Consider the following 144,179-nt stretch of genomic DNA (forward strand, 5'->3'; position numbering starts at 1 on the left):
TATTATGTATATTTATAGGCACTGCACAATTTTAAAACGGTGTCTGTGAAGATTGTATTGACAGTTTTGAGTGCTCAACCACAAGATCCCAAGAAAATTGTATTTGCAATTGCCTGCTGGTTTGTAGTTGTGTAAGCTATACACCATATTGGCTGTATAAGTTTCTCAGTAAATCGACAACAACCCCTTAAGTAATTAGACTGCACTAATGCAGATGTTTGATATCACTATTTTCATGACATTCAAAGGTCATTTTGAAACTTTATTTTTAATTTTGTATTAATTAATTTATTGCATGGCTGTTTCTTTAGGACCTCTATCCCCACTCATTCCTTATCTGACCAAGAATTAGATTTACTGAAAATATATGTAAATGAATTTGAATCATGCTAAATTTCGACAGATTATTTCCCAAATTAACAGAAATTAGGCCCGTACATTAGCCTAATATTGTTTATTTTAAAATATCTCGCCATGAAACAACTTACCTTTTTTACTTTTTGCTTTTGATCAAATAATAAATGTTTTTAATCCTGACAAAATACAACATTTATTCAAAAGTTTCAAATGTATGATTTCTCTTGTAGCCTTGTAGCCGACATGGTAGAACTTTGGTTTCATTAATTTGTTTAATATGTGAGAAACTTTGGAGCTGTCCATATTGGTCTGACAGGTCTGAAAGAACGTAGGTTATGCACACTGTCAATGTCGGTTAGTACTTGGGTGGTCCACCAATTAGGTGCCTTTTGCGTAGTGTAACTTGAATGAAAAAAAAAACGTTTTATTTCACCTCATTTTTACATTCTGTCATGAAGAGATGTCAATATGTTTAACATAATTTAAAAAAAAATCCATCTCAAGAGATTAAATTAATAAAATGACTATCGTAAGTGCCTATTTAGTGACAAATAAGGTAACTGTTGACAATAACAGGGTTGACAACTTAATCTTAAACCATCCATAAATCCTCTTGTTACAGGGGGAATAGAAACTTGTTGTGTGCACCAGGGAGGGGCAATTAAATGCCAGCTTTCACCCCCAAAATTACATTGTTAAAACATTTCTAGCCTGTCTATCTATGGGTAACAGGGTTGACTTGCTATGCTCGGCCCTCTCAGTTTTCCACCACAAAACACCCAAAAATTGCCCAAAAGAGTAGAACCAGCTCACCTGCTTTAACACTATGATTTGACTACTAGATGTTCAATGTTTCTTAAAAAGAATATTTAAAAAGGAATAGTTTCACCATAAAAAAAACAAAAGTTCAGTTTATGTAACAGGGTTGACCTTAAATGAGGCTTGTTTTTATGAAACACTAATCACATGAAATAAATAATAATCTTCAGAAGTATCTAAATAACTAGGGCTTTACAATGATGGTGAAAACTTGGAGAAATTATGGGGTTAAGTGGGTTAAAATCTTCCTAGAAGTCAGAGGATGCTTAGACAGACATGTCAAAATGCTGAACTTTGGCACTTTAGCAAGTTTATTCATATTAAAAATCGTATTTATTGAATATTTAATGTGGTCTATATTAAAGGGCACTTTATTTAATATTACAGGTTTTTAAAATGAAATATTTGTGTACAATTTCTACTTTAAATATCTTAGGGATGCAAAAGGAACTCATTTCATGGAACAACCCATTTCCCTTATGATTAATAATAATAATAATAATGCAAATCATATATGCATTTTATAAAGCGCATTTCATTATACAGATTTTTTTTTTTAAAGCAGACTACATGTAGTTCTTGGGCTGGACAATGGTCTTCAACAGAGGCTGGCTCGTCCAGGTCATATCCAGCTCAAATGGGCTGCATATAGGCCCAGCCTACTACCACAGAGTTTCTAAACTAAGAGGCGCAACATCGCAAAACTGCCGGGAACGCCTGCGAAACAGACCAAACACACCAGGCCGGGGTTTGAAAAGTCAATGACAGAAGTTAAGCATTATTCCTTAGTTGTTAATTTTCTCAAAGTCTAAAGGCACAAGCTAGATCCGAGGCAATGTCTTAAGTAGTTGAACATGTTACTACTCCAACCTCGTGAAAGTGACAAACTGAAACGTTTTATTTTTCGTCAAAAACAACTTTATATCAAGTGCCTTTGATTTGACGGCCTGCACACGCGCATTTCAGCGCGCCAGACGACCGTTAGACCCGGTGACTTGTTCTACACATGAGCTTTGTTAGCCAACGTCGCCATGACATCACCGACACGTTTTTCGATTGGAGAAGCAGTTTTAGCCTGTCTTCATAAAGTACTGTCTTTGCTACAACCATCTCCTGAAAGTGAGTCTAGAGTCTTCACTCTCCCCCCTCAGCACTCTCCCCTTTCACGCGGTTCTCAGCTCCTCTGATGCCCTAAAGCAGGCTTGAGTACAGGGAATCAAACCTAGTCATTTATGTCAGACTTTTGAAGATACAAAAATATATCTAAACAATTACCATCTTACAGTACTTTAATTTCCTTAGTATAAAGCTTAATTTCGGAATAAAAGTACTTACAAACAACCGTAGCTAGGCCTATAGCCTAATGTTTGATGTAGGCTATGGCATAGCATTTTTCTGTCACCATGTAGACTAAGCATATATATATTTTTTTAATTATATCTATTAGTGCGTATATATAAAGCCTATTGGTTCAATGGAGTTGCACCCCATGATATCCCCATTGTGGCTACATTGTTACAAACTTTTGTGTAGAATCTCTCTCACTTCAACGTTTCAGTGTAGGCTAACCATTTGAAGCTTCAAAGTAACAATGTTGTTATTCTATAATTATCTTTTTTATGTGCGTGAAGGTGCGAGCCAAGTCATCAACCACTAAATGGATTATTTCACCATAGAAAAAAATCATACTGATTCTCTCTTACTTGGGCAATATATGTTTTCGGGAGTGAGACAATGGAAAGCAGAAGCTGAAGGGGCACACTTTTCACGTCGTTTCTCTCGGTCGGCATGCTACACTTCAAAGTGCAAGGACTGTCCGAAGCGCGTCCACGTTCAACCGAGAACCCTCCGCCTGGGACCTCATTCATAAATTAAATATGGTGGGTTTAGCCTATATATAGTTTACAATTGCACTTTCATATTAGTATATTTAGCTTTATTTGAACCAACGACCGCTAACTACCATGTGGCTGGACCAGTTTTCCCAAAAGCTTAACATGGGTAACTTTTTGCTTGTTGTCCAACCAACAACGTCAATGCCACTGCCACAAGCCAATACACTAAATTTACCTGAGAATTAGATTTGCACTTATTTCACTGCGATTGATTAGTCAACATGCAATAATAGGCTACCTGCAAATAATTCATCTCAGTGATTGACAACATACAGGTCCTGTACACTGTCAATCACTGAGATGAATTATTTGCGTTGCTGGCTTCATAAAAAACTGTTTATCTGATGGATTTCAGACATCTCTCTCTCAATTCAATTTCAATTTAAGGGTTTTATTGGAATGTAAAACATATGTTTACATTGCCAAAGCAAGTGCAATAGATTATAAACAAATGTGAAATAAACAATAAAAAATGAACAGCAAACATTGCAAGTTCCAAAAGAATAAAGACATTTCAAATGTCATATTGTCTATATACAGTGTTTTAAAGGGTGGCTACTTTGAAGAATCTAAAATATATTTTGATTTGTTTAACACTTCTCTGGTTACTACATGATTCCATATGTTATTTCATAGTTTTGATGTCTTCACTATTATTCTACAATGTAGAAAATAGTACAAATAAAGAAAAACCCTTGAATGAGTAGGTGTGCCCAAAACTTTTGACTGGTACTGTACATATACACTACATGACCAAAAGTATGTGGACACCTGCTTGTGGAACATCTCATTCCAAAATCATGGGCATTAATATGGAGTTGGTCCCCCTTTGCTGCTATAACAGCCTCCACTCTTCTGTGAAGGCTTTCAACTAGATTTTGGAATGTTGCTACGGGACTTGCTTCCATTCAGCCACAAGAGCAATAGTGAGGTTGGGCACTGATGCTGGATGATTAGACCTGGTTCGCAGTTGGGGTCCCAATTCATCCCAAAGATGTTCGATGGAGTTGAGATCAGGGCTTTGTGCAGGCCAGTCATGTTCTTCCACACCGATCTCGACAAACCATTTCTGTATGGACCATGCTTTGTGCACATGGGCCATTGTCATGCTGAAACAGGAAAGGACCTTCCCCAAACTGTTGCCACAAAGTTGGAAGCACAGAATCATCTAGAATGTCATTGTATGATGTAACATTAAAGATTTCCCTTCACTGGAACATAATTGCACACTCACAAACTCGACCAAAAACGAGGGCTGAGGGGCTTACTTTGCCAACTTCCCTTGCTTGGCTAATCATTTCGACCAAAGACAAAGATGGCCGCGGGGAGGGTGTGTCTTTTAATGAGTTTGAAACGCAGCCATTAGAGTATGCATATTCATGTCTAGGCTAGTAGCATAGCATCTCTCTCCATTGAATACAGGCGGTTGACGTCAACAAATATAATCGAATATTCAAAACAAGATTTACAATAATGAGATGTATTCACTCATCCAAAGAAAGGAAAGGCGGGAGCTAGACAGCCCCCCGTGATGCTTGGTGGACAACGACTCCCATTGTGAGGGCTAAGAGACGTGTATCTCGTTACAGCTCAGTGACGCAACCTGCTTTTGCTTCCGGTTTGTTGCTAGGGCAACAGTGACATGCTAACCCAAACTTGAGGCTGCGAGAGTTAGATGCTGCACCGCACTGTTTACTGCTGCTTTTCAGGGAAAACTCACAAGCAACAATATATTTGTTGCTGTTACATATTTATTAGAAAAGTGGAGTTCTTTAAAAAAAAAATCTAATTGTAATCATGAGTCAACGACAGGTTTTACAAGGTAAGATCATTCGAAGTTGCATGTTTTCACGACTGTTTTCAAGGCTGTTTTGATTGAACCCCAAGCAGTGCCAGGCAAAACTTGAAGAACATGATGACTCAGTTGTTGAAATATTAATGGATCTATTTTTTAGTGTTTGAGCAGTATCAGAAATCAAGGACACAGTTTGTGCAGACTATTGCTGAGCTTGCAACAAGACCACAAAACATTGAAACTTTACAAAATGCTGGTAAGTTGGGACTTGGGTCGCCTACAGTACCCATTTCTCTCTAAACCAATATCCTCTTTTAGGTGACTTTCATTGATGTGCTTCTGATCACATTTCTATAGCTAAAGTTAGCTCTTATAACAAGACAAGTCCTTCCCTACTGTACCTGTCCCTCCTCTAGGTGTGATGTCCCTGCTGAGGCCTTTACTGCTAGACGTGGTTCCTACCATCCAGCAGACAACTGCTCTGGCTCTGGGACGACTGGCCAACTACAATGACGACCTGGCAGAGGCCGTCGTCAAGGGAGACATCCTCCCACAGCTCGTCTACTCCCTGACCGAGCAGAACGTATGTCTCTGTCTGTGTATGTGTGTATGTGTGTGTGTACACCTACATACCCTCCCTCATTCACCATGCTGAATGTTGTCCCTGACACTGAGAGTGTGTTGGCATTCTCCCCTGGGAAGGGGGCCACTGCAGAGCCTAAAGCACCTTTCACACCACAGCAGGGCCTCTCTCTCTGTCTGGTATCTACCTTCTCACAGGGATCTGGGTGCTTGGCCACTGCTCTGAATGTATACTCTTGCTAAAGAGCATCTGCTAAATGTGCATTAAATATTTTATTCTCCCATCGGTGTGTTTGTGTGTGTCTGTGTCTATATGTGTGTGTGTGTGTGTGTGTGTGTGTGTGTATGTGTGTGTAGAGGTTCTATAAGAAGGCAGCAGCGTTTGTCCTGCGTGCGGTGGCCAAGCACAGCCCTGCTCTGGCCCAGGCTGTGGTGGACTGTGGAGCGCTGGACGCTCTGGTCATCTCTCTGGAAGAGTTTGACCCTGGGGTCAAGGAGGCTGCTGCTTGGGCTCTGGGATACATTGCACGCCACAATGCACGTAAGGATATAGTACACACACGCGCACACACACACACACGCACACACAAACAGTAACACCCCTCCCCTTTCTGTATGTAGACCTGTCTCAGGCGGTAGTGGATGCGGGGGCCGTTCCTCTGCTGGTGCTGTGTATCCAGGAACCAGAGGTGGCCCTGAAACGCATCGCTGCCTCGGCCCTTAGCGACATCGCCAAGCACTCCCCTGAGCTAGCTCAGACCGTGGTCGACACCGGCGCCATCGCACACCTGGCCCAAATGATCCTCAACCCTGATGCCAAACTGAAGGTGAGGGGGCAGGAACACTGAGACAAAATAAGGCCTACCTAGACAGGTTTGCAGATTAAATGTATGTCGTGTGGAAAGACATAAACGAGATTAGGTTAGATGTTACAGTCGTCTCTAAAACCCTGCATCCCACTCTCTTTCTTTCTTTCCTCCCTCTCCTCTTCTTCAATTCCTCTCCCTCCCCATGTCCCCTCCCCCTCCTCCATTCAGAGGCAGGTGTTCTCTGCCCTGAGTCAGATCAGTAAGCACTCGGTGGACCTGGCTGAGATGGTGGTGGAGGCAGAGATCTTCCCTGCTGTCCTGGCCTGCCTCCGAGACCCAGATGAGTACGTCAGGAAGAATGTTACCACACTGATGAGAGAGATCACCAAACACACACCTGAGGTACACACACACACACCAAACATCAGAGGTACACAGATGATACACACACCACACTTCAAAGCACACATTCATCTACACCAAACACACCACACACTAGAGGTACCAAAACATATTCTCACCTGTATCCCTACCCTCGCCTGAATGTGTGTGTATAGCTGTCTCTGATGATCGTGAACGCGGGTGGTGTGGCGGCGGTGATTGACTACCTGGGTGATAGCCGTGGTAACGTGCGGTTACCTGGGATTATGATGCTCGGATATGTGGCCGCTCACTCTGAAAACCTTGCCATGGCCGTCATCGTGTCTAAGGTGTGTGTGCACTATGCATGTCTCCAATGTGTGTGTGTGCACTATGCATGTCTCCAATGTGTGTGTGTGTGCACTATGCATGTCTCCAAAGTGTGTGTGCACTGTGCATGTCTCTAAGGTGTGTGTGTGCACTGTGCATGTCTCTAAGGTGTGTGTGCACTGTGCATGTCTCTAAGGTGTGTGTGCACTATGCATGTCTCCAATGTGTGTGTGTGCACTATGCATGTCTCCAAAGTGTGTGTGCACTGTGCATGTCTCTAAGGTGTGTGTGTGCACTGTGCATGTCTCTAAGGTGTGTGTGCACTGTGCAGGTCTCTAAGGTGTGTGTGTGCACTGTGCATGTCTCTAAGGTGTGTGTGCACTGTGCAGGTCTCTAAGGTGTGTGTGCACTGTGCAGGTCTCTAAGGTGTGTGTGCACTGTGCATGTCTCTAAGGTGTGTGTGCACTGTGCATGTCTCTAAGGTGTGTGTGCACTATGCATGTCTCCAAGGTGTGTGTGTTTGTGTGTGCACTGTCTACAAGGTGTTTGCTCTTGCTCCCTGCCTCTCCTTCATAACCTCTCTCCTCCCTCCTTCCCTCTCCTTCCTAACCTCTCTCCTCCTCCCTCCTTCCATCTCCTTCATAACCTCTCTCCTCCCTCCTTCCCTCTCCTTCCTAACCTCTCTCCTCCTCCCTCCTTCCATCTCCTTCATAACCTCTCGCCTCCTCCTGTCCTCCCTGGTTGTTGTTGCTCCTCCGGCCCTGTAGGGGGTGCCCCAGCTGGCCATCTGTCTGTCTGAGGAGCCAGAGGAGCACATCAAGGCGGCCACAGCGTGGGCGTTTGGCCAGATCGGCCGCCACACCCCGGAGCACGCTAGGGCCGTGTCCACAGCTAACGTCCTGCCCAAGCTACTGGCCCTCTACATGGACACGGACAGCTCAGAGGACCTGCAGGTCAAGGTAAGGTGTCATAGGTCAATGTTGTCACAGGTTACACACAACCTGTGTAGTAGGCAGGGATGCTGCTGAAGATCTTACTGAACAGTTCTGAGGGTCATAAGAGCTGCAGACAGTAAGACCATAACGTATTCTCTATCATCCTGAGTCCTGACATCTCCCCTCCCTCCTTCTGTCCCCCAGGCTAAGAAGGCTCTGAAGAGCATCCTACAGAAGTGCACCTACCTGCCTGCTCTGGAGCCCCTGCTCTACGAAGCTCCCAGCAACATCCTCAAACATGTCGTCTGCCAGTTCAGCAAGGTGGGGGCGCATTTCTCAACACTTATTTACATAGGCCTCTTCAGACTACTAGGTATCACAGAAAAGATTCTACAAGGGCCCCACACAGCCTAATACTATTTTCAACTTGGAAATCAGAATGTTTTAATACATACAGTGAGGGGAAAAAGTATTTGATCCCCTGCTGATTTTGTACGTTTGCCCACTGACAAAGAAATGATCAGTCTATAATTTTAATGGTAGGTTTATTTGAACAGTGAGAGACAGAATCACAACAAAAAAATCCAGAAAAACGCATATCAAAAATTTTATAAATTGATTTGCATTTTAATGAGGGAAATAAGTATTTGACCCCCTCTCAATCAGAAAGATTTCTGGCTCCCAGGTGTCTTTTATACAGGTAACGAGCTGAGATTAGGAGCACACTCTTAAAGGGAGTGCTCCTAATCTCAGCTTGTTACCTGTATAAAAGACACCTGTCCACAGAAGCAATCAATCAATCAGATTCCAAACTCTCCACCATGGCCAAGACCAAAGTGCTCTCCAAAGATGTCAGGGACAAGATTGTAGACCTACAAAAGGCTAGAATGGGCTACAAGACCATCGCCAAGCAGCTTGGTGAGAAGGTGACAACAGTTGGTGCGATTATTCGCAATTGGAAGAAACACAAAAGAACTGTCAATCTCCCTCGGCCTGGGGCTCCATGCAAGATCTCACCTCGTGGAGTTGCAATGATCATGAGAACGGTGAGGAATCAGCCTAGAACTACACGGGAGGATCTTGTCAATGATCTCAAGCCAGCTGGGACCATAGTCACCAAGAAAACAATTGGTAACACACTACGCCGTGAAGGACTGAAATCCTGCAGCGCCCGCAAGGTCCCCCTGCTAAAGAAAGCATATATACATGCCCGTCTGAAGTTTGCCAATGAACATCTGAATGATTCAGAGGACAACTGGGTGAAAGTGTTGTGGTCAGATGAGACCAAAATGGAGCTCTTTGGCATTAACTCAACTTGCCGTGTTTGGAGGAGGAGGAATGCTGCCTATGACCCCAAGAACACCATCCCCACCGTCAAACATGGAGGTGGAAACATTATGCTTTGGGGGTGTTTTTCTGCTAAGGGGACAGGACAACTTCACCGCATCAAAGGGACGATGGACGGGGCCATGTACCGTCAAATCTTTGGTGAGAACCTCCTTCCCTCAGCCAGGGCATTGAAAATGGGTCGTGGATGGGTATTCCAGCATGACAATGACCCAAAACACACGGCCAAGGCAACAAAGGAGTGGCTCAAGAAGAAGCACATTAAGGTCCTGGAGTGGCCTAGCCAGTTTCCAGACCTTAATCCCATAGAAAATCTGTGGAGGGAGCTGAAGGTTCGAGTTGCCAAACGTCAGCCTCGAAACCTTAATGACTTGGAGAAGATCTGCAAAGAGGAGTGGGACAAAATCCCTCCTGAGATGTGTGCAAACCTGGTGGCCAACTACAAGAAACGTCTGACCTCTGTGATTGCCAACAAGGGTTTTGCCACCAAGTACTAAGTCATGTTTTGCAGAGGGGTCAAATACTTATTTCCCTCATTAAAATGCAAATCAATTTATAACATATTTGACATGCGTTTCTCAGGATTTTTTTGTTGCGATTCTGTCTCTCACTGTTCAAATAAACCTACCATTAAAATTATAGACTGATCATTTCTTTGTCAGTGGGCAAATGTACAAAATCAGCAGGGGACCAAATACTTTTTTCCCTCACTGTATAAGTTTAGGATTTTTTTTTAAACATGTTTGAGAAACAATTTTCATCAGTCCAGTTTATAAGTGCAAGACTTGATTTAATCTCTGTCTTTAATCTCTGTCAAAGGCTTCAGGGCTGGTTTCCCAGCCCTGAATGTTTGGTTCAGACAGCCCAGGGTTTCAAAATCCAGTGCATTGTATTCCTTGTATCCTCCCCTCTCCCCTTCTCTTCCCCTCTCCAGGTGCTGCCCCATGACAGCAAGGCTCGTCGTCTGTTTGTAACCAGCGGAGGCCTGAAGAAGGTTCAGGAAATTAAGGCTGATCCTGGATCTGCCCTGCAGGAATACATCAACTCTATCAACAACTGTTATCCTGAGGAGATAGTCAGGTACACACACACAATCTCACACAAAAACATCATATTCATCTAGCATGTTTCTACTACCAGGCATTTCCTCATCCCCAAGTGAACCCTAAATGTGTCCTCTGTTCTCTTGCTGTAGGTACTACTCCCCTGGCTACTCAGAGACTCTGCTGGCGCGGGTAGAGAAGTACCAGCCTGTCTGAGGGTCTTAGCCCAGCTTACTGGGGGTTACGGGCTCACATACCTCTATTACTGATTTGTCTATTTCACCCCCGACCATGAATATGAGGACAGCAGACCTATATAAAACAATCTCTTGTTATTGCAGTGATTATGTTGTCTGTCTTTGTCTCAGTGGCCATTACATTATCATATGGACTGTATATGCATTGTCATAGCTGTGTAGATCTGTGTTAGCATTTGTTAAGAAGAATGAGGCATTGCATCATTAACTTGCTCAACAGTGTACTCTGTATGCCTAAACAAGTAACTTATTAGTATTGAACCATTGTATATGCAGCTAATATTCATAGGTTTATTTTATATTTATAGGATATATGATTATTTCCACAAGAAATGTAATGTTGTGTGCATTATTGCTTTTCATCCAGCATGCAGGTCTTTCATAAAATAAACATTATAGTAATTAAACGTAACAAGCCTAAAACCATACATATTTTTAATTAAAACAGGACAGTGAAAATAAAGATTTACTCAATTTTAGATACGAACTCTGCATTGTTATTTCCATTTACAGTATTTCTTCCTTAAAATAATGTTTCCTAGGACGAACTATGAGCTGTTCTTCATTAATATTATGTCTTCCTAACGATTCCTTTATGGGACCTCATCTTATAAACTAATACTCAGTTGAATGTCAACAAATTAATTCTGATGAATAAGAAATATTTGGGCTTTTTTTTTAATCATACAGACAGAATGTCGTTGACAGCTGCCTTTGCGGTTGTTGTAGGCTATCGCGCAGACCCATAGCAGTTGTAACCAGCACTCTGCTGCTCCCTGGCGGCCGCATTCTCCTCCCGTCTCACATTACATTTTTTCCAACAGTCGTGCAGCACATGGCGACACCCTGTTTGTTTACTGTCCGTGACATGGGTTAACTCCAGATTGCACTGACGGTAAAAAAAAAACATGGTTGGCGTATGTGCGAGTCTTTCTAACCACTACTGGCCTATATGATGTGCAGAATGATTTGGGGCGACAGGTAGCCTAGAGCGTTGGACTAGTAACCGAAAGGTTGCGAGATCGGATCCCCGAGCTGACAAGGTAAAAAGCTGTCGTTCTGCCCCTGAGCAAGGCAGTTAACCTACTGTTCCTAGGCCGTCATTGAAAATAAGAATTTGTTCTTAACTGACTTGCCTTGTTAAATAAAGGTAAAATAAAAGTCTGCTTTTGACGTATATGGTTCGAGGAGCCTTATTACAGGACCACCAGAATATTTTGTATATAAAAAAAAACTTGGGTATAGAATATAATGAAAAGAGCTGCAGTTGGGTTGGGTAAGATGTACATTTGGACAAAAGTGCAGAAATGAAATGGCCCGTCGAATCAATGGTTTAGAATCCAAGGTTCACTGCAGCCTCTCAGACTTGAGAGAGGAGAAAACTCAATGCGAGTTCTCTGGAGCACAACTCAGAATTAATAAAGTCTGTCGAAATGTACATTTAAATGTGTTATTGCTTTTTGTCTCACTAAATCGTTTAATGAATTACTAATAGACTTCTTATACCGGCTAATTGTTCAGAATCTATATTGGTGATAGTTTTGTTTAGGATAAATAGGCACATTTTCCTTAACATAATGGTTGCATTTTTAAAGCCCATAAACGGGAGAGAAAAAAGTTAAGCAAAAATAACCAAGGCCCTCACACACTCTGGATAAATCATATGGACTACGTTAGGCTACACATCTTCTGACACAACAATGCTCTCATGTAATTCATCTTCTTTTTTAGACTGAAAGGCGGTCTGCTAATTCAGACCTAGGTTGTCTGCTAATTTAGAAATCTAACTTTAATTTAAGATACAAAAACATGTTTTCGTTTTATGATTTTCAAGGTATGTTCATCCACATGGAAGGACAATTTGTTTATACATTTCTTGCAACTTTCGATAGGGCATGTGAGTAATATATTTATTTTATTGGGTAATCTATTAATTTCCAGTCATCTTAACATTTGAGAAAAACAAAGAGGGATTTAATGTTCACACGAGAAGCACTTTTAATTACAAGCAAGCAAGCAAGCAAGCAAGCAAGCACACACACACACACACACACACACACACACACACACACACACACACACACACACACACACACACACACACACACACACACACACACACACACACACACAGCACCTGGACAGGCGTGAATCTCCACAGTGTGTGTGATAATCACCCTCACTTTGTCATTATTCTTAACAAAATCATAAAAACTCGAGAGGAAGGCCTATATTATTCAGGCCTCACCAGGGTTAAAGGCTGCAAGAAGATATGCTTAAGGCTGTAAAGTGCCTTCAGAAAATATTCACACCCTTTAACTTTTTCCACATTTTATTTTGTTGCAGCCTGAATTTAAAATTATTACATTTAGATTTTGTGTCACTGATCTACACACAATAATGTCTAAGTGGAATTTTGTCTGTATAACATTTTTGAAATTAATACAAATTTAAATCTGAAATGTCTTGAGTCAAATAAGTATTCAAACCCTTTGTTATGACAAGTCTATATAAGTTCAGGAGTAAAAATGTGCTCTACAAGTCACATAATCGTTTGCATGGACTCATTCTGTGTTCAATAATAGTGGTTAACATAATAATAGTGGTTAACATTTTTGGATGACTGCCTCATCTCTGTACCTCACACATACAATTATCTGTAAGATCCCTCAGTTGAGCACAGATTCAAGTACAGATTTAACCAAAAGGATCAGGGAGGTTTTTCAATGCCTCACCCCAAAAAATTGGTAGAATCTTAAAAAAATATATATATATATAAAATATAAGCAGATGCTGAATATCCCTTTGAGCATGGTGAAATTATTCATTAGACTTTGGATGGTGTATCAATACACCCAGTCACTACAAAGATACAGGCATCCTTCCTAACTCAGTTGCCTTAGAGGAAGGAAACTGCTCAGGGATTTCACCATGAGGCCAACAGTGATTTTAAAACAGTTACAGAGTTTAATGGTTGTGATATGAGAAAACTGAGGATGGATCAACAACATTGTAGTCACTCCACAATACTAACCTAAATGACAGAGTGAAAAGAAGGACGCCTGTACAGAATATAAATATTCCAAAACATGCATCCTATTTGCAACAAGGAAAAATACTGCAAAACAATGTGGCAAAGAAATTAACTTTTTGTCCTGAATACAAAGAGTTATGTTTGGGGCAAATCCAATACAACACATCACTGAGTACCACTCTTCATATTTTCAAGCACGGTGGTGGCTGCATCATGTTATGGGTATGCTTGTCATCGGCAAGGACTATGGAGTTTTTTAGTATAGAAAGAAAAGGAATAGCACAGGCAAAATCCTAGAAGAAAACCTGGTTCAGTCTTCATTCCAACAGATGCAGTTGTAAATGAGAACTTGTTTTCAACTGGCCTACCTGGTTAAATAAAGGTGAAAAAAACCAGACACTGGGAGATGAATTCACCTTTCGGCAGGACAATAACCTAAAACTGAAGGCCAAACCTACACTGGAGTTGCTTACCAAGACAACATTGAATGTTTCTTGGTGGCCTAGTTGCACGCAAGACTTGAACATGTCTTTCTAGCAATAAACAACAACCAACTTGGTAGAGCTTGAAGAATTTTTTAAAGAATAGTGGGCAAAAATTGTACAATCCAGGTGTGCAAAGCTCTTTGAGACTTACTCAAAAAGACTCACAGCTGTAATGCTGCCCAATCTGTTTCTAACATGTATTGTCTCAGGAGAGTGAATACATTCATGTTTTATACTTTTACCCCTTTTTCTCCCCAATTGGTAGTTACAGTCTTGTCCCATCGCTGCAACTCCCCTACGGACTCAGGAGAGGTGGAGGTCGAGAGCCATGTGTCCTCTGAAACACGACCCTATCAAGCCGCACTGCTTCTTGACATACTGCTCACTTAACTCAGAAGCACCAATGCATCAGAGGAAACATCGTCCAGCTGGTGACCGCAGTCAGCTTGCAGGTGCCCGCCCCGCCACAAGGACTGGCTAGAGCGCGATGGGACAAGGAAATCCCTGCCGGCCAAACCCTCCCCTAACCCGGGCAACACTGGGCCTATTGTGCACTGCCTCATGGGTCTCCTGATCAGCTGTGTGACACAGCCTGGGATCAAACCCAGGTCTGTAGTGACACCTCAACCATTGCAATGCAGTGCCTTAGACCACTGCGCCACTCGGGAGGCCAGGACGGTGAATACTGATCTAATCAAGATATATTACAGTTTTATTTTTCTTACATTCTTACAAGTATTTGTGTAGATCATTGACCAAAAGTGACAATTAAATACATTTGAATCCCGCTTTGTTACACAACAAAATATGGAAAAGGTCAAAGGGTGTGAATACTTTCTGAATACTTTCTGAAGGCAATACAGATACTGGCCTGTGCATAAGGATGCACCATGTTACTGTAAAATTACTGTAACTCAACAAGCACAGTCCACCATGCAACATGGCTAGAGTACATGAGGACAACTACTGGCTTTTACAATCCTATTACACAGTGTTTTGCATGGTGCATGAAGGGACCTATTTATGACAGAGAACACATATCCTTAGTAAGCCAATATCGATCATAGGTTTATTAATACCATAATGACGCTAACAACCCTGCTGACCAGGTGTGGCATGCACATGAAGGCCTGTCTTTAAGGCTGTGTAGTGGCAGGTATTGACTTGCAATGACTGCAGGGCAATGTAGTCTAATTATGACTATAGACGATTGTGTGAAGGTTGACTGACAGTTGCAGGAATGCTAATTATAAAAGTGTTTGTGCGTGTGTGTGTGTGCGTGCGTGTCTGCACGTGCGCATTCTCTGCAATCTGCTCCCGGTTAAGAGAATTGTAAATTATCGTACAAAGGGATGCTTTCTCTCTTCCTTAGTGAAATCGTTTTGTTTCAGTCTTTCATACATTTTTTCACACCAGTGTGTATTCTGTTTCTCACCCCGCATACAGTGGGTTCAGGGTTACAGCTGTTACCTGTTCTCATTTCTTATTAGCGTGAAAACACGCCCACCTTCAACTTGTAGCTACACTCTTCAGTCCTTCATCTCCATCTCGCTGCATCTCTTTTACTGCAGGCAGTCCGCCCGATCTGACGCAGATCCACGAACGAAGGCAGACACATGGAAAATGCATTTCTTATGCACACAAACGTTTATCGTCTGCATTTACGCGTGTGTTGTCAACGGAGCTATTGAAACCATTTCAGGAAAAGGTAGGCATTTTTAAACGCTTTTACAATCAGGCTTAAGGCAATAAAAACAGCCCAACTGTTGTCTATGCAATTCATCCAAACGACAGGCCACTACACGGGAAACAAGTGATTCATTCACCGATATTATTTAGCAATAAAACGCCAGGTGTTTTTCTAAACAATTTATGTCTAAGAATGACCATTTGTGTAGTTGTTACAGGCCTAAGTGTTTTAAATTGCATTCATTTATGTAAGTCATTTTAATATAATTGACTAGCCTACACAACCACTTCAAGTAAACCAATTTGATGAAATAAACAATCTTACCTTTTGTGTCTTGCCTGTTATTCTGGTACACAGTGTTGCAGTGGTTTGTGGGGTGTTATAACAACAGTTCTGCGGGACCGGCCAGTGGTCTGTCTAAAGCCCCGGATTGTCAAGGCCTCCATCCCATCACCTGCTCACAGCGCTGTCTGGATGGCGGGTAAGAGAGGGAGTTATTGTACTTTTATATCACCACAGAAAAGAAAGTGTACTTTTTAAAATGTTGATTCACAAACTGTATAATGTTTGATAGAAACATAACAAATTAAAAACACCTTGTGATGCACTTGACATGAATCCTTGATGTGGATACATAGAAACAGCTCCTTTCTACCAATGCTGTGTAAGATGTTTTTGAGTTACATTTTCACTAAGCAGGCATGGTGTCCTGTATGAAGGGAAGACAAATAACCTGTAAGGCATGTCTACACATTCCTAAACCACAGACCTTCTTCAGATAGAGAGAGGGAGACAGAGAGAAGGGGAGAGAGAGGGAGAGTGAGAGAGAAAGGGAGAGAGAGAGAATGAGGGAGACAGAGAGAAAGGGAGAGAGAGAGAGAGAATGAGGGAGAGTGAGAGAGAGAGGGAGACAGAGAGAAAGGGAGAGAGAGGGAGAGTGAGAGAGAAAGGGAGAGAGAGAATGAGGGAGAGTGAGAGAGAGAGGGAGACAGAGAGAAAGGGAGAGAGAGAGAGAATGAGGGAGAGTGAGAGAGAGAGGGAGACAGAGAGAAGGGGAGAGAGAGAGATAATGAGGGAGAGAGAGAGAGACGGCGAGAGAGAGAGAATGAGGGAGAGAGAGAGGGAGACAGAGAGAAGGGGAGAGAGAGAATGAGGGAGAGTGAGAGAGAGGGAGACAGAGAGAAGGGGAGAGAGAGAATGAGGGAGAGTGAGAGAGGGAGAGAGAGAGAGAGCTAGAGAGGGAGTGAGAGAGAGAGAGACAGAGAGAAAGGGAGAGTGAGAGAGAGACATACAGAGAGAAGGGGAGAGAGAGAGAATGACGGAGAGTGAGAGAGAGTGAGAGAGAGAGAATGAGGGAGAGTGAGAGAGAGAGAATGAGGGAGAGTGAGAGAGAGAGAGAATGAGGGAGAGTGAGAGAGAGAGAGAAAGGGAGAGAGAGTGAGGGAGAGTGAGAGAGAGAGGGACAGAGAGGGAGAGAGAGAGAGTGAGGGAGAGTGAGAGACAGAGAGAAAGGGAGAGAGAGAGAGTGAGGGAGAGTGAGAGAGAGAGAGAGACAGAGAGAAAGGGAGAGAGAGAGAGTGAGGGAGAGTGAGAGATAGGGAGACAGAGAGAAAGGGAGAGAGAGAGAATGAGGGAGAGTGAGAGAGAGAGAGACAGAGACAGAGAGAAAGGGAGAGAGAGAGAGTGAGAGGGAGACAGAGAGAAAGAGAGAGAGAGAGTGAGGGAGAGTGAGAGAGAGAGAGACAGAGAGAAAGGGAGAGAGAGAGAGAGTGAGGGAGAGTGAGAGAGAGAGAGACAGAGAGAAAGGGAGAGAGAGAGAGAGTGAGGGAGAGTGAGAGAGAGAGAGACAGAGAGAAAGGGAGAGAGAGAGAGAGTGAGGGAGAGTGAGAGAGAGAGGGAGATTTAAAAGTCATCAGACAACTAAACCTGTAATGAAGATGATTTGATTCCTCCTGTGTGTTGCAGGTACGATGTGGCAGCGTTGTCGGGGGAGACGTGTTACTGTGGTTATTATGGGATGGAGGGGCTGGTGGCCAGGGAGTGTCCAGACAGCTCTACTAAAGGGGAGTCAGATACAGTCCCACAAAACAACTCTACAGGGTGGTGAGATATATATTTTATGCAGTTTTGATTGTGAGAGCCCTAGTGAGTAAGATTTATATTACATGATGTCAATTAAACTTGGAACTTGAATATACACAGGAGAAGTTTAGATTCATTGTCTCCTATTTTTACATACAAAACTATTGACTAGACCGCTGGGTACTGTATGTTAATTCAAACATCTCTGATACATACTGTATGTAAACCCTATCTGTCTGCAGGTGTTGTGACTCTGTCTGTCTGCCGTGTGGAGATGGGAAGGACATGTTGGCTGTATACAGAACACTGGGGCCTTACATCCGGAATGTCAGCCTGGCCGTACTGACTGACACAGTGCACTCTGGGATGCCTTTCCTCTTGGAGGTTTCTGGATACCTGGCGGCTCCTCCCACTCAGCCAATAGGTTAGTTAAGCTTTTTATCAATCCACTATTTATCAACCCACTATTCATCAATCCACTATTCATCAATCCACTATTCATCAATCCACTATTCATCAATCCACTATTTATCAATCCACTATTCATCAATCCACTATTCATCAATCCACTATTCATCCATCCACTATTTATCAAATCACTATTCATCAATCCACTATTCATCAATCCACTATTCATCAATCCACTATTTATCAATCCACTATTCATCAATCCACTATTCATCAATCCACTATTTATCAATCCACTATTCATCAATCCACTATTCATCAATCCACTATTTATCAAATCACTATTCATCAATCCACTATTCATCAAACCACTATTCATCAATCCACTATTTATCAATCCACTATTCATCAATCCACTATTCATCAATCCACTATTCATCAATCCACTATTTATCAATCCACTATTCATCAATCCACTATTTATCAATCCACTATTTATCAATCCACATTACCTGGTTTTATAGAAGTTACAGTGTAAAATGGTAATTACATATGAATAACCTCATAATTGACTGATTAGTTGATGTGTTGTTTGTTGGTTATGATTGGACCGTTGTGTGGTTGTCAGGGATATATGGCCTGGAAGGAGAGAACCTATCGTCTGTGGACGTTCAATTCAGTGGGAAGGGCCACAAAGATCAAAGTTCACACACCGTCATCGTCCAGGACGATGGCTTCTTCACCTTCTCCTCTGATTGGATGCTGGAAAACCCTGGAACATACCAAATTAGTATGTCAAAACAAATAGATGTTTTATTTTTTATTCATGGGAATAAGAAATGTTACATCTCACATTCTCCACTCTCCCTCTCTAGAGATCTCAGTCTCCAACCTCCTCTCCCAGCTCTTCTCCTCCCTCTATCTCTCCGTCTTGCGTCCCTCTCCAGAGGGGTTGGAGGTCAGCCTGGTCCAGGGGCAAGGGGGTACCCCCTACTGCCTGCCCTACCCAGCCCAGGACACACTATCCCAGGCTCTGGAGAAGGCCTACCTGGGTGATATCCTCACCCTCCAGGCATATGTAGGAGCTGGAATCAGGCTGCAGTTCCACTGGAGATTCTTCAGTGATGCTGAAAAGGAAGAGGAAGAGGAGGGGAAGAGGAGGGATGTAAAGATAGACTGCCTTCCTGATTCTGATTGTCTGAGCAGCACTGTGGTGAGAGATTTACACCACATCTGACTTGGGCTTTTCTAGGGGTCAAAACTTTTCGTTCACTGTTATGATATCATGACAATTGGACTATTCTATATTTTCAGAACCAACTGTTTAAAACTGAGGGGATTCACACTGTCAAGGTCAATGCTTCCAATATATATGGCTGGACTGAGAAAACCATCCATATTGTGAGTAGTCTGCCACTATGTTACTTTCAGTGAAGCACTAACTTATAAACAGTCTGTTAACATTTTACAGGTGGAATGAGTAACACATTCAGTTTGATAGCTCTACCTGATTTCTTCAGACTCCACTTGTAATAGGGGTGCTCTTTCTCTGTGTACAGGCGGTGGTGAGGCGGGTTGTGTGTGATTTGACTCTGGAGAGTCGGTCTGGGTACCATCTGGCTGCTGGTCAGAACATTTCTGTGGACCTGCAGCTCTACACCACGCAGAGACAGAGCCTACTGCTCAACCTCACACTGACCTACCAGGGAAAACACAGCGTCAACCAAGACCATGTCCACAACCTCAACCAAACCTTCAACCATGACGATGCTGACCATGAAAACAATCAAAACCATGACCAAACAGAAGATCACAACCTCAATCAAAACCAAACCTACAACTTTACCCTAGCACTTGAACTCAACCACAACCAAACCCACGGTCATGACAATGACGATCACACCGTGCCCCTCCGATTCACCCACACCCTCTCCCTGTCCTCCTACCCCCAGCCCTCCAGCCCCCTGCACCTCCGCTCCTCCTATGGCCAGACCAGCTGCCACCTCCAGTTCCACCTGCACTACCCCCTCCCCTCCACCGTGGGACAGTATACCCTCTCAGCCACAGTCTTCTCCCTCTCTGATCCTGCTGTGCCGCTACTCTCCGCCTGTCTCCCTTGTCCCCTGGTGGTGTACGACCGCATACGCACCCTCTGGCCAGCTGGAACGTGGAGCTCTGTGGTTCAGTCACGGTCAGAACTCAACCTCACGGTCACCAGCCAGGCTGACTGTATGGGTTCTAAGGTGCTTTGGACAGTTGCTAGGGGCAACACCACTGTGTTCAACAGGATCACGGAGGCCTGGACCGTGACCATGACATTCTCGATCGCAGGGACCTATCTGGTCACGGTCAAAGCCTTCAACCCAATCAGCTGGGTTGGCTTCCACACACACTTCCTGGTCCAAGATCCAGTCGGCGAATTGTTGTTGAATGTTCCAAGAGTGGTCACGGTCGACTGTCCGACCGCAGCGTTGTTCACCATCACAACAGGGTCGAACATGTCTGTGGTGGTGTTAACGAACACATCCGTTCTGTACCAGAACAACAACTACACAGCAGGGGAGGAGGTGTCCGTGGGTTTGTTGTTTGACTGTACTGGGACCACTGAGGTTGAGGTCAGAGCTGAGAACCTAGTCTCCTCTGAGAACAGGTCCGTGAACGTGTGTGTTCAGCTGGTCAGGAAGTGGTCACACACGGTCACCATGGATATAACTCTACCACCGGTCACTGGGCCGAGCCTAGCCCTCAGTACCAAGGTAAATGGTAAGGAAAAATGTAATTCTCAAGTACTTTACTCTGATTCACCATAATATGTCTATGTTTGTGTGAATGTTTAAAGCTTTTCAACTGTTTTTTCAACTGTTTTAAGATGGTGTGCCTGAACAGAAGGACACTTGGGCAGAGTAACATTAGAAACTGCCAAGACTGGGGCAGAGTAACATTAGAAACTGCCAAGACTGGGGCAGAGTAACATTAGAAACTGCCAAGACTGGGGCAGAGTAACATTAGAAACTGCCAAGACTGGGGCAGAGTAACATTAGAAACTGCCAAGACTGGGGCAGAGTAACATTAGAAACTGCCAAGACTGGGGCAGAGTAACATTAGAAACTGCCAAGACTGGGGCAGAGTAACATTAGAAACTGCCAAGACTGGGGCAGAGTAACATTAAAAAGTTCCTTACCTGGCTTTCCCCCTCCAATAATTCCTGCATTCTTGATTGCTGTCCAACTAAACCTGTACTTCAACATCAGATTTGTAATAAGGCTTTAGTGGAATTCCTCTCAAGCACAGTCTGATAATCTGATCCTCGCTCCTTCTCACTACATGAAGAAACTAGAAGGGACGGAAGCCAGGGGCTTTTTACTACCCTGTCCTCTATAGCATGGTCATCTAGTAACTACCCTGTCCTCTATAGCATGGTCATCTAGTAACTACCCTGTCCTCTATAGCATGGTCATCTAGTAACTACCCTGTCCTCTATAGCATGGTCATCTAGTAACTACCCTGTCCTCTATAGCATGGTCATCTAGTAACTACCCTGTCCTCTATAGCATGGTCATCTAGTAACTACCCTGTCCTCTATAGCATGGTCATCTAGTAACTACCCTGTCCTCTATAGCATGGTCATCTAGTAACTACCCTGTCCTCTATAGCATGGTCATCTAGTAACTACCCTGTCCTCTATAGCATGGTCATCTAGTAACTACCCTGTCCTCTATAGCATGGTCATCTAGTAACTACCCTGTCCTCTATAGCATGGTCATCTAGTAACTACCCTGTCCTCTATAGCATGGTCATCTAGTAACTACCCTGTCCTCTATAGCATGGTCATCTAGTAACTACCCTGTCCTCTATAGCATGGTCATCTAGTAACTACCCTGTCCTCTATAGCATGGTCATCTAGTAACTACCCTGTCCTCTATAGCATGGTCATCTAGTAACTACCCTGTCCTCTATAGCATGGTCATCTAGTAACTACCCTGTCCTCTATAGCATGGTCATCTAGTAACTACCCTGTCCTCTATAGCATGGTCATCTAGTAACTACCCTGTCCTCTATAGCATGGTCATCTAGTAACTACCCTGTCCTCTATAGCATGGTCATCTAGTAACTACCCTGTCCTCTATAGCATGGTCATCTAGTAACTACCCTGTCCTCTATAGCATGGTCATCTAGTAACTACCCTGTCCTCTATAGCATGGTCATCTAGTAACTACCCTGTCCTCTATAGCATGGTCATCTAGTAACTACCCTGTCCTCTATAGCATGGTCATCTAGTAACTACCCTGTCCTCTATAGCATGGTCATCTAGTAACTACCCTGTCCTCTATAGCATGGTCATCTAGTAACTACCCTGTCCTCTATAGCATGGTCATCTAGTAACTACCCTGTCCTCTATAGCATGGTCATCTAGTAACTACCCTGTCCTCTATAGCATGGTCATCTAGTAACTACCCTGTCCTCTATAGCATGGTCATCTAGTAACTACCCTGTCCTCTATAGCATGGTCATCTAGTAACTACCCTGTCCTCTATAGCATGGTCATCTAGTAACTACCCTGTCCTCTATAGCATGGTCATCTAGTAACTACCCTGTCCTCTATAGCATGGTCATCTAGTAACTACCCTGTCCTCTATAGCATGGTCATCTAGTAACTACCCTGTCCTCTATAGCATGGTCATCTAGTAACTACCCTGTCCTCTATAGCATGGTCATCTAGTAACTACCCTGTCCTCTATAGCATGGTCATCTAGTAACTACCCTGTCCTCTATAGCATGGTCATCTAGTAACTACCCTGTCCTCTATAGCATGGTCATCTAGTAACTACCCTGTCCTCTATAGCATGGTCATCTAGTAACTACCCTGTCCTCTATAGCATGGTCATCTAGTAACTACCCTGTCCTCTATAGCATGGTCATCTAGTAACTACCCTGTCCTCTATAGCATGGTCATCTAGTAACTACCCTGTCCTCTATAGCATGGTCATCTAGTAACTACCCTGTCCTCTATAGCATGGTCATCTAGTAACTACCCTGTCCTCTATAGCATGGTCATCTAGTAACTACCCTGTCCTCTATAGCATGGTCATCTAGTAACTACCCTGTCCTCTATAGCATGGTCATCTAGTAACTACCCTGTCCTCTATAGCATGGTCATCTAGTAACTACCCTGTCCTCTATAGCATGGTCATCTAGTAACTACCCTGTCCTCTATAGCATGGTCATCTAGTAACTACCCTGTCCTCTATAGCATGGTCATCTAGTAACTACCCTGTCCTCTATAGCATGGTCATCTAGTAACTACCCTGTCCTCTATAGCATGGTCATCTAGTAACTACCCTGTCCTCTATAGCATGGTCATCTAGTAACTACCCTGTCCTCTATAGCATGGTCATCTAGTAACTACCCTGTCCTCTATAGCATGGTCATCTAGTAACTACCCTGTCCTCTATAGCATGGTCATCTAGTAACTACCCTGTCCTCTATAGCATGGTCATCTAGTAACTACCCTGTCCTCTATAGCATGGTCATCTAGTAACTACCCTGTCCTCTCTAACATGGTCATCTAGTAACTACCCTGTCCTCTATAGCATGGTCATCTAGTAACTACCCTGTCCTCTATAGCATGGTCATCTAGTAACTACCCTGTCCTCTATAGCATGGTCATCTAGTAACTACCCTGTCCTCTATAGCATGGTCATCTAGTAACTACCCTGTCCTCTATAGCATGGTCATCTAGTAACTACCCTGTCCTCTATAGCATGGTCATCTAGTAACTACCCTGTCCTCTATAGCATGGTCATCTAGTAACTACCCTGTCCTCTATAGCATGGTCATCTAGTAACTACCCTGTCCTCTATAGCATGGTCATCTAGTAACTACCCTGTCCTCTATAGCATGGTCATCTAGTAACTACCCTGTCCTCTATAGCATGGTCATCTAGTAACTACCCTGTCCTCTATAGCATGGTCATCTAGTAACTACCCTGTCCTCTATAGCATGGTCATCTAGTAACTACCCTGTCCTCTATAGCATGGTCATCTAGTAACTACCCTGTCCTCTATAGCATGGTCATCTAGTAACTACCCTGTCCTCTATAGCATGGTCATCTAGTAACTACCCTGTCCTCTATAGCATGGTCATCTAGTAACTACCCTGTCCTCTATAGCATGGTCATCTAGTAACTACCCTGTCCTCTATAGCATGGTCATCTAGTAACTACCCTGTCCTCTATAGCATGGTCATCTAGTAACTACCCTGTCCTCTATAGCATGGTCATCTAGTAACTACCCTGTCCTCTATAGCATGGTCATCTAGTAACTACCCTGTCCTCTATAGCATGGTCATCTAGTAACTACCCTGTCCTCTATAGCATGGTCATCTAGTAACTACCCTGTCCTCTATAGCATGGTCATCTAGTAACTACCCTGTCCTCTATAGCATGGTCATCTAGTAACTACCCTGTCCTCTATAGCATGGTCATCTAGTAACTACCCTGTCCTCTATAGCATGGTCATCTAGTAACTACCCTGTCCTCTATAGCATGGTCATCTAGTAACTACCCTGTCCTCTATAGCATGGTCATCTAGTAACTACCCTGTCCTCTATAGCATGGTCATCTAGTAACTACCCTGTCCTCTATAGCATGGTCATCTAGTAACTACCCTGTCCTCTATAGCATGGTCATCTAGTAACTACCCTGTCCTCTATAGCATGGTCATCTAGTAACTACCCTGTCCTCTATAGCATGGTCATCTAGTAACTACCCTGTCCTCTATAGCATGGTCATCTAGTAACTACCCTGTCCTCTATAGCATGGTCATCTAGTAACTACCCTGTCCTCTATAGCATGGTCATCTAGTAACTACCCTGTCCTCTATAGCATGGTCATCTAGTAACTACCCTGTCCTCTATAGCATGGTCATCTAGTAACTACCCTGTCCTCTATAGCATGGTCATCTAGTAACTACCCTGTCCTCTATAGCATGGTCATCTAGTAACTACCCTGTCCTCTATAGCATGGTCATCTAGTAACTACCCTGTCCTCTATAGCATGGTCATCTAGTAACTACCCTGTCCTCTATAGCATGGTCATCTAGTAACTACCCTGTCCTCTATAGCATGGTCGTCTAGTAACTACCCTGTCCTCTCTAGCATGGTCATCTAGTAACTACCCTGTCCTCTATAGCATGGTCATCTAGTAACTACCCTGTCCTCTATAGCATGGTCATCTAGTAACTACCCTGTCCTCTATAGCATGGTCATCTAGTAACTACCCTGTCCTCTATAGCATGGTCATCTAGTAACTACCCTGTCCTCTCTAGCATGGTCATCTAGTAACTACCCTGTCCTCTATAGCATGGTCATCTAGTAACTACCCTGTCCTCTATAGCATGGTCATCTAGTAACTACCCTGTCCTCTATAGCATGGTCATCTAGTAACTACCCTGTCCTCTATAGCATGGTCATCTAGTAACTACCCTGTCCTCTATAGCATGGTCATCTAGTAACTACCCTGTCCTCTATAGCATGGTCATCTAGTAACTACCCTGTCCTCTATAGCATGGTCATCTAGTAACTACCCTGTCCTCTATAGCATGGTCATCTAGTAACTACCCTGTCCTCTATAGCATGGTCATCTAGTAACTACCCTGTCCTCTATAGCATGGTCATCTAGTAACTACCCTGTCCTCTATAGCATGGTCATCTAGTAACTACCCTCTAGCTGACTTTTACTTCCTCTAAATCAGCAGTTTTGATATTAGCACACGAGGTAACCACGGAGGAGCCAATTGGTGACGTCCTCTTGGTGTTGGCCACATCTGCCGTGATCCGATTAGCTGACTTCATCAAAGCAACAGCGATCGTGGTCAGAGGCGGGGCCTTGGTGTTTGAGTGGCAGGTGTCTCTCCCAGAACTCACCACTCACAGTCACACAGACAGGTAAGTCCATCCCCTGAAGATATTTACTGTCACAGTATTTACTGTCACAGAAAGTACTTTTTTCTAACCTTGTTTTTCGCCCTACTGTTTCTCTTTCTCTTTTTTGGTTTTATGTTTTCCCTTTTCTGTCTGTCTGTCTGTCTGTCTGTCTGTCTGTCTGTCTGTCTGTCTGTCTGTCTGTCTGTCTGTCTGTCTGTCTGTCTGTCTGTCTGTCTGTCTGTCTGTCTGTCTGTCTGTCTGTCTGTCTGTCTGTCTGTCTGTCTGTCTGTCTGTCTCTCTCTCTCTCTCTCTCTCTCTCTCACTCCACCCCACTCCCTCAATCTATTCATCCCTCCTTCCATCTCTCTCTCTGTCCCAGGAACACCAGTGTGAGCTCCCTTCATCACCAGGCAGTCGTTCCAGGGATGTATAACATTACCGTGACAACCTACTGTCCCCTGGGCCACACCTCAGTCAGCCGACACCTAGAGGTCAGGGTTCATGGCCCCGTGGGTCACGTTCAGGTCCAGTACCCATTTGGGTTGGATTGGGCGGCGCTCCACCTGCAAGCTGTTGGGACCTACGCCACATCCCTCCTCCTGTTCAGAGGACACTCCTTCTCCCACAGCGGCCATTTTCTTTTTGACTTCGGAGACGGGTTGCCAACTTCATATGTGAACGGTGTCTCTCATTTGCTGGGAAAGACAACATCCACCTATCACCAGTTCACTAAAGGTAAACAAGTAATTATGTTTGCAAATTGAAATAAAAATAAAAACAATACCTTACATTCTCCTGAAATTCGGCATGAAGACATTTTGGACACACTGTAATAGTCGATATTTGTCAAACTGTTGAATCTTTATTGCATCCCCAGAGGGAGTGTTCCAGATCAGAGTGTGGGCCTATAATGAGTTCTACAGAAGTATGGCTACGGAACATGTGTTCTATGTAGAGAAGGTTCCAGCGGGTCTAGAACTCTCTGCCAACTCAAGTGTGGTCCATAAGAACCAGGTGGTTCTCTTTGAGGCTCTGTTAGAACAGGGAACTAACGTCTCCTACACCTGGAGTATGGGAGACCAGACCACCTATGTCAATGCAGGTATAAACCAGGACTGGATGTGATAACAGGTTCTCATACTTACAGACCAGACAAAATGGATTATGGAATATACTGAATAACATCACAATTCATCAATATCAGTTTGGAATCTATAGTATTTTGTGTGAATATAATTCTGTGTGCGTTATCTGTGTGTGTGAATATAATTCTGTGTGCTTTATCTGTGTGTGTGAATATAATTCTGTGTACTTTATCTCTCTCTGTGTGTGTGTGTGTGTGTGTGTGTGTGTGTGTGTGTGTGTGTGTGTCTCCAGGTGCTGTAGTGTCCCACATGTTCCTGTCTGTGGGTGCGTTTGAGGTGTGTGTGTTGGCTGAGAACAAAGTGGGGAGTGTGAGCCACTGTGTCCCCGTCTCTGTGCTGAACCGGATGCAATGTGCGTATGACATATGACGTCCTATCTATGTCAGAAACAGGTACTGTAAGTTCTGAAATCATTCATTCATGAAATGTAATATTTATTTCCTGTATGTCATTTGTCTTTCCCAGCTGTGAGTATCCACACAGAGAAGCAGGCGTATGCCACAAACACTGATATAACATTCCAGGCCCAGACAGAAGCACCGGACCCTGTGGAATTCCTCTGGCACTTTGGAGATTCCCGACCACTTCGGACCACGTCACGCTCCTTCAAAAAGACATACCACACACCTGACAGGTTCTCACCCATCTCTTCGATGAGCACAATTAATCAGTGATGAGTCATAATCAGTAGGCACATAATCAGTAGGCACATAATCAGTAGGCACATAATCAGGAGGCACATAATCAGTAGGCACATAATCAGTAGGCACATGGTCACACACATGTTTGATATTTCCAGAACAAATACACCCTATAGAGTTGTCAGATGTACAAATCTAGTCTACTCCTCCCTGTCCTCCCAGGTACAGTGTGGTGGTGGTAGCCTCCAACGGGCTGAGCTCCTTCACCTCCGAGGTGCATCCTGTCCTGGTCCAGATTGCTGTGCGTCCTAACAGATTGCTCTTCCAGCCGTCTGTGGTTCTGAAGCACACCGCCAGCTTCACCTGTAGGGTCAACTCTGGAACCAACCTTTCCTTCTCCTGGAGCTTTGGAGACGGAACCTCCAGGACGGGAGGGAACACAGAACAGCATGTGTTCCACAGGTCAGACGGAACCTTCTAGAAACTTCTATTAAAGGTGCAATCTGTAACTGTCCTACCCAATCAATGGTGTTGCCCCTGCACTAGATTGTGAACTGATTGCAGTCTTGGTGAATGTGACAGATGGTGACATAACATGGCATAGTGTGTGACTGTTCCCCATGCAGGACAGGAGAGTTCACGGTTGAGGTGACCGTGTCTAACCTGGTCAGCTCTGCCTCCCTGACTGCACAGATGTTTGTGGTCGACCGCCCCTGTAAACCTCCAGCTGTTAAAAACATGGGACCGCTCAAGATACAGGTAAGAGTGTTACTGAGAGACTGAAGGTTTGGACCTGTTGGCATAAGGATTTGGACTGACAGACACAGGGTCATATTCAGACTGACCCCAAATTCCCCCTCCTCTCCTCTCCAGGTACGGAGGTATGAGCCAGTGGGTCTGGGGGTGACGTATGAGGCAGAGGTCCAGTGTGATGTGTTCCAGGGTCTGGAGTACAACTGGTCTCTATATACATCTACAGGCCTGCCTGTACCTCTACCTCCTGTTGACACAGACAGACAGAGCATCACCCTACCCAGCCACTTCCTACACTATGGTATCTACACCGCTATAGCTAGGGTGAGTGGAATCAAAACAGAATACACACATTCTGTAATACTATATGTTGTCAATATGTATGTTGCTAGCACTTTTCATTGAAAACCTGGCAAAATAGTATCGTTTTTATAATGATGTTATCATAACGTTGTCCTGTGGTTGTGTGTAGGTCCAGATCGTGGGCAGTGTGGTGTACAGTAACTACAGTGTATGTGTGGAGGTGGTGCCCAGTCCTCTGGTCTCCTTCATCCATGGAGGCACCAACGTGTTCCTCAGCAGCAGAAACAGCAGCGTTATCTCCCTCAACGGACAACTCTCCTATGACCCCGACTACCCCATGAACCACCTCAGGTAGCTACAGCAGTAACACTGGCTGTCAGTCTGTCAGTAGCCTACAAAAGCCTACATACACACCAGTTCTCCAGGAGAAAGGTTGGCCAGCCCTACTGCTCTTAGAGCTTGTTTTGGGATTGGCCATTTAATGAAATGGAGCCATTCTAATGTTACTAAATCCCTCCCCCTTACAGCTATAGCTGGACCTGTAAGCCAGTCAGTGCCATCGACAGCTCCTGTTTCGATCAATATGTGCCCACCTCCTTCTCTGTGATCGTGTTTCCAGTGGGGTTCCTGAAACGGGACTTTGACCAGTTCAGGTTCACGCTCACGGTCCAGAGTGGAGAACGCTCATCTACAGCTGACACCTTCATCACGGTCACACCCAGCCTGCTCAGGTGGGGATCACTTTGATGTTCATTTACTTTTTGTACACTCCCCTCCATATGTATTTGGACAGTGAAGTATTTAGCTAGCATTTTAGATTTGAGATATAATGTTTTTCATGAGGTGGCGGTACAGAATGTCAGCTTTTATTTGAGGGTGTTTTCATACATATCTGTTTTACTGTTTAGCAATGAAAGAACTTCATGTATCTCATAAATTTATTGATTTGACTGATACACACTGATAATCCATCTCTCTCTCTCCTCTCTCTGTCTTTCTCTCTTCTCTTCTCTCTCTCTCTCTGTCTCTCTCTTTCTCTCGCTCTCCTCTCTCTTTTCTCTCTTTTCTCTCTCTCTCTCTCTCTCTGTCTTCTCTCTCTGTCTCTCTCTCTCTCCTCTCTTTTCTCTCTCTGTCTCTCTCTCTCTCTCTCTCACTCTGTATTCTCTCTCTCTCTGTCCTCTCTCTCTCTATCTCTCTCTGTCTCTCTAATTCAAATTCAAATTCAGATTGCTTTATTGGCATGAAATACAATTTGTAGATATTTCCAAAGCAGTATAGTGTACAGCATTTCAGTAAATACAATAAGTACAATGCAATAAGGATAATGAAATATACAGTTAATTTCAGTAGTAATAATAATAATAGTACATATAATCATGTATACAGGTACAACACTACTGCTGTTGTATTGTGTAATCTTCGACCGATGAATGTAATGAAATAAAAATAAGATTATAAAAATAAAAATGAAGAATGTCTAATAAATAAACAACAACATGTACATGATGGTGGTTCCACTATGTATTACCAGTAAGTTATATACAATGTAAATACTTCAGCGAGTGGCGCAGAGGTCTAAGGCACTGCTTCTCAGTGCTAGAGGCGTCACTACAGACCCTGGTTCGATTCCAGGCTTATCACAACCGGCTGTGATTGGGAGTCCCATAGGGTGGCGCACAATTGGCCCAGTGTCGTTAGGGTTTGGCCAGGGTAGGCCGTCATTGTATATAACAATTTGTTCTTAACTGACTTGTCTAGTTAAAAAAAGGTCTCTCTATGGCAATCATATACATATCTGGCAGAAATATTTGTGGTTTCTCCCTCACCCAGAATAATTCCAAGTTTTATGTCATTAGTAAATGCACAGAAGATGGGAATTGATTGAGATATTTTCTTAAAAAATATGATCTTATTTGGGAGTATTTCTCACAGTAGAGGAAAAAGTGCATCTCTGTCTCTACCTCCCCTGTCGTGCAGTGACCACATAGACACTCCCCTTTGAGGTAGCCATGTCTTTTTGTGATTCCCTTTTTCTATAGCCAATTGGTAGTCGCTAGGCCTGTACTTGGTCAGGATCTGTCTCTGTTTTGGATCTCTGACAGAGTACAGATATTCTGCAAATTTGTATTCTGTTTTGAGGGCCAAATATCAATTTAGTTTAGTCTGTACCAATTTTTCAAATAGGAGGTTTTCATTTCTTGTAACGGCTGTTGAATGGAGTAGACCAAGGCGCAGTGTGGTTAGTGCTCATCTTTGTAATTTAATGGAAAACGAGAACACTTTACAATTAAACAAAAGACAACAGCCAAACAGTTCTGTCAGGTAACAAATGACTAAACAGAAAAATATCTACCCACAAAACCCAAAGGAAAAACAGGCTGCCTAAGTATGACTCCCAATCAGTGACAATGATGTACAGCTGTCCCTGATTGAGAGTCATACCAGGCCAAAACAAAGAAATAGAAAAAAGGACATAGAATGCCAACCCAAATCACACCCTGACCAAACCTAAATAGAGACATAAAAAGGCTCTCTCAGGTCAGGGCGTGACATTTCTGTAGCAACTTGATTGATTTCCCTCTGTGTTTGGATAATAGGGTGGTTTAGTGCTTTTAACAGATGACATAGGGAACTCTCTTCAGGGTTCAGCTCTTGGGTTTCAAGTGCTTTGAATTGTAAGGATGTTTTGGGGCTTCATTTCAAATGGTGTAAGAATGTTAGTGTCCTTTTCTACAGATTTACAATTAAAGGGAATCTTCAAAGTTCCGCTCTGCATGCATTATTTGGTACTTTCTTTAGGATATTTAGGATAATCCTGCAGAATTCTGTATGTAGATTTTCTATTGGGTTTTTCTCCCCAAAAAATGCTTGGCAGGAATTTTCACCAAATCCACTGGAGGCAGTGATTTTTTTGTCCCAGGTAGTTGTACCGTTGGGCATGTTCAACCATGGTATTTCTTCATTTGGAGGAGTGTCCGCTGCTCTGATTCCTGGTCTTTTTCTGGAAAATCAGGACTGGTTTTCTGAATGTTGATTGTCCAGTTGATGCTGTATTCCTAAAGAATGTTAAGTTGTTCCTGTAGACCTTGATCTGTTGGTGACAGTAGGACAAAGTCATCTGCGTTGAGCAGGAATCTGACCTCTTCATCTTTGACGGTGTCCAGGGGCTGCAGATTGGTCCAACAACATTGCTAGTTTGTTGATGTAGACGTTGAACATGGTTGGACTTAAAATACACACATTCTCACCCCTCCCCCTAGTGCAAAAAACGATGTTATTTTATTGTTCCGTTTAATACTACATGTGTTGTTCAAATAAATAGATTTGATGATGTCGTATAATTTATCCCCAACGCCGCTTTGGAGGCTTTCGTAATATAATCCATCATGCCATATGGAATCAAAAGCATTCTTAAAATCAACAAAACTTTCAAATACTTTTCCTCTACTTTTTCCTGATGAACAAGCTGGTTTATTACTGTGTGTATTGTGTGTATTTGGTCTGTTATTCTGTGTTTGGATAGAAATGCCAATTCGTTTTGTTGCTGAGAGCGTTATGTTGTCTTAGGAAGGTCTGTATTCTGCCATTGACAATACAGCAAAACAGTTTCCCCATGTTACTAGTGACACACATTCCCCTATAACTATTAGGGTTTAATTTGTTACCTTTTTTTATACATGGGGGTTATGAGCCCCTGGTTCCAAATATCATGGAAGCAGCCACTCTCCAAAACCAGGCTGAATAGTTTTAATAAGGCATCCTGCAGCTCAGAAGTACTGTGTTTAAGCATTTCATTCCTGATGCTGTCAGGGCCACATGCATTTCCAGGTTTAAGGATTTGTATTTTCTTCCAAAGTTCAGCCTGTGTCATTTGTTAGTTAATTGGGTTCTGGTTTTTTATAATTGTGTGATCTAGGGTCCTGAGTTTTTCTTGCCTATTTTTTGGCTTTAAAGTAAGGTCTTCTGATGGTATCATTCCATAGAGACTTTCAAAATGATCTTTCCACGTGTTGCCAGTTTCTCATGATCTAAGAGTCCTTTAGGTGCCTTTTGACAAACTCCAAGCGGGCTGTCGTGTACCTTTTACTGAGGAGTGGCTTTCGTCTGGCCACTCTAACATAAAGGCCTGATTGGTGGATTGCTGCAGAGATGGTTCTCCTTCTGGAAAGTTCTCCCATCTCCACTGAGGAACTCTGGAGCTTTGTCAGAGTGACCATCGGGTTCTTGGTCACCTCCCTGAGAAAGGCCCTTCTCCCTGACTGCTCAGTTTTTCCGGGCGGCCAGCTCTAGGAAGAGTCTTGGTGGTACCAAACTTCTTACATTAAAGAATGATGGAGGCCACTGTGTTCTTGGGGACCTTCAATGCTGCAGACATTTTTTGGTACCCTTCCCCAGATCTGTGCCTCGACACAATCCTGTCTCGGAGCTCCACGGACAATTCCTTCGACGTCATGGCTTAGTTTTTGCTCTGACATGCACTGTCAACTGTAGGACCTTATATAGCCTTTCCAAATCATGTCCAATCAATAGAATATACCACAGGTGGACTTCAATCAAGTTGTAGAAACAGCTCAAGGATGATCAATGGAAACAGGATGCACCTGAGCTCAATTTCGAGTCTCATAGCAAAGGGTCTGAATACTTATGTAAATAAGGTGTTTTCATTTTTAATACATTTGCAAACATTTCTAAAAACCTGTTTTCACTTTGTCATTATGGGGTATTGTGTGTAGATGGCTGAGGATTTTTTATTTAATCAATTTTAGAATAAGAGTGTAACGTATCAAAGTGTGAAAAAATTAAAGGGGTCTGTATATTTTCCGTATGTCAGGGATGTTTGGGCTGAATGTACTTGAAAGGAAGTTGTTGATACAGGTTGTAATTTCTGGGCTGTGCAATGCTGTGTTGAAGTGTGTTGCGCTCTCAAGGGCCCATCTGTACGTTTTATTTAGATTTTGTGTGGTCTTTGGGTAGAGAAGTCTTTTAAAAAATACATTCATCTGGCAGTGGTCTGACAGTGGTGTTTTTGGTCTGACAGTGAATGCACTAATGGAGGAAGGGTCCAATTCAACAACACTGGTACCAAGACCTGAGCAGTAGGTGAACCAAAGAATCCCCTCTAATCCTGCCATTAAGAAAATACAGGCCTAAGGCTCCTTTCCATTTTTGTTCACTTCCTGATCAGGGCTATTTCTATTACTACTAATGGGACTTGGGTATAAGGAGGGATGTCCAAATATATGTCTATTACCCTCAGGGTCTACACATTCAGGTTCAGAGCCTGTTCTAGCATTAAAAACCCCACAGAAAAACACATTTCCCTCAGGTTGAAACTGGTTGGTCTCTCTTTGGAGATGATCATAAAACTGATCATCATAGTGAGATGAATCTGAGGGAGAAGCATACACCGCATCTATATATAAATCATTGTGCCTTTGTTGAGTTTTAACCAAATGTGGGTGTTACCCTTTTTGATCTGGTTCAGTGAGTCCCTGCCCTGTTTTATGTTTTAATGATAGCCTGAAGGACATTGAGTATCTATATCACCACGACACCATGTTTCTAGAACTATTAATATGTCTTGACCTTTGGTGTTAAGAAAATATGGGTTTGTAGTCTTAAGACCTAAGGTAGAGGAGTACAAGCCCCGGATATTCCAAGAACTAATAGTTAATTATCTAATTTCATATAAGTATATATCTATATATCATTTGGTGAGAATAAAGTACATAGGAAATGAATACACACACAAATATAGAACAGGACAATCCAAACGTGTGTGTGTGAATAATGAAAACTAAACTAAATAAATCAATAAAAGTGTGTGTGTAATCAATACAATAAAATTATAGTAATAATCTCTCTCTCTCTGTCTCTATCTCTCTCTGTCTCTATCCCTGTCTCTATCTCTTTGTCTCTCTCTCTCGCTTTCTCTTTCTTTCGCTCTCTATCTCTATTTCTCGCTATCTATCTCTGTCTCTCTCTGTCGCTCTGTCTGTCTCGCTCTCTGTCTCGCTCTCTATTTCTCTCTATTTCTCTCTCACTCTGTCTCTCTCTCTGTCTCTCTCTCTGTCTCTCTCTCTATAGGAGAGTGTCAGTGTATTGTTACCAGTGCCAGGGGGACGCAGTGAACTGGGACCAGTCGTTCTCAGTCAGAGCAGTGTGTGATAGCTGTGGCCCCTCCCCCAGAACCATCAGCTACACCTGGACTCTCTACCTGGTCAACTCCTCCAGTAAGGTGGACACAGACGGTAAGATATAGATCCCTCACCATACAGACTACAGCAGGATAGGTCCGTAGACCAGTCCTTCTGATGTGTAGATCCAGCTAAGTGTATAATAAGAACTCTAAAGGCCTGAATTCCAAATGAATGGGAGAGACACAGGCCCTACACTACTCTTATACAGTAGAGTGTATCTGTGTGTAATACTGTGTTTAGAGTGAAGAGTGGGGTGTTATAGTGTGTGTATGTTAACCTCTGTGTCCTCTCTTTCAAGTCCCCTTCTGCCACAGTGTGGATCTGAGTTTTCCCTCCAACATCATTGGTGGCCCTACCTTTCCCCTGCCTCCAGCCCTGACTCTCACCCCTCCATCATCACCCCCGCACACACCCTCAACCACAGCCAGCGTGATGTCCTCATCCACAGAGATATCCTCAAATATGACATCAATCCCAGCCAGCTTGGTGACCGGTCTGATGTCATCAAACGTGACCAGCAATACTGAGATACAAACTACAACCCCCACAACACCCGACCCAGTCCCCGTGCCTCCCTTCCCCCCGTTGCCCCTCCCTTCTCCATCACCTGGTGGTCGCCCCCGGAAACAGAGGTCACAGGGGTCAGTAGAACTTCAGAGAATCAATAGCACAGCTGGGAACAACCCTTCACCAAACTCCTCCCCCGAGCCCATCTCTGTTCCAATCAGCTTCACTCCTGAATCACCTGAGCCAGGTAAGGGTTAAGAGTCACACAATTAAACATATTATCTTCTGCCGACTGCTTTTCTTTGATAGGTTTCGTAGCTCTGAAATATGTTGGTGTATATTTTAAAGTATATTTTATTTCAGACTTGGGAGGGTTTGACCCCGGTGGGCCCCCTTACCCCATCTCAGAGTACCCTGTAGTTACCTTTGACGACGGCAGCATCCTTTACTCTGCCCCCCTCGGCCAGAGTGACATCGTCGAGGTGTTCCCCATCGATCCCGATTTTCCCACTGACTACGACTTCCCTTTCCCCGTCCTGGAGAGTGGAGATGTGAGCGGACGTCCTGGTAAGGAAGATGAAGGGAATAAATGAATAGATGGATGGATATATTTACATCTTTACACTTCTCTTAGTTCAGTCCTCTTTGTGTTGCAGTTGAGGGCTTCTCTCCTGGACAGTCAGTCAGTGGTGGAGTGTTAGGACCCTTCCCTGGATCAGGTCAGTTAAGAGTTACCGGTATTATTGACATACAGTAGATTAAAGTAGCAAATCATTTTAGATCCACAACTATGGGACATTGAAAAGTCCTAGATGAAACATCTTGCTGTTTTGTTTCAGATCCCTCCACAGCAGAGACAAGCTGGGACCCCAATGGGACACTAGAACCGTCAGGATATCAGACAGGCAGCTATAACCTCACTGGTAATGCCACGCAGATTTATTTCAGTAGATGTACATATTGGATTGAATAACAGAAGTATTTTCTATAGACTCATAATTTGACAGAGATTTAGTTGTGAATGTCTGTCCTACAGATTATAATGTTCCCTTCCTGGGGATAGAGGAGGGAGACCCGGGAGTGTCAGTGGGCAGGCCAACAGGTAGGGCTCACCTGTGTTTGTGTGTTTGTGTGTGTGTTTACTGCTTGTGTTTATACTGTGGATGCCTGTGTGTGTTCTTGTATGTCTATCATCAGGTGTGGGTGGTGGTCGAGCTCAGAGGGTGACTCTCCTCCTGTCCCAGGATCAAGTGAGGATGAGGGGAGTAACCTGATGGACTCCAGCCCCTCGCTGGTGGTCCTTGACCCCACACTACTAGACCTGCCCAGAGAACTGTTAGAGCAGGAGCTGTTTGAGTCCTACACATACACAGGTAAACATCCATCAGCATGCAATCCACTTAACTACTGGACTGTGCAAACTGTGTACATGCACAGCAGTTTTCCAGTCTCAATTCAACTAATTGAAATATAAATGGAATTGTTTTGATAGATTGACTGTACGTTGTTGTACCTGATTGCCTATTGCTTTTGCCTCTAGGAATCTCCTCTGCTCTCATCACGTTCAGACCTTTCACTCTGAGAGCAGGAAGCAGATACATGTTGGAGGTCACAGCTAGTGAGTAAGGTCCCGATGTTGAGTCTGCCCTCTGAATCTCAGATGCTGTATGATGATGAGAGATGGATGGCTCAATTCACTAATGTATTGATTAACTGATTGCTTTTTAATAAATGTCTCACTCCCTTTATCCGTTAATCAAAGTGTGTGTCCTTGTTTCCTGTTACTGAACTCAGACTCCCACGATGCAGTACTGGGGCGGACTCAGCTGTTCCTGTCCACTAGCCCCAGCCCCCGAGGGATAACCTGTCAGGTGCAGCCTAGCAGTGGCTTCGAGATACACACACACTTCAGCATTTTCTGCACCTCTGGGAAAGAGGTACACATACAGTCTAACCAACAGCAATAGTACTGTATTTATCTCCATCACCATCTTACTGATGTGTTTATTGTGTGTGGTTTAGGACCTGTTGTATGAGTACAGTTTCAGTACAGGAAACAGCCCTCCTAAGATCCTGTACCAAGGAAGAGACTTTCAGTACTACTTCAACCTGCCATCTGGAGACCCTCAGGATGACTATAAAGGTATATTACAACTCTTTTCTGCAGACCTAGTGGGCTCATAGGTGGAATGTTATTCATATTTTTCATGATTTCATAATTAATAAACATTGTTTTAAAAAACCTGCCGAAAATCCAGTGTTTATATGTCAGATTGTTTTGTTGTATTTAAGTCTTCTGTGATGTATATAATGTGTCATTTTGGGATGCAAACTCAAAATGTAATACATTTCAACTCTATATCTGACATGGTCCAGGTGTCTTCTGTTTTTAAGCCCATAACCATGTGTGTGAGGTCTATACTTTTGTTTTAAAGTAGATTTGTTTAAGACAATCAATAAACACTCTGTGTGACCCTGATTTAGTCCACTGCAGTAAAAGGTTAACTCTTATTTTATTATACTGTCCAGAGAGGAATATAGCAGACACTCACATTGTTTTGAATTTCATATCTTTATTGACACTGTGTCCCCTGTTGATCCAGTCACTATCTATACAGCGGTCCGGAACAGGTTTGGAGCAGCAACTGCACCCTGTCCTGTGACCGTCACAGTCCACCCCAGCTTCATCAGGAACACCTCCTCCAACTCCAACCCTGATATGGAACTGTAAGACTGACTAACTACCTGACTGACTAGTTGACTGACTAACTGATTGACTGACTGACTAGTTGACTGCCTGACTGACTAGTTGACTGACTAACTGATTGACTGACTGACTAGTTGACTGCCTGACTGACTAGTTGACTGACTAACTGATTGACTGACTGACTAGTTGACTGCCTGACTGACTAGTTGACTGACTAACTGATTGACTGACTGACTAGTTGACTGCCTGACTGACTAGTTGACTGACTGACTGACTAGTTGACTGACTAACTGATTGACTGACTGACTAGTTGACTGCCTGACTGACTAGTTGACTGACTAACTGATTGACTGACTGACTAGTTGACTGCCTGACTGACTAGTTGACTGACTAACTGATGTATTGGTTGATTGGTCATTGGTTTGATTGATTGATTAGAGGCCTCTCTCTCTCTCTCTCTCTCTCTGTGTGTAGTTTTGAGTCAGGTTTGAGGAACCTGTCTGGTCTGGTCCAGTTGGGGAACAGCGTAGAGATCCGTAACTACATCATCCTCCTGTCCAGCGTCCTCAACAGACTCAGCCAGGACCCCACAGCCAACACACCCACTCAGACACACACGCGCACCGCACTCATCAACGCTGTTTGTCAGCTCGACATCAATGACCAGGTACACACACTCGCACGCACGCACACACAGATGCACACTCAAAGTAGAGTGTCTAGTAACGATCAGTTGTTGTGTGTGTCCCTAGCGGTCCATGACAGATAACGTCTACATGCTCAAAGACCTGATGCACCTCACCCACCAGGTAAGAGACCCTTTACATTGGGTCAGAGCTTTATATGGCTCTGCATAGAGATGTATGCAGGATAGACGCATAATACATTATGTATTAACAGTGTGTTGTTGTCCCAGGTATCGTTAGCCAGTGCCAGTGTGGTGGTGGGTCATGTCCAGTCCATCTCAGACCTGTTCCACGAGCCCAGTGTTCCTGTTCCCTACCTATTGGACAGCTGGACCCTCAACACTCTGGTCACACTGCTGTCATACAGCCTGCAGGCCACCCCCACTACTAATGATGTCAGACAAGACCAGGCCACTGCTGATGATGTCATACAGGCCACGCCTACCCTCAAAGAACAGGCCATACAACTCACGACTGACAGTCTGCAGACTACTGATCAATTACTACTGGTGAGATACACACTCTCTCTCTCTCTCTCTCTCTCTCTCTCTCTCTCTCTCTCTCTCTCTCATTTCTCTCTCTCTCTCTCTCTCTCTCTCTCTCTCTCTCTCTCTCTCTCTCTCTCTCTCTCTCTCTCTCTCTCATTTCTCTCTCTCTCTCTCTCTCTCTGACCCTCCTCTCTGTGTTTTAGAAATACATCCTGTTCAATAAGGTCGAGCAGCACAACGTAACCACCAGTGTCATGGACCTACAGACCACTCACCACGACCGTGGTCTAACCACAGTCATCAGCTCTGGCTCAGCCACCTTCTACCTGCCTGACTCCCTGGACCTGGTCCTGTACGGTCGTAGGAGGAGAGAAACCACAGATGGACCACAGAGTCTCTGTGTCCTCAGCCAGCTGACCACGTTCACACACAACCTCTACTTCTGGACCAAGACACCTGTACTGGTGAGATACACACACACACACACACACACACACACACACACACACACACACACACACACACACACACACACACACACACACACTTGACATCGAGATGATGAAGATGATGATGGTGATGATGATGATGTGTGATGTGTGTGTGTCTTTCAGCTGAGTGGGCCAGTGATTGACCTGACTCTGTACAACTGCAGCACAAGGAGAGAGATTCCAGTACGCTCGCTCTCCCAACCAATCAACATCGAGTTCCCCAAAACACCTAGAAATGTAAGCATTCACTTTCTGTTTGGGATTATGGACAGATTGCCTGTGTGTATGTGTGTGTGCATGTGTGTATGTGTGTGTGCATGCGTGTATGTAACCTTTCATCTCCCCCACAGGTAAGTTCTTTATCGGAGTTCACTCTCCTGCGGAGCCAGGTGAACTACCACGGTTTCAACATTACCCAACAGGCCTTGCAGGAGGCCATACTGGTCAGTGTGGAATTCACGCGGCCCCCCAACAAGACCTTTCCCATCATGCTCCTCTTCAGGTGTGTACAAGCCTTTGAGTACAGCTTCAAACCTTCAGTTTTAGAATAGACAATTTCCTCAATTCCCATATTATGTCAGTTAATTGTGTGTGTGTGTTCTCAGGATGTTTGAGAGGCCGACCCCCAGCTTGTATCACATCCACAGCATCCATCACTGGGACAGAAACACCACTTACATCACCCTGCCTCCATCATACCTCACTGGTTAGTCTCGTATCTCTCTTTCACTCTCTCCCCACTTTCTCTCTCCCTGTCTCTATCTCGGTCTATTTCTCTCTCTCTCTCTCTCTCTCTCTCACCCACCCAAACCCTCTGTTCCCCTCTCTCCCTTGTCTCATTTGCCATATCACATCATCTGTCTTTTGTTGTTTCTAATTGAAATGATATGTTCTTTTGTCTAGTCACTGTGATTGCATGCTAATGCTAAATGCTCCCTGTAACATGAGGATGATAAAGTGTTTCATATGTTCTGTCCAGCTGCAGGGACAGGCTACCTGGCTCTACTCAACGCTGACTACAAAAAGACCCCCAGACACAAGTAAGTAACATCATCATCATATTATTATTATTTTACTTAAACAACCATAGGGAATGTTATCATTTCTACTGAACTTCCTCCAAGAGCAGCTGGATATCATCCACACATCCATTTTGTTCCTCTGCGTTCTGTTTCCTCTATGTCAAATCAAATCAAATTCTATTGGTCACATACACATGTTTAGCAGATGTTAATGCGATTGTAGCGAAATGCTTGTGCTTCTATTTCCGACAGTGCAGTGATATCTAACAATTAATCTTAACAATTCCCCAACAACTACCTAATACACACAAATCTAAAGGGGTGAATGAGAATATGTACATATAAGTATATGGAAGAGCGATTGTAATGGGTGCGTGCTGGTGGCAGGGAAGTCAGGCGCAGGAGAACGAACTTGGCATAAACGGAGTCGTTTAATAAGTGCTCACCAAAATATACAAAATAATAAAAGTGGGTACAAAACCCGTCGCGCACCAGAACATAACTTGCACATCACATACAAACAATCACCGACAAGGACATGAGGGGAAACAGAGGGTTAAATACACAACATGTAATTGATGAGATGGGAACCAGGTGTGATGTAAGACAAGACAAAACCAATGGAAAATGAAAAATGGATCAGCGATGGCTAGAAGGTTGGTGATGTCGACCATCGAAAGCCGCCCGAACAAGGAGAGGGACCGACTTCGGCGGAAGTTGTGACAGCGATGGCCGAGCGGCATAGGCAAGGTGCTATAGATGGTATAAAATACAGTATATACATGTGATATGAGTAATGTAACATATGTAAACATTATTAAAGTGGCATTATTTAAAGTGGCTAGTGATCCATTTATTAAAGTGTCCAGTGATTGGGTCTCAATGTAGGCAGCAGCCTCTCTGAGTTAGTGATTGCTGTTTAGCAGTCTGATGGCCTTGAGATAGAAGTTGTTTTTCAATCTCTCGGTCCCAGCTTTGATGCACCGGTGCTGACCTCGCCTTCTGGATGACAGCGGGGTGAACAGGCAGTGGCTCGGGTGGTTGATGTCCTTGATGATCTTGTTGGCCTTCCTGTGACATCGGGTGCTGTAGGTGTCATTGAGAGCAGGTAGTTTGTCCCCGGTGATGCGTTGTGCAGACTGCCCCACTCTCTGGAGAGCCTTGCAGTTGAGGGCGGTGCAGTTGCCGTACCAGGCTGTGATACAGCCCGACAGGATGCTCTCGATTGTGCATCTGTAAAAGTTTGTCAGGGTTTCGGGTGACATGCAAAATGTCTTCAGCTTCCTGAGGTTGAAGAGGCGCTGTTGTGCCTTCTTCACCACACTGTCTGTGTGCGTGGACCATTTCAGTTTGTCAGTGATGTGTACGCCCAGGAACTTAAAACTTTCCACCTTCTCCACTGCTGTCCCTTCCATGTGGATAGGGGGGTGCTCCCTCTGCTGTTTCCTGAAGTCCACGATCATCTCCTTTGTTTTGTTGATGTTGAGTGAGAGATTGTTTTCCTGACACCACACTCCGAGTGCCCTCACCTCCTCCCTGTAGGCTGTCTCGTCATTGTTGGTGATCAAGCCTACTACTGTTGTGTCGTCTGCAAACTTGATGATTGAGTTGGAGTCGTGCATGGCCACACAGTCGTGGGTGAACAGGGAGTACAGGAGAGGGCTGAGCACACACCCTTGTGGGGCCCCAGTGTTGAGGGTCAGCAAAGTGGAGATGTTGTTTCCTACCTTCATCACCTGGGGGCGACCCGTCAGAAGGTCCAGGACCCAGTTGCACAGGGCGGGGTTGAGACCCAGGTCCTCCAGCTTGATGATGAGGTTGGAGGGTACTATGGTGTTGAATGCTGAGCTGAATGCTGAGCTGTAGTCAATGAATAGCTTTCTTACATATGTAGGTACATGAGCAGACAAGTGAACTACACATTGAGACTGGAGTCCAGCCAGTGTCTGTCCTGGGATCACCAGAAGGGCTGGACACACACCAGCTGCACACCTCAACTAGGACTGACCACACACACCAGGGTCAACTGCAGGTAACACTCAGTCACACACACACACACATATACACACACACACACACACACACACACACACACACACACACACACACACACACACACACACACACACATACACACATGTTATGTTCTTCTATCCTAGTAGGGACCTCAAATGAATTTCCATTCAAAATCCTATTTTCCCTAACCCCAAGCCTAATCCTTAACATTACCATAAACCTGACCTTAACCCATAACCCTAATCCAAACCCTAAACCTAACTCCTAACCTAACCCTAACCCTATTCATAACCCCTAACCGCTTACCCTAACACTAATTGTAACCCTAACACTAAACCTAACCCCTAAGCATAAAATAGCCTTTGTCCTCATAGGGATGTGGGAAATGTATCCACAAGGATAGAAGAACCAACACACACACATGTTTTGTTCTTCTATTCTCGTGGGGACCCAAAATTCATTTCCATTCAAAATCCTATTTTCCCTAACCCTAAACCTAACTCTCACCCTAGCCCTTACCCTCACCCTAATCCTAACCCTAAACCTAACTCTCACCCTGACCCTAGCCCTTACCCTCACCCTAATCCTAACCCTAAACCTAACTCTCACCCTGACCCTAGCCCTTACCCTCACCCTAATCCTAACCCTAAACCTAACTCTCACCCTGACCCTAGCCCTTACCCTCACCCTAATCCTAACCCTAAACCTAACTCTCACCCTGACCCTAGCCCTTACCCAAATACTAACCCTAAACCTAACTCTCACCCTAGCCCTTACCCTCAGCCTAATCCTAACCCTAAACCTAACTCTCACCCTAACCCTATCCCTTACCCTCACCCTAATCCTAACCCTAAACCTAACTCTCACCCTAACCCTATCCCTTACCCTCACCCTAACTAGGGCTTAATGAGCCCCAGGTGTGGGCCAATATCAGACCAATTGGACTGATTGGAAATTTGACCATAAAGATCACCTCGTTGCCTCTTTGTTCGTCAAAGCCCAGTTGGCCATGGGGGTAGCGGCTGTGGCTTACGATCTGACGATCGGTGTTCGAGCCCCGCTGGGGATCACACCGTTTTTTTCCACCGAGAGCCTGGGAACCTAAAGACCCAAGGCCCTAATGCCCTTTGACGGCCCTAATGCCCTTTGACGGCCCAAATGCCCTTTGACGGCCCAAATCCTTAGGGCATAATGCCAAGGCCAGACAGCCATGCCCTGGTACTTTCATAGGCTTCCAGGGCTATACACACTTGTCAATATGCCTGAAAAGAGGCACTCTGATACGGATTCAGAGATTAGTGTACTGCCCTTGAAGGCCCAAACCCATAGGCCCTAATGCCCTTTGACGGCCCAAATCCTTAGGGCATAATGCCAAGGCCAGACAGCCATGCCCTGGTACTTTCATAGGCTTCCAGGGCCTCTTTGTTCGTCAAAGCCCAGTTGGCCATGGGGGTAGCGGCTGTGGCTTATGATCTGACGATCGGTGTTCGAGCCCCGCTGGGGATCACACCGTTTTTTTCCACCGAGAGCCTGGGAACCTAAAGACCCAAGGCCCTAATGCCCTTTGACGGCCCAAATGCCCTTTGACGGCCCAAATCCTTTACTTTCATAGGCTTCCAGGGCTATACACACTTGTCAATATGCCTGAAAAGAGGCACTCTGATACGGATTCAGAGATTAGTGTACTGCCCTTGAAGGCCCAAACCCATAGGCCCTAATGCCCTTTGACGGCCCAAATCCTTAGGGCATAATGCCAAGGCCAGACAGCCATGCCCTGGTACTTTCATAGGCTTCCAGGGCTATACACACTTGTCAATATGCCTGAAAAGAGGCACTCTGATACGGATTCAGAGATTAGTGTACTGCCCTTGAAGGCCCAAACCCATGCCCTTTGACGGCCCAAATCCTTAGGGCAGGCGCGGAAGGGATATGGTCCAAAGTACCCACGGTTCTGAGGGGCTTGTAACCCTCAAAAGTGTCCATAAAGCTCTCCCTATTCGGCATGAGTAGTAATCATCAATCGGTCGCCGAAGGGATAAGGACCGAACTACCATGGTTCCGAGGGGCTTGTAACCCTCAAAAGTGTCCATAAAGCTCTCCCTATTCGGCATGAGTAGTAATCATCAATCGGTCGCCGAAGGGATAAGGACCGAACTACCATGGTTCCGAGGGGCTTGTAACCCTCAAAAGTGTCCATAAAGCTCTCCCTATTCGGCATGAGTAGTAATCATCAATCGGTCGCCGAAGGGATAAGGACCGAACTACCATGGTTCCGAGGGGCTTGTAACCCTCAAAAGTGTCCATAAAGCACTCCCTATTCGGCCAGAGTAGCAACCACCTATGGGTCGCCGACGGAATGTGGTTCTCCAGTTGTCAAAAACCAGGTTTCTCAAATCGCGCCGGCACCTGTCTGCCCCACACGGCCACGAGTGTGTAAAAATAACTCTCACTCACACAGTTTCAAGGCTATTCCCGATGTCACGGTAGGACACTTTAAACTTGAATAAATCGAAAAGTACAACTCCAATCAGGATGGGGGTTTTTTTGCACGAAAGGGCACACGTAGACGAACATTTCCATCTAATTTAAACCGTTTTTCCATAACAATTTATAATAGAAAATCGAGTTTTAAGTTTGCGAAAAAAAGTTCCGTTTACCGAAAAAATATGTTCCTATGGAAGCGAAATTTTCTAACCCGGGGCTAATTGTTGCCCATCACGAGAGAGGGTATGAGCCAAAATTTGGGACCTCTAGCCCCTCAGGAAGTATTTTTAATCATTATTTGAAAATTTCAGATTTTGGTCAAAAAAGTTACAAAGTGCCAACTTTTCAGTTCGCTTCAGAGACTAAGTCCAAACGTGCACCTGGTTTTATTCTGGGTTACCAGGACAATTTTTGAAAAACGGTTTTAAATACTTATAGAGGGTATAGGGACCTCCATACCCACCCTTAGAGCACCATCCTAAGGGCCCAACTCAATGAGATACAGCAAGAGGGAATTATATAGCTTTTCAAAAAATCTTCAGAAAATATTCTATGTTTTTCTTCTCAGAAATTGCACTAAGTCCAAACGGGCACCTGGTTTTATTCTGGGTTACCAGGACCATTTTTTTAAAAGGTTTTAAATACTTTTAAAGGCCATCACCACCCCCAGGACACCTGTTTCAGCAGCCCACTGCTGTCCCATGTCAGTGGGATAAGTACATTTAAAAAGTCGCTTGATGGCGCCATAGATAAATTTATGGAGCTTTCAAATAAGGTCAAAATCATTCAGAATGGTTTTAAATACTTTTAAATGGTACACACATAACATATCTATCTATGTGAGATACCTACTGAAGCCCCATGTCACTGGGATAAAGCATTTCTGATTTATGAGGGTTTTCATGTGTTTTTAGGTTACCAGGCCAAATCATGTGATGGTATTATTTTGAGGTCAAAATCATTCAGAATGGTTTTAAATACTTTTAAATGGTACACACATAACATATCTATCTATGTGAGATACATACTGAAGCCCCATGTCACTGGGATAAAGCATTTCTGATTTATGAGGGTTTTCATGTGTTTTTAAGTTACCAGGCCAAATCATGTGATTGTATTATTTTGAGGTCAAAATCATTCAGAATGGTTTTAAATACTTTTAAATGGTACACACATAACATATCTATCTATGTGAGATACATACTGAAGCCCCATGTCACTAGGATAAAGCATTTCTGATTTATGAGTGTTTTTATGTGTGTTTGGGCATTGGCCACAGCTGTGGGCCTTGTGTTATTTTGGGGTCAAAAGTCTTCAGAATGGTTTTAAATACTTTTAAATGGTACACACATAACATATCTATCTATGTGAGATACATACTGAAGCCCCATGTCACTGGGATAAAGCATTTCTGATTTATGAGGGTTTTTATGTGTGTTTGGGCATTGGCCAGATCTGTGGGCCTGGTATAATTTTGGGTTACCAGGCCAAAAAAAAAGGGGGACAGAGCAGCCAACCTCCAGAGAGGCTGACTGCTCTGCCCCCCTTAAGGACAGTGGAACTACGGACCTCCAGGCCTCTAGGCCTTCACTCACTATCCGGGGAACACCCATCTCTCCGGGCATGAGAGTAGAGCTTACTCCCTCAAACTACTATGCCCGGATAGGGAGCACCCCATAGGCGGTCCCATACCCCCCTCTCACACACCCCCCACCCGGGATGTTCCACAAGAGGGCGCCACTGGACATTTTAAACATCAATGTAAGTTAGTGACAGAGCTTTCTTGAAAAATGACTAAGTCCAAAAATTCTCAGAAATTGCACTATGTCCAGCTGTGGGCCTGGTATTATTTTGGGTTACCAGGTAGTGATAGCCTTCACCCACTCTCCGGGGAACACCCCTCTCTATGGGCATGACCTCCAGTGGGGGATACCCCCCACCACAAGCTCTTACACCATCCGAACCAGGGCACCCACCACCATCCGAACCAGGGCACCCACCACCATCCGAACCAGGGCACCCACCACCATCCGAACCAGGGCACCCACCACCATGCGAACCAGGGCACCCACCACCATCCGAACCAGGGCACCCACCACCATGCGAACCAGGGCACCCACCACCATCCGAACCAGGGCACCCACCACCATCCGAACCAGGGCACCCACCACCATCCGAACCAGGGCACCCACCACCATCCGAACCAGGGCACCCACCACCATCCGAACCAGGGCACCCACCACCATCCGAACCAGGGCACCCACTCTTAAGCACCCTTCCTCGGACACTAAAGCATATAGCCCCGCTGTTACGAACCGCGTGCACCTGGTTATCCAAAACGGCCTTCGTGCACCTGGTCACCCTGCAGCTTACCACTCAGAGACTAAGTCCACACCAGGATTACCAGGTGCTGGTGGTACTTTGCACCCGGGTACCCACCTTCTTTAGTCTGCTTGCCCACTCTCTCTCTGGGCCTCCGGACTCTGCCTCCTGGCCCTTCTCTGTGCACCTGGTAACCAGTTAGATATAACGGGGGAGGTGGAGGAAGACGCCTTCTGTCCCAAAAAAGCTTGGTTCGAAGGCTACATACCCGCCGGAGATCCCTTACCCCTTGTTACTGGGGCCGACGAGCATCTTTCTGGGGAGATCGGCATGAATCGAGCCCAGCCTCATTTCACACCCTAGCCCGACCTACCCAGCCCTGCCCTTAGAACCAATCTTTACCCCGAAGTTACGGATCTGACTCATCAACTTTCCTTAACATGCATTGTTCTAACATGCCAGAGGATGTTGCCCTTGGAGACCTGCTGCGGATATGGGTACGGCCCGACGTGAGATTTACACCCTCTCTTACGGATTTTCAAGGGCCAGCAAGAGCTCACCGGACGCCGCCGGAACTGCAACTCTTTCCAGGGCTTGGGCCCCTCTCTCGGGTTTCCCGCCCAGCTTCCGTGCTCACCGCGGTGATCGGACAACCGATTTGCACGTCAGGACCGCCCAGGCATAGTTCATCATCTTTCGGGTCCTATCGCACACGCTCACGCTCCACCTCCCCGACAGAGCGGGCGAGACGGGCCGGTGGTGCGCCCAACCCCGTAGGGGCCGGGATCCCACCTCAGCCAGCGCGCGCCGGCCCTCACTTTCATTGCGCCACGGGGTGTGTCGGAGAAAACACTCTGACTTGCGCGTGCGTTAGTCTCCTTGGTCCGTGTTTCAAGGGTTGGGAGTTGGGGAGGTTGCCCTCCTTTCCTCCGCCCTTCGCCAGAGCGAGAGGTCATAGTTCAAAGACAGGTAGGTTTAACTTTATGGGGGCCTCCGGGTGCTCCTCTGCCGCCGTCGCCGAAGCGCCCGGTGGGGCCGGGGAGACATTAAACCCCCGCCTGCGCCCGGGGCGCAGAGCGGTTGACTGGGTTCCCAGTGCCGCGCGAGGATACTGGGTGATACTCAAGCCGCTTAAAAATGTGAGACCATTTCGGGAAGTCCCGGTTCACCGGACACCCCCAGTCCCCCTCGGTAGCGGCCTACACACCCACCCATCGGTGCGTCATCTAGCCGTGCCTAACGGGGAAAGGGGATGGAGCCAGTCGGGCGCATCCCAGGCAAAAGGAACTGCGGGGAACCGGGCTAGGACCAGTTCACCCGCGCCGAGGGAAGGGAGAGGCGGGAGGCGTGAGCCCCCTACCCTACCCGACCCACAGCAGAGTTTGGTTTGTGTCGGGAGTGGGTAATTTGCACCCCTGCTGCCTTCCTTGGATGTGGTAGCCATTTCTCAGGATCCCTCTCCGGAATCGAACCCATAACTGATTTAATGAGCCATTCGCAGTTTCACTGTACCGGCCGTGTGTACTTAGACTTGCATGGCTTAATCTTTGAGACAAGCATATGATACTGGCAGGATCAACCAGGTAGCCACTCACAACATAGAGGTTGTACCCGGGCACACTAAGCGGAGAACAGCCAGGGACCACTCCTATCCCGTGAGGGGAGGAGGCCCTAGGTCAATCCACCGTGCGCCCAGCGGGAGGCCCTGAACTGCCCGTGGCCGGAGCCACAGGTGCCGGGGCACCGCTTAATCAGGTATCTTGTCTTAGCTGGAGGGTTAATTCGGAACGCCATCAACGTGGATAAAAGACAGGGTTTGAGAAATACATGTGTTTCTGGCGCCGGTACGGTATGGGTGAACGTCATCCGCAGGCATCGCTACCTGGGTAGTCCACTCCCCACCAATGTAGGGCCACTGAGACAGACGGGCCAGCTAGATCTCGCACGAACGGAGCGCGGCTGAAGCTTGACATTAAGACGGGGATAACCGTCTCCGACAGGGGCTCCCCCGATAGAGGCAATTCCACGTGGGGCGGGAGGAACCGTCCGTCTGAACACCGACCAATGGCCGGCCGACAGGGGCCCTCCCAGGTGGAAACAGATTGCAAATCGGTCAGAAGATGTAAAACAGGCTCGACAACAGAGGACAACCATGGATACGCAACGTGTTGGAAGCTAGGGACGGACACATTCATGGGACAAGAACCATGGTCATGGAGGACCCAAACCCACAAGGTGATAGCTGGGATAGACCACCTGTCCAGGACAGAGCTCAATATCCTCCCACCACCAAGCTGGGAAAATCGGATCAATACTTAGGACCAATCGGGCGCCGGAGGGATATGGTCCAAAGTACCCACGGTTCTGAGGGGCTTGTAACCCTCAAAAGTGTCCATAAAGCACTCCCTATTCGGCCTGAGTAGTAACGACCAATCAGGCGCAGAAGGGATATGAACCAAAGGAACCATGGTTATGAGGGACAAGCAACCCTCAAAAATGTCCATAAATCACTCCCTATTCGGCCAGAGTAGTAATCATCAATCGGTCGCCGAAGGGATAAGGACCGAACTACCATGGTTCCGAGGGGCTTGTAACCCTCAAAAGTGTCCATAAAGCTCTCCCTATTCGGCATGAGTAGTAATCATCAATCGGTCGCCGAAGGGATAAGGACCGAACTACCATGGTTCCGAGGGGCTTGTAACCCTCAAAAGTGTCCATAAAGCACTCCCTATTCGGCCAGAGTAGCAACCACCTATGGGTCGCCGACGGAATGTGGTTCTCCAGTTGTCAAAAACCAGGTTTCTCAAATCGCGCCGGTACCTGTCTGCCCCACACGGCCACGAGTGTGTAAAAATAACTCTCACTCACACAGTTTCAAGGCTATTCCCGATGTCACGGTAGGACACTTTAAACTTGAATAAATCGAAAAGTACAACTCCAATCAGGATGGGGGTTTTTTTGCACGAAAGGGCACACGTAGACGAACATTTCCATCTAATTTAAACCGTTTTTCCATAACAATTTATAATAGAAAATCGAGTTTTAAGTTTGCGAAAAAAAGTTCCGTTTACCGAAAAAATATGTTCCTATGGAAGCGAAATTTTCTACCCCGGGGCTAATTGTTGCCCATCACGAGAGAGGGTATGAGCCAAAATTTGGGACCTCTAGCCCCTCAGGAAGTATTTTTAATCATTATTTGAAAATTTCAGATTTTGGTCAAAAAAGTTACAAAGTGCCAACTTTTCAGTTCGCTTCAGAGACTAAGTCCAAACGTGCACCTGGTTTTATTCTGGGTTACCAGGACAATTTTTGAAAAACGGTTTTAAATACTTATAGAGGGTATATGGACCTCCATACCCACCCTTAGAGCACCATCCTAAGGGCCCAACTCAATGAGATACAGCAAGAGGGAATTATATAGCTTTTCAAAAAATCTTCAGAAAAATGACTATGTTTTTCTTCTCAGAAATTGCACTAAGTCCAAACGGGCACCTGGTTTTATTCTGGGTTACCAGGACAATTTTTGAAAAACGGTTTTAAATACTTTTAAAGGCCATCACCACCCCCAGGACACATGTTTCAGCACCCCACTGCTGTCCCATGTCAGTGGGATAAGTACATTTAAAAAGTCGCTTGATGGCGCCATAGATCAATTTATGGAGGGGTGACATTTTTAAAGGGTATACAGACCTACATGCCCACTCTGAGACCACCATAGGGGGTTAGGGAGACCCCATAGGGGGGACCCACACCCCCCACCAAGGTCACCTGGTAACCCAATACAATTCAATGACAGAGTCATACTTCTCTCTCATTGCACTAAGTCCAGCATGTGTACCTGGTGATTGAACTGGTTACCAAGGCTTACTCTCTCTACCCTGCCTGCCCACCTGCCTGCCCTCTATCTCGGCCTGTCTCTTCAGCTCAGTGCACCTGGTACCCCATAACACCCTGGTATTTCAGACCCTCAGGCCTCCATACATTCTCAACTGTGACCAAATGACACACAAAGACATGGGTGAATTTCAAATAAATGTTCTTTATTTATCAGTGAATCATGGGTTGATTTGTCCCTCAATTAGTGACCGCGCTCGGCTGGCGTTACGAGGCAAATCATGGTACCGGTAGTACCGTGCCTGCGTTTCCAGAGAATGACACATATGGTCAGCCACAGTTCCCCGGTCTGTAACCGAGCCTTGATTAAAGTTCAATGTAGCAACGCTTCGTCGAATTGTACCGAAGGTGACTTTACTTCCAATGCCAAACTCTGCAAATATCTGGCCCACATACTCACAGAGATTGCCGTACGGTTGACCGCAGGACGTGAAAAAGAAGAGTGTTGTGTCTGAGGTGATTCCACTCAGATTAGGCCTGATCTGATGGAATCGTTTAAGCCAAGTGTATTCCTGCTCAGATAGAACAACTCTGCACTCACCGAAGCTATAGTTCGTTTTGTGGCTTGAAATGCACATCTGATAACCCCCACTTTCCGGGGTTACTTCAGTAAATTCCCTCTCACTGAAGGTGGTGACTGGGGATCGTCGAGTGCCATTAAAGATGGCCAACCGGCTGGACATGAGAGCCGCAAACCTACGTCTATCAGCGCAGGTGGCTCGGACCTCCAGCCTACTGAGAACCGAAGGAATAGCTTGATTACTTAGCTCAACAAACCGGCTTAACTCCGCAGCGCTGAGCACCTCGTCCCTGCACCGTTTGGGAATTTTGCCCTGTGTGTTGCCTGGCTCTGCCGCGAATCCCTGTCCATCTTTGCCAAGCAGAGTAACAACTTTCGAATTCCACTGGCTTTAGCCTGCAGACCTTTGGCCGGAACTGAATAAGATAATTCAGGAAACTTCGAACATCAGCTCGGTACATTTTTAACGTGGATGGTGCCAAACAACGGTCTTCACATTCACCATACCACTCATACACACGTCTGTAGTTATCCAGAGAACACAGTCCTTCATCGGCCTTGCCCTCTGACATATAGCGGAGGAATTGTCGTACTCTGGATAGACTGGTGCGACTATTGTCAATTCGTTTAACTGAAGGGTTTTTACCAATAGCAAAGTGTTCATATTCAGTCAAAATTCCATTCCTCCAACCTTCAATTCTGGAGGACACACCGCCGCCTTCATCACTCTCGCTCTCCGTGGAAGTCACCATGACGCAGCCTTGCTCCCTCGGTTCCGAGCATGGTTCACCACCGATCTGACTGGTTGACTGCACCGGCGCAGTCGCCGCCGCCTGCTCACTCTCGTCCCACAGCTGCTGATCCACCACCGCGGACTGCTCACCCTTGTCTACCAGCTGCTGCTCCACGGACAACTCACTTTCAACACACTGGAAATACCCAGGGTTCTCCCAGGGCTCCAGCTGCGGTGCAACACCGTTGTTAGGCTGCATACACTGCCATGATTCGGGCTGCTGTCTCTCAGTTGAACGCCGGCTAGATTGCATAGCACGCTTCCATTCTGTAGTAGCAGGCTTAAGTGCATGGACAGACTTGAAATGTCGGTCTATCCGCACGATATTCCGCTTGGAACAAAGCCCACAATCACGTTTTAGTCTACTGTTCATAGCTTCTCTCTCCTGCGTGCGTGTATGTCTCTTTGTTTGCTCCACCAAACAACGACCTAACCCTAATTCTAACCCTAAATCTAATTGTAACCCACTAAGGAATGTTCCTTGTTTTACTGTCCTTGTGGGGACTTTTGGGGATTTTAGGTCCCCATAAGGACAGAAGAACCCACCCCCCCCCATACCCCACACACACACACACACACACACACACACATTCTGTATACACGGACACAAACACGTGTGTGTTCCAGCTGTAGCCACTTGAGCCCATTGACCGTGGTCCAGCAGCAGATCCAGAGCAGCCATGACGACTCAGCAGACCTGGCCCAGTTCATCAGGTCAGTCAGACCACAGCACGGCAGATTTGTCATTTCAATGATCACAGAGAGGGAAGTATGAGTGTTCAACTTAATTATGGTATTTTGCCATAATATGTCTCTCTCTTTTCCTCTCATCAACCCCTCCCCCTTTCACTCTCTCTCTTTCTCTCTTTCTCTCTTTCTCCCTCTCCCTCCCCATCTCTCTTCCGTCAGTCTCCCCAGTGATGTGACGGTGGTGTGTGTGTGTGTGGTGTGTGTGTGTCTGTATGCTCTGGGCATGGTGGTGTGTAAGAGAGCTGACCTCATCTCAGAGAGGAACCAGGGAGTCTACTACCTGTCTGATAACGCTCCTTCAGACACACACCTCTACTCTGTTACTATACACACCGGCCTCCGCTCCTCACCCAGCATGACCGCCAAGGTAGAGTACGCTTTCCCCCCATTTTCCAGAACTCTCCCTTCTTCCCCTCTCCCTCTCCCCATACTATCTCCTTCCCTCTCTCCCTCTCTCTCTCCTGTCCCATTATCTCTCTGTCCTTCTACCGAAGAGACTCATCTGGCTTTTCTAATGCGTATTTATTGGTTAGATAGTTCTGGGGTTAAAGACCCCAATGTTCCTGTTCACATCAGAAAGTTGAGCACAGTGCGTTAAAGCATGGTGCTGCCTTCACATACAGATGTAGGATCTTAATTTGATCTAGTTTGCTACAGCAGGATATTAACCCTAAAGCAACAGGAAATGTGAATTGTTATGTGGATTATAATTCATGGACATTTTTGTAGGGGTTAATACATTTTTCGTAAGGGAAAATGAAGTCTGAAATTTCAAAGTGGAAATGACAAACTTCAGATGCCTTTTTACACCTCAAATGCACTACAAGTTCAACATTTCCTGTACTCATTATACCCATCGTCCTAGTCATTATTATACATCATTCTCTTGTGGTAAAAGTTGTGGTAAAAGTAAACAGCCATCTATTGGTCATTGCGGAGCTCGGCGGCAGTGAATGTGATGTAGTAGACTCCTCTCACTGGTGCTGTGAAGATACATGCATCAGAGGAGAAGCAGGGAGACATCAGCAAGGCACTGTTAGTAATGCTGCCCTGTTGCTGGATTCAGTTTGTATAATTGAGCCTGTCTGGAGTGCCAAACAGGTGGGGTTTGCACTTTTGGGATTATCCCAGGGGTTCCATTGTACAAAGCAAGCTCAATCAAGTGCAGCTAATGTATGGTCAGTACCTGTAGTTGGGTTGTTGGCCTTGCTGATCTTGGTGAAGACTTTACTGGAGGGCCAGTAGGAGGCACTCTTTCTTCTGGTCTAAAAAAAATATCCCAAATGCCCCAGGGCAGTGATTGGGGACATTGCCCTGTGTAGGGTGCGTCTTTCGGATGGGACGTTAAACAGATGTCCTGACTCTGTGATCACTAAAGATCCCTTGGCACACTAAGAGTAGGTGGGTTAATCCCGGTGTCCTGGCTAAATTCCAAATCTGGCCCTCATACCATCATGGCCACCTAATCATCCCCAGCTTCCAACTGGCTCATTCATCCCCCCTCCTCTCCCATGTAACTTTTCCCCAGTTCATTGCTGTAAATGAGAATGTGTTCTCAGTCAATTTACCTGGTAAAATAAGGGTAGAAAACCCAGAAAAAAACCTCTAGACCATTGGGGTGTCTGTATTGAAGGGTCCTACAGCGTTTGAATCTGTCAAACCAGCAGAGAAGGCCACCTTGGTCTGTCTGTGAACACAGGAGAGTCAACGCACTCATCATTTTCAATCAAGTACATTTGTTTTATTTGTCGAGTTGTTGCTGGTACTTCTTTTGGATGAACCAAATACATCTCCATGTTCATACATAGCGGTGCTTTACCTGTATTGTCTTTCTCCAGCTCCTCCACCTTGTTCTTCTAGAGCTGTTCAGTAGTGGTGACGCTCAGCTCCTCTCTAAGAGCTGTCACCTCCTTTTTCTGTTCCTCCACCTCCTTCTCACTGGCTGTCACTCTGGCCCCCATGGCTGACAGTTCAGCTGCTAGAGTTGGAATTAAGGGAATTAATGGAACAAGTAAATTATTTCACATCATAATGAACAACATTAGCTTTTACATGTCTGCTCCTACCTGCATTCTTACGTTCCATGCTCTTCAGCTCCGTGCTCTGTTCCAGCTCCGGCACGTCTCCCCAAAACGTTCTTCAACGTTCTTGAACAGACTTTCAGGTAGTCTACATTTGCTCCGTTTGGTGGGTGTGACGGGTTATGGCTTGAAGCAATGTGACGTATTTGAAGGTCAGCGGTGCATTGTGAACCCACAACCTAACCCCTCCCCGTTTTTCAACTGGTCGTTCTGAAAAGCACTGTTTCCGTTTAATTGAACGTTGCGTTATGTTTTTTTGCACTAAACGCAGCTCTGGGGACTTTTCTTCTCCATAATGTATGAAAATAATGGTGATGGTGACACCATTCAAATATAATTTTCCCCTCCAAAAATGAGCCTAACAACATATTGGTCCATATTATCAGGCTGGTGTGTTATTTAGCAATAAGCATTATCACCTGTAGCCCAAACGATGCAGCATAGTGGCTATAAATAAATAGCATGGGATTGCCCATCTGTATTTTTGCTTATCTTAGCTAGATCAGTGCTCCCCTAACCTTTTCTGTCATGACCCCCTTTGATCATGGGGGAACATCATTATTCAGAAATAATACATCTTCAGATATTATGTAGTCTGAGGCTCAGTGCCCTTCGTTATACACTCACAGCGTAGTGAGCCAATGGATTAGAATTTAACATACATTAAGTTTCTTACGTAAGTTGTAAAACCAAAGCCAAGTATTCTGATGAGGTGAAAAGCTGGGTGAGTTAACCTCATAGAAGGTCTTCAGAATCTGATGCTGGAATACGCTGTGGGACGTTAAACGGGTGTCCTGGGACGTTAAACGGGTGTCCTGACTCTCTGTGATCACTAAAGATCCCATAGCACACTAACAGTATGGGGGTTAACTCCATAAAGTCCATAGTTACATGTTTTTGTTTAATAATAAGACCTGTCCTTTCATCCTTATGTTTTGGTGTGTCAGTCTCTGTGTGTATGTGCCACCTGAATGTGTAATACTGTCTTTTACCCTCATATCTCATTCAGACACACCCGGCATAAACACACACTGCAAATACACACACGGCAAATACACACACTGCAAATACACACATAACCTGTATTTATCAAGTTACTATTACAACATGTTCACCTCATTACATACATTTTCCTGAGCAAACCTAGCAGAATTGTCTGATGTGTGTGTTTGTGTGTGTGTCAGGTCCATATTGTGCTGTATGGGGAGGATGGGGCGTCACAGACCAGACAACTACATGACCCAGAATGCCCTCTGTTCAGAAGGAACTCCAGGAACACCTTTATACTGAGGTACGAAACAACATTACAGCTACAGTATCTGCCTTTACATGCACTACTATACATCTCTGTTTTTGTTTACTATGAGAACTGTTGTGTCATCAGCCAGCCCAGCCAGGCCAGCCAGCATGAAACCCTCCCTCCCTAGCAGCTGTAGCCACAGAGACAGAGACACCCCAGTACTGATCCCATGTCACTGTTTGTGTGTGTCTCTCTGTAGTACTGTAGACAGTCTGGGCCCTCTGTGGGGGCTGCACCTGTGGCATGATAACACTGGCCCCTCCCCCACCTGGTACCTCAGACAGGTGAAGGTGTGTGAGGTGAAGGGCAAGGGGCGGAGCTGGCTGTTCCTAGGCCAGTGCTGGTTGGCTGTTGACGAGGGTGACGGACAGGTGGAGAGGAGACTCAGGGTCTGTGATCAGGGGCCAGGATTCACCAAGGTAACACACCTGGATGCACACATATACACACATGCCACACGCACGCATACACACACACATACACGCGCACACACGTACACACACACACACCAACATTTGATTCCCATTCAAAATTCTATTTTCCCTATACCCTAAACCTAACCCTTACTTCTAACCCTGAACCTAACAACCCCTAACCCTAATTCTAACCCTAATTCTAACCCTAATTCTAACCCTAATTCTAACCCTAATTCTAACTAAGACTAAAATAGATTATTTACAAATGAGGACCGGCAGGCAGAATGTCATCACTTCTCTTAATTTTAGTTGGTTTACTATTCTTGTGAGGACTTCTGGTACTTACAAGTATAGTAAAACGTGTGTGTGTTCACATTCACTCATTGTCTAATGATGTTCTTATGTCATGTGCTCTTAATATGTTATTTTGTCATGTGTTGTTATGTCATCTGCTCTTAATGTTATTTTGTCATGTGTTGTTATTTCATGTGTTTGTGTAGCTGCTGTATCTGAAGCTGTCAGAGTACCTGTCAGACTTCCACCTGTGGTTGTCTGTGTACAGTGGTCCCTCCCCTAGTGTGTTCACTCACACACAGCGCCTCAGTGTGTGTCTGCTGCTGCTGCTAGGCTACATGTGTGTCAACACGTTACTCATATCTGGCCTCGACGACCAAGTGAGTCAATCAATCAATCAGTCAATCAGTCAGTCAATCAATCAATCAGCCAATCAATCAATCAGTCAGTCAATCAATCAGTCAATCAGTCAGTCAATCAATCAGTCAGTCAATCAATCAGTCAGTCAGCCAATCAATCAGTCAATCAATCAATCAGTCAGTCAATCAATCAATCAGTCAGTCAATCAATCAATCAGCCAATCAATCAGTCAGTCAATCAATCAGTCAATCAATCAATCAATCAGTCAGTCATTGGCAACTACACTGCCCATAATGCTGTGTGTTGTTCCAGTACACCTTAGAGCTGGGCATCATCGACGTGTCTGCCGTTTCCCTAACGACGGGGCTGTTCAGCGCGCTGGCCGTGTTGCCCGTAGCGACCTCGCTGTCCTTCCTGTTCCGTCAGCGTGAGGTCAGAGTAAAGAGGTCAGAGGTCAAACAGGACATGGTCAGACTGCCAGACATCTACTCTATAGAAGGTAGAACACACACACACACACACACACACGCAAGCACTCACTATGGCCTGCTATGGTTCTTTCTTGTGGGTGGTTGAGAACAGGTGAAAGTGAGGGAGTCAAGTGATAGATCTCTGCTCTCTCGCTCTCTCTCTATTGCTCTGTCTCTCTCTTTCCCCCAAGCTGATGCGCTGATCGTGAGTGACTGTGTGTTTGACTCTCTCTCCTGGAACAATCTGCAGCAGTGGGCACAGGAGGCCTGGAGGAAGAAATATGAGGTGACACACTCTTCCTGTTCTTACACACATTTGGGAAAATATGTGTTTGGCTTCTATTAGATTTCCATTTTACCTCTTAGATATTATATTCGTTGACTTAATATTAGGTATCATGTTCCTCTCTCTATCTCTCATGTCTCAGGGCTCAGTGCCGAATAGGGATCTGGTAACTCAAAGAGGAGATCTGGTAATACGGGGCGGTCAGGATCTGGTAAGGGATCTGCTGACCCAGGAGAAAGTCTCCTCAGATTGCAACTCCAGTGGTTTTGACAACAGCTTGCTTGGCAGGTTGCTAGGCAACAGTGTCCCAGACAACAACAGCGTTTGCAAGGAGAGGGATCGTAACCTCAACGATAGCCCCAAACTGCTAGGCAACAACCAGGTGGGCAACAGTACCAGCAGATGCTTAGGGGGCAGGCTCAGCCCTCTACTCCGCTGGAGTCACCTCCTAGCCTGGGTACTGTGTTTGGCCCTGGGCCTCTCCTCTCTAGTGATCACGATCATCTTGGGGATCAGGTTAGTACATAAGACAAGGTAGCTATCATACTGTATTATAGAGCGATACAAATGATTACAAGTGATACACATGGTACAAGTTATTTACCAGGGCGTTATTGTTTTTGTGTGCTTGCGTGTGCATGCGTGCGTATTTGTGTGCGTATGTTAGGTTCAGCAGCAGTAAGACTTTACTGTGGATCCATTCCGTCTTCTTCTCCCTGCTCTCCTGTGTCTTCCTCATCCAGCCAGCCATGGTAAACCAAACCCCAACGAACAAAACACAAACCCAACCTAGCATGAACCCCAACTTAACCCAAACCCAGCCAAACACAAATATAAAGCTAACCTTTGCAAACCAAAAGTGGTTGCCGCCAATCATTTACTATTGACTTACTCAGAAAAACATTGATGGAATTGGTCTGTTTGATTTACTTTTCTAGATCCTTGCCGTGGCTGTGGTGGTCTCCTTCTGGCGCAGGAATCGTCCGGACTTCTCCAGTTTCTCAGGAGTTCCTGGGTTTCAGGCAGAAACTCTGAAACTGTGGACCCAAGATGGCTCCTGTGTCCCAGAGCTCTTCCTGCTCAGCCCTCCTCATCCGCCCCAGGAGAGATGCTCACACTTTGACAGGGTAACAACATCATCCTACTCTAACAGACGATCAACTGCTCTGGTTTTATTCCATATTATTTAAGAAGATATTTAAAAAAGTCTTTGCTGTGTTATTGACAGGTGCTGGCGGCCCGTCAGAGGGCTCGGTATCTGCGTCTGGTACGCCCACCCACTTCTGGGGAGCTGAGGAGGACAGGGGGGAGGAAGAGGAGAGAAACACTCATCCGCAAAACACTCAGGTGTGTGTATGTGTGTGTGTGTGTGTGTGTGTGTGTGTGTGTGTGCCTGCGTATATATGTGTGTGTTTTTCTGACCCAGTCTGTTCCCTCCATAGGGAGATGGCAGTGTTTTTCTGACCCAGTCTGTTCCCTCTATAGGGAGATGACAGTGTGTTTCTGACCCAGTCTGTTCCCTCCATAGGGAGATGGCAGTGTTTTTCTGACCCAGTCTGTTCCCTCCATAGGGAGATGGCAGTGTTTTTCTGACCCAGTCTGTTCCCTCTATAGGGAGATGACAGTGTGTTTCTGACCCAGTCTGTTCCCTCTATAGGGAGATGGCAGTGTGTTTCTGACCCAGTCTGTTCCCTCCATAGGGAGATGACAGTGTGTTTCTGACCCAGTCTGTCCCCTCCATAGGGAGATGGCAGTGTTTTTCTGACCCAGTCTGTTCCCTCCATAGGGAGATGGCAGTGTTTTTCTGACCCAGTCTGTTCCCTCCATAGGGAGATGGCAGTGTTTTTCTGACCCAGTCTGTTCCCTCCATAGGGAGATGGCAGTGTTTTTCTGACCCAGTCTGTTCCCTCCATAGGGAGATGGCAGTGTTTTTCTGACCCAGTCTGTTCCCTCCATAGGGAGATGGCAGTGTTTTTCTGACCCAGTCTGTTCCCTCTATAGGGAGATGGCAGTGTGTTTCTGACCCAGTCTGTTCCCTCTATAGGAAGATGACAGTGTGTTTCTGACCCAGTCTGTTCCCTCCATAGGGAGATGGCAGTGTTTTTCTGACCCAGTCTGTTCCCTCCATAGGGAGATGACAGTGTTTTTCTGACCCAGTCTGTTCCCTCTATAGGGAGATGACAGTGTGTTTCTGACCCAGTCTGTTCCCTCTATAGGGAGATGGCAGTGTGTTTCTGACCCAGTCTGTTCCCTCCATAGGGAGATGACAGTGTGTTTCTGACCCAGTCTGTTCCCTCCATAGGGAGATGACAGTGTGTTTCTGACCCAGTCTGTTCCCTCTATAGGGAGATGACAGTGTGTTTCTGACCCAGTCTGTTCCCTCCATAGGGAGATGACAGTGTGTTTCTGACCCAGTCTGTTCCCTCCATAGGGAGATGACAGTGTTTTTCTGACCCAGTCTGTTCCCTCCATAGGGAGATGACAGTGTTTTTCTGACCCAGTCTGTTCCCTCCATAGGGAGATGGCAGTGTTTTTCTGACCCAGTCTGTTCCCTCCATAGGGAGATGGCAGTGTTTTTCTGACCCAGTCTGTTCCCTCCATAGGGAGATGGCAGTGTTTTTCTGACCCAGTCTGTTCCCTCCATAGGGAGATGGCAGTGTTTTTCTGACCCAGTCTGTTCCCTCTATAGGGAGATGACAGTGTTTTTCTGACCCAGTCTGTTCCCTCTATAGGGAGATGACAGTGTGTTTCTGACCCAGTCTGTTCCCTCTATAGGGAGATGGCAGTGTGTTTCTGACCCAGTCTGTTCCCTCCATAGGGAGATGACAGTGTGTTTCTGACCCAGTCTGTTCCCTCCATAGGGAGATGGCAGTGTTTTTCTGACCCAGTCTGTTCCCTCCATAGGGAGATGGCAGTGTTTTTCTGACCCAGTCTGTTCCCTCTATAGGGAGATGACAGTGTGTTTCTGACCCAGTCTGTTCCCTCTATAGGGAGATGGCAGTGTGTGTCTCCATGCTGTTCCTCCTGCTGTGTGTAACCTATGGCAGCTCCTTTAGAGACCAGTATCACCTCAACCATGCCGTCCGAACACAGTTCACCAGGTAGGAGGGGAACAGGAATATTATCCCTTGTATCTGCAGTTTGTTGCTTGTTGTTAGCATATTCATATGTATACATTTTCACGATCAGTATGAAACTATTTTTTTCAACAAAATTTAGGAGCCCACATAACCCCTTCCTGTCCATCCAAACGCATGAGGAGTGGTGGAACTGGACCTTAACCAGTGTACTGGATGGTCTGGACTGGGACACCTGGTATAACAACATATCAGCAACTGGGAAGGTGCGTGTGCGTGTGAGAGTGTGTGCCTGTGCCTGTGTAAGTGCACAGGCAATTTGTAAGTCGCTCTGGATAAGAGCGTCTGCTAAATGACTTAAATGTTAAAATGCTTAAATGTTTTACACCCTCTTTATCTCCCCTCATGACAGGCAGGTGCCGTCCAGGGATCATGTATTCTGATAGGAGAGCCCATCTTGAGGAAGATTGATGTTTTCAACGCATCCCAATGCCAGGTAAACCAGGGGGGAATGGACACATGTCATTTAACTGCCCGGAAAAACACTGGGGACTGTTAAATGTTGACGTTTAAATGGCTAGGAATTATTCTCTGTAAAACTGCAGGTTCACTTGTTCACCAGCAGGGGGTAGTGTAGTCAACATGGAGTGTATTTGAGGAATTCAAATCAAAGGAAATTACATTTTCACATGCGCCAAATACAACTGGTGTAGACTTTACCGTGAAATGCGTATGAGCCCATTCCCAACAATGCATAGTTAAAAAGTAAGAACTTTTTCAAAAAATACAAAAGGAAATAGTAGCACAATAAAATAACAATAACGAGACTATATACCAAGTCAATGTGCAGGGTTAGAGGTAGTTGAGGTAATATATACATGTAGGTAGAGGTAGAACGAGGCTAAGCAATCAGGATATACAATAAACAGAGTAGCAGCAGTGTATGTAAAGAGTGTGAAAGAGTGTGAAAGTGTGTCTATGTGTGAGTGTGTGTGTGTGTTTTGTGTGTGTGTGAGCATATGTAGTCGTAGTCTATGTGTGTGTGTGTTGGATTGTCAGTGTAGTATGTGTGAGTCTGTGGGTAGAGTCCAGTGAGTGTGCATAGAGCCAGTGCAAATAAAAAGTTGGTCAATATAAATAGTCACTACACTCTGTAGCGCCATGCATTCAGATGCCAAGCAGTTTCTATACAAGCGGTGTTGTAGCTGGTCAAGATGCTCTCAATGGTGCAGCTGTAGAACTTTTTGAGGATTTGAGAGCCCATGTCAAATCTTTTCAGCCTCCTGAGGGGGAAGAGGCATTGTCATGCCCTCTTCACAACTGTGTTGGTGTGTTCGAACCATGATAGGTCCTAAGTGATGTGGACACCGAGGAACTTGAATCTCTCGACCCGCTCCACTATAGCCCCTTCGATGTGAATGGGGGCGTGCTCTGCCCTCCGTTTCCTGTAGTTCACGATCAGCTCCTTTGTCTTGCTGACTTTGAGGGAGAGGTTGTTGTCCTGGCACCACTCTGCCAGGTCTCTGACCTCTTTCATATAGTATGTCTCATCGTTGTCGGTGATCAGGCCTACCACCGTTGTGTCGTCGGCAAACTTAATGATGTTGGAGTCGTGTGCGGCCACGCAGTCGTGGGTGAACAGGGAGTACATGACTAAATCTGCACCCCTGAGGGGCCCCCGTGTTGAGGGTCAGCATGGCGGATGTGTTGTTGCCTACCCTCACCACCTGGGGCCCGTCAGGAAGTCCAGGATCCAGTTGCAGAGGGAGGCGTTCAGTCCCAGGCTCCTTAGCTTAGTGATGAGCTTGGAGGACACTATGGTGTTGAACGCTGAGCTGTAGTCAATGAACAGCATTCCTACTTAGGTGTTGCTCTTGTCCAGATGGCAAAGGGCAGTTTGGAGTGCAATATAGATTGTGTCATCTGTGGATCTGTTGGGGTGGTATGTGAATTGGAGTGGGTCCAGGGTTTCTGGGATGATGGTGTTGATGTGAGCCATGACTAGTCTTTCAAAGCGTTTCATGGCTACAGATGTGAGTGCTATGGGGCGATAGTCATTTAGCAGCCAGGTCACCCATGATACAAGTCAGTATTCGACGACCATCCATGTCTGAGGACGTCGGGAGATGACATGGTAACTGGTTACTAGGGGCAACAGTGAGCGCTCTTACCTTCAAGTAGGTTTCGGTTTTGCCTTTGGTGCCAATGGTTGCATGTTCGAATACAGCGATAGAAAGTTGTTTTTGGCCTATCCCAAACCTTAACCCTTACCTTCACCATTCAGAGTTAGTACCTAACCTTAATATTTTCGAGTTAATGCCTAAACTTAACCTTAAACACTTCGATATTTTACGTTTGGAACAATTTCGAAATTTGCCATTTCAGAAACGTGGATAAATGTCAAATTCTGATGTGAGACTGTGAGAGCTTGTTGCATTTAGACAGGCTAACTTGGCGTTCTTGGGCACAGGGACTATGATGGTCTGCTTGAAACATGTAGGTTTTACATACACAGTATTGCAGTACAGCTCAGATTTTACTGTCTGTGCAAACTATCACAATGTCTATGTATTCCACATTTAATTTTGCTGTGAGTGGTCTATTTTCTTTAGAAACTACAAAATTAAGTTATTGTCTGTGTGTTTGATACCTAAATGTATCCTGCTGGGTGAACCCATAACTAACCTCTGACCTCCCCTCAGGTGCCTCCTGTAATGGAGACCTTGTTCCCAGAATGCCTCACGGCATATCCCCCAGGTGAAAGAGTCTCTGGGATGGCGTTACCCATGGAGGTCGGACTTCATATCTGCGGTCAACTCCAGTGTTACACAGGAACTGGGACCACAGTACGACTGGGTCTAACACGGTCAGAACACAACACAACCACTCAACCACTACCATGTACATGAGTAAACAGACTTGAACTTTTTTCACATCATGTATGTATCACCAGGCTGTATCATAACTGGCCGTGATTGGGAGTCCAATAGGACGGCGCACAATTGGCCCAGCGTCGTCCGGGTTTGGCCGTTGTAGGCCGTCATTGTAAATAAGAATTTGTTCTTAACTGACTTGCCTGGTTAAATAAAGGTTAAATATTTTTTTTAATATCTGTTCCCCTATTCTATAACACACACCTGAGCTTAGTCAATGATAACAGAAACCATGTTGCGGATGTCATCCTGTCCTTTCTGCTCTAATTAACACCCAGGTCAGAGATGGGGTCCAGGCTAGAATCCCTGAGGTCAGCTGGCTGGCTGGATAGACTAACGGTAGCCATGGCAACCCAGTTCACCCTCTACAGCCCCTCCACCAACCTGTTCATCAGTGTGAACCTGATGGCCGAGAGATTACCTGGTGGAGCTTTGCACACCTCCGCCCGTGTCCAGTCAGCTAGGGTCTACCATTCACCTACTGTATGGGACTACTTCAGTATGGCATGTCAGGTAACACCATAACACTCCTAGTCCCTAGCCCCATCCTCTAACTAACCTCTACCATATCCCCTAACATCTAGCCCAGTGGTGGGAAAGTGTTTGGCTTGAGGGCCACATAGGGATTTTTAATAGTGAAGACATCAAAACAATAAAATAACACACATGGAATCATGTAGTAACCAAAAAAGTGTTAAACAAATCAATATATATTTGGGATTTTAGATTCTTCTAAGTATCCACCCTTTGCCTTGATGACAGCTTTGCACATTCTTGGCATTCTCTCAACCAGCTTTACCTGGAATGCTTTCCCAACAGTCTTGAAGGAGTTCCCTTCATATGCTGAGGACTTGTTTGCTGCTTTTCCTTCAATCTGCGGTCCAACTCATCCCAAACCATCTCAATTGGGTTGAGGTCGGGTGATTGTGTAGGCCAGGTCATCAGATGCAGCACTCCATCACTCTCCTTCTTGGTTAGATAGCCCTTACACAGCCTGGAGGTGTGTTGGGTCATTATCCTGTTGTAAAACAAACAGGATTGCGTATCGCTGCAGAATGCTGTGGTAGCCATGCTGGTTAAGTGTGCCTTGAATTCTAAAGAAATCACAGACAGTGTCTCCAGCAAAGCACCATCACACCTCCTCCTCCATGCTTCACGGTGTGAACCACACATGCAGAGATTCTCTGTTCACCTACTCTGCGTCTCACAAAGACACTACGGTTGGAACCAAAAATCTCAAATTTGGACTAGTCAGACCGAAGAACAGATTTCCACCGGCCTAATGTCCATTGCTCGTGTTTCTTGCCCCAAGCAAGTTTCTTCTTCTTATTGCTGTCCTTTAGTAGTGGTTTCTTTGCAGCCATTCAACCATGAAGGCCTGATTCCCGCAATCTCCTCTGAACAGTTGATGTTGAGATGTGTCTGATACTTGAACTCTGTGAGGCATTTATTTGGGGTGCAATCTAAGGTGCAGTTAACTCTAATGAACTTGTCCTCTGCAGCAGAGGTGTCAACGGATGTGTACTGGAGGCGAAGTCAGGTGCAGGAGAGCAGAGTGAAGTGAACAGGCGCACACTTTGTTCCGGTAAAAATAGCAAAAAGCACAAACAACGTGCCCAAAACACGGAACATAGACAAATGTCTGGCGCATAACAAAATTTCCAATTGACAAAGTACACGTAACACAAACAATCTTACATAAAGACATGATGGGGAACAGAGGAATAAATACATGTAGATTGATTGGGGAATGAAAACCAGGTGTGCAGAGAACAAGACAAAACTAATGGATACCGTAAATTCCGGACTATAAGCCGCAACTTTTTTCCCAGGCTTTGAACCTCGTGGCTTAAACAATGACGTGGCTAATATATGGATTTTTCCCGCTTTCAAAAAAAAAATTCTCCAAAAAAACACATTCTGTGACGTGCTCAGTTTTTTGGCGGCATGAAGCTTTCATTAGACCAATGAAATTGCTGAACGGGTTAAGGTCAAACAACTTTTGTTTATTGTTTAGATTAAATCGAGCGCTCTGAAACTTCCCATCATTCTGATTACGGTAGTCATTTTGTCACCCTCATCATGGCAAAGACACGGAGAAATGCATATGATGCAGCTTTCAAGTTGAAGGCGATTGATCTGGCTGTTGGAAACGGAAATAGAGCTGCTGCACGGGAGCTTCGGTCTTAATGAGTCGATGATAAGACGTTGGAAACAGCAGCGTGAGGAATTGACTCGGTGCAAAAAGACAACTAAAGCTTACTGCAAATTTTTTTTTTTTTGTTACAAGCCGTGTTTCGTTAAAGCCTATTTATTTTTGTTACAAGCCGTGTTTCGTTAAAGCCTGTGTAAAGTTAATTTGTTTCAGTGTACCGGTAGGCACCTGCGGCTTATAGACATGTGCGATTTATTTATGTTCAAAATAAAACATTTTTTTAAATTCATTGGGTGCGGCTTATATTCAGGTGCGCTTAATAGTTCGGAGCGGCGATGGCTAGAAAGCCGGTGACGTCGACCGCCGAACGCTGCCCGAACAAGAAGAGGAGCCGACTTCGGCGGAAGTCGTGACAAGAGGTAACTCTGGGTTTTCCTTTCCTGTGGCGGTCCTCATTATAGCGCTTGATGGTTTTTGCGACTGCACTTGAATAAACTTTAAAAGTTCTTGAAATTTTCCGCATTGACTGACTTTCATGTCTTAAAGTAAAGATGGGCTGTTGTTTCTCTTTGCTTATTTGAGCTGTTCTTGCCATAATATGGACTTGGTCTTTTACCAAATAGGGCTATCTTCTGTATACCACCCCTACCTTGTCATAACACAACTGATTGGCTCAAACGCATTAAGAAGGAAAGAAAGTCCGCAAATTAACTTTTAACAAGGCACACCTGTTAATTGAAATGCATTCCAACACCTCATGAGTATGCAAAGCTGTCATCAAGGCAAAGGGTGGGTACTTTGAATAATCTCAAATATTAAATATATTTAGATTTGTTTAACACTTTTTTGGTATTTCATAGTTTTGATGTCTTCACTATTATTCTACAATGTAGAAAATACTAAAAATAAAGAAAAACCTTAAATGAGTAGGGGTGTCCAAACTTTTGACTGGTACTGTATGTATACTATGTGTTTACTCAAACCTCCTGCGGCCCGGATTGAATGGGCTCACGGGCAGGGTTTTGCCCACCCCTGATCGCTTCCCTCCAAGACAACCCCCCACATTCAGTCAGATAGGGTCTGGTCTTCCATCCACTGTTACACAGGACTACTAGCAATAAGCAGTGAGAAGTGAACTGTGAGCAGTGAATTGTGAGCTGGGCTAGAACAAAGGCCCATTCTATTAGTCTTATCTCAGACATGAAGGCCAAGGATATCTGAAGGTGAATATGAGCTGTAGTTTTGTTTGCCTTCATCTCTCCTCTCCAGCTCCTTTTCCTCCTCGTCTCTCTGGTCCAGCTCGTCCTCCAGATCTGTTCTGCTGGGGAGAAAGGCATGCTGGGATACTTGAGAGACCCCCAGAGTTGGCTCCAGGTGAGAGAGAACCCCCTGCCCCTCCCTTCTCTCATACAGTATATACAGCAATACATTCTCTGTAAATCTGGGTTTGCTCACTGTAGTTGTCTGAGTTCTCTTTCTATCGTTCGATTGTGATCAAGCTAGCCTCTTCATACTCAGTCCTAAGCAAATCACACTGAACTTTATACCCTACAAACATTTCTCTCAGTAGGAGATTTTCTTTCTGTTTGTTTAGCAATAATAGGTCAGTTTGCCCTTCTCTCTGTCTCCCTCCAGGTCGGTATACTCCTGGTAACCCTGGTGTACTACATCTACTACATCTATCAGTCCATTCTGACTCTGGAGGTCATTGACCTGCTGCAGCGACACGACTTCAGGACGCATGTGGATGTCAGCTTACTGTCTACCTGGGAACAGGTGAGAATGGGAGAGAGTGAGGTGTGTGTATGATGATGATGATGTTGATGTTGATGATGAGTCCTCTGTATCTCCAGCACACCCGTACACTGCGTGGCATACTGCTCTTCCTCCTGGTGGTGCGGTGTATGTGTTTGTCGGGGGTTAACAGAACCATGGCCGCCTCAGTGACTCTACTCAGACTCGCCTTCTCCAGACTCCTCTGGCCAATGGTAAACAACCCGCAGACACGGCAACCTTTCACCTTCTACCTTAACCTCTCTGGTTTCATTGGGACGCTAGTGTCCCACCTCGACAACAGCCAGTGAAAATGCAGGGCGCCAAATTCAAAACAACAGAAATCCCATAATTAAAAATCCTCAAACATACAAGTATTATACAACATTTTAAAGATAAGCGTCTTGTTAAAACAACCACCGTGTCCATTTTCAAAAAGGCTTTACGGCGAAAGCACACCATGCGATTATGTTAGGACAGCGCCTAGCCACAAAACACCATACAGACATTTTCCAGCCAAGGAGAGGACTCACAAAAGTCAGAAATAGCGATTAAATGAATCACTTACCTTTGATGATCTTCATCTGGTGGCACTCCCAGGACTCCATGTTACACAATAAATGTTTGTTTTGTTCGATAATGTCCCTTTTTATGTCCAAAAACCTGTTTTTGTTGGTGCGTTTAGTTCAGTAATCCAAAGGCACAAAGCGCGCGCTCAACATCCAAACGAAAGTTTAAAAAGTACAATAAAAGTTCGTAGAAACATGTCAAACGATGTTTAAAATCAATCCTCAGGTTGTTTTTGTCATAAATAATCAATAATATTTCAACCGGACAAAAGCTTCGTCAATAGAAAAGGAGAAACAAGAAAGGCGCGCTCCCGATCACGCGCTGGACTCATGTATGGAAATTTCCACTGTCCACTCATTGAAAGTGCTGTATCTCCCTCATTTTTCAGAGTAAAAGCCTGAAACAATGCCTAAAGACTGGCCACGTGTAGAAAAAGCCATAGAGATTGTGAACTGGGTCCTAAGTCTTTGTATGGTGGATAGACTTTCAATGTTTCCATTGAAAGTCTTTCAAAATAGCCTTTCAAAATAATAGTACTTCCTGGATGGATTTTCCTCAGGTTTTCACCTGCCATATCAGTTCTGTTATACTCACAGACATTATTTTAACAGTTTTGGAAACTTCAGAGTGTTTTCTATCCAAATCTACCGATTATATGCATATCCTAGCTTCTGGGCCTGAGTAGCCGGCAGTTTAATTTGGGCATGCTTTTCATCCAAAATTCCGAATGCTGCCCCTTACCCTAGTGAAGTTAACTACAAACAGTCTGCATGGAAACTATTTAAAATATAATAATCCTAATTTAAATGTTTTATTTTAAGAAGTTTCAAGTAACAGTTCAGTAGTACAGTTCAGTACTTCAGGTAAAAGTGAATTGATTAAAATTCAAGAGGTCATACACATTATGTTTCTAGAGTGTGTCCTGATGTTTGTACCGTTTCTATTCCGTCCCCAGCTGTCAGGAGTTGTCCTGTTGGTGGCTCTGTCCTCTGTGGGAAACCTGCTGCTCCTGAGGAGGTCCTGGGGGTTCAGCTCCCTGCCCCACTCCGTCTTCACACTCCCGTCTCTCTCCAGGGGCCAACTGGGCTCCCGGGCCCCCTCCTTGCCCATGGCCTCTCAGCCCCACCAGCTCCACAGCCCCAATAGCCTGTCTTTGTCTTTCTACCATGGAGCTCTCTGTCTCACCCTCACTGTGGCCTGGACAGCAGTGGTACTCATTAAACTTTTTGAAACACTTTTTATAATACTGTTTTGAAACACTTTTTATAATACTGTTTTGAAATACTTTTTATAATACTGTTTTAAACACTTTTTATAATACTGTTTTTAAACACTTTTTATAATACTGTTTTTAAACATTCGTGTTTGATAAAATCCTTGACATAAATCAACTAGTTTCCAAGGCGATCCAGAGACAACAAACATACACGTAGTCTACCCTACAGTACTGTGTGTATACATACATCACATGTACTTAGTTGTTGCTTTATCCAGCCCTAGCAAGCTACATCAGTCTGCTGTAAACCCTCTGCTCCTGTCTGTCTGTCTGTCTGTCTGTCTGTCTGTCTGTCTGTCTGTCTGTCTGTCTGTCTGTCTGTCTGTCTGTCTGTCTGTCTGTCTGTCTGTCTGTCTGTCTGTCTGTCTGTCTGTCTGTCTGTCTGTCTGTAGTTGATTGGTATCGTCTCCTCGTTAGTGAGAGCTGCTAAACTAGCTGGTAGGAGGAGGAGCCTACTGACTCTCTGTGACGTGGTTGGCTACGTCAGGGGCCAGGCGGCTGTGCTCATTGGCCAACGCAGACAGAGATGGAGAGATAGCCATGCCCACAGGAGAGTGAGTGACTTTTGACCTCCATGCTAATGTCCGAAAGATAGTTTTGAAGATAGGACTGCTTTGCTTTGACTGTCAATGAAAGCAGAGAACAACCTTGTGGTTTAGATTGAGGTATGGAAGGGGTTAACCGGCTGATATATTTTTTTTCTCCTCAGAGTTTTTACCTGGAGGAATTTGAGAGCCTGGTGGATGAGCTGCAGTTTAGACTAAATGCCTTCTCTAACAGTCTGCACCACACCCTACCTCCTAAAGATATCTTCTCCCCCACCCAGAGCCCCTCCAGCCTGGCCTCACAGGTGGGCACACCTGGATGTCTCACCCACACTGTCTGAACCAACCCGCCAGTGTATATATGATTTAGGCATAGCCTTTGAATATGTAAGCCTCTGTGAAGCAATCTAGGTGGAGTTACTTAGACATGTCCCACTTTCAATTTGAACTGGCCACCATCTCATGAGCTGTCCCTGATGCCAGCACAGTTTTAATGCTGTGCGTTTCGTTTGTAGCGCTCTGCTGCCAGTGAAACAGCACACATGACTGAAGAGACACTTCTCAATGATCCCCCTGACATCACCAGCCTCCCACTGACCTCCAGGGAACACTTACCTGACGCACACCACTACAGGTAAAACCACAACAAAATATAATTCACATCGAAAACATAGAATGGTAGAGGTGATTCACTGAAATATGTTCACCCAGTGACTACTTGACTATTTGAGTTTATGTTTAGGCTTTAGCTCAGTTAGCTAGCATAGCCCTAAGTCACTCAGATGGCCTGGGTTGTTAACCAGTCGTTTATATTTCCATCCCAGGTCTCAGCTTGAGTTGGAGACCCTCCACCATCTGCAGCAGTCAGGCCAGAGGAGGCAGACCCCAGCCCCAGTTGGGGGACTCTCAAGTAGGATTGGGACATCCGGCAGTCTCCTGCATAGTGGAGCACCAGGGAGGAGCTCCCGTGAGCACCTATCAGACAGAAACCTCCAGAGCTCCACCTCCACAGGGGGGCCAAGCTACCTCTCCTCCCCAGATTCGGTGCACCTAGCTGAGGCTTGGACATGGGACAACATGCCTCAGATCCAGAGCCTAACAGGCTGGATAGATAATCAGCTGGTTAAGACTGTGGTTCTGGAGAATCAGATCAGCCACTGGACCACTGTCGGTCGGTCTGGTAAGAAGAGCCACAGAAGTCCCAGAAATACCCAATGGGCTACAGTAGAGGGGCCCAGCTCCAGATATACCACTGCTTCTGGGGTGGTGGAGGGCCATGGAGGGCCACACAGGACTGTGGTGGAGGTTATGGTCCATGGGAGACCAGAGACTGAGCCAGAGGAGGAGGGAATTCTAGGGACAGTCAGACAGTGCTGGGGTTGACACTGTATGGCGAGTCTAATTAATGAATTAATAAAATAATGAATTATCTTCATCAATATGCTATTCAAGAGGGATATTTTGAAAAAAATATGTTGAAATACTCTGTGTGGAGGGAATCAGGCTTAATTGCAAGTATTCAGTAGGCCACTGCTTGTGTCACCATGTATATTTTCAAAAACATTAAATAAACAATGTGCCCTGATTGTAAAACAAATAAATAAATGGTGTGTAAAATACATTCTCAAATAAATGGTGTGCAGGATAGGGTGAGGGGAGCGCACACTCTTTCTTGAAAGAATGAACATTACATGGCTCACTGACTAACTAACTAATATGCTTACAGGACAGTTGCATTGTTGCAGCAATCCAGAGACGTCCTTGCACAATAAATAAATAAACCTCTTCATGATCCTGTTGATATCAAAAGTACTAGTACAACTTTTTCTTGTTTTATGTTCACTCACTGTTGAAAAAACACTAGTCCATTCAGTCCAATGACATTACAACAATTGGTAAACTATCCAATGGCACCCTCGAACGTACAGGATCCAGGAATTTAAGTGGCGGTACGCAATTGGAGGAAAACCGACGATGACAGCCAATTAGAACGTGGCAAGTCAGACAAATTCAATTTCGGGAGGTGGGGAGTGTGATTTCTGAAGTCTTTCTAGTTTGTATGAAACAACAAGCCAAAGATCAGTTTAACTTCACTTCAGGAATGATCAAGCGCTACAGAGATTGCTAATAATAGACACATTTGATTATATTCATCAGTTACTAGCTTAAAGGGAGAAGTCTCACTCGTTACACGGTTAGCATCCCATTGGAAAACCTGACAATGAGAAAGATAGCACTGCTGCTAATTGTCTTGCTTGGCGTTGCCCACTTTGCCACTGTTATCCAATGTGAAGATGGTAAGTAGCTAGCTAACGTTAACTAGTAATGAATTAAGTTAGCCAGGTCTTGTGCACGCTAGCTAGCTGGCTTCTTCTGTCGCTATAATTAGCCAGTCAGCTCGTATTCGCAAGCTAGTTGGCTAACTAGCTAGCTAATTATTAACTGCTGGCCATCTTTTATAGAATGTTGTGCGTGCCCTCAGTAATGTTACAGCGTGGTTTTGTTTAGCTCTTATGACTAATTCCATTGCATAACATTGGGTCATTGGACATCCCATTTATTTAACCTTGTGAGGAAAGTGCCCCGACGCTGCACAAATGCTCAGTATAAACGCAAATACACCTTGCACGCTATACATTTTTGGAAAGATTTGGAACGTAACTGTCATAGGAATGACAAACATTGCTAATACTAAAGATACAATTACTGTACACAGTGTAATCATCCATCCACCGGACAGGTGTGGCATATCAAGATCAATACTAAGGTGCACCTTGTGCTGGGGAAAATAAAAGGCCACTCTAAAATGGGCAGTTTTGTCACACAACACAATGCCACAGATGTCTCAATTTGAGGGAGTGTGCGATTGGCATTCTGACTGCAGGAATGTCACGAGAGCTGTTGCCAGGTAATTTCATGTTAATTTCTCTTCAATAAGCCGCCTCCAACGTTTTAGAATTTCGCAATACCTCCAAACAACTGCAGAACACGTGTAACCATGCCAACCCAGGACCACAGCTGGCTTCATGTGTGGGATTGTCTGGCAAGCAACCCGGACAGTTGATACAACTGTGGGTTTGCACAACTAAATAATTTATGCACAAACTGTCAGAAACCGTCTCGGGGAAGCTCATCTGCGTGCACGTCGTCCTCACCAGGGTCTTGACCTGACTGCAGTTCGGCATTGTAACTTGACTTCAATGGGCAAATGCTCACCTTCGATGACCACAGGGCACGCTGGAGAAGTGTGCTCTTTACAGATGAATCCCGGTTTCAACTGTAACGGGCAGAATGCAGACAGCGTGTATGGTGTTGTGTGGGTGAGAAGTTTGCTGATGTCGATGTTGTGAACAGTGTCCCACGGTGGGGTTATGGTATGGGCAGGCATAAGCAATGGACAACACAAACAATTGCATTTTATCAATGGCAATTTGAATGCACATATACTGTGAGATCCTGAAATGGTCACACCAGATACTGACTGGTTTTATGATCCACACCCCTACCTTTTTTTTTTTTAAGTGATCTATTCCCAGTCATGTGAAATCCATAGATTAGGGCCTACTGAATTTATTTCAATTTACAGTTCATACAGTAGAAGGAACTCTAACTCAGTAAATTGTTGCATGTTGCGTTTTTATTTCTGTTCATTCTATGTTCCATGCTTTCAGCTGAGAACCCAAAAGAGGGGGCTGCTGTAAGCTCCCCTGGGTTTGAGAGCTAGGTTTTGTTGCAACGCAAACCCAACTGCGCTGTCCTGACTTGTTGCTAGACGTTCTGTTTTTCAGTGTTATCAATGATGTTTGCAGATGTAGCAGACGTCGATGAGGTTGACAGTGACGATGAGGATGAAGATGATGGAACAGAGGTGAAGGATGAGAACGGAGTGTTGGTCCTGACCGACAACAACTTTGACACGTTCATGGAGGGCAAGGACACTGTGCTGGTTGAGTTCTATGCCCCATGGTAAGTTTGCCTAAAGGGAGAGTTGACAATAAGAAGTCAATGTTTGTCAGTCATTGGCGACGTGTCCATCCACATCTATTGTGCAGCTCTTGGTAATGCAGTGTGAAAAACCGGAATGCCTTCATCTCAAATGCATGGGATATATGCACCATTGAAATCATTTCCCCCTTGATTGACACTTCTCTAATCTGTTCTCATCCCCTCTCCCAGGTGTGGCCACTGTAAGCAGTTTGCTTCTGAGTATGAGAAGATCGCCCAGAGTCTGAAAGAGAATGACCCCCCTATCCCTGTGGCCAAGGTGGATGCGACCAAGTCCAGTTCCTTAGCAAGTAGATTTGAGGTGTCGGGATATCCCACCTTCAAGATCATGAAGAAGGGGGAGCCTGTGGAGTATGATGGAGCCAAGAATGAGCAGGGTAGTACAACCACTAACAAGACTGTGCTGGTAGCCTGGCTCTCTGTTTCTGTATTTGACTACGCTAGTACATCTGGGCCTTGTTTGACTAAAGCGGAAACAGACTGAGAGACAGGCTACTATCTTAGTTTCACTTCAGTAGCATTGGTAATGTTCTAACTGTGATTGTGTTTCAGTCATTGTGGCTTGAGTGAAAGAGGCAACCCAGCCAGACTGGATTCCAACCCCCTTTCAGTTTAGTAACACTGTTAATGCGGGAACTGTGGTTTTCAGCCATTGTGGCTCAAGTGAAGGAGGTGGCCCAGCCAGACTGGAAGCCCCCTCCTGAGGCCACCCTGGTGCTGACCAAGGACAACTTTGACGATGTGGTCAACAACGCTGACATCATCCTGGTGGAGTTCTACGCCCCATGGTCAGTCAGTCCACCTCTAGACAACGTTTAGGATGCATCTCAACTTCATGTCCTTGTCTCCTCTGCTTCATCTGCACTGGTCTGATGCATGAAATCTATCACTTCCTTTGTGTTTTCTATCTAGTAAAGGAGTGGAGGGGATAAAGCTATTTTATATGAAGCTTCATGTTCCTGCCTAACGAAGCATTATGGTGCTGTTTTAACTGTCCCTCCAGGTGTGGCCACTGTAAGCAGCTGGCTCCAGAGTATGAGAAGGCAGCCAAGGACCTGAGCCAGCGCTCTCCTCCCATCCCCCTGGCCAAGGTAGACGCCACCCAGGAGAAGGACATCGCCATCCGTTTCGGGGTGTCGGGGTACCCCACCCTCAAGATCTTCAGGAAGGGGAAGGCCTTCGACTACAACGGACCCAGAGAGAAGAGTGGTACGTCCACACTTCAGACTGTTTCAGACACTACCCAATAACTAAATATATCTGCTAACATTATGGATTTTAGGACACGTCCCATTGTAATGATCTAGCCAAGTGTTCTAACTACTCTGTGTTCTCTGTGTAGGAATCGTTGACTATATGAGCGAGCAGGCAGGGCCTCCCTCCAAGCAGGTGCAGATGGTGAAACAGGTGTCGGAGTTGATCAAAGATGGTGACGACGCTGTCATAGTGGGTGTGTTTTCCTCGGAGCAGGATACGACCTACGACCTCTACCTAGAGGCCTGTAAGTATTCCTTTTTAATTAACGTTGCTTTGGTGTATACAGTGCAGGGTTCACACAAGGTGCTTCAAGTACTTGAATTTGTTACTGGAATACCTTGAAAATCTGACATTTTCTGAAGTTGGTACTTTTTATTTAATCCATTTTAAAAGAAGGCTGTAATGTAACTAAATGTGGAAAAAGTCAAGGTCTGAATATTTTCCGTATAAAAGAACACATGAGACACCGGTCTTATTCATGCCTGTCTCAGTGGACTAATACATTGCAGAGGCTGTGAGGATGGCTCACCAGTAAGTAGTACGTTTACATTCACATTTCTAATCTACAATGTTTATTTGGTTACAGTAATTTGTTAATGTATTCAATTATTCGTTTTTTACCGTTCTCATTGTCTGAGTGGACACTTTGTTTGCGGACTGCACGACTTGCGCTACACTTTTTTTTTCATTCCATTTACGTGTTTGGTTGGAGCGCTCTTGTCAATGTTGCGTAAGGACGCGCCCCAGATTACCCGTAGAAGTAGGCCTAGGCTACCTGGCCTGCGTGTAAAATGTAGGCCTATAAATTTGCTCCACAGTGATGGTGAATTCTCAAATAATTTCCCTTCACCTCAAACGGCACGTAATCAATCTGTTTTTACATGCATTGAGAGACTACGTTGAGGAACTATTGTCAATTTGTAAGATCTTTCCAGCTCTTGATAACCACTCAGCACGATGGGGGGGGAGGAATGTCATGCTCTGATCCGGTGGAAACGTAATACAATAGGCCTACCTGATTACTTATCCCTTGCACAAATAGCCTACAGCTATGTCAGTCCGGAGCTCACTGGCACAGGAAACTGAGGGCCCAGAATATTCTATACAATATTGCAAGTTTGCTAGCACCAGCTTCAGGCTGGACCAAGTTAATAGTTGATACAATGTTTAAAGTTCCTTGTAGACAATGTGATTCATAGATATTTATTTTTATCAGGGTATTTTCTACCTGCAGGCTACAATGTTTTTATTTGTTGGCTTTATGGAGGCTATTTTTACATTGTTGGCAATAGAAGTTACTTTTAGAATTTTGATTAACCACATGATGATTGTCAGATACGAAGACTTTATTATAAATGAAATTAAACTGTTCCATGGAAATGTGCATATGACAATCATAACGGGCATGCAGTTTGATAGAAATGGTAAGATAAATTGGCATTCTAAATGGAGAAGGTTGATGACCCCTGGTGTAGCCATTACCTACTGGTAACTTCAGGAGCTTACTGGCTGAATCTGCCACGGCCAGCTGGAAGAGGTTCGGGGACAGATTTTTATATATATTCTTCTGGTTAGGCTATCTTGATCTCTTGCTCCTTCTCATTTGTGTGTCTTGATTACTTAATCAGTGTGCTTAAAGCATAAGACGAGCTCAGTAGCCTACCTACAGTATAGTTGATTTTCTTCAAACATATAGGGAACTCCACGTTTTAAAATTATTTGTCTGGAACAGCCTTATAAACAACATATTATTTAGTAGAACTTGTAAGGTTCCCAATGAGGTTGTGGCGATGAACTTTTACAAATTGATGGTCCTTGAAAATAAATATTGGTGCTTGAAAAAGTACTTAAGTCCTTGAATTTGACTTGCCACGGTCTGTACATACCCTGAGTATGCCTATACATAGAATGCTATATGTGTAGTATTGAGGGTGTATAGGAAATTCCTGTGCTCCTGGTGAGGCTTTCTAAAGGCGATCAATAGTGATTGTATTGTACTCCTATCTGTCCTCCCAGGTCATGTTCTTAGAGAGGACTTCAAGTTCCTCCATACCTTCAGTTTAGACTTGGCCAAGCTCCTCAAGGCCTCCCCCGGCCAGGTCGTCATGGTGCAGCCTGAGAAGTTCAGGTCCAAGTACGAGAAAGCTTCACACACACTCACCATCAAAGTAAGTCTGTCCACAAGGTGTGTGTGTGTGTTTGTCTAACCTCAAGTAGACTTCAATGAAGCATGCTCTCCTGTCCTAAGAAAATACTGAAATTATTTCTGTATGTTTAATGTTGTAAGATGTTCTCATAACCTGGCCCATCTCTCCTTTTCAGGACTCCACAGAGGTGTCTGAGGTGCAGGACTTTTTTAAGAAACACATCCTGCCACTGGTGGGTCACAGGAAACAGAGCAACGATGCTAAACGCTACACCAAGAGGCCGCTGGTTGTTGTCTACTACGGTGTGGACTTCGGCTTCGACTTCAGGAAAGGCAAGTGTCCTCAACCCCTTATTTCCTATGTTGTGTGAATATTGTCTAAAGCTGCGTTGCTTACATAATACCTTTTTTGTCATGCTGAAGGGCTGGAACAAAAGCCTGCACTGCCAGTAGCTCTCCTCCAGGACCGGCGGTTGGAGAACCTTGGCGGTGTTAATTGCAGCTCATCTCATGTCTGATAACCCTTTCTATTTCTGTTGTAGCCACCCAATTCTGGAGGAGCAAGGTTCTGGAGGTGGCCAAGGATTTCCCAGAATACACCTTTGCCATCGCTGACGAGGAGGACTACTCAGAAGAGCTGAAGAGCCTGGGGCTCAGCGACAGCGGGGAGGAAGTCAATGTGGGGATTCTGGGAGATGGTGGCAAGAAGTTTGCCATGGAGCCTGAGGAGTTGGACTCTGAGGTGCTGAGGGAATTCATCATGGCCTTCAAGAAAGGTGAGCTTTACAGCAATTGTTATAAAATGTCAGGACTTTAAACCACAACATGTTGTATTGAGTTACATATTAACCTGAGTTGAGTACCTTGTCTGCAGCCAGCCAAATATCATCACTATGTGACAGGTCTTCATTGCCAATATTGTGTAATGGACTATACATTAGTGTCCATTGGTCACCATGTCTGTGTCCCTTGTCTCTCCCTCTCTGTAGGCAAACTGAAGCCCGTCATCAAATCCCAGCCGGTGCCCAAGAACAACAAAGGCCCTGTGAAGGTAGTGGTTGGAAAGACCTTCGACGACATTGTCATGGATACCAAGAAAGACGTCCTGATTGAGTTCTACGCCCCGTGGTGCGGTCACTGCAAGAAGCTGGACCCTGACTACACTGCCCTGGGCAAGAAATACAAGAACGAGAAGAACCTGGTCATTGCCAAAATGGACGCCACGGCTAACGACGTGCCTCACGACAGCTACAAAACAGAGGGCTTCCCCACCATCTACTTTGCGCCTAGCAACAGCAAGCAGAGCCCAATCAAATTTGAGGGTGGGGATAGAACCATAGAAGGATTTAGTAAGTTCTTGGAACAGCACGCCACAAAGTTATCACAGAGCAAAGATGAACTTTAAAAATCTCTTTCTGAGTAGCTAAGAACTCTAACCATACCAGTGTAGAGACTACAGGTTCCAGGTGCCCTGGAGGAGCCGAGGGCAGACAGTCAATTCCAAATCAACCCTTCCTAGCCCCTACACCCTAGCCACCTATGTGCAAGATGGAGCTACCACCATATGTATCCAACCCTCTCAGATGTCCACTAGGGCCTAGTGTTTAGGGGCTCAGTTGATTTCAGTGTCCCCGCAGAGGGCTGTTACTGAGTTGGTCTGATTTACCAGATGTTAAGTATTTTTTTTCTTTGTTTTTTCTGATCAAATCAAGAGATTCTGCTTTTCTTTTCCATGTCTAAAAGCATGTAAGCACTGTGAGTTCTAAGCCTCTTTAAATAAAACATGAACTGATGTGGTAGTTGTGTGGGGTGCATGATTCTTGTACTGAGGACACAGGGTAGGTGAAAGCAACATTTCTAAGGAATGTTGTCTGTCCTATTGTATAGTATGGGAGTATTCAACTCTTACCTACAAGGTCCAGAGCCTGCTGGTTTTCTGTTCTACCTGAATTAATTGCGCCCTGTCTAAATCATTCCCTGATTAGAGGTTATTACATTCTATTAAGATTAATTGTTTTTAGCTCCACTTTAGTAGTTATTTGAAGTTTTAGAACATTTTGTTTTTATATTTAGCTTTAGTGTGGGAGGCTAGGCTCCATGTATGTGTTGTATCATTTTTGGGGATGTCCATTCCTGCAACTGTGGGGCATTAATGCATAAGGTAATGGGTCAGGTCTAAGGTTAGGTTTAAAGGGAGACTGCGAGAATACTTAGATGCGTGACATAAACTAGTGAGTCAATATCTGTAACAACCAGGAGGGTTGAGCGACGCTAAACTTCTCTGCTATTTTGGTATCATGGCTCCTGTGTGAAACTTGCACAGATACTCTGTGTGGCAGAGTGCAGTCTTGCATGTTCTCATCTCAATGGCTGCTTTTGAGTGGATCACTTTGGAAGGTGGTGACCATATATGTTGGGGATAAATAAGTTGTCTGACTTGGACCTACATGTCAACTACATTAACTTGACAAAAATCATGTGATCAAAGATGACGTTTTGACTGCAGTCATCTGCAGTTGCTCTTCAACTTCATCCTGCAGGAATCGCCTACATTGCGTGAGGCTCTATTGTCAACCAATCATTAGGCTGTTTTTTGTTTGACCCACATGAATGTAACCAAAGACATGACTGAAGCAACCAATTTGCATAGTGTACAGTAGATATATACAAATGTGATATGAGGCTCTCACTGATTGTACAATGTCCACACATTACGGTTGCAGATTGTGTGATAAAGAATTGCAACACTCAAATGTTTCCTTTAGGGAGTGGTTGAAATTTACACAATTGTTACCTGATGGAAAATGGGGTAGGGTCAAGTTTTTAAATTTCAATCGGGGAGGGTCATGTAATCCGTTACTCCCCGACCATAAATGACATGTAATCTGTTACATGTAAGGGATTACAAAAAAACGAATGTTACATTACCAGCAAAACTATTGTAATCAGATTACAGATACTTTTGAAGAACTAGATTACGTCGAGGATTACTTTTAAATTCAGAAAGCATGTTTGCGGAAAAAAAAATCTTTGACACTTCTGTTTTCTCAATGACATTGAGAAAGGCGGAGCCCCACCTGTTTTGAGGCCCACATTTTTTGCAAAAACATAAAAATATATATTTTGGGGGGGACTTGCCTGTTTTGCATGTTATTTTGGCATTAATACGTGTCAAATATCAGTTTGCAAACAATGTAAAAAAATATATTGAGTTAATAAATCCGCATACAAACATGGTCTCTTTTTTTGTTTTCTTAAGGAAGCTCCGAAATGCAGGTGTTTCAGCCTAGCTCAGTGCTTTCTGTGGTGGTGGGACGGGCCAGCAGAAAATAGGAGCATTGCGCCGTGATTGGCTCAGTGTTCTGTCACTCATGGGGACCTTACGCAATCGCCAAGCTTAAGTCCTTAGAAAGGGTAGACATCCAACATTTCAGCCCTTTGGGTCCTGCCGTTGAGTTATATTAGAGTTATATTACAGGTGCCCTTCCAAGAAGGCTCAAGGTCATTGGCCACAGAAATTATGTAAAATCACATATGTACAGTAGCTTTGACTGGACTGATCATGTCAACATCTTACTTTCACAATCTTAGCTAGCAGTCATCATCATGAATCAAGTCTACTGGCAAATCCTTTTTAATCCTTGTCATATGAAGAGAAATAATGAAGAGGAAATATAGATAAAACGTATCAGTGCTCATCGGCCATTGGACATAAACATTACACACCAATTTGGAGATCGTAAATTCAACAATGAGTGGTTTGTAAGGATAGGTGACAGTGACTAACTGCAAGCATTGCAACTGGGAAAACATTTTGAACGGTCATTCAACTCGGATTTGTAAATCTGGCATCTTTCTCTTTGATGACAAAATTTGCCCACGAAGGACCACCGAGCCACTTTCCTGTTCAAGCACATCACAACAACGTGAGTCCAAAAATGCTGCTACATATATTATGTAGGATGCCAGAGAGATATGTATCCTGTAGCTAAGAAAGTAATACTAAGTGTATGTTGTGTAGTAAACTGTTCGTAGCCCATGTGCCTCACCATAATAATTTGGCCGGTGTATGCTTGTTTACTAACTTTTGTTGTACAGCTTTGACAGTGCTACTGATAGTAGTGGTGGCGCTTGGTTTGCATGTGCAAATTCAGCACACACAACATTCTGTAATAGAATTGTGTTATTTGAGGTGTCAAATTAAAAGCTTATTTAACGCGTCAAATAGTGTTATATGACGTGTATCTTTTTTGACAAACACCCAAAGGTATTTCAATGTACCTCACCCTAATAATTTGGTCTATTTTCACCTCTTAATTTCGCCTACTGTTCTAACTTGGTGGTGCACATGTAGCCTATAACCTGTTTAAGAGAAATGTAATCATTGAATATTGTAAGAGCTTTCATTGTCTGCTTATATGCCCCCTTTATTTATCGTACGGTTCTGACTTGTTGTACAGGGAGTACACTGTAAGAACAGCCCATGTTCTGAATTCTGTCGCTGTACATTTCAAAAGTGCTGAACAATTAGTTATATTGACTACGTCCGTCTTCTCTCGCTCATTAATTAATGTCTTAATCTAAATTACGGATTGCCTCTTATCCGCTTGTCGTCCTCTTATGAACATAGTTTGTACAAATCTCAATTGTCATTAGAAATCACATTTGTTTAAGCAAGTCAGCCATATCAGCTATGTTTTTTTAAAGGCAGTAAATGAGGCTGAATGAACTGTTTAGCTGCCAGACAAGGCTCCGCTGAAAGCCAGGTGTAGCAGTGGTAAGGTGTTGGGACTGCTGTTGGGACTCTGCTGTTGGGACAGCTTTATGTAGGCCCTAACAGTTTGTGAGTACCATTTGCACCATTATAGTGCAATTAATGTATTGTTTAGTGTCGTGGCTTTGCTGGCAAGCATCCCACCTATTTTTCCCCCCCCCCACCAAGATTTACATGCTAAAATCGCCACTGCATAGCGCATTGATGTGAATCACACTGCTCTCTCATTTAGCTATTTGCGCCTTACGAATTGTGGTTGTTGTGGACGGCTGTTCACAAATCTAAATGTGTATTCGAACCCAATAATGGTTGAATTAAAGAAGTTTAAGCTGTCTCTCAATCACTGTTTTTGAAACCAGTGGACAGCCAGTTAATAATGCGCTCTTGTAATAGCTTCATAGCGTGGATCCCAGCTTATGGAATAAAAGTGGGGCTTTTATTGCTCAATATAATTTATGCTGATAAAAAAAACATATGCCTAATGGACACATGCTCAAACTCACACACTTTTGATTTACTTAAAGGGGCGATCTGTAGTTGCTACATCCATTTTTTTACTTGTAAATTATATATATACATATACAGTTGAAGTCGGAAGTTTACATACACTGAGGTTGGAGTCATTAAAACTCGTTTTTCAACCACCACAAATTTTTTGTTAACAAACTACAGCTTTGGCAAGTCGGTTAGGACATCTACTTTGTGCATGACACAAATAATTTTTCCAACAATTGTTTACAGACAGATTATTAGACTTATAATTCACTGTATGACAATTCCAGTGGGTCAGAAGTTTACATACACTAAGTTGACTGTGCCTTTAAGCAGCTTGGAAAATTCCAGAAAATTATGTCATGGCTTTTGAAGCTTCTGATAGGCTAATTGACATCATTTGAGTCAATTGGAGGTGTACCTGTGGATGGATTTCAAGGCCTACCTTCAAACACAGTGCCTCTTTGCTTGACATCATGGGAAAATCAAAATAAATCAGCCAAGACCTCAGAAAAACAATTGTAGACCTCCACAAGTCTGGTTCATCCTTGGGAGCAATTTCCAAACTGCCTGAAGGTACCACGTTCATCTGTACAAACAACAGTACGCAAGTATAAACACCATCGGACCACGCAGCCGTCATAACGCTCAGGAAGGAGACGAGTTCTGTCTCCTAAAGATGAACGTACTTTGGTGCGAAAAGTGCAAATCAATCCCAGAACAACAGCAAAGGACCTTGTGAAGATACTGGAGGAAACAGGTACAAAACTAACTATATCCACAGTAAAACGAGTCCTATATTGACATAACCTGAAAGGGCGCTCAGCAAGGAAGAAGCCACTGCTCCAAAACCGCCATAAAAAACCCAGGCTACGGTTTGCAACTGCACATGGAGACAAAGATCGTACTTTTTGAAGAAATGTCCTCTGGTCTGATGAAAAATAAATAGAGCTGTTTAGCCATAATGGTTATCGTTATGTTTGGAGGAAAAAGGGAGAGGCTTGCAAGCCGAAGAACACCATCCCAACCGTGAAGCACGGGGGTGGCAGCATCATGTTGTGGGGGTGCTTTGCAGCAGGAGGGACTGGTGCACTTCACAAAATAGATGGCATCATGTGGAAGGAAAATTACGTGGATATATTGAAGCAACATCTCAAGACATCAGTCAGGAAGTTAATACTTGGTCGCAAATGGGTCTTCCAAATGGACAATGACCCCAAGCATACTTCCAAAGTTGTGGCAAAATGGCTTAAGGACAACAAAGTCAAGGTATTGGAGTGGCCATCACAAAGCCCTGACCTCAACCTATAGAAAATTTGTGGCAGAACTGAAAAAGTGTGTGCGAGGAAGGAGGCCTACAAACCTCACTCAGTTACACCACCTCTGTCAGGAGGAATGGGCCAAAATTCACCTAACTTATTGTGAAAGCCTACCCGAAACATTTGACCCAAGTTAAACAATTTAAAGGCAGTGCTACCAAATACTAATTGAGTGTATGTAAACTTCTGACCCACTGGGAATGTGATGAAAAAAATAAAAGCTGAAATAAATAATTCTCTCTACTATTATTCTGACATTTCACATTCTTAAAATTAAGTTGTGATCCTAACTGACCTAAGACAGGGACTTTTTACTATGATTAAATGTCAGGAATTGTGAAAAACTGAGTTTAAATGTATTTGGATAATGTGTATGTAAACTTCCGACTTCAACTGTATATATATCCATAGCTCTATCTATTAATCTGAGAGTGGTTACATTTCTCCAGGCCCATCCCTCAGCTTTTAACCAAAACAGAGTCGGGGTGGCCATTTTGTTATTGTTTCATCTGTGGATTTGTCCTTTAAACAGCTGCATATTATCAAGATATGAAAGTGTCACCAACAAAAAGGTAAACAATAAGCCTATAGCAAATGCAGCATATGGTATTAATTTTTCACATGTCAAAAGCACTTTTCAGTAGTGCTGAAAGCACGCCATTCCATGAGCGCAGCATTTATTTTTAAACTCAATCAATGAGCCCAATCCGTCCTCCATGACAACAAAATCATAAACAACACAGTAGGGCTGGCTAATAAGTCCTTTATGCTCAGGTAAAACAATTTGGCTCATCTATACTTCCATATCTACAAGTCCTATTCTTGAAGATCAAGGGGTATAACATTTATTGGAATGACTGTAATTCTGATAGCTTTATATTAAAAACCAAAGTCTATCATTTTATTGTATTATTATATGTAGTAGAAAGTGATTGGTTACAAGAAGCCATCTTAACCAACTCATAAAGTAAAATGTATCATCCATATATGGCCAGCTATGTAAACTTTAATATTGATTTATCCTGCAATAGATGTTGTTCAATTGGTAACATAAATGTTGGTATTTTTCTAATGCTTCTTAAGGGGAAAGTAATCTTAAAGTATTTTTTTATTTATTTAACTAGGCAAGTCAGTTAAGAACAAATTCTTATTTACAATGATGGCCAAACCCTAACCCGGACAGCGCTGGGCCAATTGTGCGCCGCTCTATGGCACTCCCAATCACGGCTGATTGTGATTTAGCCTGGAATCGAACCAGGGTCTGTAGTGACACCTCTAGCACTGAGATGCAGTGCCTTAGACCACTGCACCACTCGGGAGTCCTGAATGTAATCAGATTACGTTACTGAGTTTGGGTAATCCAAAAGTTACGTTACTGATTTCAATTTTGGATAGGTAACTAGTAACTGTAACGGATTACATTTAGAAAGAAACCGACCCAACCCTGTTGTTAATCAATTAAACGTCATATTGCTCAGTGTTTGAGAATTAGTTGCATATTATATCTCTGTGTGCCTGATGCTGCACCTCATCCCTGATTCTCTGCTGGGCGCGCAATATCAAGTGCTCAATTAAATGATCCATAGCCTATATATAGGCCTATACTATACAAAGAGTATGCTCGGAGAAGCACAGGGCAAAGTTATATATTTTTAAACGTACTTCCTTCCCAAGTTTTTCTGCTGCTGGGATGGTGTATATAAAACTAGGTTACACAGCATTACACACGCCAATGGATAGGCTATCACAATCATGAGCCCTGCCCTGCTCTTGCTGATGTGAACCCTTTAGTAATGCCTAACCAATGGCTGTGCTGTTTATGCTGGCACTTCAGGAGGCAAGTCAAAGGCTTCTTCCAAAAATATTTTATTTGTCAAAATAATGCAATATCTGTGTGTGCGGACTAGGCCTACTGATGTCCTCTTCACTTTCAGACGGAGAGCGTGAAGATGAGGAGGACCGGAGATAAGCTTGCTACTGCTGTAATTGATTTGAATAAAAACATTGTTACGTTGACCATAATGAAGCTATTTATCAGAGTTATTGACATCACAATAAGCCATATTCTAGTAATTGACATAACTTACATTACTATCTTACTTTTAATTTGACTTTAGGCTACTAACAACAAGACTGCTTTGTGCTGGAGCCTATTTCTTCCTATTCAAAAAATAAGAGGTAGGTGTCACAGGCCGGCTCATAGCCTGTGGCAAAAAAGAGGGGACATCAACAACAGGTATAGGCCAATTCAAAAAGTTATTTATTGTAAAACAAAACTATTAACTCTAAACAAAGGAAAAGGAATGAGGTGTGGAAATGTCATAATGTAAGGTGCATGGATGCGTGAATATGTGTGTGTGAACATGACTAAGTGGAAACTAAATAAACCAACAAAGGAACAAACAAAACAGGATCATACCTGGAGGAGCAGGGAGAGAGAGAGAGAGAGAGAGGTTAGTGGAGCAGTTTTATACCCTGAGCCCAGGTGGCTCCAATCAACACCAGCTCCAATCACTAATGACCCTCCTCTGCCTGCAGGAGGAACCGCCCCTGCACTGCAGAGGAGGAGCCGTGACATAGGCAACCTGTTTGACAGACAAAATTATAGTCTGAAATCTATAGATTTTGTCAGCCAATTCCTTCAGTCACCATGCACCCCTTAAATATCTTGGTGTCAGTGAAGAGCTTGGTGTGTTAAGTTAAAACCAGGGCTCGAATTGAGGGGGTGTGTGAGGGTATGTGAGGGTATTGTGGCTTTTGTTAAAGAAAATGGTTACACTGTAACGGCTGTTGAATGGAGTAGACCAAGGCGCAGCGTGGTTAGTGTTCATCATAATATTTTATTAATGGAACACTTACAACAAAACAAGAAACGAACGACAACCAAAACAGTTCTGTCAGGTAAACACTAAACAGAAATTAACTACCCACAAAACCCCAAAGGAAAACAGGCTGCCTAAGTATGGCTCCCAATCAGAGACAACGATGTACAGCTGTCCCTGATTGAGAGCCATACCAGGCCAAAACAAAGAAATACAAAGCATAGAAAAAAGGACATAGAATGCCCACCCAAATCACACCCTGACCAAACCTAAATAGAGACATAAAAAGGCTCTCTCAGGTCAGGGCGTGACATACACTATATATACAAGAGTATATGGACAACCCTAAAAATGTGTGGATTTGGCTGTTTCAGCAACATCCGTTGCTGACAGGTGTATAAAATCGAGCACACAACCATGCAATCTCCATAGACAAACATTGGCAGTAGAATGGCCTTACTGAAGAGCTCAGTGACTTTCAACATGGCACCATCATAGGATGCCACCTTTCCAACAAGTAACTTCTTAAAATGTATGCCCAGCTAGAGCTGCCCCGGTCAACTGTAAGTGATGTTATTATGAAGTAGAAACGGCTCAGCCTGCAAAGTGGTAGGCCACACAAGCTCACAGAATGGGACCGCTGAGTGCTGAAGTGGGTAGCGTGTAAATATCATCTGTCCTCAGTTGCAACACTCACGACCGAGTTCCAAACTACCTCTGGAAGCAAGCTCTCCGTTCATCAGGAGCTTCATGAAATGGGTTTCCATGGCTGAGCAGCCACTCACAAGCCTAAGATCACCATGCACAATGCCAAGCGCCGTCTGGAGTGGTGTAAAGCTCGCCGCCATTGGACTCTGGAGCAGTGGAAACGCATTCTCTGAAGTGGTGAATCATGTTTCAACATCTGTCAGTCTGACAGGCAAATCTGAGTTTGGCAGATGCCAGGAGAACGCTACCTGCCCGAATGCATAGTGCCAACTGTAAAGCTTGGTGGAGGACGAAAAATAGTCTGCAGCTGTTTTTCATTACATTTACATTTGAGTCATTTAGCAGACGCTCTTATCCAGAGCGACTTACAGTAGTGAATACATACATTTCATGCATTTCTTTCTTGTACTGGCCCCCGTGGGAATCGAACCCACAACCCTGGCGTTGCACACACCATGCTGGCGTTGCAAACACCATGCTCTACCAACTGAGCCACAGGGAAGGCCGGTTAGGTTCATGGTTCGGGCTAGGCCCCTTAGTTCCAGTGAAGGGAAATCTTAATGCTACAGCATACAATGACATTCTAGACGATTCTGTGATTCCAACTTTGTGGCAACAGTTTGGGAAAAGCCCTTTCCTGTTTCAGCATGACAATGCCCCCATACAGAAATGGTTTGTCGAGATTCGTGTGGAAGAACTTGGCTGGCCTGCACATGACCTCCACCCCATCGAACACCTTTGGGATGAATTGGAACTCCAACTGTGAGCCAGGCCTAATCGCCCAACATCAGTGCCTGACCTCCCTAATGCTCTTGTGGCTGAATGGAAGCAAGTCCCCACAGCAATGTTTCAACATCTTGTGGAACACATTCCCAGAAGAGTGGAGGCTGTTATAGCAGCAAAGGGGGAACCGTCTTCATATTAATGCCCATGATTTTGGAATGAGTGTATGATCCCTTATTAATGTTAAATCCACTTCAATCAGTGTAGATGAAGGGGAGGAGACAGTTTAGACATGGATTGTGTATGTGTGCCATTCAGAGGGTGAATGGGCAAGACAAAATATTGAAGTGCCTTTGAATGGCGCATGGTAGTAGGTGCCATGTGTAGTTTTGAGTGTGCCAAGAACTGCAACGCTGCTGGGTTTTTCACGCTTAACAGTTTCCTGTGTGTATCAAGAATGGTCTACCAGCCAATGGATTTCCAGCCAATTTGACACAACTGTGGGAAGCATTCGGGTCAACATGGGCCAGCATCCCTGTGGAACACTTTCTGAGGGCAAATTGGGGGTGCAACTCAATATTAGGAAGGAGTTCCTAATATTTTGTGCACTTAGTGTATAACAATGCTTTAGTCCACAATTCTTTATGCTAGAAACAAGCTGTAAAATGCAGGGGAAAGACGTGACTCCGATGCATATAGAATATATTTGGTTTGTCTCTATGACATGCAGAGGCTGCGTTACAACCTATAGCTGAGGAGACAAACAATTTACTTTGCTTGGGATGTAAAGTGTGAAAATGTCACTGTTAATTGACGCTCAACACTTCAGCAGGCTATTAAACAACATACTAACTCTAAATCAGTCAGGATAAAGCCATATAGCCTACCAAGGCACAAACATGTATTATTTAGGCTATATTTTAATTATTTCAAGGCTATAGACTACCATTTATTAAATAAATTGTGAAGCATTTGTTACACGCTAGAGACCTCAAACTCAACTCTGGACCTCGAAGCCAGTTCCACTGCATTTTTTTAATTGTTCCCCTCTAACCAGGGACTAATTTAGACACCAGGTGCTTGCAATTAAATATCAGGTAGAACAGAAAACCAGCAGGCTCCCGACTTCGTAAAGTAAGAGTTGAATAGCCCTGCGCTAGAGCCTGGCAGCAGCGCTCAGCATTGCAACAACGTGCCTATACATTTCGCATTTAGGATCATGAGATGAGCTATGCATTCTAATTTAGCCTAGAACATACTCTTATATTCCCATGCCCTAATCACAGTCAACACAAATCTATTTTGTAACAACAATATCATGGAATAAAATATAATACATTTGAAAATGATATATAATGCTTTTTCTTGAATTCATTGATGATCAGATACTTCAGTTGTAATTGGTTCTGTTGTGCTCAATTTTTACAGTTGATAGACAACTTTAGCACTGTCCCAAACTTAGACAATCGTATTTTTTTAACAATAGCTTGTATAGAAATCAAAACATATCTGGTGCTGCTCATTAGTTGTCATGCTCTGTTGTGGTATTATAACAGATTCTGCTAGTTATGTAAAAGGATGTAGAATTGCATGAAATGCGTTTATAAAAGGCAATTTTTTCTCAAACTGCAAATAAGATGAAAGGTTAATGCAGTGATTTTATTATAATAAAGATTTTTCACCCCTATCATTGTTTGCGTGGTCTGCGAAACCACAACCACAACCACAACCACAACCATGTAATGCTTACAAAACGAAGATCCATTTCTAAAACGGCATACAGCAGGCTCTGGTCTATCCTAGGAGTGAGGGTAAACAGTATGCATGTTCTCTGCTATCCACTTCATATATATATATATATTTTACTGAAGGGAGGGCCATCCATTTTCATTTCAGAGAGGTCCAATTTTCTCCGGGTATGCCTCATTATAAATAATGTACAGTCACTTAACTTGTCCAGTGATTTATTGTCGACATTTAAAAAGTTTGCATTGAAAATAGATGCGACAATTTCCTGCAAGGGTGCATTTCCATTTAACTATCATGTGTCGATAAAAACTGGTAGACATAATGAAGTCACACCAAAATGTTTCCATTACCATTTAGGCAAATGAATAAATTGGCGACAGCCTGTATGCCCTCCTAAATAACTGTTTCATGTCTCAGGTAGCCCGCGAAAGCCGGCATGGATAGAATGCAGTAATTGACTCATATACAGTGCATTCGGAAAGTATTCAGACCCCTTCCCCTTTTCCACATTTTGTTACGTTACAGCGTTATTCTAAAATGGATAAATAAAATGTTTTCCTCATCAATTTACACACAATACCCCATAATGACAAAGTGAAAACAGGTTTTTAGACATTTTTGCACATTAATAAAAAACAGAAATACCTTATTTACACAAGTATTCAGACCCTTTGCTACGAGACTCGAACTTGAGCTCAGGTGCATCCTGTTTCCATTGATCATCCTTGAGATGTTTCTACAACTTGATTGGAGTCCACCTGTGTTAAAAGGCACACACCTGTCTATATAAGGTCCCACGGTTGACAGTGCATGTCAGAGCCATAACCAAGCCATTAGGTCGAAGGAATTGTCCATAGAGCTCCAAGACAGGATTGTGTAGAGGCACAGATCTGGGGAAGGGTACCAAAACAATTCTGCGGGATTGAAGGTCCCCAAGAATACAGTGGACTCCATTTTTCTTAAAAGGAAGAAGTTCGGAACTACCAAGACTCTTCCTACAGCTGGCTGCCTGGCCAAACTGAGCAATCGGGGGAGAAGGGCGTTTCTCAGGGAGGTGACCAAGAACCCGATGGTCACTCTGACAGAGCTCTAGAGTTCCTCTGTGGAGATGGGAGAACCTTCAAGAAGGACAACCATCTCTGCAGCACTCCACCAATCAGGCCTTTATGGTAGAGTGGCCAGATGCAAGCCACTTCTCAGTAAAAGGCACATGATGGCCCGCTTGGAGTTTGGCACTTAAAGAATTCTCAGCCCATGAGAAACAAGATTCTCTGGACTGATGAAACCAAGATTGAACTCTTGGCCTGAATGCCATGCGTCACATCTTGAGGAAACCTGGCATCATCCCTACGGTGAAGCATGGTGGTGGCAGCATCATGTTGTGGGGATGTTTTTTAGCAGCAGGGACTGGGAGATTAGTCAGGATCGAGGGAAAGATGAACGGAGCAAAGTACAGAGATTCTTGATGAAAACCTGCTCCAGAAAACTCGGGACCTCAGACTGGGGCGAAGGTTCATCTTCCAACAGGACAACGACCCTAAGTACACAGCCAAGACAACGCAGTGGCTTCAGGATAAGTCTCGAAATGTCCACGAGTGGCCCAGCCAGAGCCCGGACTTGAACCCAATCTAACATCTCTGGAGAGACCTGAAAATAGCTGTGCAGCGACGCTCCCCATCCAACCTGACATAGCTTGAGAGGATCTGCAGAGAAGATTGGGAGAAACTCCCCAAATACAGGTGTGCCAAGCTTGTAGTGTCATACCCAAGAAGACCCGAGGCAGTAATCGCTGCAAAAGGTGATTCAACAAAGTCCAGAGTAAAGGGTCTGAATAGTTATTTAAATGTCATATTTCCATTTTTAATACATTTGCAAAAATGCCTGTTTTTGCTTTGTCATTATGGGGTATTGTGTGTAGATTGATGAGAAAAAACAATTTAATACATTTTAGAATAAGGCTGTAACTTAAATTTCCACAGGCAGTGCCATGGTGAAACTTGCAATCCTGTAGATTTGAAATAGTTGGATGGTGAAACTTAATAGCCAATCAGAAAGGCAAGGCAAAGCAATTCGGGCATTCTTGAAAGTCAGGATAATCCTTGTCCTGCAAAGAAACATTATTTTTATAGTAATTCTTTTTAATTTTGCAAGCAGTAGGCATTTCGAATTAAATGTGGAGTGGAGCTTATAGCTACGTATTCGGCAATCATAATTTATCCGAAAAACACAGTCTGCAACATTTGTTGCAATAAAGAAATAAAAAAATCCACCTATCGAACTCATAAAAATGTTGTCTGTCTTTAGAAAATGTCTCCTATATCTGGCGTTTCCATTACACAAGTCGCAATGTTTTTTGTTGTTGCGAAATTGCTTTTGTAGAAGTGTGTGCCTGTGTCAATGGAAACCTGCCTAATGCCATGTTGATCTGAGCCTTGCTTTTGGAAAACCACTCCTTGACCATCGTCTACAGTCGGTTGCTTTAGCCTTACTACTCAAACGCTCCCAGTATCTGGGTGCTGCTTATGGTAACATCATCTAGCTGAGTCTACCTTTCAATTATAAAGTCAATCTTAAAAAACCTCTTAAGGATCGGACCCTTTTTTCAATTTACGCCTAAAATGACGTACCCAAATCTAACTGCCTGTAGCTCAGGCCCTGAAGCAAGGATATGCATATTCTTGATACCATTTGAAAGGAAACACTTGTGGAAATGTGAAAGGAATGTAGGAAAATATAACACATTAGATCTGGTCAAAGATAATACAAAGAAAAAACAACCTTTTTTGTGTGTACCATCATCTTTGAAATGTAAGAGAAAGACCATAATGTATTATTCCAACCCTGGTGCAATTTAGATTTTGGCCACTAGATGGCAGCAGGGTATGCACAACGTTTTAGACTGATCCAATGAACCATTGCATTTCTGTTCAAAATTTTGTATCACGACTGCCCAAATGTGCCTAATTTGTTTATTAAAAACTTTTCAAGTTCAAAACTGTGCACTCTCCTCAAACAATAGCATGGCATTCTTTCACTGTAATAGCTACTGTTAATTGGACAGTGCAGGTAGATTAACAAGAATTTAAGCTTTCTGCCAATATCAGATATGTCTATGTTCTGGGAAATGTTCTTGTTATTTACAACCTCATGCTAATCATTCGTCATTAGTTTTAGTTTCAGTTCTAGTTTACTTTACTTTAATAACCTTGAGGGGAACAATGAAAAAAAGCAGTGGAACTGGCTTTGAGGTTCAGAGTTGAATTTGAGGGCTATAGAACACATGAGATGTGGTTTGTAAAATGAAAATATTGAATGTTTTGTGCATACTGTAGACACTACTACCACAGATAGAACAATGAGACAGATATATCTGTCATTGAAAATATTTCACTGGATGTATAAATGTGAAGCATCCGCTTGGCGTTTCCAAAGCCAAGTGTCTGGCAGTGGGAAGAGGTGTCATACTTGAGTAAAAGTAAAGATACCTTAATATAAAATGACTCAAGTAAAAGTAACCCAGTAAAATACTACTTGAGTAAAAGTATAAAAGTATAAGATTTTAAATGTACTTAAGTACAGTGGTGGAAAAAGTACTCAATTGTCATACTTGTACAAAGTAAAAGTAAATGCTATCCATCAAATTCCTTATATTTAGCAAACCAGATGGCACAATTTCCTTTTTTATAACTTTTTTTGACAGCTAGTGGCAACTCCAACATTCAGACATAATTTACAAAGGAAGCATTTATGTTAAGTGAGTCTCTTGATAAGTGTGTGAATTTGATATTTTTCCTGCACTGCTTAGCATGTAAATTGTAACTAGTACTTTTTGGTGTCAGGGAAAATGTATGGAGTAAAAAGCCCATCATTTTCTTTAGGAATGTAGTGAAGTAATTGTAATTGCCAAAATTGTTGCAACCCCTATTACTAGCCTGTTCAACCTCTCTTTCGTATCGTCTGAGATTCCCAAAGATTGGAAAGCTGCAGCGGTCATCCCCCTCTTCAAAGGGGGTGACACTCTAGACCCAAACTGCTACAGACCTATATCTATCCTACCCTGTCTTTCTAAGGTCTTCGAAAGCCAAGTTAACAGAACACCGACCATTTCGAATCCCACTGTACCTTTTCCGCTATGCAATCTGGTTTCAGAGCTGGTCATGGGTGCACCTCAGCCACGCTCAAGGTCCTAAACGACATCATAACCACCATCGATAAGAGACATTACTGTGCAGCCGTATTCATCGACCTGGCCAAGGCTTTCGACTCTGTCAATCACCACATTCTTATTGGCAGACTCAACAGCCTTGGTTTCTAAAATGATTGCCTCGCCTGGTTTACAAACTACTTCTCTGATAGAGTTCAGTGTGTCAAATCGGAGGGCGTGTTGTCCGGACCTCTGGCAGTCTCTATGTGTGTGCCACAGGGATCAATTCTTGGGCCAACTCTCTTCTCTGTATACATCAATGATGTTGCTCTTGCTGCTGGTGATTCTCTGATCCACCTCTACGCAGACGACACCATTCTGTATACTTCTGGCCCCTCTTTGGACACTGTGTTAACTAACCTTAACTTACCTCATTTGCACTCACTGTATATAGACTTTTTGTTTTCTTTTGTTCTACTGTATTATTGACTGTATGTTTTGTTTATTCCATGTGTAACTCTGTGTTGTTGTATGTGTCGAATTGCTATGCTTTATCTTGGCCAGGTCGCAGTTGCAAATGAGAACTAGCCTACCTGGTTAAATAAAGGTGAAATAAATAAAATAAAATGTAAAAGCAGAGACAAATATAAATAGTAAAGTACAGACACCCCAAAAACTACTTAAGTGGTACTTTAAACAATTTTTTACTTAAGAACTTTACACGGCTGGCAGTGGGAGAAGATGGAATGAGATGGATTTTGGCAGATTTTCTACTTATTTTCTTATCGATGAAACAATTGATCTCAATAAAAATGCAATACAGTTCTGTTCCCAAAACTAAAATATGCTATGAACAGAGTGGACAAAATTGTGTAGACTTTACCCTTTGCTAAAGTTTTTTAAAAAGTGCATTGTTTAGGAGTGCAAAGGCGAATTTAGTTAATGCACAGGCGCACTTCACAGTTGAATAAAGGTTAAATAAATAAAAAATGCACACATGCACTTCACAAACTAGGCGTTCCCTAACGGAAATATGCAAATATGTGCTAGAACGCGCCAATAGAATCTCGCTAGCTCGTGCTTGGCTCTGCCCACCTCCTTGCTAGTTCTGCCCACTATGACTCATTCGTTCCCATTTCAAACGACGGGTTTTGGTCAATCTTGTTTTAGTTATAAAAATCTTTGCTATTACTGTATGAGCGAGGCCGATTCGTCTCCCGTGCCATCTACCAATGAGCGTATGAGAAGGGCGGGACTTAGTAAACTGGATAACCCTAGCCGAGAGTATGACTCCCTCTCAATAATCTAAAGTGGCTCCCTCTCCTTGTCGACCTCCGTACATGATTACAAGTCAGTAAACTCAGCCTAGCTGTAAAGTATGTACAAGAGGATGAACCAAGAATTAGATTTTACTGTCATGGGTAAGATGTCAATTGAATACTCAGCAAAGAGCTAGGGAGAATAATTGCTTACTCCTCGCGTCCTCTCTCCTTCCCAAAACCCATTAGATGAGAGCCACCATCTCCTTCAATGAGTTTTGAGAAAGAGGAGAGCTAACGCAATGAGTAAGCAATTATTCAGTGCATATAGAGAAAAGGTGATGAGAGGAAGCGACTTTAGACTGTTGAGACTATATCCGACCATAACAAGGTTTACATGCCATGACCAGAATACAAATAAAGCAGATATTTACATTATACACTGCTTTCTACAATATAAAACACATCCACCGTTTAGTACATTGCTTTATGATTTGTATATAACGGTTTTGTTACCAATATTTACTCATATCTACTGAAATTGTACATGACACATTTGCTCATGGATTATTTAATATGGTATTACCATGACGAGGAGTCGTAATTGTAAATAGTTGCACATACATGTGGCACCAGCTAATAGAGTAAACACCTCGCATCTACATCTTTGCTAGGCATTTGTGTCGTTGATAACCAAGAGAACAAAGGAAACTTCTCCACATGTCCCCCATTCCAGGGCCCCGTTGTAGCGCGGCCTATCATTGGCCAGCTCCCTGATACAATCCGACCCATCGCAATGCACAGTAGTGAGAATCTTGAATATCGGCCGCGGTGATTGGCCCATATGTTTGGCGCTCGTTGAAGCTGCAGTGGCCCGAGTGGGCGGCGAATGTGAGTGAAAGAGACGGAGAGAGACGTTTGAATAGTTGCTGAGGCGGAAATATAGAAATTTAGAAACTGTTCAGTAAAACAGTATATTTTACAAGACGTTATTTCCATTGGGAAATACATATCAGAAAGAAGCGTAGCGAGCCGGTGTTGTTCGCTAGCTAGCTAGAGGACGCGCGAGGTGAATTGACTCCCCCTTTCTCTCGCTGCTAACGAGCTAGCCAACAAAACATAGTAACGTTAGTAATCCAATCCCGATCAACGAAAGATTCTCGCTTGGCGTGTCGGATAGATCCCGAGTCACTTCATTGAATGAGGACTGACCCCCCTCTGCAGGTAGGAAATGCTGTCAAAATGTACAATTCTTTCCTCTGAAAAAATAAATAAATAGCTACATATGTAACGTTAGCTAGCCATCTCTGTCTTGGTCGCTGGTTAGCTTGCTAGCTAACAGGTTAGCTAGGTATGGAAGGTTAATGTTAGAGTTGACACATTTATTCACTTGTTTGATCTGGCAGTTATCTATGTAAATTATGCCAATAAGTTAGCCAGCCAATGAATGTGGCAAGATGACAGTTGTGTAGCGTTACTTCACTTTGCAAATTAACTGGAGTGTTTGTCTGCGGTGGAGGCGCGGAAGGGTTTTCCTTTCACTTCAAATCGTACCAAGTTTACACGTTGACTCCCAATATTGAACTTTATTGAACTGTGTAGCGGTGTCATTAATCCTTTTACCATTAGTTAGCTAGCTAAATCGAATTATTTGGCAGGATGATTTGAAATTGACATTTTAGCTAGCTAACATCTGAATTGGGGAATGTGCATGATACTAGCTACCTCGAGAACCGCTAGCGAGTGTTCGCAACAATTATATCAAAAAAATTGTCACATTTGACATGACAACAATCGATTTGGCGACGGCAATGACATCAAAGTGGAGTGATCAGAATTAGGTTCCAATGTGTGTCACTCGAGGCAGTTGAGAGCGAAAGGTGAAAGCCTTCCCGACTCTGATATACTTGTTCTTCACATTTCCAATAGGGGCGCTATTCAGACACTTGCCACTACATACCAGTAATATGGCACTAGTCTAGTACAGAATAGAACTCGCCAGCTTGTAGTCCTAAAAACCGGAAATGATTTACCTCTGGTTCGTTTAGACATTTCTATGGGGAATGAATAGGGTTTTTTGAATAAACGCCGATAATAAGGTCTGACGTTAACACAGGCTTATGAGATCTAATACGTTTTGTTATATAATGGTAATATCAATCAGTTACCTTTATGAAGTCTGTATTTGCGTTATATTTTTTAAGTATTACATAAATGCTTCAAAATTCGCAAAGTGATGTTAGCTGATGAAGATTGTCTCATAGAACAAAACGTATAAGATCTCCTAACCTGTGTTTACCACAGACACAGGCCTTATTTTGGGCGTTTATCCAAAAACCTTGTTTAAAAAAAAATAGCTGAAAGACTTTGGTCAACGAACCATGGAGGAGTTAGTGCCTACAAAAAGAGATGCCATTACTATTGCTCTCTATTACCGTTTAATTATAAGATTGTTAATTGTCCCCTCCATCTTTGAGTATTGAGCCCTTCAGTCTACCATATGAACATGTTTGTATTGAACTGTTGAACACAAAGATTTGACAAATAATTTTCAGTGATGTGTAATTCTACAGTAAGTCATCCTCCTTTCCTCTATGCGTGGTGAAGCCCTAAACATGAGCATCCAGTGTGGTGACTGGTGTGATAAGATAACAGATATTTATGGCAGCACTGGATACTGTATTTCCTCAAGGAAGGGGTTCCATTGAGTTAGACCCACCCAAGCAGGACAGATTAAGAAAATAATACATTCTAGTTCCTCTAGCCAGAGCTATAGGCAGTGTTCTTTTTAGCAGTATGTGATCAGTAAGTTGTTTTGACCAATCACAGACAATGCAATGTATTTATTATGTTTAGTCTTCAGGGTTTTCCTGGGTGAAAAAGGGGCTTTGGGGGTGGGGCCATGGGCTTGGCCAATGATGCAGTCACTGACCTAAAATGTTAGAGGCCCTCCTGTTGGCAGCAGTGACAAAATGTAGCTGTTTTAAAGCTCATGTCCTGCAATTCTACACATTTTGCCATGAGGCTAAGAGAAAAATGTGCAGTTTAAAGCTAATTTTGTGCCATGGGGCTGAGATAACATGTTGCCGTTTTAAAGCTGATGTCCTTCAATTCTACACATTTCACCATGGCTTATGGTATCTGAGTGACTCAATCATTGTAACAAATCAATGGGTGCCCCATGCCATGACAAATACTCCTGAATGCAGAATTTTTGGAATTTGACTGACTAGTGTTTATTTTGGTGATTTGTTAGTTCTCAAAGATTATCTTCTAAAAAATATATTAGCCCATTATCTTTTCTACGTACTTTTATATCTGGTTTTAGTCATTTTAATTTTACACAGAATTTTTTTCCCATCCCCCAAATTATAAAATAGATAATTGTGCTGTTTGGACATAAGAGGCTGGAAAAAACACTATGCAGAAAAAAACCAGAGTGTGTAATGTACAGTGTCTATTTTGTATACAGCAGTACTGTGTTGGTAAGACAATTTCCCCTTTGGGACATTAAAGTTCATCCTATTCTAGACAGCAGTCACGTAGCAGACGCACAACTCTAATTTGATTTCTGTTGCCAATGACTTCGAACTAGGGCCCTCTCCAGCATCCGTTTCTCCAGGCCTTATCGAGCAGAGAGACGCGGATGTTATTATGGAGGCTTCAATACTGTGTTTAGTTGGGACTGAGCATGTGTAATGGAAGCCAGCAAAGACTGATTTGTGATTTATGTTTTACCCCAAGTAAATGGACAATGAGTTTGAAACATGCAACCAGAAATGAGTTTGGGGGGGGGTTTCCCCTTATTTGCATGACTATGAACTGGCCTGGCATGACTGTCTCAGTGCAGCTGTAGAAAGGGAGTAGAGGTGGGAATAGAAACTGAAACAGCCGTTGACTCTGAAAAGACTGTGGGCGCGCCCTTATCAACATGTTCAATGACCAGCTATGGGGTCCAAAGCTCAGTTGTGTGTTTTCATGTCAACTCTTAGCCGTTAGTCCAGAACCATAGCTCTTTGCCTTTTACTCTTGTACTGTGCTTGGTTCCAAAGCTGTGTGTGTTCCAGGTTGATCATGGTGCTGACAGGGAAGCGGTCTGAGAAGGGACCAGTATGTTGGAGGAGAAGGGTGAAGTCTGAGTACATGAGGCTACGCCAACTCAAACGCTTCAGACGGGCTGATGAGGTCAAGGTACATATACGCAAACAAACATTATATCTCACTCTCTCTCTCTGATATACACACACACACACAGGTTTCTGACAGTGTCTCTCCCTCCCAGAGTATGTTTAACTCTAACCGTCAGAGGATCTTGGAGCGGACAGACATCCTGAACGCTGAGTGGAAGACAAGAAGGATCCAGCCCGTTCACATCATGACATCTGTTAGCTCCTTACGAGGGACCAGAGAGGTCAGCGCGTGTTTCACACACACAACACAAACCTATCCAGAGATATTGAATATCTATGTTACCAGTTTACTGTTCTTCACCATTTAGGACTTTTTACACTTCTCTTTCCAGTGAAGGCTTGTCTGAGTCTTCTAGTGTGTGTGGTCTTGTCTCCTACAGTGTACGGTGGACAGTGGTTTCTCTGAGTTCTCCAAACAGGTGATACCTCTGAAGACGCTCAACGCTGTAGCCTCTGTCCCTGTCATGTACTCCTGGTCCCCGCTACAGCAGAACTTCATGGTACACACACACACACACACACACACACACACACACACACACACACACACACACACACACACACACACACACACACACACACACTGCTACAGCAGAACTTCATGGTACACACACACACACACACACACTGCTACAGCAGAACTTCATGGTAAACACACACACTGCTACAGCAGAACTTCATGGTAAACACACACACTGCTACAGCAGAACTTCATGGTAAACACACACACTGCTACAGCTGAACTTCATGGTAAACACACACACACACTGCTACAGCTGAACTTCATGGTAAACACACGCACTGCTACAGCTGAACTTCATGGTAAACACACACACACACTGCTACAGCTGAACTTCATGGTAAACACACGCACTGCTACAGCTGAACTTCATGGTAAACACACACACACACTGCTACAGCTGAACTTCATGGTAAACACACACACACACTGCTACAGCTGAACTTCATGGTAAACACACGCACTGCTACAGCTGAACTTCATGGTAAACACACACACTGCTACAGCTGAACTTCATGGTAAACACACACACTGCTACAGCTGAACTTCATGGTAAACACACACACACACTGCTACAGCTGAACTTCATGGTAAACACACGCACTGCTACAGCTGAACTTCATGGTAAACACACACACTGCTACAGCTGAACTTCATGGTAAACACACACACTGCTACAGCTGAACTTCATGGTAAACACACACACACACTGCTACAGCTGAACTTCATGGTAAACACACGCACTGCTACAGCTGAACTTCATGGTAAACACACACACACACTGCTACAGCTGAACTTCATGGTAAACACACACACACACTGCTACAGCTGAACTTCATGGTAAACACACACACACACTGCTACAGCTGAACTTCATGGTAAACACACACACACTGCTACAGCTGAACTTCATGGTAAACACGCACAATACTAAGCTTGTTCTGACACGTGCACTAGAACCGCAGTTATCCAACCTGATCCCGTAGTCTAGTTCCGACTTGATGATAGTGACGTCACAGACTATAATGGAGTTGTCCTGACACACCTGGTCTGCCTTGTAGGTAGAAGACGAAACGGTTCTCCACAACATCCCCTACATGGGAGACGAGATTCTGGATCAAGACGGAACCTTCATAGAAGAACTCATCAAGAACTACGATGGCAAAGTTCACGGAGACAGGGGTAAGACATGCACGTGCGTGCGCACACAAATATTTGATATAATCAAATCTTGTGTTTTTGGATGTGTGGTGTGTATTCATGTTAAATGACTGTGTGTTTCCAGAGTGCGGCTTCATCAACGATGAGATCTTTGTGGAGCTGGTGGGTGCCCTGACCCAGTACAGTGACAACGATGATGAGGATGATGATGAAGAAGAGCAGGAGTTTAAGCTTGAGAAGATGGAGCTCTGTGAGGGGAAGGACCACCTGGCCGAGGACCCCCGAAAGGAACCCCTGATCAACACTGACAGTAAGACAGACGGCCACTGCTATCATCCAACCGAGAATAGAGATGGGCCCTATCCCAAAACCATTCCCTTAAACCTTTCTCTCTCAGATCTCTCCCCTAGTTCCCTTCCCTAGGTCCTTGACCTTTCAGATCTTTATCTCTCCTTACGCTCTTCTGTGTGGGCTGACGCAGTGACTGTTGGTAGAAATTGTGTGTGTAACCCCTTTGTCCTCTGCTCGCAGGCCAAGGCAGCAGTGACAGCTCTAAGAAGTTTCCGTCTGATAAGATCTTTGAAGCCATCTCCTCAATGTTCCCTGATAAGGGCTCAACAGAGGAACTTCGAGAAAAGTAACTACCCCCCTGTGTGTGTTTCATATAAAGTGTGTGGGTATTAGGGCTGTGACGATGGAGTTTGGAGTATATTAATTGTCATGCAAATGGCCACAGTTATTTTAATGATTGTGATTTTTATTTCTGAGCTTGTACTGTACATAATGCATATTTGCAAATGAGGTTTATCATACCTAATGAATACAACACAGCTTTGTTGGCACCCTGTCTCTCAAACTAATGTTTGGAGGTTTTGGAAATGAACCTTCTCTCAACTGTGCCGTTCTGGTCGTTAAACCATTACCAACTTTACCCTCTTGATGTAAAAAAAGAAATACTGCTATTGGGTAAACTATATCTACTTGAAAATATAGTTGAATTCCCCCCATAAAATGAACCTATGAAAATTATGACAATCTTTCTTTTAGCTCAGTTATTGTCCATAATTGTTGGTTACACGATAATACGGTTATTGTGTCAGTAGTGCATATTCCCGTCCTGCCTCAGATCTAATGGTGTGTGTGAGTGATCAGGTACAAGGAGCTGACAGAGCCCCAGTTGCCCGGTGCGTTGCCTCCAGAGTGTACTCCTAACATGGACGGCCCCAACGCTCGCTCCGTTCAGAGGGAACAGAGTCTACACTCCTTCCACACACTCTTCTGCCGACGCTGCTTCAAATACGACTGCTTCCTGCACCGTGAGTGTACGGACACACACACACACACACACACACACACACTCTCACCACATTTGGACTGTTCTGCACCAACACTCTGACTTCACTATGACCACTCATCTCTCTCGTCTCTCTCTCTCTCTCCAGCCTTCCATGCGACTCCTAACACCTATAAGCGTAAGAACATGGAGAATCTGGTGGACAGTAAACCCTGTGGTGACGAGTGCTACATGTACCTGGTGCAGGCAAGTACACTCAGACGTACACTCAGACACACACTCAGACACCTTCAGTTCTGACTGTTGTTCTTTGGTGGTTGTCTAGGATGGTTTGGTGAGGGAGTATCCTGACGGCATGGCACCCGAGAGGTCCAAGACCCCTTCCAAACGCCCAGTGAGTCGTCGCCGGGGACGACCCAGCGGCAACAGCCGGCCCAGTACACCAACAGTCTCCACGGATACCAAAGACACGGACAGCGAGCAGGAGGGGAAAGACGACGATAACGACAAAGAAGAGGATGATGATGATGATGACGACGACAAGAAGGACGAGACCACCAGCAGTTCAGGTACATACACACGTGCGCCAGCCAAACACCATACCCAGTCCTATGCACACACCCACAGACTAACCATTGCCTTTTGTGTAATCCAGAGGGTAACTCACGGTGCCAGACTCCAGTGAAGTTGAAGCTGACGTGTGATCCTCAGGTTGTTGATTGGAGCGGAGCCGAAGCGTCACTCTTTAGGGTTCTCATCGGAACCTACTACGACAACTACTGCGCTATAGCACGGCTCATAGGAACCAAGACCTGCAGACAGGTCTGTTTCTATCACCACAGCACCTATGCATTTCTCTAGCTTTCTCTCCCATGACTAACTCTTTCCTTGGCAGGTTTTATGGAAAGACATTTTGTATATTGTCTGGTAATGGGTGTGTCTCTAGGTATATGAGTTCAGAGTGAAGGAGTCTAGTATCATCGCTCGCGCTCCGGCTGAGGACGAAGACACGCCCCCTCGCAAGAAGAAGAGGAAACACAGGTACGCCATGCCCAAATATGGACAGACTACTTTAGGGTGCAGTAATGGGCTTGACTGCAGGACATAATCAGAAGCTCTGGTTGTCAGCTTCCATGGAAAAGACTACTCACAATCTCCTTTTTTAGGTTGTGGGCCACTCACTGCAGGAAGATCCAACTGAAGAAAGGTGACGATTGTCTCTAGAACTCTCCTGACATTACAGCCTCACTCAATCTTAGAATGTGATTGAATGTGTTCTTTTGATCATTGTGATTAATTTATCCGTTTTTATCTTTGTTGTGTGACAGCGCTGACCTGTGCTTGACCCCTCCCCCTGTAGATGGTTCGTCCAACCACGTGTATAACTACCAGCCATGTGACCACCCCCGCCAGCCCTGTGACTCCTCCTGTCCCTGTGTCACTGCTCAGAACTTCTGTGAGAAGTTCTGCCAGTGCAGCTCAGAGTGTGAGGAAATGTTTTAATACTTTATTTGGATCCATAATTACAGTGCAAACCAGTCCACACTCTCGAACCGTCTCTCTCTCTGTGTGTGTGTGTGTGTGTGTGTGTGTGTGTGTGTGTGTGTGTGTGTGTGTGTGTGTGTAGGTCAGAACCGTTTCCCAGGCTGCAGGTGTAAGGCCCAGTGTAACACTAAACAGTGTCCGTGTTACCTGGCCGTCAGAGAGTGTGACCCTGACCTGTGTCTGACCTGCGGAGCCGCTGAACACTGGGACAGCAAGAACGTGTCCTGTAAAAACTGCTCCATACAGAGGGGGGCCAAGAAGGTAACGCACGCGCACGCGCACACACACACACACTTGATATCAGTAGCTCACTCTTGTGGTTTCCCCCCCCTCTCAGCACCTGCTCCTAGCTCCGTCTGACGTAGCAGGCTGGGGCATCTTCATCAAAGAGCCAGTTCAGAAGAATGAGTTCATCTCTGAGTACTGTGGGGAGGTGAGACTCGGCCCTGTCTTTCAGGGTGATGCTTGTGTTTGACTTGTGTGTAATGTACAAGCCTGTGGAAAATAATTGTTTTGTTCTCTGTGTTGATTGTTTTTCTCTCCCCTCCTTGTAGATAATCTCCCAAGATGAGGCGGATCGCAGAGGAAAGGTCTACGACAAGTACATGTGTAGCTTCCTCTTCAACCTCAACAACGGTAACACACACGCATACAAAAGTATTGAAATACTGTTTTTGATAAGCTAAGTGGGAGGGAAAGCTAATTCTTTCTCTCTCCACCCCAGACTTTGTAGTGGATGCTACTAGGAAAGGAAACAAGATTCGTTTCGCCAACCATTCCGTCCACCCCAACTGCTATGCAAAAGGTCAGACAATGCCATAATCCCTTTCATTAGTTGATTTTGGGTGACTGTTTCCAGAGAGGATCAGACCTAGGTGTGCTACGGTACTGTTTAAACCACCAGATGTATAGTATGTCAGCTGATCCAGTCTGTTGTGTATAACCTAATACACCAGCAGATGGGACCAACAGACGTTACACTCTGATGTAGAGTTTCACTGATAAGACCTCTGTGTTGTGCTAACAGTCTTTCTCCTCCTATCTCTGCAGTGATGATGGTGAATGGGGACCACAGGATAGGGATCTTCGCTAAGAGAACCATCCAGACTGGAGAAGAGCTCTTCTTTGACTACCGGTCAGTATATAAGGGTTGCTAACCAGCCTGTCTGCAGACATTTCAATCTGAATACCCCGTGAGGAGGGTGTCTAAAACTTGCTCCCTGTTTGGTCTCATTGACACACTTATACATACGCATACTCACACACTTTGTGGTTGATTTGACATCTGTAGCTAACTTGTCTTATCTCTCTCAGGTACAGTCAAGCTGATGCTCTGAAGTACGTCGGCATCGAGCGGGAATCAGAGATGCCATGATCCCCTTTTCTACCTCTAGATCAAAGGCCTTACACACGCACGCACTCTTCTCTTCAGGAAACACAAACGGCTCATTGTCGGAATCCTGGGATGCTTCAAGAATTCTGGGAAGTTTTGACCTTTTTCCCCCCCCCACTTTCAATAGTTTTTCTACCAACAAATCTTCCTGTTCTGAGTTATGTAGGACTCATTGCTATGGTCACTAGAATGGTCTTTCCTCCAATTTCAGCTAACAAACACAAACAGGTTTAATAAATCCACTGCGGGGATCTCTTTAGCTCTGTTACGCTTTTTATACTTGATCCAAATCCATGGACACATTGACTCAACCATAACAAGTGGTTGTTGAACATTTTACTTAGCCCCTGACCACCAGCTAGACTAAATGCAGGTTAAAAACATCTGTGACTGACTTTTCCCCCTCCCCTAGCCAGTGTCCAAACCTTAGTCTCAGACCCCACAGACGCACTCTTGAATGCCAGAATGTTGTTTTGAGACTATATAGCCTGATATGAGGTGACTGTACGATGCATGTTGACCAGCAGCACAACCTGTTTTGGGTTTTTTCCTCTGACTTCTGGTTTATTCCTAAAACTATATTCTGTCTTTCATTTCTTCAAGTTTTGAACATTTGATGACCTTTGACCACCTGAGGCATGCTTTGATACAATCTCTATTCTAGATGGTGCTAACTAAGACGGTGTGATGTTTTCTCACATTTTAAACCTTGATGTTTTGTAAACGCCCCCAGGTATCCACTTCTGCTGTGCCTTGAATCTCGTCGTTAGAACACTGAATAGTCACTTGATTAGAGCCCTTAAGTGTTGATTTATTGATAAAGATGTATCCTCAATCTGGTTAATGCATGATGACGAACGCTTCCATGTTTGTAGTCCCGGGAAGACCTCACTGCTACTATAATCTAGTGATGCCTGGTGCTTGTGAATACTGCAGACTTGAACCAATACAACCAGCCTTGAATAATGTTAAGTAATGTTCACGTCTTCACCTGCAGTGGGACGAACTGCTCCGATTTTCTCCTGTTTTTACAACTGTAACTTTGTCAACTTTTACCAGCAACTGAGAGGGCTCTGTAAAGACCTACAGACAGATCTAGATGACTGACGGTTGTGTTTAGATGGAAGTCAGGAGCCTCTCCTTTGTTTTAAGTAGTTTGTTGCTCATGTTAGTACAGGGGTGGGGAACTCTGGTTCTTGGGAGATCCATTGATTCAATGTCACAGCTCACACCAGGTCTAAAATCGGTCTGACTGGAAAACCAGCAGATACAGCAGCTCCTGAGGACTAGTATCTCACCCATCTGTTAGGATGTATACTTCCTGAGTTGTAGAGCCAGCTGGCGTCCAGTGGGATTGAACATTACAGAATGTTCATAGAAATATAGGCCTACTACATAGAACAATGGTGCTTCTGTCATATGGAAACTGCTCTATACAAATGATATATTGAATGTTGTGTAACGTTTCCTCCAGTTGTCTAGCCGGGACCACTACTGTCTGATTTCCAAGGTGCTGATTTTTACTGTCTTTACAGGGAGTATTGTTCAAAGTGATCCAGAATAAAAGAGAAAATGAAGGTGTTGAATTGTTTTTTTGAACCACTGACAACCAAAGCCTTCTCATCTGCATTTTAAAACCACTTCAGTAATGAGTAATTTTGCACAAACAATTATTTTCAAAGAGTCCTTAAACGAGCGGTATAGACTATACAGTGCTATAATTAAGCAATAAGCCACGAGGGGGTGTGGTACATAGGCCATGTGCCTCATTGCTATTATAAACTGGTTACCAATGTAATTAGAGCAGTAAAAATAATTTTGTCATACCCGTGGTATACGACTGCCAGCCAATCAGCATTGAGAGCTCGTACCACCCAGTTTATAATGAAAATTCACACCACATCTTGGTGTAAGTAACAACCCAGCCAGTGACAAGACCACTAGAGAAACCTTGACTTTATTTAGCACACATTTGTAAAATTAACCATACTATACAAATGGTTTTCCTCATTGCAGTAACGATACAGGGGTTACAGGTCCAATCCCCTATGAAACCTTAACCTCTTACCAGGGATTTTACAAGACCCAGTGGGGGAAGAGGCTAGGGGTGGGGCACCAGTTCAGTGGATCCAACACTTTAGCAGTGTTGATTCAGTGCTCTACGCGATAGAAATTAAAAGGTCGTTTGAGGCAATATGTAGCGTTTACCGTGAATGCAGTCTCCGCTGAACTTCAGCGATACAGATTGAATAGAGCCCTCCGACTCGGATCTAAATTGCAGGGGCGTCTCCATTTTATCCAGACAACTGATTTCCTTCATCCGAACCGGTGGTAAAACCAGTCATCTCTCTACTCTGGCTATATGGAGGTAGCGTACTGGTCCAGTTCTGTGTGCTTCAGCCAACTCCTCCTAGTGCATGTGTTGTCATGTTTGTCTGGGATGATAACGATTGTTAGCTGCTACAACACCTGAGTATCCTACGAAGAACGCTAGATCTACTCTGGGTTTTCTAAAACAAACCAGCTCAGGCTTTATCCGTACACTACAACGGTCAAAATGTCTTGTCTGCCTGTGGCTAACTCTAGCAGGCTTGTAACTGCGCGTGCATGTCGCACGGCGAACTCATGAGACAAATCAATCCATGGGCGACTCAGTTTAACATTTTAATTTGTGCCGAAATCAAAATGCATCTTGCAAATTCAGCAGACTGCGGTGTGAAATGCTTTTAGAAGGGCTGTCTTTATTTGTAATTAATGCCTGCTTTGGTGTGCTTATCAATGCACAAGCTCCCCCCTCTCTTATATACACACACACTTTTTTATATTAAGTCATACAAAAGTTACATTGCGTTAAGTTTAAAATGCATTCTGACATTACTAAAATATGTAATGTGATTAACATAACATTTGATTCGTCAAATATCAGTCAGCTTTCTGAAATGAAGGGGTTGATGAGGGAATCTGATTTCATCTCAAGGCCCAGTCATTTCACTCAAGGTAAGTTGAGTTACCCTGCCTCAGCAGGGTAGTTCTGAAGGATTCATTGCCATATAAATGTACCTGGCTAAAAGGTGAGCCACTTTCGTATGACCGCTTATCCTGAGTTGAACTCAGTTGACCAAAGTTACCTCGCTAATTTCTCAAACCTGCTTCGTAGGATATCAATCAGACCAGGCTAGCAGGGAGGCAGTTGCATGCAGTAACTATGGACACAGCTCTCTGGTTGGACTTTGCACTATGCCATGGCCTGAGGGTTTTTGGGGGGGGGGTGATCATATTTGCATATCAAAACAAGATCGTGTGTCCATGTGTATATGTCCCACTGAGCACACACACGTCTGCCAGTCAGAAGAACCACACTTTATTACTCTGACATAAAAAAAAAAATAAGACAAAAATAAGAGGGAAGGGGGCGGGTTAAGCCAGGTAGCTGTACGTGTCTTTCTCTCCATCCACTCTCTCCAGATACTCCTTCTCTATCAGGATGTCTATACACTTCTACAGAGGAGAGACAAGGGTAGCAGAGAAAAAGGGGGCAGAGAGGGAAGGGGGTGAAAAAGATGTACTTAAAGACAAAAATATTACAGTTGTTGCAATGTGTGTGCGAGTCCTTTGAGAATGTATTGCAACAGGTAAGCGTGTGTTACCTTAATGACAGGGACTCTGGGTTTGAAGCGGGACGAGAGCTGGTTTAGGACTTCAGCCAGGAGCTGCTGGTGTTTCAGAACCTTCCTCATCTTCATTATCCTCACTATGGCAGCCTACACAGTTCATAATACTTAGTGATACACGCTGAAAGAGAAATTCAGTACATGAGTATCAACAAATATGTATTTGCGGTCGGGAACACACCTGTATGAGGAGCTTGCGGTCCTCCTCTATGTTCTTGTGTGTGGTCTCCTGCTCCTGTTTCTGTTCAGTCTTCATTGGAACGTTAATGTTCACACGCAGCTTCTTACTGGTGACATGAACAACCATTTCTTTTTTTAAGGATTAAATCTATGCTTAGACAGAAAACACACAAGAACCAGACAACACAAAAGGAGAAACAGAGAGCGGACTTACTTCTTGTATCCCAGGAAGAGTTTGATCAGGGTTTCTGGTTTGAACTCCACCTCGTCTATGTTAGCATTCTCATCCTCCAGGACCTGACACACAGACCGCATTACAGTGCATCAAAGCTGGGACCGAGACTGAAAAACTGCTTCTATCACTAACAGAGAGGCTGCTGCCAACAGACTCAAATCACTGGCCACTTTAATAATGGTATCACTAGTGACTTTAATAATGTTGACATATCCTACATTACTCATCTCGTATGTATATACTGTATTTTATACAATCTTGCCTATGCCGCACAGCCGTATGTACATTTTGTTATTCCATCCCCTTACATTTGTGTATAAGGTAGTCGTTCTAAATTTGTTAGATATTACTGCACTGTCGGAACGAGAAGCACAAGCATTTCGGTACACTCGCATTAACATCTGCTAACCATGTGTATGTGACCAATAAAATTTGATTTGAGTCACTACTTTCCATCAGCGTGTAGGCTTTTATACTGCAGAGTCCAGAGCCCTCTAGTGAACGGACTAGCATTATACAACACATTCTACTTGACTTGCACTTACCAGCAATTTGGATTTCAACAAGATCTGCAACACTTGAACCAGAATGTCCTAAAAACAACAAAATGGTAAAAACAATATTCACAGCCAGTGAAATACAAATGTGCTAATCTCATCAGGGGTAATTTAAAAGCATTTATTTACATGTAATACATCTCTATTTAGAGCACATAACTCACGGTTTTGATCTGTGTGCTGTCAGTGAGTTGTTGTACGGAGTACAGGTCCTCTGTGTTGTACTGCAGCAGGATAGCCATCTGGAAGGTAGAGGCCTGCAGAGTGTACCTGGAACATACATTGAATTAAATCTGTGATGACGTACATCTCCAGATTCTAGTGAGAAGTGACCTTGTACCAACTTTGTACCTGTTTTTAAAGCAGTTGGTGACCAGCTCTCCTTTAGACAGGTGGTAGAGCCAGGTGAGTTTCCGACCGCTGTGTCTGCTGCCGTAGAATGCGGTGAAGCGCTGGTAGCTACGCTCCAGCTGGAGGACGAGAGGTTGATGCATTAGGTCTCCTCTCCCCTACGTATTTGGTCAGTAAAGCTACAACTTTTAATTGGTTTCTATATACTCTATCATTTGGATATGAGATCAAGTGTTTCATATGAGATGACGGTACAGAATGTCACATTTTATTTATGGACATTTCTTTCTTTTTTTATACATACGTTTTACCGTTTTGAAATGAAAGCACTTTGCATCTAGTTCATCCATTTGAAGGGGTCATAAGCATTTGGAGTGAGAAAGCTAGAGGCATAAATATCATACCCCCCAAAAACATTTACTTCCCTTTTATTGGTTATGGTGAGAGGTTAGCATGTTGACGACATGACCTTTGTGCATTTGTAACTTTCTCACTCATCATTATTCACGATTCATTCATGATTATCCATAATCATTTAGAAGTGTTCAGAAACATTCTATTCTTATTTACAATAAAAGTGATTGTGTGCTAGGAATATGGGAGCAAATACCAAACTTTAAACTAAATGTAATACAAGTGAATTTGTCCAAATAAACTCAGCAAAAAAAGAAAAAGGTCCCTTTTTCAGGACCCTGTCTTTCAAAGATAATTCGTAAAAATCCAAATAACTTCACAGATCTTCATTGTAAAGGGTTTAAACACTGTTTCCCATGCTTGTTCAATGAACCATAAACAATTAATTAACATGCACCTCGAACAGTCGTTAAGAAACTAACAGCTTACAGACGGTAGACAATTAAGGTCACAGTTATGAAAACTTAGGACACTAAAGAGGCCTTTCTACTGACTCTGAAAAACACAAAGAAAGATGCCCAGGGTCCCGGCTCATCTGCGTGAACGTGCCTAGGCATGCTGCAAGGAGGCATGAGGACTGCAGATGTGGCCAGGGCAATAAATTGCAATGTCCGTACTGTGAGATGCCTAAGACAGCGCTACAGGGAGACAGGACGGACAGCTGATCATCCTCGCAGTGGCAGACCACGTAACAACACCTGCACAGGATCGGTACATCCGAACATCACACCTGCGGGACAGGTACAGGATGGCAACAACTGCCCGAGTTACACCAGGAACGCACAATCCCTCCAACAGTGCTCAGACTGTCCGCAATAGGTTGAGAGAGGCTGGATTGAGGGCTTGTAAGCCTGTTGTAAGGCAGGTCCTTACCAGACATCACCGGCAACAACGTTGCCCATGGGCACAAACCCACCGTCGCTGGACCAGACAGGACTGGCAAAAAGTGCTCTTCACTGACGAGTTGCGGTTTTGTTTCACCAGGGGTGATGGTTGGATTCGCGTTTATCGTCGAAGGAATGAGCGTTACACCAAGGCCTGTACTCTGGAGCAGGATCGATTTGGAGGTGGAGGGTCCGTCACGGTCTGGGGCGGTGTGTCACAGCATCATTGGACTGAGCTTGTTGTCATTGCAGGCAATCTCAACGCTGTGCGTTACAGGGAAGACATCCTCCTCCCTCATGTGGTACCCTTCCTGCAGGCTCATCCTGACATGACCCTCCAGCATGACAATGTCACCAGCCATACTGCTCGTTCTGTGAGTGATTTCCTGCAAGACATGAATGTCAGTGTTCTGCCATGGCCAGCGAAGAGCCCGGATCTCAACCCCATTGAGCACGTCTGAGACCTGTTGGATCGGAGGGTGAGGACTAGGGCCATTCCCCACAGAAATGTCCGGGAACTTGCAGGTGCCTTGGTGGAAGAGTGGGGTAACATCTCACAGCAAGAACTGGCAAATCTGGTGCAGTTCATAAGGAGGAGATGCACTGCAGTACTTAATGCAGCTGGTGGCCACACCAGATACGGACTGTTACTTACTGACACATTTCATTTCTGTTAGTCACATCTGTGTAACTTGTTCAGTTCATGTCTCAGTTGTTGAATCTTGTTATGTTCATAGAAATATTTACACATGTTAAGTTTGCTGAAAATAAAAACAGTTGACAGTGAGAGGACGTTTCTTTTTTTTGCTGAGTTTACTTATGTCACCTTCAAATGGTGGGACTAGATACATGACGTCCTTTTATTTCTAAAACATATGTATGGAAATACCCTCAGAATAAAAGGCGACATTCTGTACTATCGCCTCATAAAACATTTGATCTCAAATCCAAAATGCTGGAGTATAGAGCCAAATTAAAAGTTAACGTCACTGTCCAAATAAATGTGTTGGGGAGTGTATTTTCTGTTGTATTAAGTTGTGTTGGAGTTACAGGAGTGATGTGTGTATCGTTACAAGGTTGAATTGGTATTGAGTTGAGAGTTGAGCCTCACCTCGGAGGGCAGAGCGAAGGTGCATGATTGCTGGAACGGCCAGGACCCGGAACTCAACACCTGGATACTGAAGTCCACTGTAACACACCTCATTATTTAGCATTGGAAACACATTTACAACAAATACCAGTAAACAGAAGTATTAGGTTTATTAGACAAACCAACAGGTGCTTACAGTCGAGAGGTTCAGAGTTGGTCAGGTGTTTCTTGAACTGTTCGTTGAGGTCTTTGCTGACTCCGATGTCCTGGAACATCCTCTGTAGTTTAGATGTGTACTCAAAGCCACACGCTTGCTAAGGGAGAGGGAGTCACAATACTTTCAAAATTACATATTTTCTTTTACATTCCTTGGGGTGATCGGTCTGTGTGAGATTGGATAAATGCTTTATATATATATATATATATATATATATATATATATATATAGCACAAAAGTGAGTACACCCCTCACATTGTTGTAAATATTTGAGTATATTTTTTCATGTGACAACACTGAAGAAATGACACATTGCTACAATGTAAAGTAGTGAGTGTACAGCTTGTGTAACAGTGTAAATTTGCTGCCCCCTCAAAATAACACAACACAGCAATTAATGTCTAAACCGCTGGCAACAAAAGTGAGTACACCCCTAAGTGAAAATATCCAAATTGGGCCCAAAGTGTCAATATTTAGTGTGGCCACCATCATTTTCCAGCACTGCCTTAACCCTCTTGGGCATGTAGTTCACCAGAGCTTCACAGGTTGCCACTGGAGTCCTCTTCCACTCCTCCATGACAACATCACGGAGCTGGTGGATGTTAGAGACCTTGCACTCCTCCACCTTCCGTTAGAGGATGCCCCACAGATGCTCAATAGGGTTTAGGTCTGGAGACATGCTTGGCCAGTCCATCACCTTTACCCTCAGCTTCTTTAGCAAGGCAGTGGTCGTCTTGGAGGTGTGTTTGGGGTCGTTATCATGTTGGAATACTGCCCTGCGGCCCAGTCTCCGAAGGGAGGGGATCATGCTCTGCTTCAGTATGCCACAGTACGTTGGCATTCATGGTTCCCTCAATGAACTGTAGCTCCCCAGTGCCGGCAGCACTCATGCAGCCCCAGACCATGACACTCCCACCACCATGCTTGACTGTAGGCAAGACACACTTGTCTTTGTTCTCCTCACCTGGTTGCCGCCACACACGCTTGACACCATCTGAACCAAATAAGTTTATCTTGGTCTCATCAGACCACAGGACATGGTTCCAGTAATCCATGTCCTTAGTCTGCTGGTCTTCAGCAAACTGTTTGTGGGCTTTCTTGTGAATCATCTTTAGAAGAGGCTTCCTTCTGGGACGACAGCCATGCAGACCAATTTGATGCAGTGTGTGGCGTGTGGTCTGAGCACTGACAGGCTGACCCCCCACCCCTTCAACCTCTGCAGCAATCATACGTCTATTTCCCAAAGACAACCTCTGGATATGACGCTGAGCACGTGCACTCAACTTCTTTGGTCGACCATGGCGAGGCCTGTTCTGAGTGGAACCTGTCCTGTTAAACCGCTGTATGGTCTTGGCCACCGTGCTGCAGCTCAGTTTCTTGGCCATCTTCTTATAGCCCAGGCCATCTTTATGTAGAGCAACAATTCTTTTTTTCAGATCCTCAGAGAGTTCTTTGCCATGAGGTGCCATGTTGAACTTCCAGTGACCAGTCAGTATGAGGGAGTGTGAGAGCCATGACACCAAATTTAACACACCTGCTCCCCATTCACACCTGAGACCTTGTAACGCTAACGAGTCACATGACACCGGGGAGGGAAAATGGCTAATTGGGCCCAATTTTGACATTTTCACTTAGGGGTGTACTCACTATTGTTGCCAGCAGTTTAGACATGAATGGCTTGTGTTGTGTTATTTTGAGGGGACAGCAAATGTACACTGTTATACAAGCTGTACACTCACTACTTTACATTGTAGCAATGTGTCATTTCTTCAGTGTTGTCACATGAAAAGATATACTCAAATATTTACAAAAATGTGAGGGGTGTACTCACTTTTGTGAGATAGTGTATATGGTACAGACCTTGAGTTTGGAGATCATGCTAGCCTCTGCGTCATCGCTAGCACTGTTCTGGTGGACGAGGCGTTTAGCCAGCATCTTAGCATAGAACTTCTGGAACACATCCTTGTCCTCTATGTACTTAAACACCACCATCTGAGGGATGATCAACATATGAAAGGTTTATTGAGATATGAGGTTGAGACAGTTGGTAACTCAAATTAGTTCTGAAGAGAAAGTCAAAAGGTTTATGAACGAAGAGTAGGTCCTCACCACTTGGTTGAGTGTGTCCTCCAACTCTGCCTCTTCTGGGTTCTTAGAACTGGAGAACAACAGAACACAGTGAATGTTTAGTTATGTCAGAGAGACAATAGCCCCAGCGCCATACAGTAGATTACCCACCTCTTCTTGAGCAGAGAGTCACAGTATCTAGCCAGTAGTTCAGGTGATTTACTGGAGGACTGGGCCATCTTAGTGACCGTGTTGTTGTTGATGAAACGACCACACGCCTGGAGAGAGAACGCGCTACAACATAAGTTCTGGGTATTTATATAGGAATCCGTACTGTTTTTTTCAAGGAGAAAAAAGTTGTTTATTAAAAGCTAGAGTGCACCTTGTCTAGAGCAGCTACGAAGCCAGCGTCGTTGTTGAAGGCAGACATGACCAGAGCGTTGTACTTCTTATGGACGTTCAGTGTGGTCTGGACATACACCTTAGGGTCCTAGGAGGGACAAACACATACATATATATTAGAGGTCGACCGATTATGATTTTACTACGCCGATACCAATTATTGGAGGACCAGAAAAGGCCGATACTGATTATTGGAGGACCAAAAGGCCGATACTGATTATTGGAGGACCAAAAGGCCGATACTGATTAAAATCGGCAGATTTTTTTAATTTATTTGTAATAATGACAATTACAACAATACTGAATGAACACTTATTTTAACTTAATATAATACATCAATAAAATCTATTTAGCCTCAAATAAATAATGAAACATGTTCAATTTGGTTTAAATAATGCAAAAACAAAAGTGTTGGAGAAGAAAGTAAAAGTGCAATATGTGCCATGTAAAAAAGCTAACCTTTAAGTTCCTTGCTCAGAACATATGAAAGCTGGTGGTTCCTTTTAACATGAGTCTTCAATATTCCCAGGTAAGAAGTTTTAGGTTGTAGTTATTATAGGACTATTTCTCTCTATACGATTTGTATTTCATATACCTTTGACTATTGGATGTTCTTATAGGCACTTTAGTATTGCCAGTGTAACAGTATAGCTTCCGTCCCTCTCCTCGCTCCTACCTGGGTTCGAACCAGGAACACATCGACAACAGCCACCCTCGAAGCAGCGTTACCCATGCAGAGCAAGGGGAACAACCACTCCCAAGTCTAAGAGCGAGTGACGTTTGAAACACTATTAGCACGCACCCGCTAACTAGCTAGCCATTTCACATCGGTTACACCAGCCTAATTTTGGGAGTTGACAGGCTTGAAGTCATAAACAGCGCAATGCATTGTGAAGGGCTGCTGGCAAACGCACAAAAGTGCTGTTTGAATGAACGCTTACGAGCCTGCTGCTGCCTACCATCGCTCAGTCAGACTGCTCTATCAAATCATAGACTTAATTATAACATAATAGAACACAGAAATACGAGCCTTAGGTCATTAATATGGTCGAATCCGGAAACTAACATCTCGAAAACAAAACGTTTCTCCTGTCAGTGAAATACGGAACCGATCCGTATTTTATCGAACGGGTGGCATCCCTAAGTCTAAATATTCCTGTTACATTGCACAACCTTCAATGTTATGTCATAATTACGTAAAATTCTGGCAAATTAGTTCGCAACGAGCCAGGCGGCCCAAACTGTTGCATATACCTTGACTCTGCGTGCAATGAACGCAAAATGACCAAATTTCCCCTGGTTAATATTGCCTGCTAACCTGGATTTCTTTTAGCTAAATATGCAGGTTTAAAAATATATACTTCTGTGTATTGATTTTAAGAAAAGCATTGATGTTTATGGTTAGGTACAGTCGTGCAACGATTGTGCTTTTTTGGCAAATGCGCTTTTGTTAAATCATCCCCCGTTTGGCGAAGTCGGCTGTCTTTGTTAGGAAGAAATAGTCTTCACAGTTCGCAACGAGCCAGGCGGCCCAAACTGCTGCATATACCCTGACTCTGTTTGCAAGAGAAGTGACACATTTTCCCTAGTTAAAAGAAATTTATGTTAGCAGGCAATATTAACTAAATATGCAGGTTTAAAAATACATACTTGTGTATTGATTTTAAGAAAGGCATTGATTTTAAGAAAGGCATTGATGTTTATGGTTGGAGCAACGTGTACCTAAGCGATCATATGCAACGCAGGACAGGCTAGATAAACTAGTAATATCATCAACCATGTGTAGTTAACTAGTGATTATGATTGATTGATTGTTTTCTATAAGATAAGTTTAATGCTAGCTAGCAACTTACCTTGGCTTCTTACTGCATTCGTGTAACAGGCAGGCTCCTCGTGGAGTGCAATGTAAAGCAGGTGGTTAGAGCGTTGGACTAGTTAACCGTAAGGTTGCAAGATTGAATCCCGGAGCTGACAAGGTAAAAATCTGTCGTTCTGCCCCTGAACAAGGCAGTTAACCCACCGTTCCTAGGCCGTCATTGAAAATAAGTACGTGTTCTTATTAACTGACTTGCCTAGTTAAATAAAGGTAAAAAATAAAAATATTATACTGCATTCACGCAACAGGCAGGCTCCTCGTGGAGTGCAATGTAAAAAAAAATTTTATTTTATTTTTTTAAATTAGGCCAAATCGGCGTCTAAAAATACAGATTTCCGATTGTTATGAAAACTTGAATCGGCCCTAATTAAAATCGGCCATTCCGATTAATCGGTCGACCTCTAATATATATATACACACACGTGTGTGTGTGTGTGTGTGTGTGTACACATACGTTGAGAGCGGCCTCTCCACATTTCTCTATAGCTGCCAGGCCCTGGTTGTGGATGTGTGTTTCTAGGAGTTTCTTTAGCTCTCCCAGGCCATCCGTTATACGAGACACCAAGTTATACATCCGACCTAGATCTGAGAGAGGGAGGAAAAGAGAAATTAAGAGAATGAGAGAGAGGAGAGAGAATGAGACTGAGTACACACAACTTTTGTCTAAAAACACAGGCACTCATAACAGCAAGGCATATATAACTCCTTATGCTTATTCTCTATTGTATTTTCCATTTCCTGGGTTGAGCAGCTGAAAACCCCCCTACACCATTCCCTACCTTGGTTCTTGTCAGCATCCAGTAGATTCTGGAACTCTGTGTGGAAGATCTCCAGGTGTTTCTCTATGAGCACCTGTTCACACCGCCTGGCCAGCTCATCCTGAGTGGACTCATGGAGGTACACCTGCACACGTCTCTGTTCCTCTAGCAGACGGGCCTCGGCCTACACACACAGAGACACAAGGTTAACTTCCTGGTGCTTTCATGGAGCTACACCTACACCCGTCAGTGCTGCTACCCCCACCCTCTTTTTCCCCCCTCCATCCTCACCTTCTTCATGTACTCAGTAACAGGGTTCTGTTGGAGGAACTCGGTGCTCTCTCGTGTGTAGAAGCGTTCGGTGTCCGTGAGGAACTGGCACTCAAAGTATTCTTTATACACCGACAGCGTAGGACCCTTAGCAAACGCATCCTCCTCATTCAGCCCCAGCTCCACTATACGAGACAACACACACACGTCTGAGACTTCTGAATTCTTCTATAGAGAGAATTCTGCGATGTGCTGGAATGTGATATTTTATAAACGCGTGTCTAAGTGAAAACTTGAAGTGGATTGGTTTGAGGTGTGTTGTACCGTAGGACTGCACCACACCACTGATAAGTCTGGTGTTGATGGTCTCTCCATTCCTCTCCTTCTCGATGAGCTTCAGGACCGCATTCGTTACCTGAGAGCGAGCGAGAGCGGTGTAAAGTCAATGAATGTATGAATTACATTGTTCACCGTCTTAGAATAAGATGGCAGCTCTTTCCATCGCTACACCAGTTACACATAGAACGACACAGTGAAACACACTGAACTGACGTGGTTGGTGATTCTATTTACCGTGCGTGTGTTGTGTCAGTCAGATGTGACATCATCATCATACCCACCTGTTTGTTTAGGGGTCTGAATAGACACTCCCTCCACGTTACCAAAGCCAACTACAGAAGAGGGGGCAGGAGGGATAAATGGAGGAGAGAGGTTAAACTAATGTCATAATTCACTCATCTTTTACAGTTGAAAATTGACACACACAAAGACACCCCCTCCCTCCCTCCCTCTCACCGAGTAGATCTCATAGATGCCCTTGCGTCCCTCGTCACATTCACGTCTGACCCAGTGCCTGTTGAGGTAAGCACAGATCCCATTCAGCACCTTACTAGAGAACCGGTAGTCCTCCCACTGCTGTGTGTAGAACTTCAACACACACTCATCCATCAGGTCCTCACCATCCTGGGAGAGAGAGAGAGAGTAGAGGAGGGAGATGGAAGATGCATTGGTCACCAAACAAAATAAGGTACAGTTCAAGAGAAAGAGTAAACAATGATAAGTGGAATTGGCACCATATTTTCCTTGTATCCAACCACACATTAAAGCTGTGAAAGGTCATCAAAGTGCCAGCGGGTCAGGAGAGGATGGAATCCCCATGTCACTGTACCACTCACCATGAGCAGACTGGTGAGGTAGTTCTTGAGGAACTCCTTGAGTCTCTTGTAGAGTTCCAGGCCTACGAACTGGGCCCCCCCAGGAGTACTGCTCTTCTTGGAGGGCTTGTTGGGGACGGCAGATCCCCGGCCTTGACTGGACTGGTGCACGCTGGTACAGTAGTTATACACATGGCTGACAGGCAGGGGAGTTAAGACAGAAACACTGTGGTGGTATCAGGTCTATTGCAGCAGGACTCTGACCTCTCTACATGTGATGTGACCTAGCCAATCAGTAAGCATTGCACCGCTAGGACACACCCATGAACACAACACCATAATGACACTGCACTATACACTGCATACTGCTGTGAGCTTCCACTTTGGGAAGTAGGCCATATAAACCTTAAACACCCTTCAAAAGGGAAATCACAGCAGCCTTACCAACTTAATAACCCTTTAAATTCCACCACCTCCCCTGGCCTTCACCCCCCTTAGCGTGTGGGATACGTGTAGAGCTCCATGTAGCGCGACTTCGCCATGCTCTGCCGTGTGTACACCTGGTGGATGCCAGCCCTCAGGTCGTCCCAGATCTGGTCCAGCCCGATCTGCTTCAGCCCATGTGGGTTCTGGCCCCTGTTGGACGACATCGTCACGTCCCTCCTGCTCTCCTCAGCTCCTTCTCTCCTCTGCTCCCACTCCTGTTGTTTCTCTCCTCTCAAGTGTTGTCTCAGAGTGTGCCGTCCATGGGAGGCTGGTGAGTACGTGTCAGTAAGTTTGGCTCTGTCGTCAGTTGCTCCTCCTCACAGCCTTATGCAGCAACACCTCACCACAAGACCTGGAGGAATGAGAGAAAACAGTGGTTACTAACAGTGGTTGCTGTTCTTTCTAGCAGCTGAACTATGAACTACGTGATTACAGCTAGCTAATGACAGATTAGTCCACTTTAGGGCCAGGCTACTTCCTTCCCAGTCCTCTGGCAGGCAGACTGGCCTCGAATACTGTGTCAGAAACAGCAGTACATTCAACATGAGAGGAGCTCTCCACAGTCCAAAGACATTGATTACAGTCAGATACGTCGCTATGTAATATAAACCCTGATTGGCCAGGAGACCAGGAAATGGCAACATCAACAATGTCCCTCTCCAATTTACAAAGATATGAAGAGAGAGAAGGGAAGTGAGGCTCATTGTTGTTGACAGCCAGGCAGAGGGTCTATATATAGCAGAGGACAGCCAGCCTTGTCTCCATCTCTGGTCATTTACCGTCATTTAGGCCCAAGGCTGAGGATGTTTGTTTGTGTTGCAACCTTAACACCATTTACTTCCTGACACTGTTGACAAGCAGTTTGTGTGCGTTTGTGCTCATGACCAGCACTAGATTGGTGGATAGGCCTAGTTCTCCCATGTTATATTTAGACACACCAGTAGCAGTGGTCACTTGTTTACAGTGTGTGTGTAAGTATCTGTGTGTGTACACATGATGGCAGGAGTCCTTTAATAAAGTCAGAAGGGGGGTGAGTGAGTAACTTACAGGATGTCCATGCTGTGAACATGGAGGCCATGACAGTGATTTCCTCACAGTTAGTTGTGAAACCTGAAACTCTGGCACATCAACGTCATCATGTTCCTCTACTGCAAATTTCATGACCCCATCATGTGTTGTTTCTAGGAAAGACCCCAGAGGGGTATACTACAAAGGAGGTTCAATAAGTTAGCCAGCTAACTTTGATAAACAACCAAAATACCTATTGCTTTTTTGTTTCATTAAGAAAGCTAAACTCAGATATCTGTTTTTGGTTGTTGTGTCAGAGACCATGCCCATTTCAAGTGTATCTATAAAAAATTAAATACTAAGTTGTTTCAGAACATTTAGACAAGTTAGCTGGCTAACTCATTGAACCGTTATTGTAGTATACACCTCAGGGCTGATTGCTAATAGAAACTAACATCTGTGCTAGACTAGCGTGTCAACACATGACGAGAACAGTAATGTAACCTTTCTAATGGCGTCAGCTAATGGTGATCCAAATAAGGTTCACCAACCCTACAACTGCTTACACTAACAGTAAGGCTAATGTTTTTATATCTAGCTAATCCAATTGGGCCTTTCTGCAGGAAATTATACATTAACAACACAAACGTGAGAAACCATAATGGCACAATGAGTCAGGGAAGAGAGCGAGCCGTGGTCGTGGGAAAGCAGTCCAGTAAATCTCATTAGGCTACCTCAGTCATTGTGTCCTGGCCAGAGTCACTGAACCTTACTAGGGCCCGGGACGATACCAGTATCGCAATACTCGTTAGTACCATGGCAAGGAAACAAAACAAAGCAGATTTAACTTCTATAGGAAACAGCCCTAATGTTGGTAACAAACATCATTATGTATTATAGCACACAATATTTTACATACAGCAGGTTTTTAAAGGACCAAAGAGGTTGTGCTGCTTCATGTTTTCATTTTTGCCATGGAAAAAAAGATTGTGATACCGATATCGTCCTGGCCCTACCTAATAGCCTACATATACATTAACACACACCAACAATGTAATAAACAGAAACACAGAGCTAAACCACCTCGCTAGCCTTCGACCCAATCAGGTCTTCTCAACGAGAGAAGATTAACCTACTTCCTTATTGACTACAGGTTTAACAAACCCAATGCCTCGAGGTCCCGTGTGGCTGAGTTGGTAGACCATGGCGCTTGTAACGCCAGGGTTGTGGGTTTGACTCCCGCAGGGGGACCAGTATGAAAATGTATGCACTCACTACTGTAAATCGCTCTTGATAAGAGCGTCTGCTAAATGATACATTTTTTCAAATTAAAATGTAAAAGGTAAACCTCAGGTGTAGTCTGCCACAAGCAAAACAAATGTATGAATAAATGTTTCATTGCCACATACACCAGATAGGTGCAGTCAAATTAGTTGTTTTATAGGTTCAGCCATAATAGTTCAGCACCCCTGGAGCAAATTAGGGTCAAGTGCCTTGCTCATGGGCACATTTTCACCTTGTCGGCTCAGGTATTCGAAGCAGCAACCTTTTGGTTACTGGCCCAATGCTCTAACGGTGAAAGAGGGATTCATTCACAGAACAGAGATACTGTGTATCAGATAACGCAAAAGCTATGCCTCGGGAACATGCAATCCTGTAGTCAAATCACAGCGTATTGGGAACCATTTAATTGCTTTCTAGCTTGGAGTGCAGGGTGTGTTTTGGGGCAATAAGGCAGGCTATTTCATTAGTGTATGGAGCTTTTGATTCTCACTCAGCTCAGCATTTGAAAGGCTAGTGCGCACACACACACCAGGATTGATTTTATAGTCACAGCTCTCAGCAGTCAGCACGCCTCTCACATGTTAAACAGACACAGGTCATCTAAGGTAAAGGCAGGGAGGGGGTGTTCAGCCTTGCACACACACACACGTCTAGCGTCCAGGTTTCCTCAGGCTGTATCAAACAGGTCGCTTTGCTGACTGACTCAGAGGAACAGAACGGGCGGCAGGTAGCTTAGTGGTTAGAGCGTTGGGCCAGTAACCGAAAGGTTGCTGGATCGAATCCCAGAGCTGACAAGGTAAACATCTGTCGTTCTGCCCCTGAACAAGGCAGTTAACCCACTGTTCCCCGGTAGGCCGTCATTGTAAATAAGAATGTGTACTTAACTGACTTGCCTAGTTAAATAAATAAAAGGTAAAAAAAAGTGAGATGTCAAGCTGCTCTATTTCCTACAAGAGTAGCGCAGTCCTGCGTCAGGGAAGCACAGAGCCTGTAGGAAGAGGTTGTCTCCTACTAACCATAGTTAGTGAATGGTGGGGAAGCCATTACTGGGGTGGTGATTGTGAGGCAGACAGGGTCAGATTTCTGTCCCACTGAAACCAAACACTAACTAGGCCTACATGACCTGAAAGACGACTGTTCCATTGACACACTGTCTTTCCCTCACTTACATTACACCCAGTTTACCACTCTGCCTTGACAGAGCAGAAATAATTGTTTGTTGTGATACTCAAACCAAATGAGTGTAGTTTAGTGACAGAGTCCGAAGAGGGTAACGACTTCAGTACTCTGGTTGGACAGAGTATTTATGGCTAAATAAATAACGTTAGTTTTAATTTGCTCAATGTACATTAGCGGGCAATCTCTTCAATGTTACAGAGGCCAAAAAGCAGCTTGCCTTCGACCTCATCTGTATTGTCATAACTAAATATAGACCAATACCATCCAAATGACAGACTGGTTTGCCAACAGCATTTAGCCAGACTAGTGAGTGTCATGAACTGTTCTTGTTGGCCAGCCAACTAATTTAACGTTAGCGATATGTTATCTAATAGCAAAACATTTGAGCACATACCGTAACACGGCGACTTTTTCAAGCTTGCTAGTTATTATTGGTATAAGTTACTTGTTCGCTAAATCAACATAGAAGCCAAGCTAGTTAAAGCAACATCACCATTACTAGGTCAGGATAACAAGGCAGCTAACGTATCTAACGTTAGCTGACGCAGCTAAGTTAGCCGAAAGAACGACAGCCGTTAGCTAGCTAGGTTAGTTTTCTAAACAGCGTAGCTGCCATTGTTGAACCCGATAGCTAGCCGTCACCGGGCGTCGGTCTAATTCATGTTTGAGTATTTTGATAAGGTTATGACGAGCCAGACAATGTTCTTAACTAAATATGAGGTTAAAACCATCATTTCCGATAAATTAAAATGGCACCCTATTCAATGAGTCAGGATTATTCGCCAAAACATCTCCTGCTTGCGCGGCTACCCACAACGAGCTGCTGCCTCGCTAGCTAGAGGATAGCTAACTAACTAGCTCAAATAAAAGCTTCATGGCACTTAGACAATAGAATAATAAGCTATTCTTACCATTTCTGAACAGTTTATTTGCCCCAGCAATAGAGAATACAGGTTCAGGAATCTAGCTATCGGCGCCTCCTTTACTCGGTTCTTGACTGAGATGGATTTCCTTCGTTTCGCAGTTGTCTCAAGATGATGTAGCAGCGCTAAGATCTCCTAGTGAAATGGAATGACGATGATGATGACACGGTGAGTGGGTTACCACAGCGTCAACGTCAAAATTGTCTATATCGTAAAAATGTATAAAAACAAAAATACGATTTTTGGTCTTAATTTAATGTTCGGGTTAGTAATGTGGTTAGGTTTAAATTGGTAGAAATAGGCGGGGTTTATTACATTGTGACTGTGGTAACTGGTGACAACTAAAATGGCAAAATCCAAACACATGCGCATCAGACAAATATAAAATAAATTAAATTGTGGATATTTGTTTGAAGAAGAAACACAACCAACCAATGATTCACTTGACATTACTTTTATTTAATTGACACAACCGGATTTATTACAATTACGCTAGTTTATAAACTAAGCCAAGAAATCAAATGGTAAACAAATAGGCTTTATATACCATAACTCAATTATGGTAAATACTGTAGAGCCACTCAACACCACAAACATACAGTTTTGTACAGTTTTGTACACCATTTTAAACACTCCACTTAACCAGCTGTGTTTTTTCACTGTTACAGAGGCTCCAACTGTGCTGTTCCACTACAGAGGTCTTCATTGGTAAGATTGTCATTAGGGTATTTATTCTTCCATTGTTTAGATGTGTAAAGACTTTCAATGAAAGTCTGTTTGAAGATGTGTTGTTGTTAACAGGCCATGGTCAGGCTGTAGGAGGACGGGCTCATTGTAATGACTTAAATGGAACAGTATCCAACACAACAAACTAATGGAAGCCATATGTTTGACCCCCTTCCATTAATTTCATTCCAGCCATTACAATGTCCCTGTCTCGTGTAGCTCAGTTGGTAGAGCATGGCGCTTTCAGTGCCAGGGTTGTGGGTAGGATTCCCACCGAGGACCAGCACGAAAACAGTATGAAAATGTATGCTCTGGGGAAGAGTGTCTGCTAAATGACTAAAATGTAAATGTAAGCTCCTCTTCTGACAATAAAATATATCTACTCAATTATTTCCTTCCTCTGATGTTTCTAGAGACAATATATCTCTCATCGTCACTCAATGCATAGGTTTACCTCCACTGTATTCCTATCCTACCATACCACACATCCTACCAGCCTTGGTCTGTACATTATGCCTTGAATCTATTCTACCGTGCCCAGAAACGTGCACCTTTTACTCTCTGTTCCGAACGTACCCGACGACCAGTTCTTATAGCCTTTAGCTGTACCCTTACCCTACTCCTCCTCTGTTCCTCTGGTGATGTAAAGGTTAATCCAGGCCCTGCAGTGCCTAGCTCCACTCCCATTCCCCAGGCGCTCTCATTTGTTGACTTCTGTAACCGTAAAAGCCTTGGTTTCATGCATGTTAACATTAGAAGCCTCCTCCCTAAGTTTGTTTTATTCACTTCTTTAGCACACTCTGCCAACCCGGATGTCCTAGCCGTGTCTGAATCCTGGCTTAGGAAGACCACCAAAAACCCTGAAATTTCCATCCCTAACTATAACATTTTCTGACAAGATAGAACTGCCAAAGGGGGCGGAGTTAGCCTGCAGAGTTCTGTCTTACTGTCCAGGTCTGTGCCCAAACAATTTGAGCTTCTCTTTTAAAAATCCACCTTTCCAGAAACAAGTCTCTCACCATTGCCGCTTGCTATAGACCACCTTCTGCCCCCAGCTGTGCCCTGGACACCAAATGTGAATTGATTGCCCCCCATCTATCTTCAGAGCTCGTGCTGTTAGGTGACCCAAAGTGGAACATGCTTTACACCCCGGCCATCCTACAATCTAAACTTGATGCCCTCAATCTCTCACAAATTATCAATGAATCTACCAGGAACAACTCCAGATCCGTAAACAGGGGCACCCTCATAGATATAATCCTAACCAACCCGCCCTCCAAATACACTTCTGCTGTCTTCAACCAGGATCTCAGCGATCACTGCCTCATTCCCTGCGTCCGTAATGGGTCTGCGGTCAAACGACCACCCCTCATCACTGTCAAACGCTCCCTAAAACACTTCAGCGAGCAGGCCTTTCTAATCGATCTGGCCCGGGTATCCTGGAAGGATATTGACCTCATTCCGTCAGTAGAGGATGCCTGGTTATTCTTAAAAAATGCTTTCCTCACCATCTTAAATAAGCATGCCCCATTCAAAAAATGTAGAACCAGGAACAGATATAGCCCTCCGTTCACTCCAGACCTGACTGCTCTTGACCAGCACAAAAACATCCTGTGGAGTACTGCATTAGCATCGAATAGCCCCCGCGATATGCAACTTTTCAGGGAAGTTAGGAACCAATATACACAGGCAGTTAGGAAAGCAAAGGCTAGCTTTTTCAAGCAGAAATTTGCATCCTGTAGCACAAACTCCCAAAAATTCTGGGACACTAAAGTCCATGGAGAATAAGAGCACCTCCTCCCAGCTGCCCACTGCACTGAGGCTAGGAAACACTGTCACTACCGATAAATCCGCGACAATTGAACATTTCAATAAGCATTTTTCTACAGCTGGCCATGCTTTCCACCAGGCTACCCCTACCCTGGTCAACAGCCCTGCACCCCCCACAGCAACTTGCCCAAGCCTCCCCCATTTCTCCTTCACCCAAATCCAGATAGCTGATGTTCTGAAAGAGCTGCAAAATCTGGACCCCTACAAATCAGCCAGGCTAGACAATCTGGACCCTCTCTTTCTAAAATGATCAGCCGAAATTGTTGCAACCCCTATTACTAGCCTGTTCAACCTCTCTTTCGTATTGTCTGAGATCCCCAAAGATTGGCAAGCTTCTGCAGTCATCCCCCTCTTCAAAGGGGGAGACACTCTAGACCCAAACTGCTACAGACCTATATCTATCCTACCCTGCCTTTCTAAGGTCTTCGAAAGCCAAGTTAACAAACAGAACACCGTACATTTCGAATCCCACCATACCTTCTCCGCTATGCAATCTGATTTCCGAGCTGGTCATGGGTGCACCTCAGCCACGCTCAAGGTCCTAAACAATATCATATCCGCCATCGATAAGAGACAATACTGTGCAGCTGTATTCATCGACCTGGCCAAGGCTTTCGACTCTGTCAATCACCACATTCTTATCAGCAGCCTCAACAGCCTTGGTTTCTCAAATGACTGCCTCACCTGGTTCACCAACTACTTCTCAGACAGAGTTCAGTGTGTTAAATCGGAGGGCCTGTTGTCAGGACCTCTGGCAGTCTCTATGGGGGTGCCACAGCGTTTAATCCTCGGGCTGACTCTTTTCTCTGTATACATCAATGATGTTGCTCTTGCTGCTGGTGATTCTCTGATCCACCTCTACGCAGACGACACCATTCTGTATAATTCTGGCCCTTCTTTGGACACTGTGTTAACAAACCTCCAGACGAGCTTCAATGCCATACAACACTCCTTCCGTGGCCTTCAACTGCTCTTACATGTAAGTAAAACTAAATGCATGCTCTTCAACCGATCGCTGCCCACACCTGCCCGCCCGTCCAGCATCACTACTCTGGACGGTTCGGACTTAGAATATGTGGACAACTACAAATACCTAGGTGTCTGGTTAGACTGTAAACTCTCCTTCCAGACTCACACTAAGCATCTCCAATCCAAAATTATATCTAGAATTGTCTTCCTATTTCGCAACAAAGCATCCTTCACTCATGCTGCCAAACATACCCTCGTAAAACTGACTATCCTACCGATCCTTGACTTCGGCGATGTCATTTACAAAATAGCCTCCAACACTCTACTCAGCAAATTGGATGCAGTCTATCACAGTGCCATCCGTTTTGTCACCAAAGCCCCATAGACTACCCACCACTACGACCTGTATGCTCGCGTTGGCTGGCCCTTGCTTCATATTTGTCACCAAACCCACTGGCTCCAGGTCATCTATAAGTCTTTGGTAGGTAAAGCCCCGCCTTATCTCAGCTCAATGGTCACCATAGCAGCACCCACCCGTAGCACACGCTCCAGCAGGTATATTTCACTGGTCACCCCCAAAGCCAATTCCTCCTTCGGCCGCCTTTCCTTCCAGTTCTCTGCTGCCAATGAATGGAACGAACTGCAAAAATCACTGAAGCTGGAGACTTCCCCTCACTAACTTTAAGCACAGCTGTCAGAGCAGCTCAGAGATCACTGCACCTGTACATAGCCCATCTGTAAATATCCCATCCAACTACTTCATCCCCATACTGTTATTTATTTTGCTCCTTTGCACCCCAGTATCTCTACTTGCACACTCATCTTCTGCACATCTATCACTCCAGTGTTTATTTGCTATATTGTAATTATTTCGCCACTATGGCCTATTTATTGCCTTACCTCCCTTATCCTACCTAATTTGCACACACTGTATATATACTTTTTCTATTGTATTATTGACTGTATGTTTGTTTATTCCATGTGTAACTCTGTGTTGTTGTTTGTCGCACTGCTTTGCTTTATCTTGGCCGGTCGCAGTTGTAAATGAGAACTTGTTCTCAACTAGCCTACCTGGATAAATAAAGGTGAAATAAAACAAATAAAAAAGACTCTGTAATCACTCCCATGTCCCATTCTGGAAATATTGCACAGAAAAAGTACTTTGTTGACACAGCTTTTAAATGGAGTATCATTCATTAACTGCAAAACCACTCATGTCACCTACAGATTGAAATTTCCACAGTGCAAGGTTTCTACATTGGACAGATAAAGAGACGCCTTCAAGGCCACTTAGCGGACACAAGTACACCATTCGGGTAGGCTATGAAGTCTACCCCATGGCAAGGCACTACAAGTCCTTACACCATGGCCTCTCTACAAGTTATCGGTGTTGATCATGTTTCGGCCTCAATTAGAAAAGGGGACCATCTTAAACAGCTAAACCAAAGGGAAAGTTTTTCGATTTACAAACTACAGGTCACTAAGTACCCTGGTTTAAATGAAGATATGGATTTCTCACCTTTCCTGTAGGGTCGTGATAGGTTCATTTGCTGTCATCTAGTGGACATTTTGCTCTAATGCCCTCAGCTATGTTTAGACTGCTGTGGTCCATGTTTGCTGTGTTCTCGTGTACTATAAAATAGATGGCTCTCCTATTCTTAACACTTTGCCCAGTCATATTCAAGGTTAGAACTACCTTTCTATGGGTTCTGATGCTTCTAGCCTTAAGTTGCATTTTTGATAACATATCTACAGTATTTCACTTTTGAATGTGTATAGTATTGCTTACTAGGTGTTGTCGAATGAATTCTGTAACCACTCTCTCTTCAAATCAGGGTTGATTGGAAAAAGATGTTCAAAAGAGGACTATTATCATATCTTTGTACTCCCTGACGGCCATGCAGCCGAAACACGTTGGAGTTTTTAAACTTTGTTTCCATTGAGCATGCCATACAAATGAAGGCATTTTAATTCATTATATGAAGAGAGCCTTGGTCCTCCTTTCCCATTCTGTATTGTTAAAACTTGTGTTTCACTGCTGTTTAGCCATAGCCTTTTATTTAACCTTAATTTTGATCATGCTGAGAACAAGGTTTTTCATAAGAGCCCTGTAATTACAAAAATATACACAAAAATATACACATCAATACACTATGAAAACCAGAGAGATACATGACACAATCATAAAAAACAAACAGTCTTCAGTAAAAGGCCAACAATCAGCCATCTGAATTTCCCTGGCCCAGAGGCACCAAAACATCACATTTTAGAAAGTTTCTGAGATTATTCCTCAAGTAATGGGCAACAAAACTAAAATCAGTATTATCTGTATGCCTATACAAAACAATTATCTGTAGGCTTATACAAAACAATTATCTGTAGGCTTATACAAAACAATTATCTGTAGGCTTATACAAAACAATTATCTGTAGGCTTATACAAAACAATTATCTGTAGGCTTATACATAACAATTATCTGTATGCTTATACAAAACAATTATCTGTATGCTTATACAAAACAATTATCTGTAGGCTTATACAAAACAGTTATCTGTAGGCTTATACAAAACAGTTATCTGTAGGCTTATACAAAACAATTATCTGTAGGCTTATACAAAACAATTATTTGTAGTACAAAACAATCTGTTGGTCTATACAAAACAATAATCTCTACAACAATCATATAAAACAATCATTTCATTGGTTATATTCTCTTCAGAATTGATTATGGAAACAGTGATTGTAGGCCTACTTGTACTTGCAATCAACAGATTACAGCTCATCCAAAACAGTTCCACAATGATTTTAACAAAAACTAAAAAAGTCATCCCACATCATCCCCATCCTGGCTGATCTCCACTGGTCACCCACCACTCAAAGAACAGGCCTAATAATACATGGCTGTGCAAGGAGCAGTTTTTTTAAATTATTGAACATTGCTGACTAATTCTAAATAAAAATACCTAAGCATTGTGGAGTGTTTAACCTCAGCTGTATTTGGCTGTGAGTAAATATAATTGCAGGGCTATTCCACTGTTAAAAAGGCCTCCTCTGCCAAGATGCTTAGACACTGGTGTTTGCTGTAATCCCCAATTAATGGAAAGATTCGATCAGTGAAAGTGTGTGTGAATGTGTGTATGTGTGTGTTGTTAACAGGGTCAGAGAAGGACAGCATTCCTTTGTCCCAGTCCAGCTGCACTCTGATCCTCTGGGGTTTCTGTGCTACGGTCAGGTCAATGGATGGTCCTGGTGGCAACTGTGCTGTGTATTTTGCATCAAACTGCTTCAATGACCAATACCCACTCTTAACTACTCCCTTCGTTCGGACACCCTCCTGTATCACACCCAGCGACCATAACTGTCCCCAACCTCAATGTGCCAGCTGTGTGTGCCTGAGTGAAAGCCCTCAGAGCCCAGGAGCCATTTGTAGCTATCAAACCTCTCTGGTTTGTCAGGAAGCTGCTGTGTCTCACTGACTTTGACACTGGTCAGATCCTCAGACAGGATGAGATCTGGGTGGGCAGTGTCTAGAATCACAGGAGCTTAACAGAGAGAACAGAGCACTGTATTCAAATTATAAGTGATCGGCGTGGCTAAACTCAAACATGTATGACATCAGACAGGGAAACTCGGTAAACGTCTGTAAAGTGACTATAGAAAACATACACCCCCTTGCACAATTTAAACATTTTGTTGCCCTACAGACTGACAACCATCAGGAAAAAACTGTTTAAAGCGTCTAACCATGTTTTGCTTGTTTTATGAATAGTAAATACAAATAATCTTTATTGAATTTAAATCGATGTTTTGGAGTCTGTTGAAGCTCTCTCCTGTAAGAAGGCCTCACATATGTCCTTTAGAGCCAGGTTAAGGAAAAGCTCTGTTGAAGAGTTTCTCTTGCATTCGGGACATTCCTTTTCTTCCTTCTCTCCCCAGTGTTTCTGCAGACAGGATTTACAGAAGCTGTGACTACACAATAAAGTAGGACTGGATCCTTGAAGATGTCATGCCACAATGGACAGGAGATATGTGCAACCATTTGGAAGCCATTTTCTCTCATAGTCACATTCCTTTCTCTGGAATGGCTTCTGGAGGCAACAGTTCACTTCCAATACTCACCCTTGTTTGGTTAGCAGGGCCTGAAAGTTACAGTTTAGGTGGAATATTCAATGGTTCAATTTGAACTTACTTTTTGTAGAAGTCCTGTTTTATGTCCTAAGAGAGCTGAGAGGGTTGTACATTACCGTGAGCAGGTGAGTATCATGGACTTGGTGTGTGAGGGGTGGATCTTTTAAGTTTTATGGGATTGTACAGTATATTACCATGAGCAGGTGAATGTCAGGTGAGGGGCTGATGGATGCGGCTATGGAAGCCTGACCTGTTCACCAGACGTGCTACCTTGTCCCTGTCACGTCCTGACCATAGTAAGATGTTATTTTGTATGGTAGAGTAGGTCAGGGTGTGACAGGGGGTGTTTTTCTATGTTTTGTGTTTCTGTGTTCATGTTCTAATTTTGTATTTCTATGTTGATTTTGTTTGGGATGATCGTCAATTAGAGGCAGCTGGTCCTCGTTGTCTCTAATTGGAGATCATACTTAAGTAGTTTTTTTTTTCTTCCACCTGGTGTTGTGGGATCTTGTTTTTGTATTGCTCAGTGAAGCCTGTAGAATGTGACATTTGTGTTTCTTTGTTTATTGTTTTGTATAGTGTTCTGAGTTAAAATAAATATTTATCATGAGCACTCAACACGCTGCACCTTGGTCTACTCCTTACGACGATCGTCACAGTCCCGGACCTGCTGTTTTCGACTCTCTCTCTACCGCACCTGCTGTCTCTAACTCTGAATGCTCGGCAATGAAAAGCCAACTGACATTTACTCATGAAGTGCTGACCTGTTGCACCCTCTACAACCACTGTGATTATTATTATTTGACCCTGCTGGTCATCTACTAACGTTTGAACATCTTGGCCATGTACCGTTATAATCTCAGCCCGGCATAGCCAGAAGAGGACTGGCCACCACTCAGAGCCTGGTTCCTCTCCAGGATTATTCCTAGGTTCCTGCCTTTCTAGGGAATTTTTCCTAGCCACCGTACTTCTACATCTGCATTGCTTGCTGTTTGGGGTTTTAGGCTGGGTTTCACTGTAGCACTTTGTGACATCAGCTGATGTAAAAAGGGCTTTATAAATACATTTGATTGATAGATTGATGAGGGGTGGTGTCACGTCCTGACCAATATAAGTTGTTATTTTCTATGGTAGAGTGGTCAGGGCGTGACAGGGGGTGTTTTTGGGCTGATCTATGTTTTCTAGTTCTATGTTGTAATTCTAGTTTGTCTATTTCTAGGTTGGGGTTTATTGGGTTGACCTTCGATTGGAGGCAGCTGGTCCTCGTTGCCTCTGATTGGAGGTCATATTTAGTAGGGGTGTTTCTGCATGTTGTTTGTGGGTTATTGTCTTTTCAGTAGTGTGTTGTACTCTCTGCGTCACGGGTTGTTGTTTTTTTGTATTTTCAGTGTATTGCATTCAGTTTCACTTTTAATAAATATGTGGAACTACGAAAACGCTGCATCTTGGTTCGCTCCTTTGAACAGCCTTGACAGAATAACCCACCAACAAAGGACCAAGCAGCGTAAGAAGGAGCAGCAGGAGGAATGGACATGGGAGCAGATTTTGGACGGGGAAGGACCCTGGAGTCAGGCTGGGGAGTATCGCTGACCGAAGGAGGAACTTGAGGCAGCGAAGGCAGAGCGACGATACTATTAGGCGTTATATGCAACGAAAGGCAAGTGCGAGAGGCAGCCCCAAAAAATGTTTTGGGGGGGGGCACACGGGGAGTTTTGCTAAGTCAGGATGGAGACCTGAGCCAACTCCCTGTGCTTACCGTGGGGAGCGGGTGACGAGGCAAGCACCGAGCTATGCGGTAATGCGCACTGTATCGCCCATTCGCATTCACAGCCTGGTGCGCTTGGTGAAAGCTCCTCATCGTTGTCGGGCTAAGATTGGCATTCAGCCAGGACGGGTTGTGCCAGCCATAAGCTTCAGACCTCCAGTACGCCTTCACAGCCCAGTACGTCCTGTTCCTGCTCCCCGCACTCGCCCTGAGGTGCGTGTTACTAGTCTGGCGCCTCCAAAGCCAGCCCCACGCATCAGGCCTCCAGTGCGCCTGCCCAGTCCAGTACGTCCTGTTCCTGCTCCCTGCACTCGCCCTGAGGTGCGTGTTACTAGTCTGGCGCCTCCTATGCCAGCCCCACGCATCAGGCCTCCAGTGCGCATCCATAACCCGGTACAGCCAGTGCCTGCTGTGAGCACTCAGCCCTTAGTGCGTCTCCCTAGTCCGGTGAGACCGATTCCTGCTCCTTGCACTCTCCCTCCAGTGCGCCTCCATAACCCGGTACAGCCAGTGCCTGCTGTGAGCCCTGAGCCTCCGGCAACGCTCCTCAGCCCTGAGCCTCCGGCGACGCTCCTTTAGCCCAGAGTCTTCGGCGATGATCCATGGTCTGGTTCCTCCGGACATACAGAAGCGGGGGGATCAGCGGGCGGTGGGGGTACTATGCCCGGAACCAGAGCCGCCGCCATAGACATTAGTCACCCACCCTACCCTCTCTTTGTGTTTTTTATTTTTTTTTTTGTCTGTGTGCATTCGGAGTCTGCACCTTTGGGGGGGGTACTGTCACGTCCTGATCAATATACGTTGTTATTTTCTATGGTAGAGTGGTCAGGGCATGACAGGGGGTGTTTTTGGGCTGATCTATGTTTTCTAGTTCTATGTTGTAATTCTAGTTTGTCTATTTCTAGGTTGGGGTTTATTGGGTTGACCTTCAATTGGAGGCAGCTGGTCCTCGTTGCCTCTGATTGGAGGTCATATTTAATAGGGGTGTTTCTGCATGTTGTTTGTGGGTTATTGTCTTTTGAGTAGTGTGTTGTACTCTCTGCGTCACGGTTTGTTGTTTTGTATTTTCAGTGTATTGCATTCAGTTTCACTTTTAATAAATATGTGTAACTATGAAAACGCTGCATCTTGGTCCACTCCTTCGAACAGCCGTGACAGGTGGATATTTGAGTCAACTGGAACTCTGCACATACTGTTACTGCTCTCCTCAGTGTTCTAAACCTAGCCTGCACCCAGATCTGTGCTCATGCTCTTGCCAACCCCATTGCTCATTTTCAAGCCATTGGCATGGCAATGAGTGACAGGACTTGGCATGATAGCGCAAACAGACTGGCACTCAGGCTATTCTAAACACTCATTCTAAGACACCATGTTTTTGTCAGACTTTATTATATAGAACTACTTGTAATAAAAAATACATACAACAGGTATTTAAACATTTTTACAATTCATTTACAATACTGAGGACAGATAGAAAATACCTCTTAAGTATAACAACTCCCTCTCAGCTTGCTCTGCTGAGGTTCAAACACTACAAGGGGATTGTTCTTCCCTAGTCTCCGAACAGGTCAGACCACCAGGAGCCGTGGCAGCCAAAGGGGTTCCAGGACACTTGATACATGGCCAATCCTTACTGACCAGGCATTGGGTTATCTCACTCGCCCATCAACGCTCTGGGTTGAAGTTTGCCCTAGGTATAGATCTAGGATCAACTTCCCCTTCCCCAATCCTAACCTTAACCATTAAGTTGGAAAATGCTAAACTGACTCAAAATCAGCATCTCTAGGGGCAACTTCACCCTACTCCCTCATCAACACTCTGTAACCCATCCCACCGACCAATAGATCGGCAGAACCTAGGACCTGGGTCAGTTGTTGTAAATCAAACACCTCTCACCTCTGAATGGCGTTATTCTATTCTTCATGGTTCTTTGTCTCGGATTACCCTGTACTAATGACGTGTTCAAAACAACTAGGAATTCGGAAATCTCAGACTTCAGTGCATTCAAGACAACTGGGAACTCGGGGAGGAAAAAAACTAGCTCCAACTGGGAAAAATAGTTTTGAATGGTCATCCAACTCGGAATTACTCTGGTATCTTTCTAGAGCTCTGACTTTCTGACCCGTAGATCACTAATTTCAATATTTGACCTTGTTTTTTGCAGAGTTCCCAGTTGTCTTGAAAGCACCAATAATTTAACATAGCCTGAGTGGCGTTTCTTTCTTTTTGACCCTGATGTCAAAAAAATCTACCTGTCAGAGGAGGTTCTCTTCTGCAGTGTTGAACCAATTCAGTAAATGTGGAGGAGTTGTCTCAATGTCCAAAATTGGAAGTTGCGTCACAGGCTCCCTTTCCATTTCCCCTGAACACTGGTTGCATCTGGTGCCGCTGAAGGTGCCCTGGACCAAACGTGACCCCAGTCTGCCTAATTAGAAGACTCCAATGACTCAGCTTCCCAAATAATTGTACAATTAATTTACAGAAACATGTTGGGGTAGGGAAATGGTAGTGCACTGTGACAAGGTTGATCAAGAAAAAGAGTTTCACACTCATACAGCTCAATTACCTTAAACATGCAATACAAAATATTTCACTGTAGAAGACAACCATTTATATACATTATAGTACTAAGTATAATTGAGTTGATTTTGAGGATGTATTTTTTACATTTTATTAAGACAATTGGTTTTCCCCTATAAATCCACTAACACACTCAACAGTACCATCTTGTTCCCGGGATAAAGCCTTGACATACTGTACCATAATCACATCACCACCAGGACTGTCCCACTACAGCCAGACTAACTATGTTGTCCCTTTACAGAGACCATGTTCAGATCCCTGTTAGTGAGCATTTCTCCTTTGCCAAGATAATCCATTCACCTGACAGCATATCAACAAGCTGATTAAACAACATGATCATTACACAGGTGCACCTTGAGCTGGGGACAATAAAAGGCCACTCTAAAATGTGCAGTTCTTTCACACAACACGATGCCACAGATGTCTCAAGTTTTGACAGAGCGTGTAATTGGCATGCTGACTGCTGGAATTTCCACCAGGGCTGTTGCCAGATAATTACATTTACATTTAATTTGTACATTTCTTTTTCATAAGCCACATCCATTTTAGAGAATTTGACAGTATGTCCAACCAGCCTCACTGAAGACCACGGGTAACCACACCAGCCCAGGACCTCCACATCTGGCTTCTTCACCTGCGGGATAATCGGAGACCAGCCACCAGCACAACTGATGAAACTATGGGTTTGCACAACAAAATAATTTCTGCACAAGCTGTCAGAAACCGTCTTAGGGAAGCTCATCTGCGTGCATACGTCCTTACCATGGTCTTGACCTGACTGCAGTTCGGCGTCGTAACCAACTTCTGTGGGCAAATGTTCACCTTCGATGGCCACTGGCACACTGGAGAAGTGTACTCTTCAAAGACGAATCCCGGTTTCAACTGTACCGGGCAGATAGATGGCAGACAGAGTGTGTGGCGTCGTGTGGGCGAGCGGTTTGCTGATGTCAACATTGTGAACAAAATGCCCCATGGTGGCGGTGGGGTTATGGTATGGGCAGGCATAAGCTACGGACAAAGAACATAATTGCATTTTATTGATGGCAATTTGAATGCATAGGGATACTGTGATAAGATCCTGAGGCCCATTGTCATAGCATTCATCCGCTGCCATCACCTCATGTCTTAGCATGATAATGCACTGCCCCATGTCTTAAGGATCTGTACACAATTCCTGGAAGCTGAAAATGTCCCAGTTCTTCCATGGCCTGCATACTCACCAGACATGTCACCCATTGAGCATGTGTGGGATGCTCTGGATCAAAGTGTATGACAGCGTGTTCCATTTCCCGCCAATATCCAGCAACTTCGAACACAGAAATTGAAGAGGAGTGTGACAACATTCCACAGGCCACAATCAACAGCCTGATCAACTCTATGTGAAGGAAATGTGTCGCGCTGCATGAGGCAAATTGTCACAACAGATACTGACTGGTTTTCTGATCCACACCACTCCCTTTTTTTAAAGGTACAGTATCTGTGACCAGAAAATGCTTATCTGTATCTTAATTGACGGATTTCCTTATTTGAACTGTAACTCAGTAAAATCTTTGAAATTGTTGCACGTTCCATTTATATTTTTGTTCAGTGTACATTAGAACTGTGGATGATTTCTAGTTGGTGATGTTTTTTGGAAGCCAAGAAGAACATGTCAAGTTAATAATAGTTGTGTACAACTGTCATTGATACTGCTTAATTGTACTGCAGTTGATGGTCAAATCAAATCAAATTTTATTTGTCACATGCGCTGAATACAACAGGTGTAGACCTTCCAGTGAAATGCTTACTTAGCCCTTAACCAACAATGCAGTTAAGAAAAAAACTGGCTGAGCTTCTGAAAAGCTTTTTTAATCATTATTTTTGTGTGCTGGGTCTGGTTCTGGAGACAGTGAGAAACTAAGTTATGTTAATTGAAGTGTCACAGTTTACCCACAAAATACTGTGAGCCGAATACATACAATTCTCTGTTCTCTTATTACTAGTCATCCTCACAGTAATGTGCTTGACTGTTTGGTCACAGGTTTGTTTAACTTAATTAAAGACCTCCAGTTTTTCCTGTAAGGGCTTCAAGAAAGTCTGTAGTTCCTCCTGGAATGAGAGGATGTTTCATTGAAGAGAAAAGTTCCTTCCTTTCTTCATCAGACATTTACATTTACATTTAAGTCATTTAGCAGACGCTCTTATCCAGAGCGACTTACAAATTGGTGCATTCACCTTATGATATCCAGTGGAACAAACACTTTACAATAGTGCATCTAAATCTTTTAGGGGGGGGTTAGGAGGATTACTTTGTCCTATCCTAGGTATTCCTTAAAGAGGTGGGGTTTCAGGTGTCTCCGGAAGGTGGTGATTGACTCCGCTGTCCTGGCGTCGTGAGGGAGCTTGTTCCACCATAGGGGTGCCAGAGCAGTGAACAGTTTTGACTGGGCTGAGCGGGAACTGTGCTTCCTCAGAGGCAGGGAGGCGAGCAGGCCAGAGGTGGATGAACGCAGTGCCCTTGTTTGGGTGTAGGGCCTGATCAGAGCCTGAAGGTACGGAGGTGCCGTTCCCCTCACAGCTCCGTAGGCAAGCACCATGGTCTTGTAGCGGATGCGAGCTTCAACTGGAAGCCAGTGGAGAGAGCGGAGGAGCAGGGTGACGTGAGAGAACTTGGGAAGGTTGAACACCAGACGGGCTGCGGCGTTCTGGATGAGTTGTAGGGGTTTAATGGCACAGGCAGGGAGCCCAGCCAACAGCGAGTTGCAGTAATCCAGACGGGAGATGACAAGTGCCTGGATTAGGACCTGCGCCGCTTCCTGTGTGAGGCAGGGTCGTACTCTGCGAACGTTGTAGAGCATGTACCTACAGGATCGGGTCACCGCCTTGATGTTAGCGGAGAACGACAGGGTGTTGTCCAAGGTCACACCAAAGTTCTTAGCACTCTGGGAGGAGGACACAATGGAGTTGTCAACCGTGATGGCGAGATCATGGAACGGCCAGTACTTCCCCCGGGAGGAAGAGCAGCTCCGTCTTGCCGAGGTTCAGCTTGAGGTGGTGATCCGTCATCCACACTGATATGTCTGCCAGACATGCAGAGATGCGATTCGCAACCTGGTTATCAGAAGGGGGAAAGGAGAAGATTAATTGTGTGTCGTCTGCATAGCAATGATAGGAGAGACCATGTGAGGATATGACAGAGCCAAGTGACTTGGTGTATAGCGAGAATAGGAGAGGGCCTAGAACAGAGCCCTGGGGGACACCAGTGGTGAGAGCACGTGGTGCGGAGACAGATTCTCGCCACGCCACCTGGTAGGAGCGACCTGTCAGGTAGGACGCAATCCAAGCGTGGGCCGCGCCGGAGATGCCCAACTCGGAGAGGGTGGAGAGGAGGATCTGATGGTTCACAGTATAAAAGGCAGCAGATAGGTCTAGAAGGATGAGAGCAGAGGAGAGAGAGTTAGCTTTAGCAGTGCGGAGAGCCTCCGTGACACAGAGAAGAGCAGTCTCAGTTGAATGACCAGTCTTGAAACCTGACTGATTTGGATCAAGAAGGTCATTCTGAGAGAGATAGCAGGAGAGCTGGCCAAGGACGGCACGTTCAAGAGTCTTGGAGAGAAAAGAAAGAAGGGATACTGGTCTGTAGTTGTTGACATCGGAGGGATCGAGTGTAGGTTTTTTCAGAAGGGGTGCAACTCTCGCTCTCTTGAAGACGGAAGGGACGTAGCCAGCGGTCAAGGATGAGTTGATGAGCGAGGTGAGGTAAGGGAGAAGGTCTCCGGAAATGGTCTGGAGAAGAGAGGAGGGGATAGGGTCAAGCGGCCAGGTTGTTGGGCGGCCAGCCATCACAAGACGCGAGATTTCATCTGGAGAGAGAGGGGAGAAAGAGGTCAAAGCACAGGGTAGGGCAGTGTGTTATTTGACTTAGCAAACGAGGATCGGATGTCGTCGACCTTCTTTTCAAAATGGATGACGAAGTCATCCGCAGAGAGGGAGGAGGGGGGGAGGGGGAGGAGGATTCAGGAGGGAGGAGAAGGTGGCAAAGAGCTTCCTAGGGTTAGAGGCAGATGCTTGGAATTTAGAGTGGTAGAAAGTGGCTTTAGCAGCAGAGACAGAAGAGGAAAATGTAGAGAGGAGGGAGTGAAAGGATGCCAGTTCCGCAGGGAGGCGAGTTTTCCTCCATTTCCGCTCGGCTGCCCGGAGCCCTGTTCTGTGAGCTCGCAATGAGTCGTCGAGCCACGGAGCAGGAGGGGAGGACCGACCCGGCCTGGAGGATAGGGGGCATAGAGAGTCAAAGGATGCAGAAAGGGAGGAGAGGAGGGTTGAGGAGGCAAAATCAGGAGATAGGTTGGAGAAGATTTGAGCAGAGGGAAGAGATGATAGGATGGAAGAGGAGAGAGCAGCGGGAGAGAGAGAGCGAAGGTTGCGACGGCGCAATACCATCCGAGTAGGGGCAGAGTGAGAAGTGTTGGATGAGAGCGAGAGGGAAAAGGATACAAGGTAGTGGCCTGCCTTGTGAGTGGGGGGGGGAAGGTGAGAGGGTGAGGTCAAAAGAGGAGAGGAGTGGAAAGAAGGTAGACGTGGGGAGGTTAAAGTGACCCAGAACTGTGAGAGGTGAGCCATCCTCAGAAAAGGAGCTTATCAAGGCGTCAAGCTCATTGATGAACTCTCCAAGGGAACCTGGAGGGCGATAAATGATATGGATGTTAAGCTTGAAAGGGCTGGTAACTGTGACAGCATGGAATTCAAAGGAGGCGATAGACAGATGGGTCAGGGGAGAAAGAGAGAATGGCCATTTGGGAGAGATGAGGATTCCAGTGCCACCACCCCGCTGGCCAGATGCTCTCGGGGTATGCGAGAACACGTGGGCAGACGAGGAGAGAGCAGTAGCAGTGTTATCTGTGGTAATCCATGTTTCTGTCAGCGCCAAGAAGTCGAGGGACTGGAGGGTAGCATAGGCTGAGATGAACTCTGCCTTGTTGGCCGCAGACCGGCAGTTCCAGAGGCTGCCTGAGACCTGGAACTCCATGTGGGTCGTGCGCGCTGGGACCACCAGGTTAGAGTGGCAGCGGCCACGCGATGTGAAGCGTTTGTATGGCCTGTGCAGAGGGGAGAGAACAGGGATAGACAGACACATAGTTGACAGGCTATAGAAGAGGCTACGCTAATGCAAAGGAGATTGGAATGACAAGTGGACTACACGTCTCGAATGTTCAGAAAGTTAAGCTTACGTTGCAAAAATCTTATTGACTAAAATGATTAAAATGATACAGTACTGCTGGCTAGTGAAGTAGGCTAGCTAGCAGTGGCTGCGTTGTTGACTGTTTGAAAGTGTAGCTGGCTAGGTAACCTCGATAGTTTCAGTACTACACCTTTATCATGGTACAAAGGCAACTATGTAGCTAGCTAACATAACACTAATCAAGACGTTCCTTTGTAATGTATTTAGTTTCTACAATGCTGCTCGTCGGTAATAGTTGGCTAGGTTTGGAAATGGCGTCGCGGGGGACAAAAATAGCTTGCTAGCTAACCTCGATAATTACTCTAAACTACACAATTATCAAACTATGACAAAGACAACTTATTGACTAAAATGACTAAAATGATACAGTACTGCTGGCTGGTGAAGTAGGCTAGCTAGCAGTGGCTGCGTTGTTGACTTTGTTTGAAAGTGTAGCTGGCTAGGTAACCTCGATAGTTTCAGTGCTACACCTTATCATGATACAAAGGCAACTATGTAGCTAGCTAACACTAGCCAACCTGGCTAGCTAACCTCGATAATTACTCTAAACTACACAATTATCTTAGATACAAAGACAGCAAAGACAACTATGTAGCTAGCTAACACTACACTAATCAAATCATTCCGTTGTAATGTATTAGTTTCTACAGTGCTGCTGGTCGGTAGAAGTTGGCTAGGTAGCAGTGTTGACTAAGTAGGAGAACGGTGGCGCGGCGCGGCGGACGAAAATAGCTGGCTAGCTAACCTCGATAATTACTCTAAACTACACAATTATCTTTGATACAAAGACAGCTAAGTAGCTAGCTAAAAAATTGCTCAGATCAAACAAATCAAACCGTTGTAATGTAATGAGATGTAATATTACCTGCGGAGCGAAGTGCAGCACGACTACTCGCTCCTACTCGCTTTATCTACATGGAAGAAAGGTGAATAGACTGCTCTCCTCTGTGTTTAAGTCAGGTTATGTGAGTGTACAGTAAGTGTGTCACGTGTGTGTGGTTAGAACCGGATAGATCTGTTTTACAGGAATGAGGAAATTATTCT

General features: G+C 44.3%; 5 protein-coding genes and 1 long non-coding RNA gene across 8 annotated transcripts; 5 read left to right on the top strand and 1 right to left on the bottom strand.

Annotated features, from left to right (window-relative positions):
• Nucleotides 1-4,694: 4,694 nt before the first annotated feature.
• On the top strand, nt 4,695-11,008 carry spag6 (sperm associated antigen 6). The gene is made up of 11 exons (XM_045702045.1): nt 4,695-4,893; nt 5,027-5,122; nt 5,283-5,449; nt 5,806-5,989; nt 6,070-6,275; nt 6,486-6,659; nt 6,815-6,967; nt 7,715-7,906; nt 8,087-8,203; nt 10,164-10,309; nt 10,425-11,008. Exons 1-11 carry the CDS (start codon nt 4,869-4,871, stop codon nt 10,486-10,488), a joined length of 1,524 nt encoding a protein of 507 aa, XP_045558001.1. The 5' UTR covers nt 4,695-4,868; the 3' UTR covers nt 10,489-11,008.
• A 6,747-nt stretch (nt 11,009-17,755) lies between these two features.
• pkd1l1 (polycystin 1 like 1, transient receptor potential channel interacting) lies at nt 17,756-73,094 on the top strand. Its single transcript, XM_045702878.1, has 60 exons — nt 17,756-17,841; nt 18,063-18,244; nt 18,857-19,018; nt 19,104-19,441; nt 19,543-19,629; nt 19,788-20,991; nt 25,980-26,172; nt 26,531-26,886; nt 27,029-27,253; nt 27,529-27,648; nt 27,762-27,930; nt 28,160-28,399; nt 28,564-28,696; nt 28,811-29,014; nt 29,163-29,344; nt 29,521-29,724; nt 35,081-35,244; nt 35,492-35,947; nt 36,064-36,267; nt 36,357-36,419; nt 36,540-36,623; nt 36,737-36,782; nt 36,898-37,073; nt 37,241-37,318; nt 37,495-37,637; nt 37,723-37,843; nt 38,304-38,427; nt 38,882-39,074; nt 39,160-39,216; nt 39,324-39,602; nt 39,785-40,045; nt 40,196-40,309; nt 40,423-40,574; nt 40,678-40,778; nt 41,052-41,112; nt 42,989-43,126; nt 53,751-53,837; nt 54,033-54,240; nt 57,139-57,245; nt 57,454-57,673; nt 58,171-58,344; nt 58,637-58,823; nt 58,986-59,080; nt 59,223-59,596; nt 59,748-59,832; nt 60,019-60,207; nt 60,309-60,427; nt 62,071-62,181; nt 62,300-62,423; nt 62,570-62,653; nt 64,860-65,023; nt 65,369-65,603; nt 68,515-68,619; nt 68,881-69,021; nt 69,099-69,233; nt 70,544-70,798; nt 71,257-71,418; nt 71,574-71,714; nt 71,925-72,043; nt 72,234-73,094. The coding sequence occupies exons 1-60, from the start codon at nt 17,756-17,758 to the stop codon at nt 72,790-72,792; spliced, it is 11,280 nt and encodes a 3,759-aa protein (XP_045558834.1). The 3' UTR covers nt 72,793-73,094.
• LOC123728983 (uncharacterized) lies at nt 36,079-36,803 on the top strand. Its single transcript, XR_006760673.1, has 4 exons — nt 36,079-36,267; nt 36,357-36,419; nt 36,540-36,623; nt 36,737-36,803. It is a non-coding gene; the product is annotated as an uncharacterized lncRNA (long non-coding RNA).
• Nucleotides 73,095-73,398: 304 nt separating the features above from the next.
• Nucleotides 73,399-80,616, top strand: pdia4 (protein disulfide isomerase family A, member 4). The gene is made up of 10 exons (XM_014157132.2): nt 73,399-73,706; nt 75,219-75,375; nt 75,586-75,791; nt 76,064-76,202; nt 76,418-76,623; nt 76,757-76,915; nt 78,688-78,839; nt 78,994-79,150; nt 79,360-79,593; nt 79,807-80,616. Exons 1-10 carry the CDS (start codon nt 73,631-73,633, stop codon nt 80,220-80,222), a joined length of 1,902 nt encoding a protein of 633 aa, XP_014012607.2. The 5' UTR covers nt 73,399-73,630; the 3' UTR covers nt 80,223-80,616.
• A 16,332-nt stretch (nt 80,617-96,948) lies between these two features.
• ezh2 (enhancer of zeste 2 polycomb repressive complex 2 subunit) lies at nt 96,949-108,491 on the top strand. 3 transcript variants are annotated; one of them, XM_045702051.1, is made up of 20 exons: nt 96,949-96,969; nt 100,875-100,998; nt 101,090-101,218; nt 101,378-101,497; nt 102,579-102,699; nt 102,803-102,988; nt 103,210-103,315; nt 103,831-104,000; nt 104,121-104,218; nt 104,298-104,541; nt 104,628-104,794; nt 104,919-105,013; nt 105,139-105,179; nt 105,333-105,458; nt 105,600-105,778; nt 105,855-105,950; nt 106,072-106,153; nt 106,242-106,322; nt 106,568-106,652; nt 106,832-108,491. In XM_045702051.1, the coding sequence occupies exons 2-20, from the start codon at nt 100,882-100,884 to the stop codon at nt 106,890-106,892; spliced, it is 2,304 nt and encodes a 767-aa protein (XP_045558007.1). In that variant the 5' UTR covers nt 96,949-96,969; nt 100,875-100,881; the 3' UTR covers nt 106,893-108,491. The 3 variants fall into 3 exon arrangements, with proteins under 3 accessions (XP_045558007.1, XP_014012608.1, XP_014012609.1); XM_014157133.2 differs by lacking the exon at nt 96,949-96,969 and adding an exon at nt 97,661-98,031; XM_014157134.2 differs by lacking the exon at nt 96,949-96,969 and adding an exon at nt 97,662-98,031 and having other exon boundaries at nt 103,831-103,994.
• A 360-nt stretch (nt 108,492-108,851) lies between these two features.
• cul1b (cullin 1b) lies at nt 108,852-126,211 on the bottom strand. The gene is made up of 22 exons (XM_014157135.2): nt 125,905-126,211; nt 121,547-121,874; nt 121,058-121,232; nt 120,678-120,845; nt 120,503-120,553; nt 120,207-120,297; nt 119,904-120,067; nt 119,634-119,796; nt 119,309-119,439; nt 116,959-117,066; nt 116,748-116,854; nt 116,619-116,667; nt 116,370-116,501; nt 114,489-114,606; nt 114,314-114,390; nt 111,905-112,023; nt 111,718-111,823; nt 111,542-111,589; nt 110,976-111,058; nt 110,763-110,868; nt 110,558-110,671; nt 108,852-110,408 (listed from the first exon to the last, which is right to left on the bottom strand). The coding sequence occupies exons 2-22, from the start codon at nt 121,684-121,686 to the stop codon at nt 110,328-110,330; spliced, it is 2,331 nt and encodes a 776-aa protein (XP_014012610.1). The 5' UTR covers nt 121,687-121,874; nt 125,905-126,211; the 3' UTR covers nt 108,852-110,327.
• Between the last annotated feature and the right edge of the window lie 17,968 nt (nt 126,212-144,179).

The sequence above is a fragment of the Salmo salar genome, chromosome ssa19, assembly GCF_905237065.1.
Source record: "Salmo salar chromosome ssa19, Ssal_v3.1, whole genome shotgun sequence".
Classification (NCBI taxonomy): Eukaryota; Metazoa; Chordata; class Actinopteri; order Salmoniformes; family Salmonidae; genus Salmo; species Salmo salar.

Excerpts from the sequence above, each read along its gene's own strand:
- spag6 (XM_045702045.1), top strand. The coding sequence starts at position 4,869 with ATGAGTCAACGACAGGTTTTACAAG. Across the intron at positions 6,276-6,485 it reads ACCCTGATGCCAAACTGAAG|AGGCAGGTGTTCTCTGCCCT; the intron begins GTGAGGGGGCAG and ends TCCTCCATTCAG. Across the intron at positions 6,968-7,714 it reads TGGCCGTCATCGTGTCTAAG|GGGGTGCCCCAGCTGGCCAT; the intron begins GTGTGTGTGCAC and ends CCGGCCCTGTAG.
- pkd1l1 (XM_045702878.1), top strand. The coding sequence starts at position 17,756 with ATGGAGGGGCTGGTGGCCAGGGAGTGTCCAGACAGCTCTACTAAAGGG. Across the intron at positions 27,931-28,159 it reads ACATACCACACACCTGACAG|GTACAGTGTGGTGGTGGTAG; the intron begins GTTCTCACCCAT and ends CTGTCCTCCCAG. Across the intron at positions 38,428-38,881 it reads TCCAACCCTGATATGGAACT|TTTTGAGTCAGGTTTGAGGA; the intron begins GTAAGACTGACT and ends CTCTGTGTGTAG.
- pdia4 (XM_014157132.2), top strand. The coding sequence starts at position 73,631 with ATGAGAAAGATAGCACTGCTGCTAATTGTCTTGCTTGGCGTTGCCCAC. Across the intron at positions 73,707-75,218 it reads TGTTATCCAATGTGAAGATG|ATGTAGCAGACGTCGATGAG; the intron begins GTAAGTAGCTAG and ends TGATGTTTGCAG. Across the intron at positions 76,916-78,687 it reads CGACCTCTACCTAGAGGCCT|GTCATGTTCTTAGAGAGGAC; the intron begins GTAAGTATTCCT and ends CTGTCCTCCCAG.
- ezh2 (XM_045702051.1), top strand. The coding sequence starts at position 100,882 with ATGGTGCTGACAGGGAAGCGGTCTGAGAAGGGACCAGTATGTTGGAGG. Across the intron at positions 101,498-102,578 it reads CGCTACAGCAGAACTTCATG|GTAGAAGACGAAACGGTTCT; the intron begins GTACACACACAC and ends TCTGCCTTGTAG. Across the intron at positions 105,180-105,332 it reads GAAGATCCAACTGAAGAAAG|ATGGTTCGTCCAACCACGTG; the intron begins GTGACGATTGTC and ends CTCCCCCTGTAG.
- cul1b (XM_014157135.2), bottom strand. The coding sequence starts at position 121,686 with ATGTCGTCCAACAGGGGCCAGAACCCACATGGGCTGAAGCAGATCGGG. Across the intron at positions 120,298-120,502 it reads TCAGACCCCTAAACAAACAG|GTAACGAATGCGGTCCTGAA; the intron begins GTGGGTATGATG and ends GCTCGCTCTCAG. Across the intron at positions 111,824-111,904 it reads ACCAACTGCTTTAAAAACAG|GTACACTCTGCAGGCCTCTA; the intron begins GTACAAAGTTGG and ends TGTATGTTCCAG.